Consider the following 144179-nt stretch of genomic DNA (forward strand, 5'->3'; position numbering starts at 1 on the left):
TCTTCACATACTTAAAGAAGTTTTTACTATCCTCCTTTATATTCTTGGCTAGCTTACCTTCGTACCTCATCTTTTCTCCCCATATTGCCTTTTCAGTTATCTTCTGATGCTCATTAAAAGAGTCCCAATCCTCTGGTCCTAGTCTATGAACCAGAACCAGGGGCCAGTTTAAGAATAAGGGGTAGGCCATTTAGAACGGAGATGAGGAAAAACTTTTTCAGTCAGAGAGTTGTAAATCTGTGGAATTCACTGTCTCAGAAGGCAGTGGAGGCCAAGTCTCTGAATGCATTCAAGAGAGAACTATAACAGGTATAACAGGTATAACAGAGCTTTATTTGTCGTTCGGTACCGAAGTACCGAACGAAACTACATAGCAGTCATAGAAAAAAAAAGAACACAAGACACATAACCCCAACACAAACGTCCATCACAGTGACTCCAAACACCCCCTCACTGTGATTGAGGCAACAAAACTTCCACTCTCTTCCCCACGCCCACGGACAGACAGCTCGTCCCCGACCGACCCGCACAGTCCCCGCACCGGGCGCTGAAACGTCCCGCGGCCGAACCGGGCGATGAAAGGCCCGCGACCAAGCCTTGCGCAGCTAAGTCCCGTGGTCGAGCCGCACCGGGCGATGTCAAGTCCGCAGTTGAGCCGCACCAGCGATGAAAAGCCCCGCAGCCGAGCTGCACCGGGCGATGTTAAGCCCCGCAGCCGAGCTGCACCGGGCACTGTTAAGCCCCGCAGCCGAGCTGCACCGGGCGATGTTAAGCCCCGCAGCCGAGCTGCACCGGGCACTGTTAAGTCCAGCGGCCAAGCCGCACCGGGATGTAAAGTCCAGCGGCCAAGCCGCACCGGGATGTAAAGTCCAGCGGCCAAGCCGCACCGGGATGTAAAGTCCAGCGGCCGAGCCGCAGCGGGTGATGTTAGGCCCCGCAGCCGAGAGGAAGAGAAAAGTCCCCCCCACACACCCACACCACCACCCCCTCCCACACATACACAACCAAAAAAAAATATATAAAACCATCCCAACACCGACACACAACAAAAAAAAGACGGACTGCTAGTCAGCCGCTGCCGTTAGATAGAGCTCTTAAGGATAGCGGAGTCAGGGGGTATGGGGAGAAGGCAGGAATGGGGTACTGATTGGGAATGATCACATTGAATGGTGGTGCTGGCTCAAAGGGCCGAATGGCCTACTCTTGCACCTATTGTCTATTGAAGTCCTGCTCTTCCTCTACATGTCTTCACAACACAAGATTGAATTCTATTTTCATTTTTTGCACAACCGACTGGACGTTCCATATCTGCCTGCACTCTAAAGCTTTCTTCCTCATTTCAAGCACATGGCTAATTTTTATATCATTAGTGCTAACTTTCCGAGGAGTCGGTGGATGTGCAGTGTACCACTGAGTTACTCCAGCTTTTTGTGATACCTTGGAGTGTATGTTCCATTCTTTGGGGAGAATGTAGAACTAGGCATTACTGTTTAAACGTCCTTCGATGCTGCACGGACTAACTAGCGGGAGTATTCACAGACATCTTTAGTCTCTCTCTACTACGTTCTGCGGTACCCACCTGCTTCAAGTAGATCACTGTCATTCCATTGCCAAACAAAAGCGATGTTGCCTGCCTTAACAACTACCATACGGTTGCCTTGACATCCACCCTCATGAAATGCCTCGAGAGGCTAGTTATGGAACGCATTAAATCCAGCCTACCAAGCAGACCCACTAGTTTGCCTACTGTTATAACAGGTCCACAGCTGATGCCATCTCCTGGTCCTACACCCATCCCTGGAACACTTAAATAAGAGATACACCTACATTAGACTTCTATTCAAAGACCATTGCTCTGCTTGTAATGCCATCATCCTATCCAAACTTGTGGAACTCAGTTGATCTCTATCTCTGCAACTGGATCCTCTACCTCCTGACCAACAGACCAGTGGGCATAGGGGCCTAATCATTCTCTACAATAATGTGTGACACTGGTGCTCCACAAGGAAGCTTTCTCAGTCCCCGTCTCTAATCCTTGTACACCCGTTACTGCGCAGCCAAGTACAAATCCAATTCAATCTACAAATTCATAATGACGCTACCATTGTGGGCCGGTTATTAACTAATGACGAGGCGGAATACAGGAAAGAGATTGAGAACCTTGTGACCTGATGTCAAGACAACAACCTTTCTCTCAATGTCAGCAAGACAAAGGAGATTGTGACCGACTTCAGGAAGCGGCTGGACACATATCTCAGTATGCAATGACGGCGCCAAAGTGGAGATGGTTGAAAGCTTTAAGTTCTTAGGAGTAAATCACATCAGCAACTTGTCCTGGACTCCCCTGATCAAAGCAATGGCCAAGAAAACCCACCTACGGCTCTACTTCCTTGGAAGGCTTAGGAAGTTCAGCATGTCATGCAAACCAACTACCCTTCCATTTACACTTCATGCTGCCTCAGCAATGCCACCAGCATAATCAAGGACAAATCTCACCCCGGTCACTCCCTCTTCTGCCCGCTCCCATCAGGCAAGAGGTACACATATGTGAAAACGCACACTTCCAGATTCAGGGACAGTTTCTTCCTAGCTGTTAACAGGCAACTGAATCATCCTAGCAACAACTGGAGAGCGGTCCTGAACTGCTATCTACCACACTGGAGACCCTTGGACCATCTTTAATCGGACTTTACCTTGCGCTAAACATTGACCCGTTATCATGTACTCTGTGGATGGCTTAATGGTAATCATGTTTTAGTCTTTCCACTGACTGGTTAGCATGACACAAAAGCTTTTCACTGTACCTCAGTACACATGGCCATAAACTAAATTAAACTAAAATGACTGTTCGTGTTATTCCTTCACTGCTTCCCCACAGTTTACTCTTCCATCCATGAAAATCAGATCAACTTAAATGCCCGGTTTATTTCTTACATGGATGAAGTCACAGAATTGGCAAAACCTCACAGTGCCTTTTTCCACCAAGCCTCCTCAATCTCCTGCATCAATGGCTGAGAGACTAGAATATTGTCAGATCATCACAAACTCACTATGCTCAGCATGAGTTTGGCCTTGAAATAAGCATGTTGGTTACTCACGTCTTTGCCAGCACCAAATACTGTCTGCATGCTCATATGTATTTTCTACAGCCTCCTTGGTGCTCTATGGAATGACTTAACGGCTATTAAGACCTTTTGCCGGGACGTGATCATGATGCACATATGCAATTCTCCCAGTGGTGAAAATTCTCCAGTTCGCAGCAAGTAGCATCCTCTCAAATAGCACACAACTTCACCCTAAATCTTTCAGATTTTTATATATTGGCTGACATTTACATATGCATGCATGCTTGTTGCTTCACAATTCTTTCGAGAGGCAGCTGCCTGTAATGTCAGCTCCATATTAGAAAAACTAATATAGATTGTGATGATTGTCTCATTGATGCATTTGACTGTTTGCTAGGAGCATCAAGTTATTGTTACCTGCCCAAATAGATCACACACCTCAGGAATTGGCTTAAAACGTCAACAAACCTAGAAAGTGTTGCATGCCTGCAATATCTATCAGGCTTAGCAGTTTCTGATTTTGGCTTCAGACCATTCAGGCAGTAGAATGAGCGATACTCTGCACTTGTGTTTTAGTTTGTTTAACTTCACTTTTTCCCCTCCCCACTTACCCACAAATCCCAAAACAACATCACATCAGGACTTTGGGGTTTTGGTCATGGTATAATTCTGGCTTTTCAGTTTCGCCTTCTCCGTAGACTAATCAATCATGTTATTCCTCAAAATATCTTCTCTCATTTTGCGTTAATTCCAAATAGCAGTGTTCTCCAGCAGTGTCCATCCCAATGGTATGTATGTTGAAACAGATTAAATATAGAGTATTCTTATCAAGCTCTCTCACCTGAAGCCATCTTTGTATTCAGACACTGAAAATATTTGGAGAAAAATATAACAATTTCTATTTTTATTCCTCCCTCTTTCCCAAGATGCAAGTGTTCATAGGTTAATTTGCCACTGTGAAGTGCTCTTGGTGTTGGAATGACAAGATCTAAGAGATGAAAGGGCTGAGGAAATATTGATAGGAATGTGGGGGGTCAATAAAATGTGACTGCCACAGGATGTGTAAAATGGGTGCTTTATAATTAGATTAGAGTAAGTGAGCCAGGTGTAATGTTTCCAGGTCCAAATCACTCAATTTCCAGCTTCTACAAGTTTGTTTGGTTTTCAATGACTGAACTTTCCCTTGACTCAAGTCTGGCACAGTATCTTCTGTCTTCAGAGCTCCATTAACATCTTATGGATCCAAGCAGATTTGAGCTGGACTTGATTTCTCCTGGGAGTAGGTGTGTCTACAATGGGCTACTCAGACTGCTTTAGTCTCTCCTGTTCAGTTCTCTTTTTCTTCTGGAGAGCTACTAGAATGTGCACCCACAAATGAATAATCAGCTGTTTCCTCTCATCAAGAACCAGGAGATATCGCCCTTCTGGTTTCCACATTCTGTGGGGAAAAAACCATCTACACGCACTACACGTATTGGATGCAGAAATGATTGGTTATAAGCAATGTTTGTGACCCCATCACGACTTTTAACTGTACAATCTTCAGTACTTTTATATTTCCAGATATAACATTCTCCAGGTCACTGATGAAAACCACATATTTCTTTCTTGAGCCTCACATTGCTGCAACATTTAATATTCTTAATTGTTAACTATGTTTGTGTTGTCATTTGTGAGCGGAGCACCAAGGCACATTCCTTGTATATGCAAACTTGGCCAATAAACTTATTCATTCATTCATTCATAACTAAATTAATACAAACATTAAAGGAGTACAGCTTCAAAACAACTGTTCCTAACTAATGTGTAGGAAGGAACTGCAGATGCTGGTTTACACCGAAGCTAGACACAAAATGCAGGAGCAACTCAGCAGGACAGGCAACATCTCTGCAGACAAAGAATGGATGATATTCCGGTCGAGTCCTTTCAGACTGAGTCAGGGGAGAGGGAGTCTAGAGATATGGAGGGGTAAGGTGCGAAAATGAAAGATCAAAGCAGATGCATGATAAGGAAATGTAGAATGGTTCATTGTTAGTTGAAGGGAAGGCGACAAGGAGACATACAAACAGTGAAATCAATCAGGACAGTGAAACTAGTCAGAGAACAAGGATGGGGGACTGACAGAGAGTGAGAGAGGGAAAGCAAAGGTTACATGAAATTAAAGAAATCAATATTCACCCCTAGGTTGTAAGCTGCCCAAGTGAAATATGAAGTGTTATTCCTCCAATTTTCGTTGGGCCTCACTCTGTGACATTGAATATTGTTCCTAACTAAGATGACTCACGGAGACAAAGGGAACTTAAGAGGTTGGAACCTGAAAAAAAGGGGTGCTGGTGAAACTCAGCTGGTCAGACATCTGTGGAGGGAATGGACGTGTGACGCTTCGGGTCGGTACCCTTTTTCAGACATTATACGTGACAGTGTTACGGCTGGGTGCTCGATGTGATCAGATTGGCGTCGAACATGCGAGCGTGAAGCCAAAAAACCATCGGCAGCAGGGCAAGGCCGAGGTTGGGAAGTTGTAATATGAACGAACACAATGCAAAGTGTTTTAAAGGTGTCAGTGGTAAACAGAAAGAGAAAAAAAAGTGGTTGGAAGGATAAAGTGCGAGTGAGTGCACGGATTTCAGATGTGCGTGTTTTCTCAGACATGCTGCCAGCGGCCCTCCAGATGTGGGGAGAGCGGCCGCCCAGCGGAACCTGAGACCACTGGCTAATGGGCCCGGGCTCAGTGAGGGGGGAAAGGCCAGGAAACCCTCGGCCACTCACCCGGCAACCGAAGGAAATCTGCCGCTCCCTAGGACCCATCGCGCCGACCCGGGCCCCGAGCCTTCGCGCCCGACATCTCGGGTACCTGACAGCTCGGCCCACTGCGCCTGCGCGACTGGCTAGACCGAGGACCACGCCTTGCAGCGCCTGCGCACTTGGAGACTGCTGGCAAAGCGCCGGCGCGCTGGGAGGTTGCTGGCGCTGGGAGATTGCTGGCACTGCGCCTGCGCACATGGAGACTGCTGCGGCACAGCGTCTGCGCATTTGGAGATTGTAGCCACTGGAAACTGCTGGCACTGCGCCGGCGCACTTGGAGACTGCTAGGGCAGTGCGTCTGCGCATTAACCATATAACCATATAACAACTATAGCACGGAAACATGCCCGTCCGGCCCTACCAGTCCACGCCGACCACTCTCCCTGACCTAGTCTCATCTACCTGCTCTCAGACCATAACCCTCCAATCCCCTCCCATCCATATACCTATCCAATTTACTCTTAAATAATAAAATCGAGCCTGCCTCCACCACTTCCACCGGAAGCCCATTCCATACAGCCACCACCCTCTGAGTAAAGAAGTTACCCCTCATGTTACCCCTAAACTTTTGTCCCTCAATTCTGAAGTTATGACCCTTGTTGGAATCTTACCCACTCTCAAGGGGAAAAGCCTACCCACGTCAACTCTGTCCGTCCCTCTTAAAATTTTAAAAACCTCTATCAAATCCCCCCTCAACCTTCTACGCTCCAAAGAATAAAGACCCAACCTGTTCAACCTCTCTCTGTAGCTTAAGTGCTGAAACCCAGGCAACATTCTAGTAAATCTCCTCTGTACTGTGAGATGGAAATGTGAGTGCTCACAATCACGATGCCAGAGACAAAGTCGTGGAAACAAGAAATTTATTCACGAGTCTGCAGAACCGGGTGCCTCTCCAAACCGAGACACACCGAGACAAAGACAGTGTCTTCTCTTTATACAGTACAACTTCGTTGAATCTCCCTCCCTTCTGCGGAATCCTCCTCCCCTTCGGGCTCCTTCCAATCAGAGCGCTGAGGTGCACAATCTTCTGTACCGCCCTCAGGTACCCCCCCAGATCATACATTGTATGTGCATGGCAATTGGCAGTTCCCCACTCAGGGGCGTATTTGCAATATTCATTTACCTCGTTGAGCAAGCGCAGTAGTTATCCACATGACTCTTAGTTACCTTCACAACCCATTTCAACCCATCCCTGCTGCTTTGACACTCTCCTAAATTTATGGCCCTTTGTCCAGTCTGCCTCTATCCCCGTACCGCACTCTCAGTGCTCCAACGAACTCGGTGGTAGTTCAATCATCCAGCCTGTCTCTGTCCCTGACGGTTTAATAGCCCTGTCCCCGGCATAGTGGTAGTTCAATCATCCAGCCTATCTCTACCCCTGACAGTTTAATAGCCCTGTCCTTGGTAGAGTGGTTGTTCCAGTATCCTGTTTCTGGTGGTTTAATCATCCTGTTTCTCACAATCCATCCTTTTTCTTTTGCTACGCATTCCCTGATTAAACCCCATTTTCAAACTCCTTTGTCTCCAACTGATGTAGCATTCTCCTAATTTCCTTACTCTGGGAATCCAAAACCTCCCCTGGCCGCATTATCATGATTTTCTGCACCTCCCCTGCATCTGACTTATGCTCCTAGTTATGAGCTCCCTAAAACAAGGTACACAACAGGGGATAAAGATCAGCCCAGCCAGTGCACATAAGATCACCTGTGCCACCGTTCTCCACCATGATCCTCCCAGGAGGGAATCCCACCATCCAATGCCTATAACTGAGTTCCACTTTTGTATCGGAACATGCGCCAATTTCCGTATTCCTTCGGATATGTCCATTACTGCCTGTCCGTTATTGTCAATATTCAGGCAACAATTAGAGAGGTTGAATTTCCCACATACCCCTCCTTCTTCGGCTAGGAGGTATTCCAGGGCTAATCGACTTTGGTATATTGCTGTTCTCATCTGCGTTTGCTGCTTTGCCAACATTTCTAGTGCGGCAGCCGTTCGATTAGTGATCACCTCTAATACAGCCTGTAAGCGTATTATCCGGTTTAGCATGTACACTGGGGTACGATATCCCCAGGAACCATCCTGAGCCCAGGTGGCTGGCCCATAATATGAAATGAGCAGTCCTTGACATCCAGCGTCTGAGCAATCCTGGTAGCCAGGTCCACAAAGAGATTCCCTCCCAATTCAGGAATTTCTATCTGCTCCTGTATCTCTTCGTATAAGGATACATGTACTTGAGGTCTCTTAGTTGGGGCCGGTGGGGCTGGTGGGACTGGTCGGGTTATCCCTTTTGCTCGTAGCCAGTTTATTAGGATTTCCTTTTCCTTGTTTAAATATTCCTCCAACAACTGGGACCCCGTCCCCATTGCCCAGCTTTCCATAAGCAAAGCCATCTCTCCCCTCTGGGGCAGGTGCTATACATCCTCATTCCTGTGTATTCCAAATTCTGCACTAAGTAGTATTCTACCCCCACCTCCTTACAGCTGGTTCTGGTCCTATGGGTATAACATGAGTCATGCGCATAAGAATGATAGGTAAAAGACCTTCTGGTTTGTCCGCCATACCTGATGGGGCGGTAACATTTATCACAGCTGTCCATGCATTTACTTACAGTGGCAACCATCATGAACACCAGTGCCACGCACTGCATTGTAATCTTCTAGTTCAATCGTTCTTTCTCAAAGATCAGAGTCAGTGGTTTCCTCCCTTGCCTTACTGTCCAGTCCTCCTCAGCCGGAGGTTCCACTGGTCCCTTTATTCGCGCTGCGTGTGTCCACCCTTTCTCTTTCGTCCGCACTGCCGTCTCCGTGGTCAACAATACCAAATACGGACCAGTCCAACGGGGTTGCAACTTTTCCTCCTTCCACGATTTCATAAGAACCCAGTCTCCCGCCTTCACAGAATGGATTGGAAAGTCGAGAGGGGGACTCTGTGCCAGCAGCCCCTTGGTTTTTAATTCTGTAATAGAACAAGGTACTGCTAGTAGATAGTTCCTTAAGAAAACATCACTACCCTCTAGGGTGGGTATTCCTTCTATCTTTCCCAAATAAGGTAACCCAAACAACATTTCGTAGGGGGATACTGCTATATCTTTTCGTGGGGCGGTTCGAATTCTAAGTGAGCCACCACCACTAGGAGGTATTTCCATTTCTGTATCCTGGGGAGTTCAGTAAAATCTACCTGTACTCTCTGGAATGGTCTGATGGTTAACTGTTGACCTCCTCCCGGTATTGCCCTCATCACTTTCTTATTTATCTTCTGACAGATTACACAGCTTGAGACTGCTTGTTTAGCCAGAGTATATATTCCCCTACAAGCATACGTACATAAGAGTATCACATAATGCCTGAGCCCCCCAGTGTGACTGGGAATGTAATCTTCCCAATAATTCTCTGATAACCTCCTTATTTAGCAGTTGCTTCCCATCCGGCGTCCACCACCGTCCATCTTTTGCCATTCTCGCTCCTAACTCATTCATCCTATCTATCTCGAATTCGGAAAACACGGGTATCTTCTCTATCCCCTCCCTGAGAGGTATCAAAGACATCATCTTCACTGTCCCCTGTAGAGCCGCCCGCTTTGCCATTTCGTCCGCGGCTCTGTTTCCCCGAGCCTCTAGAGAATTTCCCTTTTGATGTCCCGCCACATGTACTACTGCTATTTGCTCTGGCTTTGCTAATGATTCCAAGGTTTTTTAATCAACTGTTCATGTGCTAACTCCTTTCCTCTCGCTGTTATCATTCCCTTTTCCTTCCAAATCTTTTCAAAGGTATGCACCACCCCAAAGGCATATTTCGAATCAGTATATATGGTGCCTTCTTTGCTTTCAAGTAACTCCAATGCCCGCATCAGGGCATAGAGCTCACAGGACTGGGCTGACCAGCTCCCAGGTAATCGCCCAGCCTCTATATCACCTAATGTATTCCCGTCAATTATGGCGTATCCACTGTGTCTTTTCCCATCTATGCACCGAGATGACCCATCTATAAACCATCGACCTCCCTCAGCCAGAGGCTGTTCCTCCAGGTCTTCCCTACTCTTGGTCTCTAATTCTATTATTTCACTACAATCATGTTCTGGCTTCTCTGTTTTTTTTTCTTTTTCTTCGGGCGGGTATAAAAACTGAGATGGGTTTAAGTTTTCGTCCGTAATCAGGGTCAAATCATCCTTTTCCATTAGGATAGCTTCATATTTTAATATCCTTGAGTCTGTCAACCACCTCTGAGACTTCTGTGCCAATATTGTTCTCACCGTAACCCCCCCCGAAGGTCAATTTCCTGCTCTCCTCTACTAGGACCGCTATGGCTGCCACTGCCTGTATACAGACAGGCCATCCTCGTGACACTGGGTCCAATATTTTTGATAAAAATGCCACGGGCTGCCGATTCCCCCCCCCTCCTTTGAGTCAACACCCCGAAGGCTATCCCATTTTCCGCATTTACAAACAGATGTTGGGCAAGGCGTTTCTCAGCCCCTCTAGGTCTCGGGTCACCCAAGGAATATACTGGGTTTGTCCTGCCTTTTTCAAAAGTAATGGCATCATTCTCCCCTTCAGCTCCTGTCTCTCATTCACCATCTCTTGTTGTGGTTCTATCTGTATACTTTCCCACCTCATTCTTCTCTGGGCGTACCCCTGGCTTTCCTTTCTTTTTCTTTCCATATCTTTTTCCATCTCCCTTATCTCTATCTCTAAGCGCTTTATGGATGCCTCTATTTCCCTTCTACACTCCCTTGTTTTTTCCCCATCACTTTCTAATTCTGCTTCATTCTCACAGTTTTGCTCTCTCTCTGCTGCCTGCTGATTACTTGCCTGTGATTCTGCGTTGCTGTCTCCCTCATACTCCTCATTTGCTGCCTGACAGGTCCCATAAATCTTTCTGTCCCTGAGGTCCTGCAGCCTTTTTGCCTGCTTCCAGTTCCCGTGCTTCTTGCTTCATCCTTTCCTTTTCTCGCTGCCCCCTTCTCTGTCTATATTCCTTTATGTCTTGCCCATCGTTCCAAGTTGTGACTTCTCCCTCTATCTCCACTATTCCCCTTTACCAAAGGGCACTGCTTTGTTCTGTCCTGTCCGGAATAGGGAGGTGGATACCCAGGGTCCCTTAGGCTGGGGTACAGAGTTGATTTTTTTCTCCTGAAGCTCCTGACTTTCATGCTGTTTTTCAGGTATTTCACCCTTGTTTGGGGTGGTATTCTTTTCCTGCTATCCTTTTCTCAGCCTTTCTCCTTCTATTCTAAACAATTTAAATACGTCTAGTTCTTTTTCCTTTTTCGTTACTCGGGTTTCTGATTTATCCTTAGGCTTATAGTTCTGAATTAACACTCCCATTTCATCACACATATTTATATCAAAATATAAATATATCAAAATTTATATCGAAATTTATATCAAAATTTATATCATATTTATATCATTCCGTGGGTCATTTCGTAACCAATTTTTTCGTCCTTTTTTTCCATTTCTCAGAGTGTTTTAAAAAAAATATATATCCTCTTTGGATACGGGGAACTTCTTACTTAGTAGTTCAACTGCAGTTATTTTATTCATTGTATTCGTCTTATGTTAGTGCACTTGGTCAGTCAGTTTAAATCCAGTCCTTGTTCTCACTCCGTTCCGTCTCTATAGTCACTATGCTACCTATTACGCAATTTCTATCTTTTATAGTTCTACTATATTCCTTTAATATTTATTCCGAGGCATCGGCAAGCCTGTGATTCCTGCGATTCTTTCAAGATTTATCCTTCGCTTTCCCCCACTAACTAGGTGGCCCAGGTACTTCACCTCTTGTTCCACAAATTGGATTTTAGTAAACGTACCTGGGGAACCCAACAGCCTGCATAACAACTTTCCTCCAGATTAGGGGAAGCTTTTGAATTAACAAACACATTTAATGCCTGCCGTACCCAATCCTCATCGGAGCCCAGTCGTGGCCACCAGACTGAACTCCCTTTTATTGGTTCCTTTGGTCAATCAAAATAACAGAACTGAATCATTTTTGTCTTCTCCAATCCCTGGGTTTTCCCTGCCCCCAATTATTCTTAACACAAGAATTACCCATCCTCCCTGTCCGACTTTTTCGTGATGACAGAATTAGCATTCGCCCCAACGGACTATCAGGCGGAATGCGGGGGTTGGGCTTACCGCCCTTCCCCTCCCTTTCCCGATCGGAACTCCCCTCCCGATCTGTTATCCGTTCCCGATCGGAACTCACCTCCCGATCTGTTAACCTCCCGATCGGAACTCCCCTCCCGATCTGTTATCCTCCCGATCGGAACTTCCCTCCGATCTGTTATCCCTGTCCGAGTTTTCCCGTCCGACAGAACCCAATCGCCCGAGTAATACTTAATAGTCAATTTTCTTACCCGGGTCCTGCGCACAGAAATTGCTCGATTGATCCCGATCGGAATTTCCCTCCGATCTGTTATTCCGGATTCCCTCCTGTTTCCACGAGTCTCTTGTCCGGATATCACTCGCTCAAACCGCTGATGGCAAGCAAGGAGATCAGGGACTGCTGAAATCAGCAGGGTGCACCTTCCCTTCCTTTCGTGCCTCCGCCAAGCGGCCGAAGTGGCGATCCCGGACGAGCCCCCAAGCTTGTGAGATGTAAATGTGAATGCTCACAATCACGATGCCAGAGACAAAGTCGTGGAAACAAGAAATGTATTCACGAGTCTGCAGAACCGGGTGCCTCTCCAAACCGAGACACACCGAGACAAAGACAGTGTCTTCTCTTTATACAGTACAACTTCGTTGAATCTCCCTCCCTTCTGCTGAATCCTCCTCCCCTTCGGGCTCCTTCCAATCAGAGCGCTGAGGTGCACAATCTTCTGTACCGCCCCCAGGTACCCCCCCAGATCATACATTGTATGTGCATGGCAATTGGCAGTTCCCCACTCAGGGGCGTATTTGCAATATTCATTTACCTCGTTGAGCAAGCGCAGTAGTTATCCACATGACCCTTAGTTACCTTCACAACCCATTTCAACCCATCCCTGCTGCTTTGACACTCTCCTAAATTTATGGCCCTTTGTCCAGTCTGCCTCTATCCCCGTACCACACTCTCAGTGCTCCAACGAACTCGGTGGTAGTTCAATCATCCAGCCTGTCTCTGTCCCTGACGGTTTAATAGCCCTATCCCCGGCATAGTGGTAGTTCAATCATCCAGCCTATCTCTACCCCTGACAGTTTAATAGCCCTGTCCTTGGTAGAGTGGTTGTTCCAGTATCCTGTTTCTGGTGGTTTAATCATCCTGTTTCTCACAGTACCCTTTCCATTTTGTCGACATCCTTCCTATAATTTGGCGACCAGAACTGCACACCATACTCCAGATTCGGCCTCACCAATGCCCTGTACAATTTTAGCATTACATCCCAACTTCTATATTCGATGCTCTGATTTATAAAGGCAAGCATGCCAAACGCCTTCTTCACCACCCTATCCACATGAGATTCCACCTTCAGGGAACAATGCACAGTTATTCCCAGATCCCTCTGTTCCACTGCATTCCTCAATTCCCTACCATTTACCCTGTACGTCCTATTTTGATTTGTCCTACCAAAATGCAGCACCTCGCACTTATCAGCATTAAACTCCATCTGCCATCTTTCAGCCCACCCTTCCAAAAGGCCCAAGTCTCTCTGTAGACTTTGAAACTCTACTTCATTATTAACTACACCACCTATCTTAGTATCATCTGCATATTTACTAATCCAATTTGCCACACCATCATCCAGATCATTAATGTAAATGACAAACAACAGTGGACCCAACACAGATCCTTGGGGTACTCCACTAGACACTGACCTCCAACCTGACATACAGTTGTCAACCATTACCCTCTGGTATCTCCCATTCAGCCATTGTTGAATCCATCTTGCAACCTCACTATTAATACCCAACGATTTAACCTTCTTAATCAACCTTCCATGTGGAACCTTGTCAAATGCCTTACTGAAGTCCATATAGACAACACCCACAGCCTTGCCCTTATCAATTTCCCTGGTAACCTCTTCAAAAAATTCAAGAAGATTAGTCAAACATGACCTTCCAGACACAAATCCATGTTGACTGTTTCTAATCAGGCCTTGTTTATCCATATAATTATATATATTGTCCCTAAGTATCTTTTCCATTAATTTTCCCACCACAGACGTCAAACTAACTGGTCTATAATTGCTAGGTTTACTTTTAGAACCTTTTTTAAACAAAGGCACAACATGCGCAATGCGCCAATCTTCCGGCACCATCCCCGTTTCTAATGACGTTTGAAATATTTCCGTCATAGCCCCTGCTATTTCTGCACTAACTTCCCTCAATGTCCTAGGGAATATCCTATCAGGACCTGGAGACTTATCCACTTTTATATTTTTCAAAAGTGTCCGTACCTCTTCTTCTTTAATCCTCATAATTTCCATCACTACTCTACTTGTTTCGCTTACCTCACATAATTCAATATCCTTCTCCTCGGTGAATACCGAAGAAAAGAAATTGTTTAATATCTCCCCCATTTCTTCCGGCTCAGCACATAGCTGACCACTCTGACTCTCTAATGGACCAATTTTATCCCTCGCTATCCTTTTGCTATTGACATATCTGTAGAACCCCTTGGGGTTTACTTTTACATTACTTGCCAAAGCAACCTCATATCTTTTTTTCGCTTTTCTAATTTCCTTCTTAAGATTCTTTTTACATTCTTTATATTCCTCAAGAACCTCATTTACTCCCTGCCGCTTATATTTATTGTATATCTCCCTCTTTTTCCGAACCAAGTATCCAATTTCCCTGGAAAACCACGGCTCTTTCAAATTATTATTCTTTCCTTTCCACCGAACAGGGACATAAAGACTCTGTACTCTCAAAATTTCGCCTTTAAATATCCTCCATTTCTCTATTATATCCCTTTCATAAAACAAAATGTCCCATTTCAATCCTTTTAAATCCTTTCTCATCTCCTCAAAATTAGCCTTTCTCCAATCCAAAATCTCAACCCTTGGTCCAGATTTGATCTTCTCCATAATTATATTGAAACTAATGGCATTGTGATCACTAGACCCAAAGTGCTCCTCAACACATACCTCCGTCACCTGACCCGTCTCATTTCCCAACAGGAGGTCCAACACTGCCCCTTCTCTGGTAGGTACCTCTACGTATTGCTGCAAAAAACTATCCTGCACACATTTTACGAACTCCAAACCATCCAGCCCTTTAACAGAATGTGATTCCCAGTCTATGTACAGAAAATTGAAATCACCCACAATCACTACTCTGTGCTTACTACTAATATCTGCTATCTCCTTACATATTTGCTCTTCCAATTCTCGTTCCCTACTTGGCGGTCTATAATACACCCCTATAAGTGTTGCTAACCCTTTCTCATTTCTGAGTTCCACCCAAACAGCCTCCTTAATCGAGCCTTCTAGTCTGTCCTGCCAAAGCACTGCTGTGATATCCTCCCTGACAAGCAATGCAACACCCCCACTTCTTGCCCCTCCGATTCTATCACATCTGAAACAATGAAATCCTGGAATATTTAATTGCCAATCGCAACCCTCCTGCAACCATGTTTCACTGATCGCCACAACATCATACTTCCAGATATCAATCCAGGCTCTAAGCTCATCCACCTTTCTTACAATGCTCCTAGCATTAAAATATACACATTTAAGGGACCCATCATTTCTTATTCTCAGTTTATTTTTTTTCACTTCTTTCTCTCCTACATATTGGGTCTGAGTGTTTCCCTTTTCTGCCTCCTGCCTCACACACTGCCTATTAGCTATCTGTGTTTGAGTCCCTCCCCCCAACCTTACTAGTGCAAAGTGCATATTGGGTTTTTTTTTCTATATACTTCACTATATGTTTGTTTGTGATTTGCTTCTTTAAGAGGAAGGATGTAGATCAACCACATTTATCTCTGTCAAGATTGTTCCCGATGTTGGGGAAGTCCAGAACAATGGGTCACAGTTTAAGGATAAGGGGGAAGTCTTTTAGGACCGAGATGAGAACGTTTTTTGTCACACAGAGAGTGGTGAATCTGTGGAATTCTCTGCCACAGAAGGTAGTTGAGGCCAGTTCATTGGCTATATTTAAGAGGGAGTTAGATGTGGCCCTTGTGGCTAAAGGGATCAGGGGGTATGGAGAGAAGGCAGGTACAGGATACTGAGTTGGATGATTAGCCATAATCATATTGAATGGCGGTGCAGGCTCGAAGGGCCTACTCCTGCACCTATTTTCTATGGTTTCTATATTTCACCACATATCTTATGCATGATACACATTCCAACAGGTAGTCCAGTCATGGATTTGAATAGGACTTCAGCCACTGAGAACAGCCTGCTCGTCCCTTTAGTTTGGTAGTCTGTCCGTAAGCTGATACGAGGAGTGCAACATTATGTATTGTTCACTCTGCATGGGTTTCAATAAGCTGATACAAGGAGTGCAACAGATCGCCACATCATACTTCCAGATATCAATCCAGGCTCTAAGCTCATCCACCTTTCTTACAATGCTCCTAGCATTAAAATATACACATTTAAGGGACCCATCATTTCTTATTCTCAGTTTATTTCTTTTCACTTCTTTCTCTCCTACATATTGGGTCTGAGTGTTTCCCTTTTCTGCCTCCTGCCTCACACACTGCCTATTAGCTATCTGTGTTTGAGTCCCTCCCCCCAACCGTACTAGTTTAAAGTCTCCGCAATTACCTTAGCAAATCTCCCCGCCAGGATATTGGTTCCCCTCAGGTTCAGATGCAACCCGTCCTTTTTGTACAGGTCATACTTCCCCCAGAAGAGGTCCCAATGATCCAGAAACTTGAATCCCTGCTCCCTGCACCAGTCCATCAGCCACGTATTTATCCTCCACCTCACTCCATTCCTATTCTGACTATCGCGTGGCACAGGCCGTAAGCCTGAGATTATCGCTTTGGAAGTCCTTTTTTTTAACTCTCTTCCAAGCCCCCTAAATTCTCCTTTCAGGACCTCTTCCCTTGTCCTACCTATATTGCTGGTACCTATATGTACCACGACCTCTGGCTCCTCTCCCTCCCCTTTCAGGATATCCTGGACACGCTCAGACACATCCCGGACACCGGCACCAGGGAGGCAAACCACCATCCGGGTCTCCCGACTGCGTCCACAGAATCGTCTATCTGACGCCCTCACTATAGAGTCCCCTATCACTATCGCTCTCTTCTTCCTTTCCCTACCCTTCTGAGCAACAGGGCCGGACTCCGTGCCAGAGGCCCGGGCGCCGTCGCTGCCCCCTAAGCAGGAGTATTTATTGCCAAGGGGTACACCCACTGGGGTACTCACTAGTCCCTGCCTCTGCTCCTTGCCCCCCCTAACCGTGACCCACTTGTCTACTTCCCGTGGTCTTGGAGTGACCACCTCTCTATAACTCCTCTCTATAACCTCCTCACTCTCCCTGACCAGACTGAGGTCATCAATCTGCCGCTCCAGGTTCCTAATACGGTCCCTTAGGAGCCCCATCTGGAAGACTATCAGACTCCCAGATTCCCCACATCCGACACCCAGAACAATAAACTGCCCTGGCACTCATACTCCCCAAACAAAGCCCCGTGCTCGGTTTCTAAACCTACCGCCCGGCCGCTACTCCAACCGCTCCAACCGCCCACCCAAAAGAACTGAGTGATCTCCTGGGAGAGGCGAAAAACCGGATTAAAAACCCAGGCCAATTTGGGAAAAAAAATCTGGGAAATTCCTCTCCGACCCCAAGCTAGGCGATCGAAACTTGTCCGGGAGATCACACAGGTCTTACTCCTTACTAACTCCACACAATACTTCCCAAGCAACACAGCTTGGTGCTGCTGCTGCTACTGCTGCTGCTGCTGCTGCTGCTGCTGCTGATTACCACAAAGCATTTGGAGATTGTAGCCACTGGAAACTGCTGGCACTGCGCCGGTGCGCTTGGAGACTGCTGGCACTGCGCCGCCAGACATTGCGAGCACTGGAAACTTCTGGCGCCGCGGCTGCGCACTACGCGAAATCAAAGCGCGGTTGATGACACCGCTGGCTGCACCCGCGCGCCTATGGCGAACTCAGAGGCTTCTAGTAACTTCTCCCGAGGATGCCCGTAAAGTCAGGGAGAGAGAGAGAGCGTTGATTATGGCCTGAGGGAATAGGCCGCACATGGTGAAGGAAATCTGGTTGAAGGGGCTCGGTCTTCTCCCGCTCCAGCCCTGAGGCCGGTTGTGTTGGGGCACCGGACCTGCAACTGCGTCGTGTTCCCCCCTCCAGTGAGCGGCCAGGAGGTGCAAAGAAACAGCACAACGAGTAAATAATGATGACAATTGGGGCGGCATAGTGCCGCAGCGGTAGAGTTGCTGTTTTTGTAATCAATCCATTACAAAGTATTAGGTGAACCACAAAGCATTTATTGAAACCCATGCAGAGTGAACAATACATAATGTTGCACTCCTCGTATCAGCTTACGGACAGACTACCAAACTAAAGGGACGAGCAGGCTGTTCTCAGTGGCTGAAGTCCTATTCAAATCCATGACTGGACTACCTGTTGGAATGTGTATCATGCATAAGATATGTGGTGAAACATAGAAACCATAGAAAATAGGTGCAGGAGTAGGCCCTTCGAGCCTGCACCACCATTCAATATGATCATGGCTGATCATCCAACTCAGTATCCCGTACCTGCCTTCTCTCCATACCCCCTGATCCCTTTAGCCGCAAGGGCCACATCTAACTCCCTCTTAAATATAGCCAATGAACTGGCCTCAACTACCTTCTGTGGCAGAGAATTCCACAGATCCACCACTCTCTGTGTGACAAAAAACGTTCTCATCTCGGTCCTAAAAGACTTCCCCCTTATCCTTAAACTGTGACCCCCTGTTCTGGACTTCCGCAACATCGGGAACAATCTTGACAGAGATAAATGTGGTTGATCTACATCCTTCCTCTTAAAGAAGCAAATCACAAACAAACATATAGTGGAGTATATAGAAAAAAAAAACCAATATGAGGGGAGTGCACTTTGCTTACTGTACGCTGAGAGCAACAAGTGAGAACAGTTCACGGACAGTACAAACACGGTCCTTGCACTAGTCATTGTACTTTGCATTCGGTTTGCAGACGCGACCTGCGCGTGTACGGTACCAACCGTCACCTCCCTTCACCGAAGAGGGTGAGGATGGAGACTTCCGCAGCAGCCGTGGAGGCGAAGCAGCAGGCCAGGATGGAGATCTCTGCAGCAGCCGGGGAGGCGAAGCAGCAGGCGAGACATCTGGACCGGGGTCAGCAGGCAGGTGTGGGACCGAGAGGCTAGAACCGTTGGACTGTGGATGAGACACAGTGGTGTAGTCAGGATAGTGTCAAGGCGGCACTGGCTCACTGACCGGACGAAGGTGTTGCCAGGTACGTCTGTAGGTGCCATCATCACCACGGACCAGGTACGAGCACGTGGTAGGTCCTTGAATGATGCCCAGCCAGTCGTAGCCTTTTGGCGTTTGCAAGCGGACAACTTGTACCTTGGTCAGTAGTGAAAGCAGTGTGCTTGACTTGTCATAGTATTTTTTCTGAGTATCGCGGCGCTGTTGGAGTTTTGTCTGGACCACAGCAGGGACACGAATTTGTGGTTGTACCATCTCTTTGGCTACAGGTAGCATAGTGCGAGTCCGCCTGGACATAAGGTGCTGGGCAGGGGAATCCTGAATCGAATCACGAGAAATGGTTTGTAAATTAAGCAGGTCGAGATAGACATCGGAACCGGCCCGATGGGATTGTTCCATCACTTGCTTGGCCAAACCATTAGACTGCAGGTATTCTGGGCTGCCGGTGATGTGGCGAAAATCCCAGCGTTTATCGAAGTTTATGAAGTTCTGGCTGGTGAATTGGCTGCCATTGTTGGATGGACAGGAGCCCAGTGGACAGAAAAATGGCGTGCCAACTTTTTAACAACCATGGCTGAGGTGTGACTGTGGAGTAGGTCGATCTCGAACCATCCGGAGTACGAGTCAACTAGGACCAGGTACTGATTACCATGCCACTCGAAAATGTCAGTTGCAGCGCTAGACCATGGCAAGTCAGGTGTGGGGGTGCAAGAGAAGGGGCTGTTTGGGTTGATGACCCCCTGTGGATGGCATCAAAATACTTGCTTTGCAGAGATGCAGGAACCACTGCCTTGTGTCCTTTCACCACAATGCCATCCTGAAGTCCCAGTTCATCACGAACAGGGTAGAATGGGCGAATCGGGGGTGGTAGCCTGTATTGCTTGTCTAGCCATCCGAGTCGGATGATAGAGGAGAGTGACTGTAGAGTGTCATCTACAGCTGTTTGTGCTGCCAGATCGTCCAGACATGAGGATGGGTGATAGGAGGCCATCATAACAACAAAACCATCATCGTCCGACGGGTGTTTCTCGCAGGTGTTGTGCGGAGCCCATGACAGAGTGTCAGCTAGGTGCATATCCTTTCCGCATTTGTAAACCAGCCGCAAGGTTCGGTGCTGGGACCCCAGCTATTTACGATATCCATTAATGACAGATGAATGGATTAAAGTACCATTAGCAAATTTGCAGATGATACTAAGCTGGGGGGTAGTGTGAATTGTGAGGAAGATGCAATAAGGCTGCAGGGTGACTTGGACAGGTTGTGTGAGTGGTCGGATACATGGCAGATGCAGTTTAATGTAGATAAGTGTGAGGTTATTCACTTTGGAAGTAAGAATAGAAAGGCAGATTATTATCTGAATGGTGTCAAGTTAGGAAGAGGGGATGTTCAACAAGATCTGGGTGTCCTAGTGCATCAGTCACTGAAAGGAAGCATGCAAGTACAGCAGGCAGTGAAGAAAGCCAATGGAATGTTGGCCTTCATAACAAGAGGAGTTGAGTATAGGAGCAAAGAGGTCCTTCTACAGTTGTACCGGGCCCTGGTGAGACCACACCTGGAGTACTGTGTGCAGTTTTGGTCTCCAAATTTGAGGAAGGATATTCTTGCTATTGAGGGCGCGCAGTGTAGGTTCACTAGGTTAATTCCCGGAATGGCAGGACTGTCGTATGTTGAAAGGCTGGAGCAATTAGGCTTGTATACACTGGAATTTAGAAGGATGAGGGGGGATCTTATTGAAACATATAAGATAATTAGGGGATTGGACATATTAGAGGCAGGAAACATGTTCCCAATGTTGGGGGTGTCCAGAACAAGGGGCCACAGTTTAAGAATAAGGGGTAGGCCATTTAGAACGGAGATGAGGAAGAACTTTTTCAGTCAGAGAGTGGTGAAGGTGTGGAATTCTCTGCCTCAGAAGGCAGTGGAGGCCAGTTCGTTGGATGCTTTCAAGAGAGAGCTGGATAGAGCTCTTAAGAATAGCGGAGTGAGGGGGTATGGGGAGAAGGCAGGAACGGGGTACTGATTGTGAGTGATCAGCCATGATCGCATTGAATGGCGGTGCTGGCTCGAAGGGCTGAATGGCCTACTCCTGCACCTATTGTCTATTGTCTATTATGTCGCACTTTTGTAATGCCATCATACATACGCGCGTGTGTCGGTTTTTTCAGAATGCTGACCAGCGGCTGGTGGTCAGTTTCAACAGTGATAGGGTTCCCGAAAATGATGTCATTGAATTTCCTGCAGGCAAAGACCACAGATAGCAGTTCCTTTTCAATTTGGGCGCAGTGCTGTTCAGTATCAGTCATGGTGCGGGAGGCATGAGCAATGGGTCTGTGGCCTTTACCATCATTCTGGGGACAGGCTGCTCCCAGTCCGTATTGGGAGGCGTCGCAAGTTAAAGTGACAGGTAGCTTGACATCAAAGTAAGCGTGTGTTGGAGTGCAGGACATCTGTTGCGTGAGAGCATCAAACGCCCTCTGCTGGTGTTCGTGCCAGGACCAGGCTGTATCTTTGTGAGTCAGTTGCCTTAGCTGGGCTGAGAGTTCACTGAAGTTTGGGATTAACTTTCCCAAGTAGTTTACAATGCCAAGAAACCGTTGTAATGCTGTCACGTCCATGGGTACTGGCAGCTCGTTAATAGCAATGGTTTTCGAGAGTCTGGTTTGAGACCATCGCTAGTGAATACGTGACCTACATAGGTCACTTCGTTAACCCGAAACCTGCATTTTTGAGAGTTGAAATTGAGGTTGATTGCTCTGGCTTGGCCCGGAACCAGCTTTAAGTTTGCGTTGTGTTCTCGAAAGTTCTGTCTGGCCACTAGGATGTCATCTACAATGATGGCACATGGGTATTCGGCAAATAACTGCTCCATGGTGCTTTGGAACACTTCACTAGCCGAGCTTATTCCAAATGGCATGCATAAAAATCTCTAGCGTCCGAAAGGTGCGCCGAACGTGATCAACATGGAGGATGCATGATCTAGTGGAATCTGCCAGAATGAGTTCTTTGCATCTAGGACTGAGAATACCATAGCTTTTCCCAGGTGTGCCGCGACTTCTTTCACCGAGCGCATCGGTTGGTGTGGGCGTTTAATGGTAGTGTTTAAATCCTTGGGATTGAGGCAAATTCGTATTTCATCGGTGTTTTTTTTGGTTGCTGCTACCATAGTCGAGACCCAGGCAGATGGATCATTGACAGGGGCAATCACACCCAGAGTTTCCATCCTGGTAAGTTTGTTCTGAACACGGTCTTGCATGGCATGTGGGACCCGGAGAGGGGCGCGGACAACTGGCGTGTCCTCTGGGTCAGTTACAATGGTGTACTTGTGGGGGAGTTTGCCAAGTTTGTTATCAAAGAGGTCTTGGTACTGTGAGAGGAATTGTTGAGCGGGACCCTGGCTGGGGGTGAGCTGGTATACAGTTTGGCCGAAGGTGACCAAACCTAGGTCATGGTAGGCATCAATGACCAGCAGCGGGGCCACTTTCCCACAGACAATGAAATAGCCCAAGTTGTAAACACGTGAAGCCAGACGGTATTGCAGTTCCACTCTTCCGACCGGGTGGACCCCTCCTCCCCCAAATGGGAGTAGTTTAGCACTTGTTTTTCTAACAACCTCGGATTTTTGATCTCTGGAAATCCGATAAGCACAAAACATTACAGCGAGCCCCGGTGTCGATTTTTGCAATAATCTTGTTGATCTGTAGCGTTGTTATAGGGTCCTCGTGTTTGCATAACGGATCCGATAAGGAATATAAATTGAGACTGCCAGCCTGGTGCAGAAGCGATTCTGCTTCTGCAGGTGCAGGAATGTCCTCTAGGGCCTCACGGGAAAATGTGGGCTGATGGACGTGGAGAGATTGTTTTGTCTCGACTTTATTCCCCTGAGAGCGGCAGCAACGAATAAAGTGTTTTTTCTTTTACAATAGTGGCAGATTTTCCCGAAATCGGGGCCCATTTCACGGATCCCTGTTTGTGTGCCACCGCAATTGGTACAGTTATTGATGATTTTGGTGGTGCGGATATCTGTGAAACGCATTGATACTGTATGCGGAGTGGGGTCCGGGTCCTAGAGACTTGGTGTGGGTGTCGGTTAGCTTGGCAACCCGACAGGCACGCTCGGCTTTAAGTAGAGTGAGCTCCTCATCCCAGAGTAACTTACCTCTCACCTTATCATTCAGGATGCCGCACACGAGTCTGCCACGGATGAGGTCATCGCATAGATCACCGAATTGGCATCTGCAGCGATGTTCTTCAGGGAACTGATGTAGGATTTGACTGATTCGTCTTCCTTCTGGTTCCGTGAAAAGAATCTGTGGTGCTCCATGACCAAGTTGGTTCGCAAAGCTGTCGGAACTTTCTAAGGAGACACACTGGATCTCGGATAGATTCGGCAGGGGTCACAACATTACCCGCGCCATCCAGCTCAACTGGTGCATAGTGGAAATCCTGTGCCCGTAGTGTGGCTTCTGTGCCCGCCACATTGAAGGAGATGGAAGCTTGTACATCAGCGGGTGCATCATGGTAAGCCGCGTGGATGAACACTCCGTATTCTACTTCAAAGATACGCCAACGTTTAGCGAGGTCCTCATCAAACACTAATGGGTCAGGTTTACGAAAGGCACCAGCCATGGCAGGTAGTACAAAAAAACAAACTAAAATAAATGTAGGCAAATAGTGGTCCAAAACTTCTGACACCATGTTTTGTAACCAATCCATTACAAAGTATTAGATGAACCACAAACCCATGCATAATGTTGCACTCCTCGTATCAGCTTACAGACGGACTACCAAACTAAAGGGACGAGCAGGCTGTTATTAATGGCTGTAGTCCTATTCAAATCCTACTGGAGTACCTGGTGGAATGTGTATCGTGCTTAAGATGTGTGGTGGAGGTTATATTGACAGAGATAAATGTGGTTGATCTACAGTTGCTGCCTTGCGGTGCCAGAGACCCGGGGCTGGTCCTGACCACGGGTGTTGTCTGTACGGAGTTTATACGTTCTCCCTGTGACCTGCGTGGGTTTTCTCCGAGATCTTCATTTTCCTCGCACACTCCAAAGACAGGTTTGTAAGTTAATTGGCTTGGTATAAATGTAAAAATTGTTAGTGTGTAAATGTTTGGGGATCGGTGGTCCGAAGGGCCTGTTTAAGCGCTGAATCACTAAACTAAAATTGGATTTTGAGAAAAAAAACAGGCACTCAGCGGGTTGGGCAGTATCTTGAAGACTGAAGAAGAGTCCTGACCCAAAACATCGCCTGTCCATTTCCTCCAGGTTAGCCCACTGAGCTACTTCAGCATTTTGTACTTTGCACAGGGCAATAGAGCACTTAACCACTTAAGAGACAGCTAGTGTCCCGGGGAGCCTCGCGTGCGGCGGGAGTGGCCGCACGGGCCCAATCCGCCCGCCGAACAACCGCGCTGCTGACCGGAGCACAGTCGCCCCACAGGCCTTCCAGGGGACTGCGGTGAAACAGGGCACTGGATCGAAAGAGCAGTGGCGGGAACCTCTAGAGCGGGGGGCGGGGGGGGGGAGGGTGAAGGGGTAGACAATGGGGACCTGGTGTGAGGGAACCCCTGTGAGGGACAGCGGGAGAAAGAGGAGAGGGGGGGCCACTCTGGTGTAGAATCCTCTGCCCACAGGATAAGTCTGTGTTTGTTTGTTCATTTGTTCTGGTGAAGGCGCTGTGCACACGGCAACCAGCCAACAATCGCTTGTCTTTTACTTTTTGTTTTCACTTTTAATTTCAAGTTTTTGTGTAACCTTGTGTATTGTGACTGTCGGCAGAACAATTTCCCTCCAGGGATGAATAAACTTTTATCGTATTGTATGCTATCAAAGACACACACCACCATGGCCATGCTCTCATCTCACTACTACCAAGAACAGCCTCCCATTAACTAATCACATACCTACCACATCAATGATCTTCTATGGTCTTTGTTCAGTTTGCCCTATGGATTCCTGTTTACACTTGTGGTTTGATTACCTTTTATCACTGCTAATTTACTGTATTGTGTATTTATTACTTGTGCTGTTGCATTAATGTGCCTGCAGCAGAGCAAATAGGAATTAAATTGTTCAGTTGCTGAGGACCAGATCTTGGGCATTCATATCTGGCGACACAGATACATGCAAGAAATCCAGGTGCAATCTCGATAAGGCCATCAATAAAGTAATTTAAAACTTTTGTTCTAAATGGGAGGATGACGGATATTCGGCATCAATGGCAGGGTTTGCATGCCATCACTTCCTAAAAGGTGAGACCAAGTAGAGTTCAAGCGACAGTGGGGCATCATGCCAAGGCAAGCTCAATGCATTCTATGCATGATTTGATGGGGAGAACACTGGTGTACCTTGTTGGGCCTCGATAGCCCCTGGTAGTATTGTAATTCACTCAGGTCGTTTTCAGAAGATTCGACAGGAGGGCGAATGCTCAAAGTGTTTGCATGCGATGGTGCAGCTGGTGTTCTCCAAACCTGCAAGGACAAACAGGCTTGAGATTTTGCAGTCAAAATCAACCTCATTACCTGGGGTTCCCACCTGCTCTAAAATGGCATCAATAATACTGGTGCCCAAGAAGAGTAAGGTGACATGCCTCAGTAACTATCAAAGGGTCACAATAATGTTTATGGTGATGAAGCACTTTGAGAGGTTGGTTATGGTGAATATCAACTCCTACCTTAGCAAGATCCTGAACTCACTCAATTTGCCTGCTGCTACAATAGATCAATGGGGGATGCAATCTCACTAGCTCTCCATTCTGCACTGGATGACTTGGACAATAAAGACACAAACATCAGGCTTGGCATTTAACACCATCATCCCCTCGAACCCTATTACCAAGCACAGGGAACTGGGTCCCTGCACATGCCTTTGCAACTGGAACCTCAACTTCATGAACAGAATCCAACCGGTACAAATTGGCAAGACCATTTCTTCGATAACCATCAATACAGGGGCTGTGTGTTCAGTCCCCTGCACTACCTACTCACTCTATACCCATGACAGTGTAGCCGGACACAGCTCCAACTCCATCTTTAAATTTGATGGCAATATTGCGAATGGACGAATTATGGGTAATGAGAGAGTGTAGGAGGGAGATTGATCGTCTGATTGAATCTAGTCAAGTGTGTTTAATTGTCATATGTACTGAAACGGAACAATGAAGTTCTGAGCACAACAGGTTAGTAAACAGTACTCAATAGATAATGTAATAAAATGAGATAAAGGCTGTGTCTGTCATGTGGGTCTTTGATGATACTTGCTACCTTTTTGAAGCAGCACCTTCTATGGATCCCTTCAGTGGTTAAGGAGGTCAATATCCATGATGGACCCACTACTTTTTTGTTCTGGCAACATTCAATCAGACAATCAATCTCCTTCCCATACTCTGAATTATCATTACCCATAATTCATCAGACAACGGTGATGTCGGCTAATTTAAAGATGAAACCATGTCTGGCTTCATAGTCATTGGTACAGAGTGCCAGAACAATAACCTTGCTCTCAAAGTCAGTAAGACCCAGCAGTTGATTGTTGACTTTCAAGGAGGAAGGTCGATGATCCACAAACCTGTCTTGGTTTAGTTTAGAGATAAGAGTGTGGAAACAAGCCCTTTGGCCCACCATGTCCGTGCTATCTAACGATCACCCATACATGAATTCTATGTTATCCCACTTTTGCATCCTCCCACGCTAGAGGCAATTTACAGAAGCCGATTAACATACAAACTTGCACGTCTTTGGAATGTGCGACAAAACTGGAGCACCTGGAAAAACCCCACAGTCAGGGTGAAAGAACAATCTCCACTCAGACAGCACCCGAGGTCAGGATCAAACCAGGGTCTCTGGTGCTGCAAGGCAACAACTCTACCACTGTGCTACTGTGTCGCCCCGTCTTCATTGAAGGGGCGATGGTGGAAAGTCAACAACTTGCAAGTTCCTAGGCATTCCGAAGATATGTCCTGAACCCAACACATTGATGGAATCATAAAGAAAGCCCATCAATGCCTGTACTTCAGAATATTGAGGAGATTTGGTATGTTGATGAATACTCTTGAACGTTTACTGGTATATGGCAGTCAATAGTGCTTTGTTTGTCTTATATGGAACTGCACAGTGAAATTCATTTTTGCATATTTTTGCAGTCATTATTCAATGTTCGGTTTGGCCAGTCTGGCCATCTTTGCATCCCGGGGGCACCTCCTGCAGCCGACCTTCATAGTGCTGGAGGCATTACCCCAATTCATCCTCTTACTGGCTCATGCTTCTCACATCCGACATCTCAGCTCCCTGCCGGTTACACCGTCCGAAGACCCTTCTGGTGGGTTCCCGGTCTCACCGACCGACAAGCCTTAGGGTAGGTCCCGGTCCCGACGAGCCTTTGGGCGGGTTCTGGTCCTGCTGACAGATGAGCATGTTGACTGGAGAGAATATTGCCTGGTTGCATCACGTCTAGGAATGAAGGCACTTACAAAAAGTGGTGGACACTGCCTGGACCATCACGTATACCACTCATCCAGAGGTGACCCCATGATGCAAGAAACTGAACACCTGGCCCCTGCACCAGGTCCTCAGTTACACATTCATCTGGCTTGCCCTTCTAATTATGCCCTCCTGGCAAGTACTTCAGAGATTCCAACCCTTCAGATTCTGCTTTTTGACCTCTTCTATATTCACTTTTTCTATCTATGTCATGAGTGGCAATGTGTGCAATGATATTTGGTTGCTCACCCTTCCACTCATGAATATCCTGCAACTGCTCAGAGATATCCATGACCCAGTCACTCAGGACTGGCATTTTGTTTGCGGCCTGTTTCCCTAGCTACTTAGTCTTCTAATATTATTGTTCTGTTTGACTCCACCTTTCCCTGCTGAGCCTCAGAGCTATTCATGGTGCAACAAATCAGGTATCTGCCTTCTGGAAGATCACCAACAGGATCCAAAAAAGAGAATTCCACAGAAGAACCCAGGAATGTCTACCCCTTCTACCTTTCCAAAATTGGTGGATCAGGTGGATGTCCAGTATTCAATGAGTATTCCTTTTCCTTTGTTAATGGTCTCAACTGCAATATGCTGCATGATAATACACTAAAATTAACTATTCCACTTTGCTGGATTACTTAGCAAATGTTCCTTTTGCAAAAAATATTTGCGTGTTTATTTTTACAATTTGCTGGGAATTATAACAGATATAACTAGCATCAAGTTATTTCTGGAGGATACAAGGATAATTGGTGACAATCATGTTCAATTAAATATTTCCATTGCATCGATTCATTGACAATTAGATCACTGGAACTTCTCCCACCCAGTTTCAAATATTTGCACTCAAAATAAAATTAATCTTCACTAATAATGTTTTTTTCGAACAAAGGACACACCAGACAAGCCAAAGTAGTTTTGATCTTTGGTAGACACAAAATGCTGGAGTAACCAATTAACCTACATACCTGTACGTCTTTGGAGTGTGGGAGGAGACTGAAGATCTCGGAGAAAACCCACACAGGTCACGGGGAGAACGAACAAACTCCTTACAGACAGCACCCGTAGTCGGGACTGAACCTGGGCCTCTGGCACTGCATTCGCTGTAAGGCAGCAAATCTACTGATGTGGCACCATGCCACGCTGCTCTGGAGAGAAGGAATGGGTGTTGTTTCGGGTCGAGACCCTTCTTCAGACATTGATTTTTGACCAGGGAAATCCAGTTGCACATAGTAAAATCCCACACAGTTATGAATTAAGTAACTAAATTTGCATTTTTCATCCATTGCTTGAGGAATAAATCACAACCATAAAGCCCTCGGCCATAGAGCGATCTCAGCCAGAGAGCCTTTGAGGTTAACTTTAAAATACTTTGCAAACATTGGGACATAAGAACAGAACAACAGCCCCCTTGGCCCATCAAGTCCATATCAAATGTCAAGCACTGTCATGACAATTTACCTCGAACAGACGAGACATTATTTCATCATCTCATCTATATCTTATCGAGTCCACATCACAAGATTAGAAATTGTTCAGCCAAAGCTGAACACACTTCTCAGCATTTTGTGCTTCCTGGGCGTGGTGGTGGAAAGATTGGTGGAAACAGGGCCGTGAACGCTCTTTCCTTGGCCCCATCTCATCTATATGAGACCGTGAGAGTGCAGCATTCTTTCAATATTGCAAATCAAAGCTATGGCCAAAACACCCCTTTACTTTCTTCAAAGGCTTAGGAAGTTCAGCATGTCTCCAACACCTCTCACTAACTCCTACAGATGGGCCGTAGAAAGCATTTTATCGGGATGCGTCGCAGCCTGTTTGTGAACAGGTCCATCCAAGACCAATAAATTTCAGAGAGTTATGAACGTAGTCCAGACTACCATGCAAACCAACCACCATTCCATTGACTCCATCTACTCTTCAGGCTACCTCGGCAAGGTTGTTCGCACAATCAAGGACCAGTCTCACCCTGGTCACTAACTTCTCCCCTCTCCAATCAGACAAGAGGTACAGAAGTGTGAAAACACAGACTTCCAGATTCAGAGACAGTTCCTTACCAGCTGTTATCAGGTAACTAAACGGTCATCTCATCACCTCGAGTGCAGTCCTGACCTGCCGTCAACCTCACCAGAGACCTTTGAACTGTCTTTTATTGGACTTTATCTTGCACTAAATGTACCCTTTATCATTTATCTGTTGATGGTTTCATATATTCATGTACAATGAGATCTGGGTGTCCTAGTGCATCAGTCACTGAAAGGAAGCATGCAGGTGCAGCAGGCAGTGAAGAAAGCCAATGGAATGTTGGCCTTCATAACAAGAGGAGTTACAGACTTGGCAGCATATAGGTAGTACACACAGCGCCGGTTTGGCGCGCAAAGGTTTAAACAGCGCTGTTGGCTTAACGCATGGGAATTTAAACAAAGGGCTGCCGGCGGCAGCGCTATGGGTTCTGATATAGCACTACCAGCTGCAGTGTTATGGGGTTTAAACATAGTGCTGTGGCCACAGTGTATGGGTCACAGACTGTTTGAGAAAATTCTCGTATAACACCACTATAAATTTTCATTATGAGATTCAGCAAAAGTCAGGGCTAAATTAAAATCTCGGTTCCTAAAATCTTGTACTAAAATGGGAATTTACCATACTGAGTTCTCCTGAATCAGTGGAACTGGTATTATGTCTGGGGCCATTTATGAAATATTCATTACTTTCTTGAATTCTTCACTTCCCTGAATTTGGTTTTCCAAGTGTGAATCAATAAAGAAATGTAATTGGGTTCCTTTAGCCCATTGAATTAAGAACAAAATGGTTGGAATGTTAAGTCCTGACAGTTAACATAAGTCGGATATTAATACTCCAGCTGAATTGTTATACCATAAGGCACAATGAAACGTTCTCATTATCCACTTCCTCATTTATATTAACAGGAACTTACAGTTTGAAATGAAGAACTAAGTGCCAAGTTGCTCAACATATAAACAGAAGTGCAAATGGATCAAAATAATTCAGATTACTACCAACCACCGCTGCACCTTCAACAGGTGGATCACAGTCATTTAAGAAGGCAGCTCACCAGTTTAGGGTAGATAATAACTACTGGCTTTGCAATGACATCAACATAGTCTGGAATAATAAAATAAAATGCCACTCATTCACTCATAACACATTTTTATCACACTTTCCTCTATACACAAGGAATGGATTTATCACGAGAATTAAGGCAGCACTATGGGGTCACATTTTATTCATGCAAGATGCAACAAACAATGCTATTATGTAAATATATTGGATTGGACAGATTGAATCAATTTTGCATGTTTCTGTGTATTTTAATATAATTTGTTAACATCATCTCCTAAATCTTGGACAAAATGTTCACATTAGATAGTTTTTCCATTGTGCACAAATGAGATCAACAGCGGTGTAACATTTAAAATCATAAATTTGTTTTTATTTAATGCATTTGTGCATTTCATACTTTACTCACTTAAACATTGTATAAACGTTTGTTCTGAGATGTCATTGTTTTCCCTGTGTTTGGATACTGCCTAATTCTCCAATTCCCCCCCCCCCCTTTTTCTGTGTACCTGGACTTACACCTACTCCTCCCCACCCTTTCCACTTATATTCATTCCTCTAGCTTCACAATTCGCATCTCTTCAATTATTTTGTCTCACACCTGTCTTTACATCTCTAGCCTTTAACCAACTGTTCGCTTATAAAAACCCTGCTCATCTGTGTCGGCTTATTACTTGCTAGGTTTTTCCCAGCCTCTCCTCTCTTCCAGTTTTCTTCCCCTACTCCCTTACAATCAGTCTGAAGAAGGGTCCTGACCTGAACCATCACCTATCCATGCTCTCCTGAGATGTTGCCTGACCCGCTGAGCTACTCCAGCACTGTCTTTTTTTAATATTTGTATCTGTAACAAGCCTAATTTATACTACAAAAAAAGCGCCTGTATGTATAGCCTCATTTTGAGCATTATCACAATAATTCAACAATGGCTGGAGTGTGATACTGTTTGGAGGCAGGCCCTATGGCCCAACTGGTCCATGCTGACCAACCTACTTAATTTAGTTAGTCCCATTTCCTATTAAGTAACACATATTTCTTCAAACCTGTTCCATATAAACACACCATCTATGTGAAAATGTTACGCCTTAGGTCGCTTTCTCATCTTAAATCCACACTCTCTAGTTTTAAACTCTCCTACCCTGTGGAAAAGACTGTAGCTATTCACCTTATCTATGCCTCGTGATGTTATGTACCTCTGTCAGGTCACACCTCAGCCTCTTATATGCTAGGGATAAAAAATAACCCAGCCTATCTATTTTTTCTTGTCGCCTAAATCCTCCATATCTTTGCCCCTTGTGATGTTATGTACCTCTGCAATGTCACACCTCAGCCTCCCATATGTCAGAGAAAAAATGACCTAGCCTATCTATTTTCCTTGTTGCCCAAATCCTCCATATCCTGTACCATCCTTGCTGAGAAACATTTTGTTCATGCACAAAGCCATGCTGTCTATCCCTGATTAGTCCTTGCCTTTACATGAAGAACCTATCTCTCAAAATCCCCTCCACCAATTTACCCACTACTGCTGTAAGGTTGATCTGCAGTTCCAAGGCTTTACCTTGCATACTTTCTTGAACACTTTAGTTTAGTACAACATGGAAACAGGCCCTTCAGCCCGCAAGTCCACCCCGACCATGGATTAGCTATTCAAACTAGTTCTAGGTTTCCAATTTCTCATCCAATCCCTACACACTCGGGACACTTTATAATGGGCAATTAACCTAAAAACTCGCATATCTTTGCAACATGGGAGGAAACTGGAGCACCTGGAGGACACCCACGCGATCACAGGGGGAACATGTAAACTCCGCACAGACAGTACCCAAAGTCAGGATCGGACCCAAAATTCTGGCGCTGTGAGATAAGCTACAGCACCGCGCCGCCCTATTGAGGCACAACTTTAGCCATGCTTCCTTTAAAGTCAATCCTATCCTTCTGGCATAAATATTTAAGGGCTTCCATGCCTTGTCATAACAACCATATGCTCTTTTTTAACCAGTATGGACTTGCCATTCAGTATTGTTTACACTTATAAGGGCGGTGGGTGTATGGATCGAGTTGCCAGAGGAGGTAATTGAGGCAGGTACCATAACGACATTTAAAAGACATTTGTACAGGTACATGGATAAGAAAGATTTAGAAGGATATGGACGAAATGTGGGCAGGTGGGATTAGCAAAGATCTCGGTCAGCCTGGACACGTTGGGCCAAAAGGCTAGTTTCTGAGCTGTGTGACTATGATTATAATTACAAAGTTTGTCTTAGCTATATTCAATTTTTCATGGTTTCTCTTTCCAACTCATGGGCAGAAAGTTGAAGGCTTGATTTATTGTGAGCTTTTCAGATTCACTGTCAATGTCATCACATTGTCAACTGGATATCAAAATATTTTTGTCTGGTTTGTCATTTTCAGTAGTATTGATTTTTTTGCCAGCCTGGCTTTCTTACCATAGCCATTGCAGATTATGCAGATATGAAGACACAATAAACACAAAACAAGTTTATTCATTTACATTTTGTTGTAAACAAAAGAACAGGTAGTTTTATTAAACAACTTTAGATAAACATATACACTGTATTGTTCACATCAGTAATATATTTATTGCAGGCACACTTATGGGAAAAAGCTGGAATTTTTGAACAATTTTTTTTATCAGAAGGAGCAAAGAAATCTCTAACATTGATAAGAAATATTGCATTCACATGAACCATCGATCTAAAGTTTGATCCATCCTAATTTCCCACTTCAGATCCCTTGTTATTCTATAACATTTCTGCTGTAGCCAAGCCTTTCAATCCTTCTTATAAATTTGCCTTTTGACTCATTCTCCATTTTACAAATTTCGTAAGACATTGTAACATATTGAGTAACAGCTTCAAACAAAAAGAAAAAGCAACACCCCAAATTAGCCTGAAAAAAATCATATGGTTCTCATACTTTTTGGAGCGATACTATTTTAAAAGTCATAAAATTTAATTACTCCTCGTATTTAAGTTTTATGATTGTAAAAAAAAAGACATGGAAATTAGTTAATTATATTTAAACAGTGCAGATGTATGAACATCATTTTGGTTCAAGGAGTTGGCACTCTCACTGAATGTTGTTACCTATGTAATTCTACCATTTTCTCTGTGGAATTGCTACCTAAGGGGAATTGTAAATTCCAGAGGCTTTTCAGATAGAGTCAACACTGAGGTGTGAGGATGATTGATAATTCTTGGGCAGCTGTACTTTTTCCTCATCTTACCTTGGAAATAATATAATGTCACCTCACCCACGAGAACCATTTCTAAGATAGGCCAGGAGAGTAATCTACATACTGTATGATGTTGCATTATTTGCACTCGGGTATAACAAAACATATAGGGTGTCCCAAAATATACTTCTGACTTAACACTGACAAATTTGTTTTTGCGCTCATGTTAACTTATCAAATATTGCAATGTATTTATAATATCCAATGTATTTTGCACAAAGCAGTTGCTCTTTTTATATAGCATCTTCACATATTGCCAAAAAATGCTGAGGCAAGAAAAGACTCCTTTCAAATTATAACAACAGTGCAGGTTCCCATGAAAATTGCTACAGAGCAGTTCCAAACAGCTTAGAATTCCCCAAAATATACAATTCTGAAATCTTTCTGTCTATTCACAATGGATTATTCATGTGTTGTTTGTGCTATTTGTGCGTAGATAACTAAATTATCTTCATTTGAAGCAGCCTTATTCTGAAAGAAAAAAAAATTATGAAAGATTAATATTATGTAAGATAACTATATAAATCTCTAGCAGCTAGCAAAATTTAGCACATGAAATTTTACCAATAGGAATTAATGTACTTACACCTGAAGAGTTGCCACTGCACCGCATGTCATGTGTGGTCCCTGTGATAATTACAAACATCACAATTAAAGATAATATTGATGGCTAGAATTTAATAGATACAAATTGAAAATAAATATCCTTATTTTATTGCACGTGTTGTATACCGAAAATGGATCAACAAGATTTTGGATTGACTATGAACTAGTTGCCATCTCCGAGAGTCAGATCTAAACCAAGCATGGTGTTTACACAGTGAACCAAATAAATTGGACTCCTCCATGATTGATAGGAGCCCGTATTACTCCCCAATGATCTAGCCAGGAGCTCTTGAAGTGACAAATTTTCTGGTGAAGCTAAAGGTTGGTTAATCTTCTGGTCAATGAGAATGTCCCGGATGTTGATGATGGAGGACTTAGCAATAATAATGACATTGAATATACAGGGCAATCAATCAGATTTTCTTTGTTGGACAGCTAATGCCTGACATGTAATTGGCGCAAAGGTTACTTGTCACTTATCAGCCCATGACAGAATGCTGTCCAGATTTTGGTGTATGTACATATGGGATGATTCATTTGTGATGCAGTGTGAAAACAGACCCTTCAGCCCCCGAGACCACGCTGACCATCGATCACCCTCACACTACTTCTATGTAATTTACAGAAACCAATTAACTTACAAATATGCACGTCTTTCAAATGTGGGACGAAACCAGAGCACACAGAGTAAACCCATGCAGTCACAGCGTGAAAGTACAAACTGCACAGACAGCACCCGTAGTTAGGATCAAACCCCAGTCTCTGGCGCTGTAAGGCAGTAGCTCTAACACTACTCCTTTGTGCCACTCTTTAGATTTTAGTCACTCATGGAAATATAGTGGGCAAAAATAAATTCAACAAACAAAAATGTGATAATGTCCAGATAATCCGCTTTTCAGGTTAAAGTTTAAATATGTCAGCAGGGTAACAGGGTGACCAGCACGGTGGCACAGTAGTAGAGTTGCTACTTTACAGGGCCAGAGACATGGATTCGATCGTGACTACGGGTGCTTGCCTATACAGAGTTTGTAGGTTATCTCCTGTTTCCAAAGAGGTACAGGTTTGTAGGTTTATTCACAAAATGCTGGAGTAACTCAGCAGGTCAGGCAGCATCTCGGGAGAGAAGGAATGGGTGAAACGTCACCCATTCCTTCTCTCCCGAGATGCTGCCTGACCTGCTGAGTTACTCCAGCATTTTGTGAATAAATCGATTTGTACCAGCATCTGCAGTTATTTTCTTATACTACAGGTTTGTAGGTTAATAGGCTTAGTATAATTGTAAATTGTCCCTAGTGTTTATAGGATAGCGTTAATGTGCGGAGATTGCTGGTCGACACAGACTCAGTAGGCTGAAGGGCCTGTTTCCGTGCTGCATCACTAAACTAAAGTCCTCTACTCTAATGAACTATCATGGCAGTTTTACGATCACTTCAGTATGCAAATAGTGCCTTAACTTAATATTTTACCTGAAGACCAGCAGAAGCTTTGAGCAATGGTGTACCCATTATTATATTAGCACAAATTTCTATCTTTGAAAATCCTCAGCGAGACAAAGCAATGTCCTTCTAACTCAGAGAAGCATCTGCAACTGATTGAGTTTTAAGTTTCCGGATTGGGAAAATATCGAGGAGCTTTATTCCAGCCCCTAAGATGTTAAAAGACAATGAGTTTTCTTATCCAGTACTAACAATCTTCACTTTAGGAAAGATAAAAAATGAAAAGGAAAATTGAAAAATGTGGCCTTTTAGTACCTGATTCATTGTTCTCAAAGGAAATTGATTCATAATGAATATTTTCCTTATTGCCTGCAGAGATAAATAATGTAAAATTTACATCATGCATATAGGGGGCTTAAAAATGGAAGCATTGTAGTTAGATAACCAAACATGTAAGGACATTATTCCATTAATGGGACATTATTCCAGCACCAACATCCACCGCCTCGCTGACCCTCACCGCCTTCCCGGCCGTACCCTGGCCCGGTCCACCGAAACTACCACGGCTGTCAACTCACCACCTCCCTGGGGCCACTGTCGCCGAACTTCACTGTCTCCCTGGGGCCACCAATGTTGCTGCCGCCGAACCGTATCTCTACTCCAGCCCCCAGGGGCCTCCACCAGCGACTCCACTGACCTTCACCTCTCCACCGCCCACCAGCAGGCTGAAGCCGTCGTCTCACCAGAGTTCCAGGCTCAGCACCAGATCCATAGTCTCCACGATGCAGACTCCCACACCACGTGGTCTGACTCTGTTGGGTCCTACTGCTCCCTCCCTCCAACAGGGAACCTCAGTAGTGATGGGTCTTCCCCTTCCCACTCTAACCAGGTTACCCTGACCACACCCCACCCATTCAATAGTTCTCACGCCCCCTCCTCTCTGAACAACCACCATTCTCCCACCAGAACCCGCCTCGGGCTTTGTCCACTCCCTGGCCCTCCTCTGACCCTAACCCCACCCTTGTGTCTTCACCATCACCCCTGATCTCCCTCTTTCTGATAAGGAATGGTCTGTCCTCAACAGAGGCCTCACCTTCGTTCCCCTCGGCCCCACCTCAACGAGTTCCGTGTCCGCCATGATGTAGAGATTTTCTTCCGTCGCCTCCGCCTTTGTGCCTTTTTCTATGGGAAGGAGTCCTCACCACCCAGTGATGACCCCTTCTCCCGTCTCCACTGGCCCCCCTCCTCTTGAACTCCCCAGAATGGCCTTCTACCCTCTCTAGAACTCTTTATTTCTAACTGCCGGCGTGACATCGACTTTTCCACTCCCCTTACCTACTCTAACCTCACCCCCTCTGAATGAACAGCCCGCCACTCACTCTGCAGCAACTCTGACATTATAATCAAACCCGCCAACAAAGGGAGGTGCCGTGGTAGTTTGATGCGCTGTCCTCTACCAGGCTGAGGCCAGGCAACAACTCTCAGACACCTCCTTCTACTTATCCTTGGACCATGATCCCACAGACGAGCACCAAACCTTAATCTCACCACCATTTCTGATTTCAACACTTCTGGCTGTCTGCCTTCCACAGCCTCCAACCTTATTGTTTCCCAGCCATGCACAGCCTGGTTTTACCTTCTCCCCAAAATCCACAAACACAACTGCCCTGGCAGATCCATTGTTTCTGCCTGCTCCTGTCCCATGGAAAAGATTTCCACGTACCTTGACTCCATCCTATCCTCCCTGGTCCAATCTCTCCCGACCTATATCCAAGGTACCTCACATGCCCTTTGTCTCTTTAATGACTTCCGCTTTCCAAGCCCCCACTTCCTTATCTTTACTATGGATGTTCAGTCATTCTACACCTCCACTCCCCACCAGGAAAGCTTTAAAGTCATCCGTTTCTTCCTCGACTGCAGAATCATCCAATTTCCCTCTAGCAACACTACTCCGCGAAGTGGAGCTGGCCCACGCCCTCAACAACTTCTCCTTTGACTCCTCCCACTTTTTCCAAGCCCAAGGCGTAGCCGTGGGCACCACATGGGCCCCAGATATGCCTGTCTCTTTGTAGGGTACGTTGAACAATCCCTGTTCCAGGCGTACACAGGCCCTATCCCCAAACTTTATTTCCGTTACATTGATGACTGCATCAGTGCTACCTCCTCAACCATGCAGAACACATGGACTTCAACTTCACCACCAATTTTTAACCTGCACTCAAATTTACTTGGATCAGCACCGACACTTCCCTCCCCTTTTGTTGTAAATCTGTGGAATTCTCTGCCTCAGAAGGCAGTGGAGGCCAATTCTCTGAATGCATTCAAGAGAGAGCTAGATAGAGCTCTTAAGGATAGCGGAGTCAGGGGGTATGGGGAGAAGGCAGGAACGGGGTACTGATTGAGAATGATCAGCCATGATCACATTGAATGGTGGTGCTGGCTCAAAGGGCCGAATGGCCTACTCCTGCACCTATTGTCTATTGATCTCACAGTCTCCATCACAGGAAATTGACTAATGAGTGAAGTCTATTACAAACCCACTGACTCCCACAACTATCTTGACTATACTTCTTCCCACCCTGCTTCTGCCAAAGACTATATCCCCTACTCCCAATTTTTCCATCTGCGATGCGTCTGCGCCCAAGATGAGGTGTTCATACCAGGACATCCAAGATGTCCTCATTCCCATCATAGATGAGGCCCCCATTCGTGTCTCCTCGGTGCCCCGCAAGTCCGCCCTTGCTCCCCCTCCCCCTATTTGCAACAGACTCCCCCTATCCTGACCTTCCACCCCATCAGCCGTCGCATACAACACATAATCCTCTGAAATTTCCGCCAACTCCAACGGGATCCCACCACTATGCAGATTTTCCCATCTCCACACCTTTCCGCCTTCCGCTGAGACCGTTTCCTCCGCACTCCCTGATTAACTCATCCCTTCCCACCCAAATCACCCCCTCCCCAGGTACCTTCCCCTACAACTGCGGAAGATGCAACACCTGTCGCAATACCTCCTCCCTCGACTGTCCAGGGACCCTGACAGTCCTTTCAGGGTAGACAGAGGTTCACTTGCACCTCCGCCAACCTCACCTACTGTATCCATTGTTCAAGACGTGGACTCTTATACATCGGCGAGACCAAACGCAGACTGGGCGATTGTTTCGCGGAACACCTTCGCTCAGTCCACCTGAACCTACCTGATCTCCCGGGTTGCTGGACACTTCATTCTCCTTCCCATTCCTACACAGACTTTTCTGTCCTAGGTCTCGTCCACTATCAGAGTAAGGCTAAATGCAAATTGGCAAAACAGGCAAAACAGCATCTTATGTTTCGCTTGGGCAGCCTATGGTATGAATATTGGTTTCTCTCACTTCAAGTATCCCTGGCATTCCCTCACTCTCTATCCCTCCCTCACCCATGTCACACTAGCTTCTAATTTTCACCCTACAAACAGCCGACAATGGCCTGTTTCCTTTATCATCGTCCCTTTTTGCATATGTTTCATTCATTGTTCTTTATCTCTCTACATCACCATCTATATCTCTCGTTTCCTTTATCCCTAACTATTCTGTAGAAGGGTCTCGACCTGAAACGTCACCCATTCCTTCTCTCCAGAGATGCTGCCTTTCCTGCTGAGTTACTCCAGCTTTTTGTGTCTATCTTCGGTTTAAACCAGCATTCCTTCTTACACATTATTTAAAGGTCCAAGGGTAGAAATGAAATAACTTGTTCGTTTGTAGTGTTGTTAATAGTTTAGGAAATCCATTTTACATCCAATTCCCTGCTGGTTTTCAAACAATAGGATTAATCTGTACCAAAACAGGACACAACTGAAAGATGACATTTTTCTAAGTTCTGTTCTCCCAAAGATTTTTCAAACTAGAGAACACAATCAAGTCCTGAGTCTTGAACCCAGGTTTCTATTTTCAAAACGATTCTGTTACTTATCAAATTGGTTCTGCCTCATAATAGCAGAATGGACGCCTTGTTTCAAATTTATTTAAATAATATAAATGAATGCAAGTATTCATGCCATTGGGTTGTAGAACTCCCAGGTAGAATATGAGGTGCTGCTCCTCTTGTTTAAGTTTGGCTTTAGCCTGCCTGTGGAGGAGGCCGAGACCAGACAGGCCAATGTGGGAATGGGGAGAGGAATTAACCTGGAACTCCAGATGGCCATGGGGGACAGTGTGCAGATGCTTGGCAAAACAGTCACCTAGTCTGCGCTTGGTCTCAAAAGGAGAGCTCCTGATGCAATAGGCAAGGTTAGAGAAGGTGTATGTAAATCTCTGCCTCACCTAGAAGGGCTGTTTGGATCTCTGGATGGTGTTGAGGATGGAAATGTAAGGATAGGTATCACTCAGTTGCAGGGTAAGTGCCCGGGGAAGGGAAGGAATTGGTGATGTGTGAGATATTACCATTCGGTACGGAAAATATGGAATTGATTGAAAAATAAGAATCGTAACAGTAAAGGCATTGAATATATTGTTTAGCAAAACTGAATACTTTCCAAATGTTAGTTTGACCATATTCACTCATTGTTTTAGAAAAGGATATGGAGTAAATACGAACACGGGAATGATACCAAACCCAGGGGCTCATAGTTTCCAAGAAAGGATACAAAGATTGGAATATGAAAAGTGAACATTGAGTGGTAAGAGTGCAATAGAGATTTTTTTTTAAACGATGCATTGTTTTTTATCAAGTATAATAGAGATAGTGTTTGTACTTGTGGAAAAGAACAAAACTGGGGGCTTTCCATGTGGTTGTCCACCATTACAAAATCATACGTTACTAAAGATTCATCATTAACAAACCATTAGGGCTTCCAAGCTAAACTGTTTGAGAAACTTTAGCTCCATGATATCTGGAAGTGCCTTTGTTAACAACATGTTTACTGAGAGATGTAGAAAGTAATATTTCTCCTTACCTTCCTGCTTTGCCTTTCTATCGACAGACATATATTCAGCAGTATTACTGGTCTCAGGTACTGGTGCCTCATTTCCTGAAAAGGGGATTTTTTTTCAGATTAAAACTTGAAAGCTACTTCAGATATTTCAACAAAAAATGCTTAATTGTTACAGAGAGCTATGAGAATAATTGGGAACATGTGCTGAGTCCGTCAGAGAAAACAATCCTATCTAAAGCCAAGCTCATTGTGGACTGAATCTTAAGTTTCACTTGTGATGAGTAGTTGTGACATATGTTAGAGGCAATTAATATTAGGATGATTTTACAAGAAATATGTAGCTGCTCTAAGTAAAGTATTATCTACTCAGTATGGTGCTATTATTCTCATGTTTCATTCTGAAACACAGCATACCATCAGTGAGACACAAAGTGCTGGAGTAACTCAGCAAATCAGGCAGCATCTCTGGAGAATAAGAAAATAACTGCAGATGCTGGTACAAATCGATTTATTCACTAAATGCTGGAGTAACTCAGCAGGTCAGGCAGCATCTCGGGAGAGAAGGAATGGGTGACGTTTCGGGTCGAGACCCTTCTTCAGACTGATGTCGGGGGTGGGACAAAGGAAGGATATAGGTGGAGACAGGAAGATAGAGGGAGATCTGGGAAGGAGGAGGGGAAGGGAGGGACAGAGGAGCTATCTGAAGTTGGAGAAGTCAACGTTCATACCACCGGGCCGCAAACTGCCCAGGCGAAATATGAGGTGCTGCTCCTCCAATTTCCGGCGGGCCTCACTATGGCACTGGAGGAGGCCCATGACAGAGAGGTCAGACTGGGAATGGGAGGGGGAGTTGAAGTGCTGGGCCACCGGGAGATCAGTGGCGTTAATGCGGACCGAGCGCAGGTGTTCAGCGAAGCGATCGCCGAGCCTGCGCTTGGTTTCGCCGATATAGATGAGTTGACATCTAGAGCAGCAGATGCAATAGATGAGGTTGGAGGAGGTGCAGGTGAACCTCTGTCTCACCTGGAAAGAATGTTTGGGTCCTTTGATGGAGTTGAGGGGGGAGGTAAAGGGACAGGTGTTGCATCTCGTGCGGTTGCAAGGGAAAGTGCCCGGGGTTAGGGTGGTTTGGGTAGGAAGGGACGAGTGGACCAGGGAGTTGCGGAGGGAACGGTCTCTGCGGAATGCAGAGAGGGGAGGGGATGGGAAGATATGGCCAGTGGTGGGGTCCTGTTGTAGGTGACGGAAATGTTGGTGGATGATATGTTGGATCCGCTGGCTGGTGGGGTGGAAGGTGAGAACGAGGGGGATCCTGTCCTTGTTGCGAGTGGGGGGATGGGGAGCAAGAGCGGAGCTGCGGGATGTAGAAGAGACCCTAGTGAGAGCCTCATCTATAATGGAGGAGGGGAAGCCCCGTTTTCTGAAAAACGAGGACATCTCGGAAGCCCTAGTCTGAAACACCTCATCCCGGGCACAGATGCGGCGTAGACGGAGGAATTGGGAGTAGGGGATAGACTTTTTGCAGGGGACCGGGTGGGAAGAAGTGTAGTCCAGATAGCTGTGCGAGTCGGTGGGCTTGTAATAAATGTCCGTCACTAATTTTTCTCCTGTGATGGAGATGGTGAGGTCCAGAAACGGGAGGGAGATGTCAGAGATAGTCCAGGTATATTTAAGGGCAGGATGGAAATTGGAGGTGAAGTGTATAAAGTCAGTGAGTTCTGCATGGGTGCAAGAGGTAGCACCAATGCAGTCGTCGATGTAGCGGAGGTAGAGTTCTGGGATGGGGCCAGTGTACGTCTGGAACAGGGATTGTTCGACGTACCCGACAAAGAGGCAGGCGTAGCTAGGGCCCATGCGAGTGCCCATAGCTACGCCTCTGGTTTGGAGGAAGTGGGAGGAGTCAAAGGAGAAGTTGTTGAGGGTAAGAACCAGCTCTGCTAGGCGGAGGAGAGTGTTGGTCGATGGGGATTGGCTGGTTCTACGGTCGAGGAAGAAACGGAGGGCTTCGAGACCATCCTTGTGGGGGATGGAAGTGTAGAGTGACTGGACATCCATGGTGAAAATGAGGGAGTGGGGGCCTGGGAACCGGAAGTTATCCAGGAGATGGAGAGCGTGTGAGGTGTCTTGGACGTAGGTGGGGAGGGATTTGACCAGGGGGGATAGGATGGAGTCGAGGTAGGTAGAGATAAGTTCGGTGGGGCATGAGCAGGCAGAGACAATGGGTCTGCCGGGACAATTGTGTTTGTGGATTTTGGGTAGGAGGTAGAATCGGGCCGTGCGGGGCTGGGGAACTATGAGATTGGAGGCACTGAGGGGTAGTTCGCCGGAGTTGGTGAGGTCAGTGATGGTGCTGCTGATGAAGGTCTGGTGTTCATCGGTGGGGTCATGGTCCAGGGATAGGTAGGAAGAGGTGTCTGATAGTTGTCGTCTGGCCTCGGTGCGGTAGAGGTCAGCACGCCAGACTACCACAGCCCCTCCCTTGTCAGCGGGTTTAATTATTAAGTCCGGGTTGTTGCGGAGTGAGTTGAGGGCTGCACGTTCAGGAGGGGAGAGGTTAGAGTTAGTCAGGGGGGTGGAAAATTTGAGGCGGCCGATGTCACGCCGGCAGTTTGAAATAAAAAGTTCTAGTGGGGGTAGTAGGCCATACTGGGGGGTAAAAGTGGAGGGGGTCCGTTGGAGACGGGAGAAGGATCTCTGGAGAAGCATCTCTGGAGAACATGGATAGGTGACGTTTCAGGTCAGGACCCTTTTTTAGATAATCAGTGACATTTTACCTCAAGCAAGCTATTGATGCATGTCGTGGTTCCCCAATGTTCCCTAAGAAAAAGATTGGAATATGGCACTTGGACAATTATTGGAATCCACATCACATCAGTATGAACTCAATTTAAATTAGTATGAACTTAATTTAAAATGTTGCTGATCAATTCTGCTGCTCAGAATAAATTAGTCTCCATTGGTTTTATATGGTAACTAGAAGCAGTCTCATGAACAGAAGTCTTACTATGAGCTAATATTTAGGAACTTTGTGACATTGTTGAAGAACAGTCAAAAGAATAACGTAAAAATATTATGCAGTCCACTATGCCTTTGCCACTTGGTACTTTTATTCGACAGAGTGTTTTATGATTCATGTTTCCATGAACATAAGAAAAAAATGGAATTGTGGTACAGAAAAACTAGACAGAAGTGGGTCTGTGAAGGATTATAAAATGTACTCAAGTCCTGTGGGGTTTTGGGTGAAACAGAATAAGTGGCAACTTGTGTGATGAAGTTTAAAAACTCAAAATTGCAAAATGGCTGAAGAACTGCCTAAATCAATAGAACACGGCACTGGTAAAATCTCAGTTACATTTTAATTGTTTCCATGATACCTTGCATTTTCTGGATTTCCATAGCATTTGAATAAAGATGTAATGCTTTTTCTGTATTTTCCTCTGTTTGCTGAGGTTTCTGCCTTTGATTTCCCAAACCTGTTCATGTAGAGGACACCCATTAAAATGAATGAATTGATCCTGATGAATTTCTTGTATTCAACTAAACAAACTCTAAAATGGTCCGCTTCGATCTTACTTTGTCTGAAATGCATTGGAATAAAAGGTAATTAATATTTCCGATGAAACTTGACACAGATTTGAAGTCGTTTTGTTTTCAAACATTTTGAGGTCAGGCCCATTTCTTGATAATGTTCACATAATCTGGTTTGGTCCATTCATGTAGTACTAAAGAAGGTGCATTATTGTTTTAATAATCTCATATTCAAATGGTTGCCCATAATCACAACTCCCAAATTTAAGAATGGAAGAAACAGGAGCAAAGATAAGACTTTTGGCCACTTGAGCTTACTCTGCCATTCAGTTTCACCATGGCTGAACAATCTAGACTTCAACACCACTTACCCACTGTCTCTCCATACCCTTTGACTGGATTGTAGTTCAAATGAGTGTCTATCACCACCATGTATATATTAATTGATTTCACCATGTTGCTCTGGGGTAGATAATTACAAAACATCAAAGCCTTTTGAGAGAAGAAATGTAATCTCAATTTTGTCTTAAATGAAGAACTGTTTCTTCCTAAACAATCCTGCACCAAACCACTCTCCAGTTCTGGATACCTCACGAGGGGAAACAACCAACTTATCACATCTCCTCAGAATCAACCCCTTCATCATTGGAGTCAATCCTGAGAACCTCCTCTACATATCCTTCCATACATAATGAGACCTAAACTATAGCTAGTACTCTAAGTACGGTTTCACCAATGCACAGAACCTCCCTGCTTTTATTCTCCATGCTCATGCAATAAAAGTCCTTTTTTTGCAGCTTTCTAATTACCTAATTACCTGCTGTGTCAGAATGCCAACCCTTTATATTTCATGCTCAAGTAAACCGAGATCCCTTTGTATCACTTCATTTAAATAATAATTTGTTCTTTCTTTCTTCCTTCCCAAATGGATAATCTCCCAGTTTGCTAACATTATACTCTAGTAGTGAAATGGGTAAGATTTACTGCCCATCAACAGCATCAAATTACAAGCCAATTGACCATCTCATTTGTCTGAAGAAGGGTCTCGACTTGAAACATCACCCATTCCTCCTCTCTAGAGATGCTGCCTGTCCCGCTGAGTTACTCCAACATTTTGTGTCTACTGACCATCTCATTTACGGTTGTAACCTCACCAAATAGAAACTGATTGCTCTAGCTGTCTCCAGAAGAATTGTAGCTCCTATGTTCATCGCCTCATATTAATGTTCAACACTGACTCTTCGGAACAATGTGAAGGTATTTATTCACAAATTGCTGGAGTAACTCAGCAGGTCGGGCAGCATCTCAGGAGAGAAGGAATGGGTGACTTTTCGGGTCGAGACCCTTCTTCAGACTGATGTCAGGGGGGTGGGACAAAGAAAGGATATAGATGGAGACAGGAAGATAGAGGGAGAACTGGGAAGGGGGAAGGGAAGAGAGGGACAGAGGAACTAACTAAAGTTGGAGAAATCAATGTTCAAACCGCTGGGCTTCAAGCTGCCCAAGTGAAATATGAGGTGCTGTTCCTCCAATTTCCGGTGGGCCTCACTATGGCACTGGAGGAGGCCCATGACACAAAGGTCAGACTGGGAGTGGGAGGGGGAGTTGAAGTGCTCAGTTGAAACGTCACCCATTCCTTTTCTCCTGAGATGCTGCCTGACCTGCTGAGTTACTCCAGCATTTTGTGAATAAATACCTTAGATTCGTACCAGCAGTTATTTTCCTACACCTGAACAAATGTAACGAGCTTAGCATTGCAGAATGTCTGATTTTATAGCAACAATCAATAAGAGATTAAACTGCTCAGGCCAAACAGCTTTTCAGGGACTGAGGAAAATAAGTTCATAAGTTCTTAACTGATAGGAGCAGAATTAGGCCATTCGGCCCATCAAGTCTCCTCCGCCATTCAATCATGGCTGATCTATCTCTCTCTCTCGCTCTTAACCCTATTCCCGTGCCTTCTCCCCATAATCCTTGGCAACCGAATGCGCACTATTTTATCTGTTGAACATGCAATACAATAACAGATAATCACCAAATATATCTTCTTAAATTCTGTTGCTTTGAAAGGAACTTCAAAATGTTTATAATATCAAATTGTGCACTTAGAGCATGCAGCTGGGAATTTCACAAAAGAAATTCGTGTACAGCAAGAAGTAAATTTATTTTGTAAAATCCCCTCTATCAAGTTTGTTATGTTTAGCTTATAGTTTTGTCAACATTGTTTTCCGTCTATCTTCAGATGAACCACTAAACGAAGTATTTCTAAAAAAAGAAAGTGGCAGTCGGTGTTGCCTTCGGGTCGCGAGGGGGCCCCCTGGTGGGGGTCCCTCCATGCAGGGATTCTGCCCCTCTACGTCGGGGACCTGGGATATTGCACCGAAGAGTCCCCTGCAACCTGTTTCACACGAGGTTCACAGACTCACCAGACCCTGCCACTTTTGCGGGCTGGAAGAGTCTGTGCACTTTGTGAAAATGGAGTGTGTGAGGTTGCAGCCCCTGTTCCAATATCTAAAGGGACTGCTCCTTGCCTTCTGGCGTGCATTTCCCACCCACCATCCTCATCTATGGGCACCCTGTGCGTCAGGGAGAGGGTAGAGCCGAAGATGTCCTGGTTGGGTTCAGGGCCGTCTTAACGCATGGGCCTGATGGGCACTTGCCCGGGGCCCCAGGAGCATAGGGGCCCCATGCTGATCTGTGTATGTTATGTGACTTGCAATAAATAAATACTACTTTAAAAATGTAGGTTCAATCAGTGCTTTTTTCGCAACATTTTCGGTCCCTAACTGCTTCTCACAGCGATCTGTTTCGCAACAATTAGCTCCCTAAGTGCTTTGCTTTTCCATCCCCAAGTGCTTCTCACAGCGATCTGTAAGTGCTTTTCGCAACAATGTAGCACCCTAAGTCCATCGCTAAGTGCTTTCCGGTAAGTGCTTTTCGCCGGCACGACCAGGGGGGGCTGGTAGGGAAAGGGGGGTGGGGGAGAGTAACGGTAGGGGCCCTGGTACACTGCTTTGCCCGGGGGCCCATAATGCTGTAAAAACGGCCCTGGTTGGGTTGCTCCTGGGCCTGGCCAAGCTGGCCATCCGTGAGTCACGGCGCCAGGCGGAAGAGGGCTGTGCCTGAGCCAGCTGTCTGCCCCTTTTCCGGGGTTACGTCCGTGCCCGGGTGGTGTTAGAGAAGGACTACGCGCTGTCCATGGGCGCCCTGGGGGATTTCCAGAACTGCTGGGCACCGCGGCACGGGGTTGAATGCATCCTTGACAAGGAGTGTAAGATTGCTGTATAATAGGTTTATTGTTTGTCTTGTATTATGGTGGTGGGTTCTGTTTTGGTTTTATTGTATTGTATATATTATTTTAATATTTGAATAAATATTTTTGAATATTAAAAAAAAGGCTCGTTGGACCACAGGACCAGGAACCCGCCTGAAGGCTTGTTGGATCAGCGAGACTGGGAACCCACCCTAAGGCTTGTCGGTCAGCGGGACTGGGAACCCACCCTAAGTAAGGCTTGTTGGTCAGCGAGACTGGGAACCCACCTGAAGGCTTGTTGGTCAGCGAGACTGGGAACCCACCTGAAGGCTTGTCGGTCAGCGAGACTGGGAACCCACCCTAAGGCTTGTTGGTCAGCGAGACTGGGAACCCACCTGAAGGCTTGTTGGTCAGCGAGACTGGGAACCCACCTGAAGGCTTGTTGGTCAGCGAGACTGGGAACCCGCCCTAAGGCTTGTTGGTCAGCGAGACTGGGAACCCACACTAAGGCTTGTCGGTCAGCGAGACTGGGAACCCACACTAAGGCTTGTTGGTCAGTGAGACTGGGAACCCACCCTAAGGCTTGTCGGTCAGCGAGACTGGGAACCTGCCCGATGGCTCGTTGAACCATAGGATCGGAAGCCCGCCTGACGGCTCATGGTTGGCGGGACTGGGAACCCGCCCGAAGGTCATCGTTCAGCGGGACCGATACACCGCCTGCAGACTTGCCGGTTGGCGAGAATGGGAACCCATCTAAATAGTTGTTGGGGCCCACCAGAAAGCTTGTCGGTCCACAGCACCAGGAACCCGCCCGAAAGCTTGTCGGTTGGTGAGACCGGGAAGCTGCCCAATGGCTCGTCCATCGGTGGAACCCATGCAAAGGCTCATTGGGGCTCGCCAGAAGGCTAGTTGGACCACAGGACTGGGAACCGGCTTGAAGGCTCGTCGGTCGGTGGGACTTCGAACCCATCCGAAGGGCTGATGGAGCCCATCAGAAGGCTCGTCGGACCACAGCATTGGGAACCGGCTTGAAGGCTCGTCGGCCGATGCGACCAGAAACCCTGCCGAAGGCTTGTCAGTTAATGGGACCGATACACTCCAAACGTTCGTCGGCCGACAAGGCGAGGAAACCACCCGAAGGCCCTGCCCGATGGCTCGTCGGTCGGCGGGATCCGGGACCCTGCCTCATGGTTGGTCGGTCAGTGGGAATGGGAACCTGCTGGAAGGCTCGTCGGTCGGCAAGACCGAGAACCCACCTGAAGGATCATCGGTCGGCGGGACTGTCAACCCACCCAAAGGCTCTTTGGGCGACAGGACCAAGAACCCACCTGAAGGGTCGGCGGGACCGGGAACCTGCCCGAAGGCTGTGGGACTGAGAACCCACCCGAAGGCTCGTCGGTCGGCAGGACCGCGAACCTGCCCGAAGGCTTGTCGGTCAGACGCACCATTACCCCACCCAAAGTTACGTCGATCGACGAGACCAGGAACCCACCCAATGGGTCGTTGGTCGGCGGGACAGAGAACCCACCCAATGGCTCGCTGGGGCCTGCCAGAAGGCTCGTCGGACCACAGGACCTTGTACTCTCCCGAAGGCTCAGCGGTCCGCAGGACTGGGAACCCACCCAAACGTTCATTGTTTGCGCCCGAAGGCTCTTTGGTCGGTGGGACCGGGACGGGCCTGAAGGCTCGTTGGAGCACAAGACCGGGGACACATCCGATGGCTCATCGGTCGGCGGGATCAAGAACTCACTCGAAGGCTCATCGATCAGCGGGACCGGGAACGCGCCTGAAGGCACTTTTGGGCGGCGGAACCGGGGACCGACTCAAAGACTCATTGGTGCCCATCCAAAGACTCGTTGGTCAGTGGGACCGGGAACCCGCCCGAAGGCCTGTCAGTCGGTGGACCTGGAACACACCAGAAGGCTCACCGGTCGGTCTAAACAGGTGGGAGCTGGAGATGTCAGACGTGTGGAGGAAGGAGGGTAAACCAGGTAATGTCTCCAGTGCCTTCAAGGTAGGCTGGGCACATTCGGGGCACAAAGATGGCCAGGAGAGGAGAGGGACCTCGGTTTGCGGGATCTGCTCTAACATCGAGCACTTAGGTTGACCGGAGTTTGGACTTTGAATAATGCTGCCAAAAATGGTGGCTCCAGCATGTGTAATATATGCAAATAAAATTTCACTGTGCAGTTGCATTCTGCCAAATAAAGCACAAATGAATCACAAAACAAATAGACATAACATTAAGGTACAAATAAAGCACCATTGAATGTGAAGATAATGAAACTGACCTAAAACAAACTTATATTGTATAATTCTACCCTTAATATTCAAATATGTTCCCTGATTTAAGAAATAACGAGTAATTAACAAGCATACATTAAAACTTGGAACCTTTAAAATACCTATTCTGCCAATAACTTATTTTTTTAAATGATCTTTTTTTTCAAAGCATTTTATCTCTATAATGTCTTCCAGACCTTTGAGATCTCTGGAGTTATCTAATTGGATCATTGGGAAATTAACCTTCAACTTCTGAGATCTTTTTTTATGGAATTCTATTTCCAAGTCTCTCTGCCTTACTTCCTGTCCATGCTCTTAAATCTGAACATTTGAATAAGTTTTCGTAATTATCCAAATCGTCAAATCTTTCAAGAGAGATTAGAGTTAGATTTAGCTCTTAGGGCTAACGGAATCAAGGGATATGGGGAAAAAGCAGGAACGGGGGTACTGATTTTGGATGATCAGCCATGATCATATTGAATGACGTTGCTGGCTTGAAGGGCCGAATGGACTACTCCTGCACCTATTTTCTATGTTTCTATCTATTTTTGTCAAATTTAGTTTGATAACATTCTTGCAAGCACCCTTAGGAGATGCAATCACTTAAGATATGCCACATCAAACAATTCTCTGCAGAAGATATTTGACATAATAGAACATAAATGAGTGTAAGATATGGTTTCTTTTTGGAATCGTGCTTCATTAATATTTTTGGAATGCATCTTACCTTTATTCTTGCACTTTTTCAAACACAGCACTACTCCCAAGATAATGACGAGCAGAAGACCCAAACTTCCAATAATAATAATATAGGTGTAGTTATCTGATAGAAGAGTAAGCATAGATTTCATCTTTACATAGTTTGTAATTAATATATATTTTTTTAAGATCTGTCAATGACCAAATGGATAATGTTGCTGTGTCAGATTTGTATCCAACATTCAAGAAGACTGAGGTGTTGCAATTATCAATTCAGGTAGGGACACCGAAGCAAATCACACAGGGATTCCATTCCTCAAATCAATACGGTGATTCCATCTGGCAGATGGGTGCAGATGGATCATCTGCAAAAGAGTCTGATTCAGCTGTAAAACTTTCTGCTGTACAACAAGGAAATGTTGCTCATTGTTTGGCTTCAGGTGAAATAATCACTGTTTCACTGAGAACTTGTGAGAGTGAACTTGTGAACAGCGTGAGGCATCATCCCGAGAACAAATGTAGTGGAGAGAAAAACTATGAGAAAGGGATGGTCCTTCCAAGTGACCAGATGGGAAAAGATGTCTAGGTAGCTGTGGGAGTCAGTGGGTTGTTTGTCTCCTGAGATGGAGGTAGAGAGATCACGAAAGGGGAGAAAGGTACTGAAAATGGTCCAAGTGTATTTAAAGACAGGATGGAAGTTAGTGGGAAAGTTGAACAGATTTACAAATTGGTTGCAGGAAGCACCACCAATGCAGTTGTTGAAAGAGTGGTTCCTGTGTCTGGAACAAATAATGATGTTTTCCATTGTGGGAAAATCAAGAACTGGGAAGTATAATTGAAAAATAACGGGCACCTAGTTCAGGCTGACATAACATGAAATTATTTCAGAAAGTTGAAAGTTACTTACACAAAGCAGAATGATAGCAGGGCCTTTGCAATTTTTAAACCCGAGGTACATAGATTCTTAAAATTTAATAAGGTAAAAAGTTAACTTGGTTAGAGAGAAATGTGAAAATGAACCATGTCAAAAATTGTGGTTTTGCTGAGGGCAGAGATTACTCAATGTGTTGAGTGGCCAACTTCTGCACTGTATGTTTGTACTGTCTGTGTGCAAAAACCACTTCAATTTCTCGCCTCTAATCCTGCGACCAATCCATTTAAAAACTATGGCCCTCCCCATTTTAACGGAGGGTCATCGATGTGAAATGTTTCTTTCTGCACAAATGCTGTGTGACATATTTTTCTTTTAATTCAAGAGTTCTGAGCCTGAAGAGCGGAGAGTTGCACTTGCAATGTATGCAGCTGGAAACGTTATTTTCCTGAGATTCCTTCAGTGTCCTGCTGCTATTTTAAATTAATTCTAGATCAGAAAGTTAATGAGAATGGCTCCATTTAGCTGATGTATGCAAATGCTCAATTTGACTAAATGAGTCCACAAATAGCATGATAGTAATGTGCAAGGTTAGTTTGCATACAATACTGCAGGAAATACATACACAAAATTGAATTTCCAACTCGCAAAAATTATTTGGGTTGTGGAGCAAAAGGATTGCAGGCAAGCAATATCAGTAATTGGAATCTTTTAGTATAGTTTAGTTTACAGATACAGCATGGAAACAGGCCTTGCTAGTCTACACTGACCATTGATCACCCATTCACACTACTTCTATGTTATCCTACTTTCTCATCTACTCCCTACTGACATCAGGGGTCATTTTACAGAGGTCAGTTAACCTACAACCCTGGACGTCTTTGGGATGTGGGAGGAAACAGGAGCACCCAGAGGAATCCCATGTGGTCACAGGGAAAACATGCAAACACTACACAAACAGCCACCCAAGGTTAGAATCAAATCTAGGTCTTTCGCCCAGTACAACAGCAATTCTACCAGTTGTGCCACTTGCTCTTACTGATAAACTCTCACCACGAGAGGTCATGTGATTACCTAAATCCTCGTAATAACTCCATGGTAGTTAGGGGTCTGGGGTTAGTACAATGATATTTAATAAATCGCAGATGAATACCTGACTAACATATTTATAATCAATAGTATGTCATGTTTGCTCAGACTACACAGACTTTGAGTTAAGAAACGTTTCCAGGAAAGAAGATGCCAAAGGGAATGTGAAAATTATTAAGGCCAGTGGGTATAATAAAGTGGACGTAGGCATTTTTCCCATGATTATTAATCTGTGTAGCAATGCACATAGCTGATAAATTTGTAAGGTAGGCACAAAATGCTGGAGAAACTCAGCGGGTCAGACAGCATGTCGGGAGAGAAGGAATGGGTGACGTTTCGGGTCGAGACCCTTATTCAGACGGATGTCAGGGGAAGGGGCGGGACAAAGATTGGATGTAGTCGGAGACAGGAAGACTAGTGGGAGAACTGGGAAGGGGGAGGGGATAGAGAGGGGAAGCAGGGACAACCTGAAGTTAGAGAAGATTCCCATAGCTATCTTGACCACGCTTCTTCCCACCCTGTTTCCTGTAAAAACACTATCCTCTACTCCCAATTCCTCCATCTGTGCCCAGAATGAGGTGTTCCATACTGGGGCATCGGAGATGTCCTCATTCTTTAGGAAACGGGGTTTCCCCTCTGCCATTATAGATGAGGCTCTCACTAGGGTCTCCTCAATATCCTGCAGCTCCACTCTTGCTCCCCCTCACCCTAATTCGTAACAAGGATAGAATCCTCACCTTCCACCCCATCGGCCGTCACATACAACAAATTATCCTCCAACATTTTTGCCACCTCCAACGGGATCCCACTACTGGCCACATCGTCCCATCTCCTCCCCTTTCTACTTTCTGCAGAGACCATTCCCTCTGTAACTCCCTGGTCCACTCGTCCCTTCCCACCCAAACGACTCCCTCCCCAGGTACTTTCCCCTGTAACCACAGGAGATGCAACACCTGTCCCTTTACCTCCCCCCCCCCCGGACTCCATCCAACCTCATCTATTGTATCCGCTGTTCCAGATGCCAACTTCTCTTCATCGGCAAGACCAAGCGCAGACTCGGCGAACGTTTCTCTCAACACCTCAGCTCAGTCCATCTCAACTAACCTGATCTCTTGGTGGCTCAGCACTTCAACTCCCCCTCCCATTCCCAATCTAACCTTTCTGTCCTGTCCTGGGCCTCTTTTATTGTCAGAGTGAGACCCAGTGCAAATTGGAGGAACAGCACCTCATATTTCGCTTGGGCAGTTTACACCCCAGCGATATGAACATTGACTTCTCTAACTTCAGGTAGTCCCTGCTTCCCCTCTCTATCTCCTCCCCCTTCCCAATTCTCCAACTAGTCTTCCTGTCTCCGACTACATCCCATCTTTGTCCCGCCCCCTCCCCTGACATCAGACTGAAGAAGGGTCTCGACCTGAAATGTCACTCATTCCTTCTCTCCAGAGATGCTGCCTGACCCGCTGAGTTACTCCAGCATTTTGTGTCTACCTTCGATTTAAACCAGCATTTGCAGTTTTTTCCTATACATCACAAATTTGTAAATGCAGATAGTCAGCAGAGGTAGCAAGGAATAACAGCTGATGAAACAAATGGTATCTGAAGAGAGAGGTTAATATTCAGGAATTGACTGTTGAAATCAACTGAATGCCTTTTTATGAGACTCTGATTATGACCAAGGCATGTACTCCATGCTTCATTAGAGTGATGGAAGGAATGCAATGTCAGAAGTAACCAATCGTGTGCGTTCTTATTTTGGTAGGGTTAAGGAATAGCCCATATTCCACACAGCAGAAATGAGGCCATTCAGCCCCTGAGGTATATGCCAACTGTTATAGCAAATCCATCCACCCATTTGTTCCCCTGTAACTTATTCTACCTCGCATGCCCATTAATCATGTCATCAGTACTCCCAGCAGCCACGTACACCAATTGTAATTTACAGCAGACAATCATCTTAACAACCAGCTGAGCTTTGGGATGTCGGAAACATACGCTGACAAGGAGTCCTGTGATTTGGTCATGCACACAGACAAGGGGAGAACATTGAATTGATAGATCGATCTTGGTTTGCTGGTGCTCTGAGACATCTTCGCCACACGCAGCACATTTAAAACAAAACATGAAATTTAGTTTAAATTATATAGTTTCCACAATGGGTTTTGAACAAGTGAACATTGAACAAGGTTTCTCAATGTTGGTCGCAAATACTGCAAGAGTGCAGAGAAAATTTACAAGGGTATTGCCAGGACACAAGGGCCTGAGCTATTGGGAAAAGTTGGGCAGGCTAGGATTTTATTCCTTGGAGTGCAGGAAGCTGTGAGGTGTATTAAGTCATGAGGTGGAATAGATAGGGTGAATCCACAGAGGATTTTACTCAGGGTATGGAAATCAAGAATTAGGCCATAGGTGAGAGGGTTAATATTTAATAGGAACTTGACAGACAACTTTGGCACTCAAGTGTTGGGTGGATATATGGAACAAACTGCCATAGGATGTAGATGAGGCAGGTACAATAGCAGCATATCAAAGACACTTGGACAAGTACATGGATCGGAAAGGTTTGGAGGGACATGGGCCAAATGCAGGCAAATGGGACTAGCTTAGATGGGGTATCTGTCGGCATGGATGAATTGAACCAAAGGGCCTGTTCCATGGTGTAAGACTCTGGCTCAAATATGATTGACTACATTTGAATAAATACTGAAGCTATCATGCCTGCATCAACCCAGGCTCGATGGTAACTAAATTTCTGCCCTGTAGAGTCTACTAAACAGGATTGAAAGAGTCGCTGCTGGGGAAAAGGACAATGATTGTCAAATTGCCTTAACATGAACATAAATATAAAAAGAAAATATTTGCTTCACTTACGACTGAATTCCAGATTGTAAGGGATTAAAAGCTGGAGTCTTTCTTGTTGGAACAAACCACATCTCCAGTTCCCGCTGCCTCTCTCAGCTTTCTGAATAACCAGACTCAGTGATTTATCTTCTCCAATCAGTGTCTTTTCTTCAACAGTTTTGCCATCTCCATTCATCCAAACCAGTCTCAATCGTTCATTGACGTAGGACACAGAGCAGGTCAGGGTAACATCGCCTCCCTCAGTCACTGCATCAGATGGCTCGGCTGTCACTGGGAACAAGAAAAACATTTAGATTTTAAATATTTTATAATTAATAACACAAGCAGTGGTTTACCCAATAGCAAAATGCTGCTGGTGTTGGAAATCTGGTGTTACAAAACATTCTGTCTCCTACCTTTAACTGTGATTAGTGTCAAAGTTACAAAAACACTTGTTTCCAGTGTGCAGGTGTAAACTCCTGCATCCTCGAACACCACAGGGGAAATCCTCATCGTCAAATTCTTGCCATTAAATTCTGTCACTGAGGGCTCCAGTCGATTCGCAATGCGACTCCTGGTGATAGTGACGGACTGAAACTTTACTGCCATTGCTATTTCTTCGGTAGAATGTGGATGAAGATATGATCTCCAAGACCAGGCAGCAATGTTGTAATCTGTTACAATACTGTAACAAAGGAGGTGGAGTTCGCTGCCATCTGTGCTTGCGCGATAAAGTGTATAACTTTCTTTATATAAAGCTGCATCAAGAGATAGAGAAGAAGTCGTTAACATTTTCACAGTTATTATTCAGGGGAAGAGCAGGGCATGAGTACCTGTTGTTGCTGATTGGATTTCTTGTGCCTCAACTCTCATCAGTCCAATCTGCAGCAACTGGAATCACTTCAATCAGCCGCAGGACTTGGTGATAAGGGTCACTGAGAGGAGGGGAGGGATCGTTCAGTGCTGATGTGTGCACTGGGACCCACAGTGTCAGTGTGAGCAGGAAGTGTTGGTGACATGCTAACCCCTCTGTGCAACACTTTGACATGAGTAACACTTTAACATCCACCGGAGGAGATGAAAGATTATAGTAAAGAATCGTGTATATTCAGTTTCAATTTCCTGTTAAAAGTCAATGCACCATTACATTTGAATGAACTGACAGAATGGTCTAATTATTACCAGGATGGGAGGAGGGTTTTAGTTGTAGAGAGAGACAGGATAAGCTGAGCCTGTTGTCCCTGGAGTAGGAAGTTGAGGGGTGTCCTCACAGAGGTACCGTCAAGTCCAGTTTATTGTCATAAACATTAGTATGGAGAGAGACAGTTATAATGTCACTTTCTTGAGGCAGCCTTCCATGAAGATGCTTTCGATGGTGGAGAGGGCTGTCCCTGGATGGATTGCGCTGTCATGAGGGGCATACATAAGGTGAATAGCCACATTATTTTTCCCAAGATAGCAGTCAAAACCTAGATGGCTTAAGCTGCGAGGGGAAAGCATTAAAAGGGATCTGAACGACAGAAAATGATGGGTAGATGGAACGAGGTCTTGTTTCTTCTGTTCTGCCTCTTTTCTCTGTTTCTGTACCTCAATCTCATGCCTATCTTCCATGATGGCAGCCTGTTCTTCGCGTACGGCCAGGTCTGCCTTAGCCTTCATACAAGCAGAGTGCGTCCAAGATGTACGGGATGAAGAACGCGATTTGACGATCAATTTAGAGTATGAGACATTTGAAGCACAGTCAACAGGTCCATTTTCACCTGCTTCCATGTTCTCTTTCGTCATTTCTATTAACTTGCTAGCTTGTTTATATCTTGAGTTTTTCTGGTTTTCTTCTTCAATCTCACGCTGGGTTTTCAGGGAGGCAACCCACTCCAAGATGTAAGAGAATTTTGAAGTTTCACTTATTGAAGAAAAATCATTTTCCCTTTGGGAATCTATTCTGATAGTGCCACCTGCTGGCCAAACATCAGCCAAGTATACTTGTACGTCAATATCCCTTTAAGATGTATTGACGCAAACTCATATCTTTGGAATTCAAAACAAAGCTGATAACTAGCCACGTCGAAGGCCACTTCTTTGTTCTCATATTTTTCAGTCGTAGTTTTCTTTTACAACTTCTGAAAAACAGCTTTCCAATAAAGCTTACAGCAATAACAGCTTTTGAAGTTTAAAGTCTCCATAGTGATTTTAACGCTGATAATGACCCCGTAGCTGTTTCACATTTAAAGCTTTTGCAATAAAACAGTCCTTATTACTGTCTTTGCAGTCGTTACACAAGCTCCAACCCACTCCTAGAGCCAGTTCCTTTTTAAATGACTCTTTAGAGACGGATTACTTTCAGTCACCGAGAATAGCTTGTTCTATTTGTTGCTCGAGAAACTTTGGCAATAAATCCCTTCAGGTCAGTTAAGCTCTCACACTTCGTCTCTTGTGAAGGCAAGTTCTGACTGAACATTCCTGAAGAGTAAATTCCAGCTGAATTGCTCCAGCTTAGATGGATTTTTATGATATTACTCGTCTTTCTTATCAAGCTCCAAAGCTACCGTTGATGTAGGATAGTTGGAACGATATTTTCTTGATGCAAACAATCAACCACAGAGATCTCCACGATGTTTCTTTTGAAGTTAGTCATTTATTTGAAGTTGCAATATAACATATTGGCATATCTCTTGTCATCAACGTTATTGATTGGTTTGGTAAAAATCTAACATTTGTATAAGTCACTGTATCCAACGTGACTTATACAAACTGCAAAACCTTATCTCCAGCAGATATTTCTTGCTGATCTTCTATCAGCTGGTTCTTTTAGGCGATTTTATCGGCAGCTTTTTCTGGCTGATCTTCTATCAGCCACTTCTTCGCGTGAACTGAAGAAATACATCAGAGCTGGAAGCTCTCTGGCTCCGCCCAGCCCATACGTAAGCATAGTTTTAACGTCAGTGTCCAAAATAGTACAAAATAACATAATATACTAAAATAACTAATAAAACCCAAAATGGCTTCTACACAGTTAAATTAGTACTTTGGTTCTGTCTTCACTAAGGAAGTCACAAACATTCTCCCAGAAATACTGGGGGACCGAGGATCTAGTGGGAGGGAGGAACTGAAGAGAATCCAAATTAGTTCTGAAATGGTGTTAGGTAAACTGTTGGGACTGAAGGCAGATAAATCCCCAGGACCTGATGGGGATGGCCATCCCAGAGTACTCAAGGAAATGGCCCTAGAAATCGTGGATGTATTGGTGATCATTTTCTAATCTTCTCTCGACTCTGGATCAGGTCCTGTGGACTGGAGGATAGCAATTGTAACTCCACTTTTTAAGAATGAAAGGAAATAGAAAATGTAGAATTGCAGACAGTTAGCCTTACTTCAGTAGTGGGGAAGATGCTTGTATCAATTATTAAAGTTATAGCTGCGCCTTTGGAAAGCAGTGACAGGATCGATCAAAGTTAGCATGGATTTATGACGGGAAAATCATGCTTGACTAATCTTGAATTTTTTGAGGATGTAACAAGTAGAATGGAGAAGGGAGAGCCCGTGGATCTGGTGTATCTGGACTTTCAAAAAGCCTTTGACAAGGTCCCACACAATCGATTAGTGTGCAAAATTAGAGCACATGGTATTGGGGGTAGAGTATTGACACGGATAGAGAACTGGTTGGCAGACAGGAAGCAAAGAGTGTGAATTAACGGGTCCTATTCAGAATGGCAGGCAATGACCAGTGGCGTGCGCAAAGCTCCATGCTGGGACCCCAGTTATATACTATTATCTATTAACGATTTAGATGAGGGAATTAATGTAACATCTCCAAGTTTGCGGATGACACAAAGCTGAGTGGCAGTGTGAGCTGCGAGGAGGATGATATGAGGCTGCAGGGTGACTTTGATAGGTTGGGTGAGTTGCAGTATGGGAGTTGGAGTAAAATGTTGAAAAATGTTCAGTTATCCACTTTGATGGCAAGGACAGGAAGGCAGATTATTATCTGAATGGTGTCTGATTAGGAAAAGGGGAGCTGCATCGAGACCCAGCCATGCTTGTACATCAGTCACTGAAAGTAAGCTTGCAGATGCAGCAGGCAGTGAAGAAGGCTAATGGCATGTTGGCCTTCATTGCAAGAGGATTTATGTTTTGGAACAAGGAGGTCCTACTGCAGTTGCATTGGGCCCTGGTGAGATCGAACCTGGAGCATTGTGTGCAATTTTGGTCTCCTAATTTGAGGAATGTAAGATTTGAGAAGTTTTCCCTCATTCTGAAAGCAACACAAAACCAAAGAGCTGCAGTTTGGACATTTTAAACGGGAGACTGGGGCTGATAGCGGAGAAAGGCTGCGGTCGGTTTTTTCCAAGGGACCAGCCACAAAAGCAAAAACCTTACAGCCCAGTCTCTAGGTTTCTGCAAATCCACGGCCAGAACAATGGATGGGTATTGGCCATGCAGAAGCTTGCGAAACCAGGTCGAAGTCCAGACACTGGGGCACTGACATCAGCATACTCACAATGCCCCAAGCCGACCTACACAGTTAATCTCGTTAAGGGGGCACAATAGCCAATAGAAAACTACCTGGTAGGTGATGGGAAACCAGTTAAACCCATCACCTTGCAACGAAATACCAATTAACACCGTCTGGCCATCCCCGGTACCCCCGGACATAAGCGCAGATCAGAGAGAAAACTCATACATATCTTTTTAAACAAAGAGATTCCAAGATCTGGCGGGAGATAGGACGGGTCAGAATAGTATAACTGGCCATGACTTTTGGGTTTTAAACTCAAGAAGAAATACTGGAAGAAGAAGCTAAAGCTAGAAGAAAACCTGCAAGGAACGCAAGCAGGCAAGAAAACGAATGCAGGAGGAAGAAAAGTCAGGCAAGAAGAACGGATGCAAGAGAGAGGAACCGGCACGCAACTCGAGGAGAAATACTGCAAAACGAACAGCCAGTAACCCCAGTAATAGCCCCATGGTGAGCATGCACCCAGATCTTGCATATCCTGGACATAGTTTAGTGTAGAGGGGAGGGTGGTTTGAATAAACGTTGGGTGTGTAAAGAAATATGTGTTGGTCAATTTTGCGATGTGTCGTACGTTCCCCATCTTACAGTCGTGTATATGTCTTGTAGAACTGTGTGTGTTTTATGATTCATAGTTATAAGTATTCGTGTGATTCGGTATGTGTTTTATAAACATGTATTATAGAACTGTATAAGTATTCATGGACAATAGTCCCAAGCGCTAAATAAAAGCCTTTTTCATTTAAACCCTGGATTTCAAATCTGGTCTGGTTGAATTTTTCTGCACTACAAACGCTCCTGCATCTAAGTCCAGTGTCTAGAACCGTAGGGGAACCAGTGTGCGCGGCCTGGTCAAGGGATCAGAGCAAGGCACGGGGACCTTAGGTCGGGCGAAAGCTCGGCGCAGAAACCCCTTACAGGAAGGACATTATTGCTATTGAGGGAGTACAGCATAGGTTCACCAGGTTAATTCCCGGGATGGCGGGACTAACATATGATGAAAGAATTAGACCGCGGGCCTCACATTGAGAATGTGTTTAGATTTGAACTTTCGTGACCCATCTCTGGTATCTACTTTGAGAAGGGATTCATAACTCGTAAGTGCAAAGAGTTGCACACTAATTAATTAAGCTAATTTGAAAAAGTCACAGCAATTCAGCCGCGGAATCCATCGACCCAGGCTCCAGCCACGGGCTCCATCGACCCAGGCTCCAGCCACGGGCTCCATCAACCCAGGCTCCGTCAGCCGCGGGCTCCATCGACTCAGGCTCCAGCCGCGGGCTCCATCGACCCAGGCTCCAGCCACGGGCTCCGTCGGCCCAGGCTCCAGCCACGGGCTCTGTCGACTCAGGCTCCAGCCGCGGGCTCCATCGACCCAGGCTCCATCGACCCAGGCTCCATCAGCTGCGGGCTCTGTCGATCCGTGAGATCCCGCTCTGGCTTGCTCCGGTCCCGGCTACTCCGCGGCTTACCGGGAGCTGAGAGAGAGAATTCTGAACACGCATGACCAAAATATTTTAAACATCGTTTTAATTCCAGATAGACAGCTGTTTCTAATTGTTTACTGTGTCGAGGAAACTAAACCTTGCCAGGTTAGTTGGTCAGGCACATCACAAAGCAGACATTTCTTCACCCAAGCAGATTTCTATCTCATCATAGATTCTCGATCAGTGAATATATTCAAGTACAAGATATGATTAATAGCACCTAGGGTTTAAGAACTGAAAGAGGTTTCAAATACAGCATGAGGCACGGTACTAGTGAATGGCAGAGCAGACTGAGAGAATAATATAGACACCAGCTTAATTGTGACAGTATCTGATGTTTACACTCCAAAAGTTATCTCGAAAGGAAACTTAAATTAGAAACGTGAACACTATAAGAAATCATTACACCAACATATAACTCTTAAGGATGTATGCAGTGGCTCTTAAAATAAGTTTGTTGATATCATTTCTCCGCGGCTTTCCGGGAGCTCAGAGAGAGAATTCTGAACATGCACTGCAGGATTTTGCCAGGAATTACTCCAGGACTTTGACCTATCAACAGTGAAGGAACAGCGACACGTGGGCTCCCTGCCTAGCCAGCCTGAAACAAAGCTCGTGATTGGTCAATTGGCGTCCAACTCAATGACAAATGTGCTTTGATTGGACAATTACTACTTGGAAAATTGGCATAATTTTGGAGGTTTTTTACACATTTAAAAAATATGTGCAGGTTTTGTTCTTGATGAGTTTCAGATATAATTTCTATGATATTTTTACACAATATGTTATAAATACAGGTATATATGGGATGTGGGTCACGACATGAAATGAAAAGGCACCTCGGCCCATGGTCTTATTCAATGGAATTTAGAAGGATGAGAGGGGATCTTATAGAAACTGTGATATCATGAGAGGTAGTCATAGAGGGAGATACATTTCCTCCCGGTGGATGCAACAAGGACTACAAACCATCATGGCTGCCAGCAAAAGACTACAAAACCCATAGTCAGCAGGGCTGCCTGCCCTGCTGACACTGATTGCTGCTGACACTGATTGCTGCTGACACTGATTGCTGCTGATTGCTGCTGACACTGATTGCTGCCCAGCTGTACCAGATGAGCTGATTGCCTCTGTGAGAGAGCTAAAAGGGAAGGGAAGCAGTATATTTAAAGAGAGAGACAACGACTGGAGCAGAGAGGGAGAGAAGCGGTGTTTGAGTTCTATTTTGTAAGAAGGCAGCAAGCTACAGTTTTGATTTCATTACCTGTTTTTGGTAAAGACTAAATATATGGAATTTAAGTTTGAAAACAAGAACGTTTCTGTCTTCATTTCCGGCACCCACACCTCCCAACCTTCAAGAGAAAAGATCCTGACCTCTCAAGACATCACAATGGTGGTGAATGCCAGATAAGGAGGGGTGGGTGAGTACGAATGTCCATCAGTGATTTGACTATCCGCTTGGCACAATTGAGAACCAGTGAGAATAACATGGAGGAAATGTTGAAGATGCTGGCTCGGAGTAACCAGCTCCAAATAGAGACGAGCGGGCTCTTTTGGAGGAACAAAGAAAAGCCAATATGTTGAAAGAAGAGGAATTCAGGTTACAGAGGATCCAGTCATCAACCACCAACCCGAGGGTCCTGCCAGTGATTTTATTCATAAAATGGGACCCACCGATGATCCAGAGGCCGATCTCCATGCATTCGAGACTACTGCAACCAGAGAAAAGTGGCCTAAAGACCAGTGGGTTGGTATCCTAGCCCCGTTCCTAGCCGGGGAATCACAGAAAGCTTTTCAAGACTTGGACAGTACAATAGCGAATAACTATGACATCTTGAAGCAGGAAATATTGAGCAGAATAGGACTTACAAAGTTTGGAATGGCTCAGCGTTTCCATAATTGGGGTTTTAGGAATGACCAACCCCCCCAGACTCAGATGCATGAACCTATTCGTATTACAAAGAAGTGGCTTGATCCTGATAAACTCTGCAGTAGCCATTGTGGAAGCCATTGTTGTGGATCGATATTTACATGCTCTACCCTATGAGGCAAAAAGGGTTATCGGCCACAGTGCAGCTAGTGCCTTAATGGATGCAGTTGAACGGTTTCAGGCTACTAATGAAATGCTCCGCATGGGGGAAAAAGAGCAACCTATCGGTCAAGGACGTCAAGCAAATCCTCAGCCACCGCCCCAAAAACCCATACAGGGCAACCCAACCAGACAGGTTAATGTACAGGGATTATATCAGGCTGAACAAAGGAGAAAAATCCTGGACAGGGACACCAGAAGATGCTACAGATGTGGGGAAATGGGTCATATTTCATGGCAATGTAACAAAGTGGATGAATTGATGCCCACTGCAGACTCCTCTGGCAGCCAACCCACAAACCTTTATGCTGCCTTGATGGAGGGTGCTGAACACCCAGCTTTTATGTGCCCTGTGAAGCTAAATAACCAAGATGTGGAAGCTTTGCTGGACTCAGGGAGTAATTTCACACTAGTTCACAAATCTTTAATAGATGAAACAGACTTGCTGCAGGAAAAGACCCGACCCGTCTCCTGCGTCCATGGTGATACTCGTGAGTATCCTACTAGTAGTTTGAAGCTAGTCACAACCCAAGGCATGTGTGAAGTCATCGCAGGGGTTTTGGATGCCCTGCCAGTCCCACTCTTAATAGGACGAGACTGCCCCCTGTTCCACAGACTGGAGGGAAATACAAGAGAGACGATCTAGGGAGACATCACTGCCCAGAGGTAAGAACAAGCATAAGAGAAGCAGTCCTCAGAATAGGTCCAGTGCTAGTTTAACGCCTACTTCTCCTCCAGTAAATGCTCTCCTGGGCGCGGTAGCATCATCCAGTGATATGGGGCCGGCTTCTGAAGGGGAGGGGCCACAAGGAAACAATTGGCCATCATCAAGTAAGGATTCCAACCGGGTAGCAGACAGACCACCCCCGCTTTCAGGCCAGTATGGTACTGCTCAGTTCAAAGATCCTACATTGATAAATGCTTTAAAAAATGTTAGAGTACTAGAGGGTGTGGACCAGGGGCCGGGAAGTGGTTTAACTTACCCTCATTTTGCTATAAAGAATGGGCTTCTGTACCAGATGAAAAAAGGGCAAGATGAGGTAACAGAGCAGTTGTTAGTGCCAAAAGCTTTTTGTCTCAGTGTTACAACTGGCCCATACACACTTGCTCGGGGCACATCTAGGAGTGGAAAAAACAAAAGACAGAATTCTGCAGAGGTTCTTTTGGCCAGGCATCCACAAAGAAGTTGAAAATTATAGCCGTAGTTGTCCAGAATGCCAGCTCACTGCCCCCCGGCCCTCATTTAGGAATCCCCTTATCCCACTACCAATCATTGAAGTCCCCTTTGAAAGGATTGGGTTAGATATTGTGGGCCCCCTACCCAAAAGTGCTCGGGGGCATCAGTATATTCTGGTCCTGGTAGACTATGCTACCCGTTATCCCGAGGCTGTACCCCTCAGAAAGGCTACAGCCCAGCATATCTCAAAGGAACTGTTCCTCCTGTGCAGTAGAGTAGGGATTCCAAAAGAAATATTAACAGACCAGGGGACCCCTTTCATGTCTCGTGTCACCAAGGGCCTGTGCTCCCTCCTAAGGATCAAGCACCTCAGAACATCAGTATACCACCCTCAAACTGACGGTCTGGTAGAGAGGTTCAACAAGACCCTTAAAGCCATACTAAGGAAGTCAATTGAAAGAGATGGGCGCAACTGGGACCAGCTCCTTCCGTACCTGATGTTTGCAGTTAGGGAGGTGCCCCAAGCTTCTACAGGCTTCTCACCCTTTGAGCTTCTATACTGTCACAAACCCAGGGGGCTTCTTGACCTAACTAAAGAAGCATGGGAGAAACAGCCTTGTCCTCACCGCACTGTTATTTGAGCATGTGGAGGCCATGAAAGACAGGGTGGCTACTACCTATCCTATTGTCAGAGAACATATGGAAAAAGCTCAAAGGGAACATCAAGCATCCTACAACCGCCCTGCACAGCCCCGAGAGTTCCAGCCAGGCGACCGGGTTCTGGTTCTGGTGCCCACTGTTGAGTGTAAATTTTTAGCAACTTGGCAGGGGCCATACGAAATCATCGAAAAGGTGGGAGAGGTAAACTACAAGGTAAAGCAACTGAGAAGGAGAAAACCAGAACAGACTTACCACGTGAACCTGTTGAAAAAATGGCACCCGGCAGAGGTTCTATTAAGTTGTTTACCCTCAAAAGAGTCAGGAGCACCACCAAGAGATGACATAAAGGTGGGCCCAGAGCTGTCACCCCAGCAACGTCAAGAGTGCATGGAGCTGGTTGACCGTAACCAAGATGTATTCTCGGCCAAGCCAGGCACTACGCATCTCGCGGTACATGAAATTCGCACTAAGCCTGGAAAGGTAGTCCATCAGCGGCCCTATAGAGTTCCAGAAGCCCATAAGGAAACAATTAGAGAGGAAGTTAAAAAGATGCTTGAACTAGGAGTTATTGAAGAATCCCATAGTGCCTGGGAAAGCCCAATTGTACTGGTCCCCAAACCTGATACGTCGACTCGATTCTGCAATGACTTTAGAAAACTAAATGAAGTGTCCGAGTTCGACGCTTACCCCATGCCCCTGGTAGATTAACTAATAGACCGTCTGGGAATGGCTCGCTTCATCACAACCCTTGATCTCACAAAGGGGTACTGGCAAGTTCCGCTTTCCCGAGAATCCCGAGAGAAAACAGCCTTTGCAACAAGTGAAGGGCTTTTCCAGTACACCAAGTTACCATTTGGTCTACACGGAGCGCCTGCCACCTTCCAGCGGCTGATGGACCAGGTCCTGCGGCCCCACAAAGAATATGCTGCAGCCTATTTAGATGACATAGTGATACATAGCACAGATTGGGAAAGTCATTTGCCCCGAGTACAGAAGGTACTGGATGCTCTTCGTGTAGCAGGTCTCACAGCCAATCCCCGCAAGTACAGGCTAGCCTATAGTGAAACAGAGTACCTTGGTTACACAATAGGGCGTGGCCTTGTTAAACCTCAAGATGCTAAACTAAGGGCCATCCAAGATTGGCCACGACCTGTATCAGAGACAAGTAAAATCCTTTATAGGCCTTGCAAACTACTATAGACGCTTTGTTCCCAACTTCTCTGATCTAATTGCCCCCCTAACAGATCTGACAACTAAAAGACAGTCCCGAATGGTGAAATGGTCACAGGAAGCACAGGAGGCTTTCACCAGCCTGAAGAAGGCCTTGTGTTCCCACCCAGTTCTGACCGTCCCAGACTTCAACAAGGAGTTTGTTGTGCAGGTAGATGCCTCAGAGGTGGGTCTTGGGGCGGTACTCTCTGAAGTACAGAAGGGTGAGGAGCACCCAATCCTCTACAGTAGCAGAAAGCTTTTGGCCCATGAGAAAAGATACTCTACACCGGAGAAAGAATGTCTGACAATTAAGTGGGCCCTTGAAACCCTTCGCTATTACCTTATTGGGTGCAAATTCACTCTACTCACAGACCATGCTCCTTTGCAGTGGATGTCAAGAAATAGGGTAACGAACAGTCGAGTAACAAGATGGTTTCTCAGCCTCCAGGCTTTTAACTTCTCGGTTGTCCACAGGGCAGGTCGGAAACATGGGAATGCAGATGCCCTTTCCCGAAGAAACGTCCTGTGGGCCTCCTTCCCCAGTCCGGAGGCCTCAAGTCAGGGGAGGGGGAAATGTGATATCATGAGAGGTAGAAATGTGATATCATGAAAGGGAGAGAAGCAGTGTTTGAGTTCTATTTTGTAAGAAGGCAGCAAGCTACAGTTTTGATTTCATTACCTGTTTTTGGTAAAGACTAAATATATGGAATTTAAGTTTGAAAACAAGAACGTTTCTGTCTTCATTTCTGGCACCCACACCTCCCAACCTTCAAGAGAAAAGCTCCCGACCTCTCAAGCCATCACAAAACATATAACATTCTTAAGGGATTGGACAGGCTAGATGCAGGAAAAATGTTCCCTATGTTGGGGGAGTCCAGAAGCTGTGGTCACAGTTTAAGAATAAGAGATAGGCCATTTAGGACTGAGATGAGGAAAAATCTTTTCACCCAGAGAGTTGTGAATCTGGAATTCTCTGCCTCAGAAGGCAGTGGAGACCATTTCACTGGATGTTTTCAAGAGAGGGTTAGAATTAGCTCTAAGGGCTGAAGGAATCAAGGGATATGGGGAAAAATCAGGAACGGGGTTCTGATTTTAAATGATCATATTGAATGGCGCTGCAGGTTCGAAGGGCCTGCTCCGGCATCAATTTTCCTATGTTTCTGTGAAACGGTTCTTGAATCTTGTGGTAATGGTTCTCAGGCTCCTGTACCTGCTTCCTAATCATAGCAGCGAGATGAGAGCATGGCCAGCGTGGTATGAGGCTTTGCCGATATTAGCTGCCTTTTTGAGGCAGCACTTTCTGTGGATTCCTTTGGTGGTGGGGAGATCAATATATGTGACGGACAAGGCAACAATCACCTCTTTCTGCTGAATTTTCAAACCAGACAGCCAGTCAATATCCACTGCACTACATACTTCTAGAAGTTGGATAGAGTATCTGGTGATAACGCCAAACTTTTGAGGAAGTTTAGGCATTGGTGAGCATTTTTGTGAGTGTATCAATGTGGTGGGCCCAGGACAGATAAGAAATGTGCACGACCAGGATCTTGAAGAGGCCGACTCTCTCCATGAAGAGCCATTGAAAATAGGTGTATGGTCCTTTGGCTTTTCTTTCCTGTAGGAGCTTTGATTAGGTGTGACCTGCAGATATCCAACCAGGGATGCACAGGATTAATGCATCGATCATGTGTGTTAATGGCAATTCACTGACAACTCTAAAGATATAGATAACATTAGATTCACTTTCAAAGAGGCAGGTGAAAGACATTGAAATTTCAAAGAAGGAGTTTAGAATCACACCAAAGCTGAAATAATGTTATTCCATGGAATCTAGCACCTGACTTATCCATTGGGTGCACATGGGACCCACAGACAGTGAATCTTGACCCAGAGGAAGGTGAGTTTTGTATTTGGACTAAGTGCATTTTTTAAATGTGAATGGGCATGATTAATATATTTTATTCAAACATTTTTTTGTTTATCATGTTAGTTAATTGTGAATAAGCGGCAACCTTAATATCTATGGTAAGATAACAACACTTACATTTGTCTACAGAAAATTGTGCTTTCCTTTTGCGAACAACCTTTGCATTTTTCTGCACTTCACACTCATACATCTCCGCATCCTCCACTGTAACATGTCGAACTATCAGATAGACCGTGTTATTCAGGCGGATCTGCTCAGTGTTGCTCCTGTTCTGCTGGGATGAGTCCATTGATCTCCAGTGAAGACTGACTGTATCTGAGAGTCTGGAGATGGTGCAGCTGAGTGTGACGTCACTGCCCACCACAGGCTGCTGTGGACTTGCCTCAACTGTGAAAAAGAATGAGACAGAGTGAGGAGTGGCTTGTACAGTACAATGATTGAGTTTAATCTGACCTAAAGGTGTGCCCAATAGCAGCACTTGTATTTGTAGAGTCAGTCCAGATATAGTTGGATCTTAGACATAAAATAACACAGAGAGCACATTGACTCACAATCTAGCTACACCAAATTCAGTGATGCAGATCTGAACTTATGATAGGATGTCACAGTTCAGATCAGAGATCCACGGTTTGTTCACCATTTGACATTGCCAACAATAGGGTGGCTGAGTGATGCCATTGGTAGCATGGTTGGCTCACAGCGCCAGTCACCTGGGTTCCATTTTAACCTCCAGTGCTTTGTGGAATCTTTGCACTATCTCCCTGAGGGCACGAGGGTTTCCTCAAAGTCTCCTATTTTATATCCCAAAAACTTGGTGGTTCGTAGATTAGTTGGCCACTGTACATTTTCCCTGCCGTGCTGGTGAGCAAATAAGTTTGAGCGAGTTGTGGAGAATAAAAATGAATTAGTATTGTGAAATTAGTAAAATCAGTGTTGGATTATCATAAATGGATGATTTATGTTTATATTGGACATGAGGGAATGCACCAATGCAAGTCTTGTGTTCAATGGCCAACTAACTACAGCAAGACCATTAAACATATTCATTGATACAAAACCAACACTGAAAGGTGCACTTTGGAGTAAAATCAAGAGGGGGGAAAAGAGGCATGAAATAGATCTGATGTGTGGTGCCACTGGAGATGAACTATAATATTAACAAATATTTCTCATGAGTTTACACTATGGAGATGCTCATAGAAGGTAAAGAAATGAGGAAAATGAGTTGTGATCTTGGACTATAAATGAATTACCTGAGAGGATGTATTTGTAGTGTTAAAGCACATTAATGTGGAAAAATCCCCATCACATGATTAAGTGCAATCTCAGACATTATGGAACTCTAGGGAAGAAATTGCAGATCATTGCAGAGATATTTGCATCACCTTTAGCCACAAGTGAAGTTCCCAAACACGAGAGTGAGGGTGACTGGAGTAATGTTGTGCTGTTATGTAAGAGGGACTTCAAGGACAAGACAGGGACCTGGATCTTGACATCAGTAGTGGGTAAATTACTGAAGGGGATTCTGAGGGACAGGATCTAATCGCATTTGGATGGACAGACTGATTAGAGATAGTCAACATGGCTTTGTTTGTGGGAAATCATGTCTCAAAAATCTGAGAGTTCTTTGAAATGGTAACAAAGTGGAGTGATGAAGCAGGGAAGTGGAAGTCGACGAGGTGGACTTTTGCAAGGCCTTTGACATGTCACACATGGTCGGCCAGCATGGAAGGTTAGATCACATGGGATTCAGGAAGTGCTAGCTAAATCAATACTGTGACAGAGGCCCTTCCCTCTGCTGAGAGGGAGCGACGGAGCGAGAGGGAGAGGGAGAGAGAGAGAGAGAGAGAGAGAGAGAGAGAGAGAGAGAGAGAGTGCTTGCTTGGGCAAGCCTGACATGCCATTGCCTCTTCCCGCCCACAGAAAATGTGGGACTATGCCCACAAACAGAGACAAAGGATAATCCAGAGACTGGCAGTATTGCCTCATCAAGTCCCAAAGCTGAGCTGCCAGGATAAGCCTGAGACCGTCAGTGCCTTCTCTCAAGGCAAGGGTGAATTATGGGGAGAAGCCTGAGATCACTACGCCTCTTCCTTCAAATCCGGGACTGTGCTTAGGGTTAAGTCTGAGCTTGCCAGTTCCAACGCACATGTGTGTTGACAGTGAGGGACAGTGCCCCAATGTGGTCCTGGACTTCTTGTGAATAAAAATATCACATGAGTTCACCCTACTGCAGATATCAGTGTGGTCACTGCCAGCCTCGCATTATCGGCAATGCCACCACACATAGTTGGTTTGATATAGGGAACATAGGGTGATGGTGTAAGGTCACTTTTCAGACTGGAGACCAGCGCCGAGTGGTGTGCCTCAGGGATTAGTGCTGGGCTCAAAGTTTGTAATTTATTTAAATAATTTGCATGAAAATGTATAAGGCATGGTCAGTAATTTTACAAATGGCATTAACACAAGAGTTATAGACAGTGAAGAACGTTGTCAAAAATTTCAATGGGATTTTCATCGGCTCAGGAATAGCAAATAGCATTTAATTCATTCAAGTGAAAGGAGACGGGATGTTATTTTGCATTGTACAAGGTGTTGGAGTATTGTGTAAAGTTTTGGTTCTCTGTTACAGGAAATATGTCATTAAGTTGGAATGAATGCAAAAAAGAATCATGAGAATATTGCGAGGATTGCAGGTTATGGGTTACAGCGAGAAATTGGGCAGGTTATGATTTTATTCCTTGGAGGGCACAGGATTAGATGCTGCAGCCCCAATGTCTGTGTAGCACATTAAACTAATCTTGGACCAAAGATGCTCTCTATGTCAATACTGCCATTAACTGTATACTTTCCCCTTGCATTTAACCTCCCAAAGTGCAATACCTTACACATGTACAGATTAAACTCCATTTGCCATTTCTATGCCCCTCTGTGACTGACCTCCAACTGCTGCATCATTCGCCAGACTTCTTCACTGTCTGCTACTCCAATTTCTGTAACCCCAAATTTTCCCATCAATAAACCCATTTACATTTTCATCTAGGTCAATTATATATCACAAACAACATAAGTTACAATATTTTTCCTTGCGGAACACCATTGGTCAAAGACTTAGACCCAACATGACATCTCTTCACCACTACCCTCTGTCTTCATGGGGTGCTAGTTCTGAATTGAAGCTACTAAGTCACCATTGATCTCAGATATCTTAACCTTCTGGATCAGACTACCATGAAGGACGTTGTCATTTCCCTAATGTCGACAACATCCTTCCAATTATCTACAGCAATCCCCAACAATCTTAATCAAATTAGTAAAACATGACCTGCCCCATTGGGACCATCAGCATGGTTCCGTAAATTGTACATTCCCTTCCAGATACAAGTACGTCTTATCTCTAAGAATCCCATCTTACACCTTCCCTACCACTGATGTGAAGCTCACTTTTGTTAATGTATGTATAAAATGCTTTCAAATTCTCTTTACTACAACTTGCCAATGACATTTCATGCCCCCTCCTAACTCCGTGCTTCATTCTTTACTGTTTTCCTCCACCTTACTGGACCGTGCTGGTATTGAACTCTGACCAACTGGTCTTTAAATGACTCCCCAATGTCGGATGTGGACATCCAATAACAGCTGCTCCAAATTTACACTTCCTCGCTATGCTGAATATGATGCCCCACCTCAATTCAGTACTTTACCCCAAGGTCCATCCTCGTTGGATCAATTAACGTTTCTATGCTCGGCATTGAATTGGTCATGGGGAACTCTTTTTCAATACTCACTTTTAATACCAAATATTTCGTACTGTTTCAGGATTTTATAACTCGGCAATGTTTGTGCCAAGGTGAAGGATCCTGAAAACTTAAATGTGGGATTGCTTATCCTCAGATGTACAGTATCATGATCACAATTCATGTCATGGAACAAGTCAGAGTGTCTGAAGTTAGGGTTCAAATGTTGAGTCCACTGGCCGTAATTATCTCGCCGTAAATCTATCAGCCGTTGCAATCTTTGCCCGGAATGTGATGTCCAGCTCCAGGTAACGGGGCCATTACCAGGATTGATTGGTCCAGGGAACAGAATGGTAACTCTTGTATTGAAAATATAAAAGTCATTGGAGTTATCTGTTTAAAAAGAGGAACAGTGGAAGTATTTTAATATCATCATGTCTAATTCCATATCAGTAATTATTAATCTTGGTATTCCATAGATGCAATATTATTATTTTTATCAAGTGATCATCGTGCCTCATTGCCATGCTATTACTCAACCAAATGAACAACTCCATTGCACATTTGGCGCAGTTAACAATATATACATCGCTGATGATACGTTGAATTTACTGTAATTAGGGGTCACAAGGGAATGTGTAGTGGACAGGAGGGTGAGAGAGAAACTCAATAGATATGGAGGGGTCAGTCTGCATTTGTTTCCCATTTGATGGGGGTTTCTAAAGCTGATAGTGAGCATCACTTGTTTAGTGTTCTCCCACAAGTGGCAGCAACGTCTCCATCTTTATCTTAAAGAGGCCCATGAGAGTTCCTCCCAACCTTCCTTTTACTAAAGTAGAGTTTGAAACGTTGTTGATCTTTTTCAAACTCTTTTGACTGAAGTGTAAATACCTTTGGTCATAATATAACTTTGCAAAAATCCCAAATTTTACAGACACTAATATTTTTCTTACTTTTCAAATTCTATCCAAGATTCAGCCTTTTAAAAGTTGAATAGTAAACTTTATTGAAATCAGTGCTATCACAAGTTTGTAAAAGAAATGGAAACCAATGGGAATTTTGGATGACTTGGTATGGTGCAGCATTGTAGTTTGAAGCTGAAAGCAAATGCACACAGATTTTAAGGAGCAGGGATGTGGAAATAAGGTTTCAAGGTCAGTTTATTGTAAAAATTACCATGCAGCCATACTAAAAAAAAGCAACAAGACACACAGCTTCATAAAAATTAACATAAACATCCACCACAGCGGATTCCCCACAATCCTCTCTGTGATGGAAGACAATTAAATTTAATCTTATTCCTCTTTATTCTCTCGCGGTCGGGGCAGTCGAACCATTTGCAGTTGGGGTGATCAAAGCTGCCGCGTAGGGGCTGTCGAAGCTTCCACATAGGGGCGATGGAATATCTGCGTCGGGGCGATCGAAGCACCCGCGTCAGGGCGGTCGTAGCTCCTGTGGCTTGGAGCACCCGAAGTCAGTGTCTGACCAGAGACCATGTGCTCCACGATGGTAAGTTCGCAGGCTCCTGCGGTGGAGCTCCCGATCCCCCATCCCCCACATAACAAGCTAAAGAACACTAAAACTCACATTTAACACACACAAACAAACAACAAAGGAAGGAATGGAAGACAGACTGAAGGCAAGGCAGCCATTGCTGGAGCCACCCAGTGGAAGCAGGAATAAAGGCCTTTTCTGCCTTTTGTATGACTTATTGAATCATACATTGTGCAATGGTAAGGACCAGAGATGGGAGTAAGCCATTCGGCCCTTCATACCTGGTCTACCACTCAATAAGATCCTGGCTGATTTTTTATGTCAGCAATACTTCCCTGCAAACACCTAAATTCCATATTTTATTTAATATCCCTGCCCTGACAATGCTGGAGCGTATACAGTATTTATTTCTGTCGAAATAAAGAATTTATTTTCTAATCTTAATCTTGAATGACCTGCAATAGGACAGCCCAGACAAGGAAATATCATCCACGTATCTAGCCTCTCAAACCATGTTAAAACTTCAAATATTTCACAGGGATCATCTTATTATATGGCTTAACCTCTAAACAATTCAGGCTAAGTCTACTTACCTTGTTTTTGAACAATATCCATGATATGCCAGCACCGAACATCTTCAACATACACTGTATATTTTCCCCAAGACCACGTGCTGTAACTTTTTTGGTTAACTTCTTGTGCGGTACCTTATCCGAGGAACTTCTAAAAATCCTAATACACCATATCCTAGAGCTCTGTGACCTAATTTGCTTTGTACAAATTCAGAAAAAGTCGAAACAAATTGATAGTGATTGGTGAACCAATGCACTTACTCTGGGTGGAAACAGATTGAAGTAAGGCAACCAAGACTCCGAACACCAGACCAAGAGGCATTTTGCTGTGGACTATTCATAGCCTCATTTCACAGATTCCTTCTCTTTCCCTGTAATAGTGAAACAAATAGCTTAACATGACATACAAAAACTATCAAGGACGCATTCTCAGCCCCATACTAAAATCCCTCTGCACTCACGCCTGCATAGCCAAATTCTGGTTTAACTCCACTTACAAGATCTCGGAGTAAACCCACGCAGGTCACGGGGAGAACGTACAAACTCCTTACAGTGCAGCACCCGTAGTCAGGATCGAACCTGAGTCTCCGGCGCTGCATTCGCTGTAAAGCAGCAACTCTACCGCTGCGCTACCGTGCCGCCCAAGGAGTGGACTGTAAGGAGTTTGTACGTTTGTACGTTTGTACATTTGTACGTTCTCCCCGTGACCTGCGTGGGTTTTCTCCGAGATCTTCGGTTTCCTCCCACACTCCAAAGACGTACAGGTATGTAGGTTAATTGGCTGGGTAAATGTAAAAATTGTCCCTAGTGGGTGTAGGATAGTGTTAATGTACGGGGATCACTGGGCGGCACGGACTTGGAGGGCCGAAAAGGCCTGTTTCCGGCTGTAGATATATGATGATGATATGATGATCTACCTGGTAACAATAGTTCAGTGGAATGAATATTAATAGATCCCACCGTCGTTTTGCAAAGAATAAACTTGACAAGAAGATGTACTGAAGCATTGACATGAAAACCAGAGCCAGTGGGCCAGGTGAGAGCAGGACACGCTGGGAGTGAGGCCTCATACTTCTCTGGTCCTCCACTATACAACTCACAGCTGCCCTTCTAAGAAGTAGATGTTGCTCATCTCAGACTGTGATGCCGAGATAACTCTGTGATTCCAGAAAATGCCACTGGATTGTGAAATACGCTTTGCACAATTGCAACTGCCATTCCCGAGGCTTATGCCTGTCACTTCGCAATAAATTCATTGAACCACAGTCTGCCAGGAAGTAAACACTCAGACAAGGGAATATGTGAGTTATGATATATTTTGTTTTACTTCCGAGGAAATGTGAGGTTCTTATGTGGCACTAACAAAACGGGCAGCTTAATCATATATCCAGAATTAATTGTCTCAATTGAACAGATACTGATTGATGCTCTCAAATGTTCATATTTTCACCACATCTTCACGGTGGCTACACTATTCGACCCATCATTGTCTTGTTGTGGTAGCATTGCCATCAGGCTTCTAAAGGTGCATCTCGGGATCTAGCATCCACAACTGACATTGAAGATATAAGGGAATAGATGAATTGGGAGAATATTATTTCCACCCTTCATGTTTAGTTGGACATTGGTTATTCTTCACGTATCATGTCAGACTTGAATGTAAAAGCCATTATTTAACAACACTGGTGCAAACTTTAAGCACGATCTGCAGTTGTTCAATTCACTCCTGGGCATCTTGAGATGGTCAAAGTACACCAACCTTATCGGCAATCTATAAAGTGCACAATATCAGTTGTGCCTTATTGAAAGACTTTTACCAGCTGATTTGTATTCAGTTAATGAATAGGTAAGAGTCAAGTCAAGAGTGTTTAATTGTCCGAATGTACTGAAATGGACCAATGAAATTCTTACTTGCAGCTCCATAACAGGTCTATAAACATAGAGCTCAATAGATAACATAATAAAAAACAAAAAAGTTCAATAGACAATAGGTGCAGGAATAGGCCATTCAGCCCTTCGAGCCAGCACCGCCATTCAATGTGATCATGGCAGATCATTCTCAATCAGTACCCCGTTCCTGCCTTTTCCCCATACCCCCTGACTCCGCTATCCTTAAGAGCTCTATCCAGCTCTCTCTTGAATGCATTCAGAGAATTGGCCTCCACTGCCTTCTGAGGCAGAGAATTCCACAGATTCACAACTCCCTGACTGAAAAAGTTTTTCCTCATCTCTGTTCTAAATGGCCTACCCCTTATTCTTAAACTTTGGCCCCTGGTTCTGGACTCCCCCAACATTGGGAACATGTTTCCTGCCTCTAACGTGTCCAACCCCTTAATAATCTTATACGTTTCGATAAGATCCCCTCTCATCCTTCTAAATTCCAGTGTATACAAGCCTAGTCTCTCCAGTCTTTCAACATATGACAGTCCCGCCATTCCGGGAATTAACCTAGTAAACCTACGCTGCACGCCCTCAATAGCAGGAATATCCTTCCTCAAATTTGGAGACCAAAACTGCACACAGTACTCCATGTGCGGTCTCACTAGGGCCCTGTACAACTGCAGAAGGACCTCTTTGCTCCTATACTCAACACCTCTTGTTATGAAGGCCAACATTCCATTGGCTTTCTTCACGGCCTGCTGTACCTGCATGCTTCCTTTCAGTGACTGATGCACTAGGACACCCAGATCACGTTGTACGTCCCCTTTTCCCAACTTGACACCATTCAGATAATAATCTGCCTTCCTATTCTTACCACCAAAGTGGATAACCTCACACTTATCCACATTAAACTGCATCTGCCAAGCATCCGCCCACTCACACAACCTGTCCAAGTCACCCTGCAACCTCAAGGCATCTTCCTCACAGTTCACACTGCCACCCAGCTTTGTATCATCTGCAAATTTGCTAATGGTACTTTTAATCCCTTCATCCAAGTCATTGATGTATATTGTAAATAGCTGCGGTCACAACACCGAGCCTTGCGGTACCCCACTAGTCACTGCCTGCCATTCTGAAAGGGACCCATTTATCCTCACTCTTTGCTTTCTGTCTGTCAACCAATTTTCTATCCATGTCAGTACCCTACCTCCAATACCATGTGCTCTAATTTTGCCCACCAATCTCCTAAGTGGGACCTTGTCGAAGGCTTTCTGAAAGTCGAGGTACACCACATCCACCGGCTCTCCCCAATCAATTTTCCTAGTTACATCCTCAAAAAATTCCAGTAGATTAGTCAAGCACGATTTCCCCTTCGTAAATCCATGCTGACTCGGAACGATCCTGTTACTGCTATCCAAATGCTCCGCAATTTCGTCTTTTATAATTGACTCCAGCATCTTCCCCACCACTGATGTCAGACTAACTGGTCTATAATTTCCCGTTTTCTCTCTCCCTCCTTTCTTGAAAAGTGGGATAACATTAGCTACCCTCCGATCCACAGGAACTGACCCGGAATCTATAGAACATTGGAAAATAATCACTAATGCGTCCACAATTTCTAGAGCCACCTCCTTAAGCACCCTGGGATGCAGACCATCATGCCCTGGGGATTTATCAGCCTTGAGTCCCATCAGTCTACCCAAAATTTTTCCTGCCTAATGTGGATTTCCTCCAGTTCCTCTGTCACCCTAGGATCTCTGGCCACTAGAACATCTGGGAGATTGTTTGTATCCTCCTTAGTGAAAACAGATCCAAAGTACCGGTTCAACTCGTCTGCCATTTCCTTGTTCCCCATAATAAATTCCCCTGCTTCGGTCTTCAAGGGACCCACATTTGCCTTGACTATTTTTTCCTCTTCACATACCTAAAAAGCTTTTAGTATCCTCCTTTATATTATTGGCTAGTTTACCCTCATACCTCATCTTTTCTCCCCGTATTGCCTTTTTAGTTATCTTCTGTTGCTCTTTAAAAGAGTCCCAATCCTCTGGCTTCCCACTCTTCTTTGCTATGTTATACTTCTTCCCTTTTATTTTTATGCTGTCCTTGACTTCCCTTGTCAGCCACGGGTGCCTCTTACTCCCCTTAGAATCTTTCCTCCTCTTTGGGATAAATTGATCCTGCAACTTCTGCATTATTCCCAGGAATACCTGCCATTGCTGTTCCACAGTCTTCCCTGCTAGGGCCTCCTTCCAGTCAATTTTGGCCAACTCCTGCCTCATGCCTCTGTAATCCCCTTTGCTATACTGTTATACTGACACCTCCGATTTTTCCTTCTCCCTCTCAATTTCTAGAGTAAAACTTATCATATTGTGGTCACTGCCTCCTAATGGCTCATTTACCTCGAGTCGCCTTATCAGGTCAGGTTCATTACATAACACTAAATCCATAATTGCCTTCTCCCTGGTAGGCTGCAGTACAAGCTGTTCTAAGAATCCATCTCGGAGGCACTCCACAAACTCTCTTTCCTGGGTCCATTACCAACCTGATTTTCCCAGTCTACCTGCATGTTGAAATCTCCCATGACCAACGTAGCATTACATTTGTGACATGCCAATTTTGGCTCCTGATTCAACTTGCACCCTATGTCGAGGCTACTGTTTGGGGGCCTGTAGATGACTCCCATTAAGGTCTTTTTACCCTTACAATTCCTCATCTCTATCCATACTGATTCTACATCTCCTGATTCTATGTCACTCCTTGCAAGGGAGTGAATATCATTCCTTACCAACAGAGCTACCCCGCCCCCTTTCCCCACCTGCCTGTTTTTTCTGTACGTTGTGTACCCCTGAATATTCAGCTCCCAGCCCTGGTCTTCTTGTAGCCATGTCTCACTGATTCCCACAATATCATACTTGCCAATGTCTAACTGAGCCTCAAGCTCATCCACTTTATTTTTTATACTTCGCGCATTTAAATACAACACTTTAACTTCGGTATTTACCTCCCCTCTCACACCGGTCACAATTGGTCCTGACCTTACTCTCATATCCCTTCTAGAACTTCCCTTCCCATTCATTCGAGAGTCCTTTACAGTTTCTCCTGTATTCGCTTCCCCTTTAACTCCATCTTCATATTCCCAATTTGTCAAGCCTTCCCCCCCACTACTTAGTTTAAAGCCACCCTTGTAGTGCTAGCAAAACTGCCTGCCAGAATGTTGGTCCCCCTGCTGTTAAGGTGTAACCCGTCCCTTTTGTACAGGTCACCCCTACCCCAGAAGAGATCCCAGTGGTCCAGAAATCTAAATCCCTGCTCCCTGCACCAGCCCCTCAGCCATACATTCATATCCCCGATCTCTCTGTTCCTGCCCTCACCAATACGAGGTACAGGCAGCAGTCCAGCGATAACCACCCTCGACGTCCTACCTCAAACAATAATAAAACAATATTAATGCAAAACAAAAGTCCAAAGTCCCCAGTGCAAGCCAGACAGTACATAGTTCAAGTTTAGTTGGTGTTTGTTGTTCAGTAGCCTAATTGATGGTTGTTGGGTAGAAGCTGTTCCTGAACCTTCCTGATCACAGTTTTCAGACTCCTAAACCATCTTACCAATGGCAGGAGTGAAGTTAGAGCATGGCCAGGAAGGTGTGGGTCCGTGATAATACTGGCTACCTGGTTGAGGTGGTGCTTCCAAGAAGTCCCTTCTTTGGGGAGGTCAGTACCCACGATGAACTGAGCAGTGTCTCCCACTTGTTGTAATCTTCTTTGATCCTGGAAATTCAAATTGGTGAACCAGGCCATGATGAAACTATTCAATTTGCTCTCTACCACACACCTGTAGAGGTTCAAGAGCTTGTTGTTTGACATACCAAATCCCCTTAATCTTCAAAGGAAGTAGAGGCATTGATAGGCTTTTTAAAAAATCGTTGCATCAATGTTCTGGACCCAGGACAAATCTTCAGAGATATTCATGCCAAGGAACTTGAAATTGTTGACCCTCTCCTCCACCGACCCATCGATGAAGGTAAGTTTATGATTCTTGGCCGACCTATTCCAAAACCAACAATCAGCTCCTTAGTCTTACTGACATTGAGAGCAAAGTTGTTGGACCGGCAACATTCAATTATACAATTGATCTTCCTCCTATACATTGACTTCATTATCCATAATTTGTCCGATAATGGTGGAATTGTCAGCAAATCTAAAGATGCAGTTGGAATTGTGTCCTGCTACAAAGTGATCCTTGGCCTTTGTCCAACTATCTGTCTTTCACATAACCGCCTCACTTGTGTTCACCTGTGACTGGCCGTGCTCTGTCCTAGCCCTTCTCTATCCAAGAATGCTGCCTGACCTGCTGAGTTTCTCCAGCATTTTGTGTCTATCTCCAAGTTGTCTGCTCATGTCGTATCTAATTTGGAGAATATCTTTCTCCCTGAATCATGGGTTCTCCTCCACCATAGTTGATAGAGCCTTTAACCATTTCTCATCTATTTTTTGAACTTTTGCTCTCATCCCTCTTCTGAATGAGTTCTGATAGTCTTCACATTCTATTCCAATAGCTTCCACATTCATCCTATGTAATGTCTGCCTCTTTCACCAAGATTCCACCAGCAGACACATCTTCCCCTCAGCTTTCAACATTCTGAAGGGGCTGCTCTCTGGAGACTGCCTCTCTGCCCTCACCATATCATGGCACATTCCCATGCGACAGCAGGACATCCAACATTCGTCCTGTTTTTTCTTCTTTTCACTTCACATATGAACCAATTCAAAGTACAATTTATCTGCACATTTAACAATCTAATGCTCTGCATTGGATCATTGTAGTCTTATATACAATGGAGCAAGCAACTGCATGTTTGGTGTCTGCTTTGGGACAAACTTGAGTTTTCTGTGGCCTGCCACTTTTATTCATCATTCTAGTTCCCCCTCTGAACTCTCTCTCTTTATCATATGTTACTGTTGTAATGAGACCCAATATAAATTTGGGGAAGAACACATCATCTTCTACACATTACAGCCTTTGGGACCCAATGTCAAAAGTAACAGTCTGAGGTAATGTGCTTTCACTGCTTTCAGCAGATCTGACATTTCTTCTGTCAAGAGTCAAGAGAATCAAGAGTGTTTTCTTGTCACATTTGCCAAAACAGAACATTGAAATTCTTACTTGCAGAAGCATAAAGGATTTGTAAACACAGTACTCAATAGATAATATAATAAACAAACATTAAATAAAAGTTCTATAAACAAAATGTAGATCATCCATCTGTAACATTTGCTTATTTTTTCCCCAAATGACTTGTGTTAAATCAATGCCAGCTAGAAAAATGTAGCGCACATATAACTTAAAATTAGTAAATCATGAAGAAATTTTAAAAGATACCAATGACTGAACTAAACATTTATCCTGTATCTAATTTTTCAAAGGAGACTGGTTTACTTCGTCAGGAATCTGCTATCTAACATTTTACATTCTCACTCTTTATTTGTTTTCCCGTGCAATGATTTAGTTAAATTGGAACTCAATCAAGTCATTGATCCAATTCAGCAGCAGGAATGTGAAGACCACGAATCTTTGAATATTACTAGAGCATTATTTGGTAATTAGAAAGACGTAATGGGATCCAAAGTTAAGATGTTACTATTAATCAGGCCAGAGTCAAATCACAGATGGCAGCCATGAAATTGAGCAAAACACTCTTTCCGAAGGTTTATGGGGAAAGGAGATAAAACAACATAAAGCAAAACCTGAAAATGTTGGTAATATTCTGCCGGTCAGACGAGAGAAAGAGTTAATATTTAAGGGCAGAACCACTTCGACACACCCGTCTACATTTCTCTTTTCACAGATAGTTTCCGTGCTGTAATTGTTATATGGTTATATAGACTAGTCTCCATAGTTTCCGTGCTGTAATTGTTATATGGTTATATAGACTAGGTCAGAGAAAGTGGTCGGCGTGGACTGGTAGGGCCGAACGGGCCTGTTTCCGTGCTGTAATTGTTATATGGTTATATGGTTATTAGATGCTGCCTGACCTGGTGAGTGTCTGCATCATTTTCTATTCTTTGTATTCCCAGCATTTACAATATTTTGTTTCTCTGACCACGGGATAATTTTGATTAGTTTGGAATGTGTCATATTCAACAGAAGAAGTGGTTTAAAGAATAACATTTGAAAAGATACAAGATACTTGAACATTATATTCAGATTGAGATTTCACTTGTGGGTGGTAAATCCATTATCTGAATTGTGACTGCAGTGAGGTTGCCTACCTGGAAGAGACTGGTGAAGAGGCGCAGAGACTGAGCAGTAAAACTCCAAGCACGGCGACACACAATAAACACAGGTCCCCAGTCTCACTCTGCACGATGAGTGATCTTATTTCTTGTGAAACAGATGGGCACATGGGCTTCCTCTTCCTTTCCAGCTCAGAAAGCGGATATCCTTGGTGTGGAACACAATTGAGCTGAGATGGAAAAGCTTATCAGAACTTATTGGTCTGAAACCTTGTTAAATTAAATGCTGTTTGCAGATCGTAAAGCAGGTGGTAAATCAGATAAAATGTTTCATCATGAAATGCTTTATAGAAGTTGGAATGTCATGTTGCAGTTGTACAAAAACATAACTCTTGAAATACAGTGTTTAGTTTTGGTTACCCTGCTATTCAGAAGATATCAATAAGCTGGAAAGAATGTGCAAAATATCTACAAGGATGTTGCTAAGGCACGTGGGACTGAGGGAGAGGAAGAGGTTGTGCAAGTTGGAACTTTATTCCATGGAACATAGGAGACAGAGGGATGATTTTATTAAAGTGTATAAAATCATGAAAAGCATCGATAGGGTGGATACACATAGCATTTTCCCATCATTGGGAATCAACAACCAAAGGGCATTTAAGATGAGAGGAGATAAATTTAACAGGAACCTTGGTGGCAGTATTGTCACACTGAGAGTAGACTGTTGTACACTAGATAGACTGTTGTAATTTTTATTTACAATTATAAACTGCAATTACAACATACCAGATAATTTTCAGAAAAACAACATCTGTGAAAATAAGGAAGGATTCATGTGATCTGAGTCAACTTGCACTGTGGATGCTAATTATAATGTGTAAGGATGGAAATATTTTCACCAGAGAAGACTAAAGAAAACATGGATGATCCAAGTCTTTAGATGTTTGAGAATGATGGATAAGTTGGATAGAGTGGGAGGTTGTGGTAAGAAGAATTATGAATGGAAAACTACATGAGCTGGGTAAAGGTATCAAAGCTGAATAAGAAGAAATTTCACTTTGTTGCAGATTGCATGATGTGTGGAGAAAAATTTGAACAAAACAGATTTCAGAAAATATTCATTTTTGTTCAAAACACAAAGTGCTGGAGGAACTGAGCAGGTCTGGCAACCTCTACGGAGGGAATGCATGATCAGTTGGTATTGGTAATTTGCTGCTGCTGTTTGAATTAGACTCTGTTGCCTGTTTCTGCAGCCTGCCCAAAGACCATTGATAGCAGAATGGGATTGTTTGCATCTCAAAGTCATCCAAGATAAGAATGAAGGCATAGCAGGGGCTATTAAACTCCATTCAGGGAAATTGGAATTGTCTAGTAATGTAATCACAATTAAAATAATTGCTCCTAACTCTGTAAACAATGGCAGGGAAATTCAGTCACATTCAGGTTCAAGGTATTAATTGAGCTCACATTTCGTTTTTTTTCCTCTGGCAGACAGTCCATTGCATTGCCCGCCTTTTGAAAAAGTCCAAAGAAACCCGCTGCAGTGTTTTTATTCTCTTAGTTAGGACTTCCAACTGTCCCCGAACCTAATCCTCTAAGTCCTGAAATCTCCACTCAAAGCATTTTTTTGCCTTTCTACATTCCTGTGAATTTAAGAATAGAGGACATCATCACTCACTGTAATTTAACTGTGATCTCAGTAATATCCTGACATATGTGCTCTGTATCCTTCTTATTAAAGTAGATCCTTTCTGGGCACCTTGCTCAAAAGTGCTCAAACTCTTACCATCGTGCTGCAATTGTCGTGGTTACCGGTGTTCATTTCCTGGTATGCTTTCCTCAGCCTTTCTCCTTCTATTCTAAACAATTTAAGCACGCCTAGTTCTTTTTCCTTTTTCGTTACTCGGGTTTCTGATTTATCCTTAGGCTTATAGTTCTTAATTAACACTTCCATTTCATCACACATATTTATATCAAAATTTATATCATATTTATATCATTCCATGGGCCATTTCGTAACCAATTTTTTCGTCCTTTTTTCCCATTTTTCAGAATGTTTTCTAATATCTTCTTTGGATATGGGGAATTTCTTACTTAGTATTTCAACTGCAGTTATTTTATTCATTGTACTTGTCTTATTTTAGTGCACTTGGTCAGTCAGTTTAAATGCAGTCCTTGTTCTCACTCTGTTCCGTCTCTATAGTCACTAGACTACCTATTACGCTATTTCTATTTTCTACAGTTCTACTATATTCCTTTAATATTTTGCAATTTTTATTTTTTATGTTATCCAATTATTCCAATTTTTTGATCCTGCCCGTACAGACCCCTAGTCGATCAGAGTAATCCCCGGTTAACTAGAGCAGTACCCACAGGACTTTTTATCCTGCCCGTCCAGATCCCTAGCTAACCAGAGTGATCCCCAGTTAACTAGAGCGGTATCCACAGGACGCCTCGTCTATTCAGTCCCCTATCCTCTTAGGGCGGTATCCACAAGGTCTTCTGATCCTGCCCGTACAGACCCCTAGCTAACCAGAGTGATCCCTAGTTAACTAGGGCGGTATCCACAGAACCTCTTATCCTGCCCGTACAGACCCCTAGCTAACCAGAGTAATCCCCAGTTAACTAGAGCGGTATCCACAGGACGTTTTATCCTGTCCGTCCAGACCCCTAGCTAACCAGAGTAATCCCCAGTTAACTAGAGCGGTATCCACAGGACGCCTAGTCTATTCAGTCCCCTATCCTCTTAGGGCGGTATCCACGAGATCTTAGTGACGTCACAATCTCTTACTCAACTAAATCTACTTTCTTAACTTATCTATTTTCTACTTACCCCACTGCGCAGCCTTCTTGAGCAATTCTCCGGGTCTCTTTTTAGAATAGTTTAGACAGATTCTTTGGATCGGAGAGGCCCTTGGACCGCCTGGGCGCTCCTGTGCCACCAGTGGTCCCCCGTTTTCAACAGGCTATTAGTCCAAATAAAGCGGAAAACCGCCTACCTTTTTTGCGGGTGGCCACCCTTTACCTGTTGAACCGGGGAGCCCCTGACGGGCTTGGAAGCGCCTTTAGCTTGTCGTCCATTATCGAACGGGCCTCTTTCCGATCCTGCCGACTACGCCAATTTTGTCGTGGTTACCGGTGTTCAAAATGAAGCAGATGACACGGAGAATTCTTCAAGAAGTTAAAAGCCTTTATTTGCAAACAACGGCTGGAACAATCAGGATGTCAACCATCTGACTGCCCCCTTAGTACATCGGGCAGCCTATTTTTATAGGATTCTTTCAGCCTTATCTTCTTTTCCTTATCTCGCCCTCATACTCCTCTTTACAGTTATTCATCTCTTTGCAGTCACCCTGTTTACCCTGCCACCATTAAACCCCACTCATTGATGAATGTCTGTATTTCTTCACATGTTGCCTTCCACTCTGCCACCATTAAACTTTCAAGTAATCACCCCACTCATTGATGGATGTCTGTATTTCTTCACATGTCACCTTTCACCCTTGTCTTCTATCCTGGTTCATCCATCAATGTTTCTCCTCCTCCTGAGCAGCAGTTACAGACACGTGTCAAGGGTAAGGAATGTCTAGAGCGCCTTAATTAGTTACAGAGAGGCGCCTAATGCCTAAGTAGTTACAAACCTTAAACAACGATGTTTAATGTATAAAATAATATCGTATTATCTCCCATACAATCAGTGCACATGCAAACTGTGTGACCTCTTTTATACCATGTGCATTGCTCTAAATTCTGTCATCAAAGTTGTATAACTGCATGAAATAAAATTCAAAGCGTGAGCTTTCAATGTAATTAGATATTTATGTTTTATTTTAATATATTAATGCAAAAACAAGAGACGCTGCTTGTAGAATCAAAATCTACACAATACTGAGTTTATTTTATTTTTTAGTTTTGTTTATTATTGTCACATGCATCAAGGTACAGTGAAAAGCTTTAGTTTGCGTGATATGCAGTAGAAGAAAAGACTATACTTGAGTACAATTAAGCTATCTATAATGCACAGTTAAAGGATAAAGTGCAAGATAAAGTCCAATAATGTCCGAGTAAAGATAATTCAAAGCCCTTCAAGGAGGGAAATGGGAGGTCAGGGCCGCACTCTAGCTGGTCAGAGGACTGTTCAGTTGCCTGATGACGGCTGGGAAGAAAATGGCCCTGAATCTGGGCATTTTCAAACTTGTGTAACTCTTTCTTGATGATCATATTATTCACTCTGAACCCATTGCATGTTCATTTCTGGTTGCGTGAGAGATGGAGGGATTGCTGTCAGGTGTATAAGTACTTGCCATCTAATACTTTAATGGATGTTCGATGGTCAGCATGGACATGAGCATGGTGGGCCAAAGGCCCTGTTTCTCTTTTGTCAAAGGGCCTGTTCCTACTTTGTTTGGGCCGATGACTCCAATTCCGTAAATCGGCCTAAATGTATCTTCTTGTGGTCAAACTTGTCAAAGCTCACAAGCATTACAACTCCATGTTCCTTGACTGCTTCATTACATAGTATATAATAGCCAATACTATTTCATTTAAAGGATTGGTCACTCTACAGCAAAGATTTTGGTGAGGGGGAGGGGAGGGGAGAAGGGAGGGGGGGAGGGAGGAGTGGGGAGTAGTGGGAGAGGGGAGGGGGGAGTGGGGGGGAGAGGGGAGGGGGGAGGAGAGGGTGCTGCACCAATGCAGGAGAGATTTGTGCCCAACGGGTCCACTTGGGCTAGTAACTGATAAAATTACTGACAAAATGTTGCTAATGTTGAGAATGTGGTATTCCAAAACTCCTTTCTATTGTGAGTTGTTTTGTTGTTAATCTTCAAGCTGTTTTACACTCTGATGTCAACAATTTCCAGAGTGTATCACAGAGAGAGCTTCTCTGAGGTTCCCTATCACTCTGTGGGTGACTGAAGAATGGTCCTGACCCAAAACATCGCCCATTCACATATTCCAGAGATGCAGCCTGACCAGCTGAGTTACTCAAGCACTTTGTGTCCTATGTAAGATTCTAGCATCTGAGTTCCTAGATCAACCCTTGAAAGATCCCCATGGTCATTGGGCCCAGTTTTATTCCTTCACATTTGAGCAGCTCAGCTTTATTCAGTGCTTCTGCAAAGAGAGGCCAGCTGAGATCATTCGCAAGAGATATACAATCTCAAATCTACACCCCGACATGTCAGGCACCACATTGAGCTGGATCGTTGAGTTGTCATCGGTCCCCATATGTTATAAAACTGTGAATTAGTGTGACGTCTCACCAAACAAAGATTGGCCATCAGAAAATCCAGAATTCAGCCCAATGTTTGCACAATCTTCAACACATTGCAATTTCATACAGTCACCTCAAAAAACAAGCCTTGGGAAGTAAAACTGCCAATACTGATATGACTTTTTTGGAAATATTAACTTTGTTAAATAAAGATTGCCACATAAAATTAATTCAAAGCAAAATCAGAAGTCAATTTCTAAACTCTCCAAGTTGGATACATCTATTTTCTAGAACCTGCAGATCTCCGTGGGAGAGGTGTGATGGGTGAAATGGTCTCCCCTTGGTTGCATTGTACATTCTTCAATCTCAGAGCACTATCAGAAGATCACGCTTGCGATGTGTCCACTCCCTGTGTATCATCTGCCGCATTTCCTGCCACTTGATCTGAATTTCTTCTGCACTGCAACAAACAAGCAACAAATCATGAAATATGCTTTCAATGATAATCCATCAGTTGTAGTGAGTCCAAAACGAGCGTTATTGTTCAAAGGTCTTTATTCGTAGGTAACCGTAACAAACTGCAACTGCTTGCTTTGGACACACACTACTTAACTAGCCAATACAATCTAATCTCATCTCTCCAGCTGGTCGCCAGACACAACTATACCTCGCGCTCCCGCATCTCGTGACTCGTTAGCCCAACCGAGGGTTCGAGACCCCCCCGCTAATCCGTATGTCCCTACATGACCCCCCCCCCAGAACCCTCGAAACCGTACCTCATGCGTGCCCGGACCTCCCTCCCGGAACGCGTACGGAGGGGGGAAACCGATACCGCCAATGTGAAGGGAGGCGGGGAGGCCGCCGCCGCTGGAGGCGATGGAGGGGCCCCGGAAGTGGAGGGCGTAGGCAACGGAGAGCGCTTGATCGGGAACGGAGGCCCGGGCCCAACCATAGGCGGCGGGGGGCTGAGGGGCTGAGGGGTGGCAAACAAGGCGCCGCTGGCGGCACCTGGCGATTACCCACCGGTAAGGTAAAAGTGACAGCCCCTCTCTTCAGTACCTGAAATGGGCCCTGATAAACCGGCTGAAGAGGGGGGGCGGTGGGAATCTTTCCGCAGGAACACGAAATCACAGTCCCGCAAGTCCGACGGGACGTGGACCGCCGTGCTTCCGTGCCAGGAGGTCGGGACTGGAGCCAGAGAACCTACCCGTGCCCGGAGGGAACCCAACACCGACGTAACGGGTGGTGGCAAAGCGGGGGCGGAAGGGAGGATGTCACCTGGTACCCGCAGGGGCGAACCGTAGACGAGCTCGGCCGAGGATGTGCCTAGCTCTGCCTTTGGGGCCGCACGAATGCCGAGGAGCACCCAAGGCAGCTGGTCAGCCCAATCGTGGCCGGTCAGTCGGGCACAGAGGGACGCCTTAAGTTGCCGATGGAAGCGCTCAACCATCCCGTTGGATTGGGGATGATAGGCGGTGGTCTGCTGTAAGCGAGACCCATACAACTGTGCCAGCGCGGCCCAGAGGGAGGAGGTGAACTGGGCTCCCCGATCTGTGGTGATGATAGCCGGTACGCCGAAACGGGCCACCCAATGCAACGCCAGGGCCCGTGCACAGGAGGCCGCCGAGGTGTCCAACAATAGGAGCGCCTCCGGCCAACGTATAAACCGATCAACCACCGTCAGCAGATGAGTATAACCCCTGGAATAAGGCAATGGACCCACCAAATCCACGTGGATGTGGAAAAAACGGACTGTGGGAACCTCGAAACTCTGGTATGGGGGCTGGACATGGCGATGAACTTTGGAGGTTTGGCACGGAATACAGGCCCGTGCCCAGGCCACCACCTGCTTCCGCAGGCCGTGCCAGACAAACCGGGCGGCCACCATGGCCGAAGTCGCCCTGATGGACGGATGTGCCAGGCCGTGAATGGCCTCAAAAACCTTACGCCGCAGGGCGGCTGGCACCACCGGGCGAGGGCGTGAAAGGGAAACGTCACACCACAACTTGGTACCTGTGGGGCCATACGCCACCTGCTCCAAACGCAGTCCCGATACTGTGGAGGCGTACACCTCGGCCGTTTTTTCCAGGCGCTGAGCCTCCGCTAGCTCCTGGAAATCCACCTGTCCGCCTACCACGGCAACGGAGGGAATGGCCGGCCGGGACAGGGCATCAGCAACAGTATTAAGCCTACCCGCAATATGACGGACATCGACAAAAGCCGCCTCTGCAGATGCGGACCATACCAACTCTGCGGGGTTACCCGCGAGGCATAAAAAAAGGGGGCGCATGACCCGAGCTGCTGCAGGCACGTACCGGTGATAAAAGTTCACCATGCCTACGAATTCCTGCAATCCCTTGATGGTAGTAGGACGTGGAAAAGAGCGGACCGCCTCCACCTTAGCTGGCAAAGGGGTGGCTCCGGCCGATGTAACCCGGTGACCCAAAAAATCTACCACCGACAGGCCGAATTGGCATTTGTCCGGGTGCAGAATCAGGCCGTGGTCCTGCAGCCTCTGGAATATAGTGCGGAGGTGGACTAAGTGCTCCTGGACTGAACGACTGGCAATCAAAATGTCATCGAGATAAATAAACACGAACGGCAAACCTCGACCCACACGGTCCATGAGACGCTGAAATGCCTGAGCTGCGTTTTTAAGGCCGAAAGGCATGCGCAACTACTCAAACAATCCGAACGGAGTAATGGTAGCCGTCTTTGGGATGTCCGGCGGGTGGACCGGGATCTGATGATACCCCCACACCAGATCGATCTTCGAAAAAATTGTAGCCCCCTCCAGGCTAGCTGAGAAGTCCTGTATGTGCGGAATCGGGTAGCGGTCCGGCCGTGTTGCCGCGTTAAGTCGTCGGAAATCCCCACATGGTCTCCACCCCCCAGATGCTTTGGAAACCATGTGCAAGGGTGAGGCCCACGGACTACTTGAAGGCCGCACAATTCCCAACCTCTCCAAGCTCAAGAACTCCTCTCGAGCCATGGCCAGCTTTTCGGGTGGGAGGCGCCGTGCCCGGGCAAAAACCGGCGGCCCCTCAGTCGGAATGAAATGCACCACCCCATGCTTCTCGGAAGGTGCATCGAACCGCTGAACGAGGAGCTGCGGGAACTCCGCTAGGACTGCATCGAACTGACCGGGGGCCGTGATGGCCTGGATCACTGAACTGGGTGGGGCGGTGCTTGGAGGGGCCGCAGGCCCCGTACTTCGGGGCCGTACATCGGCCGAGGGCTGCAGGGCGCTACCGCGGACGTCTACGACCAACGAAAACGCCCATAGGAAGTCTGCACCCAAAATGGCCTGGCCCACATCCGCCACGATGAAATTCCAACGGTAGGTCCTAGACCCAAAGGACAGGGACGTAGTCCTCTTACCGTAAGTGCGGATGGCGCTACCGTTTACTGCAATAAGGGGCGGCCCCTTCCCCCCCGCTTGAACTTCACAGCCGTAGGGGGGCACAATACTCACCACCGCTCCCGTATCCACTAGAAACACGATCCCGGTCTCTTGGTCCGTCACGTAGAGGCGGCAATTACGGCCAATTGAAACTGCCTCTGCGTTCGATCGGCCCGGGCATTTCCCGGAAACTTACACGGGGCTCTGCAACTTCGGGCGTCACTGCCCCACCGCCGATGGAAGAAACACCAGCCGCTTTTATTCTGCCGTGCTGGTTGTGCCCGCGACCAATAAACATGTTCTGCAGCCCCCTTTTGCCTGGCAGACTGTGAAATAGCGGCGGAGTCGTCGCTATCCCGGCCGCTCCCCCGACTGCCGCTGGGCCTCGAGACACGATTGACCGAGTCGTCCCGGGTGTGCCGCTCCCTGACGAGCACGTCGGCTTTCTCGGCGAACGTTTCCGGGTCGTCAAACGAGACGTCGGCCAACACCAGCCTGACGTCCTGGGGTAGCTTCTCTCGAAATGCCGCCTCGAACATCATGCACGGCTGATGGTCGCCCACCAAGGTCAGCATTTCCGTCATCAACTCGGACGGCAGCCGCTGCCCCAGCGCTGGTAGATGGAGCAGCCTCAGAGCCCGCTGGTTCTGGCTCCAGCCGAATTTCTTCAGTAGGAGCCTCTTGAGCCCCACGTACTGCTCCGTTTGGGGTGGACTGGTCAGATATTGACTGACCCTCGCCGCCACCTCCGCCTGCAGACAGCTCACGAGGTGGTGGAACTTCTCCAGTTCGCTATCCACCTTTTTAATATGGAACTGCGACTCCGCCTGTACGAACCACAGGTGCGGCTGATGGGCCCAGAACGGCGGTAGGTGCACCTAGCCCGCGCTCGCTCCCACTTGCGACATTCTGCGTGTTCTTCACATTCGGGTCACCAATGTAGTGAGTCCAAAACGAGCGTTATTGTTCAAAGGTCTTTATTCGTAGGTAACCGTAACAAACTGCAACTGCTTACTTTGGACACGCACTACTTAACTAGCCAATACAATCTAATCTCATCTCTCCAGCTGGTTGCCAGACACAACTATACCTCGCGCTCCCGCATCTCGTGACTCGTTAGCCCAACCGAGGTTTCGAGACCCCCCCGCTAATCCGTATGTCCCTACACAGTATTAAAAATTGGATTGGAAATAATGGAGAACAACATGTCAAAGAGTAGAGTAATTTTACAGAATACAATCCACACATCTCAGGCTCAATGTTAAAGAGATAAGGTTGCGAGTGATAGGCTGAAACTATTAGGAGGAACATACATTTATAAAATCATGAACCAGTTTGGGAAAGAAAATACTTTGTAAAACTTATTTTCCAACAGACGTTAATCCTTGGACTGATGATTCTGCCTCTGTTGGGTCAATCATCTCCCACTATGGCAATTTGTTCTGCCTCTTTTGCTGCATTCCTATGCTAAGGTGGAAAGACTGCTTTATTCACTTACTGATACAATATACATTAATATTTGCACTAATTTTATCTGCACATTTTATCACATGGCTGTGCTTATAGGTTAAAGGATTTCACTCAATTTAGGAGAATGTATCAGAATGCCTCACTGATGCATCATCCAGTTGATGAATACATCAGTGATATGTCTAATATTTAACAGAAAACGTAACATAGAATTATCCACATCTAATGGCTTGGAGTATACTGACAGCAGTGAGCCCACCTTTTACCAATGCTCATAAAAGGTCCCCTCCTTATTGTTGTACTTCGTGGTCCGGTACCTGTTGTACCTTTAGTGACTCTGGACGGACCACAAGTACACGTGTATAAAAGGTTACAATGCTGGAGCTCAACTCCAGGCTGTTTATTCCGTGGTCATCTGGATCCAGAGTGACCGCCTAATCACCCCAATCACTTATATACACAGGCATACAAAGTAGTCCTTGGATACACAAAGTAGTCCCAGCAATATCACAACATCCCCCTTGTCTTATATATTACAACATCCCCCTTGTCTTATATAAAATTGTTTTCTTTACCATTCGAGGGCTAAAATATATTTAACAAACAAAACCAAAACACCATTGCTTTTTGCAAACAAAACCAATAACACAACTAAACACAATTGCTTTTCTCCGCCATCATGGTGGTCAATCCTCTGCGGAATTTCACTCATCGCCGGGTGGTCACTCATCTCCGGGTGGTCACTCACTCCGGGTGGTCACTCACTCAGTGTGGTCACTCCACAGATATATACATTTATACAAAAGCATCAAATATAATTCATTAAGCTTTCATTACACAGATCACTACACAGGTCATTAAACACAAAATATTCATTTTGTTCCATATCTTCCCCTCAAGAAGACGTGCAGTGTAGATCAAACGTAGTGTAGGCTCTAGATGCTCCACCACCATGATTTGCCTGCCACTGCTGGGCTCCCACTGCTGGGTTGGCACTGCTGGGCTTCCACTGCTGGGTTTCCACTGCTGGGCTCCCACTGCTGGGTTGGCACTGCTGGGCTCTCACTGCTGGGTTGGCACTGCTGGGCTCCCACTGCTGGGTTGGCACTGCTGGGCTCTCACTGCTGGGCTGGCACTGCTGGGCTCCCACTGCTGGGTTGGCACTGCTGGGCTGCCACTGCTGGGCTCTCACTGCTGGGCTCGCACTGCTGGGCTCCCACTGCTGGGTTGGCACTGCTGGGCTGGCACTGCTGGGCTCCCACTGCTGGGTTGGCACTGCTGGGCTGGCACTGCTGGGCTCTCACTGCTGGGCTCCCACTGCTGGGTTGGCACTGCTGGGCTCCCACTGCTGGGCTGCCACTGCTGGGCTGGCACTGCTGGGTTGGCACTGCTGGGTTGGCACTGCTGGGCTGGCACTGCTGGGCTGGCACTGCTGGGCTCCCACTGCTGGGTTGGCACTGCTGTAATCGCGGTGCGCTGGCCCCGCCCACAAGTGCTCCCCGGCAGCTGCCGTTCAACTTTTCGAACGCGCTGCCGCTGGCCCCGCCCACAGGCGCTCCCGGCAGCTGCCGCTCAAATTCGAACGCGCTGCCGCTGCCTCGGGCCCAGGGCCGTCCCGACTCTACGGTCGACGCGCCTGGGTAAGTACGCAGTGCCTCGGCCTTACCGGCCGCCGCACCTACGCGGGTGGTCGGTCCCTCCGGTCGCCGACCCCCTCCGGTCACCGCACACCTCCGTGGGTGTCGGTCTCCTCCAGGGCTCTCCCGGTCGCCGCACACCTCCGTGGGTGTCGGTCTTACCGGTCGCCGCACACCTCCGTGGGTGTCGGTCTTCCCCGGTCACCGCACACCTCCATGGGTGTCGGGTCTCCCGGTCGCCGCACACCTCCGTGGGTGTCAGCCTCCCCCGGTCGCCGCACACCTCCATGGGTGTCGGTCTTCCCCGGTCACCGCACATCTCCGTGTGTGTCGGCTCTCCCGGTCTCCTATAGTTGCCGCACACCTCCATGGGTGTCGGTCTTCCCCGGTCACCGCACATCTCCGTGTGTGTCGGCTCTCCCGGTCTCTCCCCCGCGAAGCAGTCGCAGGCTTCTAATCTCGGGCCTACACAGGTGCTGGGGCGCGACGTGGGCCTACACGCACCGCTCTCAGCAACTTGCAGCGTCACGTCCGCAACTCGGCGCCGACTACTGAGCAGGTAAGTATACCAACTCACACTGGCTCTGTCGGGATGCACTCCAAACGTCCCGTACCGAGCTGGAAACTTTTGTTTTGTTTTGTTTCCCTTCAGGGCTTTTTTGTTCTTCTTTTTTTTCTTCTTTTTAACCTTTTCTGCTCGGGCATGCTTCATTCTCCCCCTAGGCGAAACACCAAACCGCTGCCACCATGTTGTACTTCGTGGTCCGGTACTTGTTGTACCTTTGTTGTGACTCTGGAAGGACCACAAGTACACGTGTATAAAAGGTTACATTGCTGGAGCTTAACTCCAGGCTGTTTATTCCAAGGCCGCCTGGATCCAGAGTGACTGCCTAATCACCCCAATCACTTATATACACAGGCATACAAAGTAGTCCTTGGATACACAAAGTAGTCCCAGCAATATCACAACACTTATAAGTCAACTCTTGGCGGAGTTGATCATCTTGGATTATCTTAATGAACAAATGTTAAAATATGTTTACCAAGGCCTTGCGTAGCACAGGAACTTCCAGTCGTAAAAAGCAACCAGTGATGGGTCTGAACAAGATCCACCCCATAAATGACTTATCCACCCCAACTCTCACAAAACATTCAGTATCTCCAGACGAACAATTTAATCAACATCCACAAAATTTCAAAAGCACTATCACAAGATTAACGTACACAATTCTCACAAAACATTTTTTCAAAATTTAAAATAATAACAATAAAAACCTTAATACACTTTTAAAAACATTTGAACACATATGTAAAATGAAAAAAGGAAAATAAAAATATTTGCAACTTAACACTACCACTTTACACGTAGAACTGCAGGTACCTGCAAAAACCCGCTGTTCCCAAAAAATCCATGTGACTATTCAATGTTGTTAATTAGTGATTTACTGGAAAACTGAAAGAGCTCACTTTGTTCATCCTCATCAAATTGCAAAGAAGCCCAAAGGCAACAGCTAGTTTCACCAACAAGTATCCCAAAACTGTGATGATCCATATTTCCGAAGGTTTAATCACTGTAAAGGAAAATGTTGATATTTTCAACTTCATTCTTCATCACACTTAATCCGTTTTTTTATTTCAGTCATACAGTAAACCTTATTGTGACAGTGAAAACGTTCACTGACATGGAGCCCTGTGATTTTGTCCTGCACACAGACAGGGGGAGAACATTGGATTGATAGATCGATCTTGGTTTGCTGGTACTCTGAGACATCTTCGTCACACGCAGCACATTTAAAACAAAACATGAATTGAGTTTAAATTACCTAGCTTCCACAATGGCTTTTGGACAAGTGACTTTAGACCATTGAACAAGGTTTCTTGATCACAATGTTGTCAGCAAATACTGCAAGAGTGCAGAGAAAATTTACAAGGATATTGCCAGGACACAAGGGCCTGAGCTATAGGGAAAAGTTGGACAGGCTAGGATTTTATTCCTTGGAGTGCAGGAAGCTGAGGGATGAAATTGCAGTGGTGTATTAAGTTATGAGGGGAATAGATAGGGTGAATGCACAGAGGATTTTACCTAGGGTATGGAAATCAAGAATTAGGCCATAGGTGAGATGGTTAATATTTAATAGGAACATGAGGGGCAACTTTGGCACTCAAGTGTTTGGTGGATATATGGAACAAACTGCCCTAGGATGTAGATGAGGCAGGTACAATAGCAGCATATCAAAGACACTTGGACAGATACATGGATCGGAAAGGTTTGGAGGGACATGGGCCAAATGCAGGCAAATGGGACTAGCTTAGATGGGGTATCTGTTGGCATGGATGAATTGAAACAAATGGCCTGCGTTCCATGGTGTACGACTCCGACTACATTTGAATAAATACTGAAGCTATCATGCCCACATGAACACAGGCTCGATGGTAACTAGATAGAGCTCTTAAGGATAGCGGAGTCAGGGGGTATGGGGAGAAGGCAGGAACGGGGTACTGATTGAGAATGATCAGCAATGATCACATTGAATGGCGGTGTTGGCTCGAAGGGCCGAATGGCCTTCTCCTGCACCTATTGTCTATTGTCTATTGTCTATTGTCCATCCAACCTCATCTATTGTATCCGCTGTTCCAGATGCCAAATGCAGGCAAATGCAGGCAAATGGGACTAGCTTAGATGGGGTATCTGTCGGCAGGGATGAATTGAACCAAAGGGCCTGTTCCATGGTGTACGACTCTGGCTCAAATATGATTGACTACATTTGAATAAATACTGAAGCTATCATGCCCACATCAACCCAGGCTCGATGGTAACTAAATTTCTGCCCTGTAGAGTCTACTAAACAGGATTGAAAGAGTCACTGCTGGGAAAAAGGCCAATGATTGCCAAATTGCCTTAACATGAACATAAATATAAAAAGAAAATATTTGCTTCACTTACGACTGAATTCCAGATTGTAAGGGATTAAAAGCTGGAGTCTTTCTTGTTGGAACAAACCACATCTCCAGTTTCCACTGCCTCTCTCAGCTTTCTGAATAACCAGACTCAGTGATTTATCTTCTCCAATCAGTGTCTTTTCTTCAACAGTTTTGCCATCTCCATTCATCCAAACCAGTCTCACTTGATCAATGACGTAGGACACAGAGCAGGTCAGGGTAACATCGCCTCCCTCAGTCACTGCATCAGATGGCTCGGCTGTGACTGGGAACAAGAAAAACATTTAGATTTTAAATATTTTATAATTAATAACCCAAGCAGTGGTTTATCCAATAGCAAAATGCTGCTGGTGTTGGAAATCTGGTGTTACAAAACATTCTGTCTCCTACCTTTAACTGTGATTAGTGTAATAGTTACAAAAGCACGTGTGTCCAGAGTGCAGGTGTAATCTCCTGCATCCTCGAACACCACAGGGGAAATCCTCATCGTCAAATTCTGGCCGTTAAATTCTGTCACGGAGGGCTCGAGTCGATTCGCAATGCGTCTCCTGGTGATAGTGACGGACTGAAACTTTACTGCCATTGCTATTTCTTCGGTGGAATGTGGATGAAGATGTGATCTCCAAGACCAGGCAGCAATGGTGTGATTTGTTGTAATACTGTAACAAAGGAGGTGGAGTTCGCTGCCATCTGTGCTTGCGCGATAAAGTGTATAACGTTCTTGATATAAAGCTGCATAAAGAGATAGAGAAGAAGACATGTTAACATTTTCACAGTTATTATTCAGGGGAAGAGCAGGGCATGAGCACCTGTTGTTGCTGATTGGATTTCTTGTGCCTCAACTCTCATCAGTCCAATCTGCAGCAACTGGAATCACTTCAAACAGCCACAGAACTTGGTGATAAGGGTCACTGAGAGGAGGGGAGGGATCGTTCAGTGCTGATGTGTGCACCGGGACCCACAGTGTCAGTTTGAGCAGGAAGTGTTGGTGACATGCTGACCCCTCTGTGCAACACTTTGACATGAGTAACACTTTAACATCCACCGGAGGAGATGAAAGCTTAGAGTAAGGAATCGTGTATATTCAGGTTCAATTTCCTGTTATGTCAATGCACCATTGCATTTGAATGAACTGACAGAATGGTCTAATTATTACCAGGATGGGAGGAGGGTTTTAGTTGTAGAGAGAGACAGGATAAGCTGAGCCTGTTGTCCCTGGAGGAGGAAGTTGAGGGGTGTCCTCACAGAGGTACTGTCAAGTCCAGTTTATTGTCATAAACACTAGTATGGAGAGAGACAGTTATAATGTCACTTTCTTGAGGCAGCCTTCCATGAAGATGCTTTCGATGGTGGAGAGGGCTGTCCCTGGATGGATTGCGCTGTCATGAGGGGCATACATAAGGTGAATAGCCACATTATTTTTCCCAAGATAGCAGAGTCAAAACCTAGATGGCTTAAGCTGCGAGGGGAAAGCATTAAAAGGGATTTGAATGACAGAAAATGATGGGTAAGTGGAACGAGGTCTTATTTCTTCTGTTATTCCTCCTTTCTCTGTTTCTGTACCTCAATCTCATGCCTATCTTCCATGATGGCAGCCTGTTCTTCGCGAACGGCCAGGTCTGCCTTAGCCTTCATACAAGCAGAGTGCGTCCAAGATGTACGGGATGAAGAACGCGATTTGACGATCAATTTAGAGTTTGAGTCATTTGAAGCACTGTCATCAGGTCCATTTTCACCTGCTTCCATGTTCTCTTTCATCATTTCTATTAACTTGGTAGCTTGTTTATATCTTGAGTTTTTCTGGTTTTCTTCTTCAATCTCATGCTCGGTTTTATGGGAGGAAACTCACGCCAAGATGTAAGTAAACTTTGAAGTTGCACTTATTGAGGAAAAATCATTTTCCCTTTGGGAATCTATTCTGATGGTGCCACCTGCTGGCCAAACATCAGATTTACATACAATTATACTTGTACGTCAATATCCCTTTAAGACGTATTGACGCAAACTCATATCTTTGGAATTCAAAACAAAGTTGATAACTAGCTACGTTGCAGGCCACTTCTTTGTTCTCATATTTTTAGTCGTAGTTTTCTTTTACAACTTCTGAAAAACAGCTTTCCAATAAAGCTTACGGCAACAACAGCTTTCGAAGTTTAAAGTCTCCGTAGTGATTTTAACGCTGATAATGACCCCATAGCTGTTTCACGTTTAAAGCTTTTGCAATAAAACAGTCCTTATTACTGTCTTTGCAGTCACTACACAAGCTCCAACCCACTCCTAGAGCCAGTTCCTTTTAAAATTACTCTTTAGAGACGGATTACTTTCAGTCACCGAGAATAGTTTGTTCTATTTGTTGTTCGAGACATTTTGGCAATAAATCCCTTCAGGTCAGTTAAGCTCTCACACTTCGTCTCTTGCGAAGGCAAGTTTCTTATCAAGCTCCAAAGCTACCGTTGATGTAGGATAGTTGGAACGATATTTTCTTGACGCAAACAATCAACCACAGAGATCTCCACGATGTTTCTTTTGAAGTTAGTCATTTATTTGAAGTTGCAATATACCATATTGGCATATCTCTTGTCATCAACTTGTTGTTGATTGGTTTGGTAAAAATCTAATATTTGTATAATTCACTGTATCCAACGTGACTTATACAAACTGCCAGACCTTATCTCCAGCAGATATTTCTTGCTGATCTTCTATCAGCTGGTTCTTTTAGGCGATTTTATCGGCAGCTTCTTCTGGCTGGTCTTCTATCAGCCACTTCTTCGCCTGAACTGAAGAAATACATCAGAGCTGGAAGCTCTCTGGCTCCGCCCAGCCCATATGTAAGCATAGTTTTAATGTCTTAGTGTCCAAAATAGTACAAAATAATATAATATCGTAAAATGGCTTCTACACAGTTAAATTAGTACTTTGGTTCTGTCTTCACTAAGGAAGTCACAAACATTCTCCCAGAAATACTGGGGGACCGAGGATCTAGTGGGAGGGAGGAACTGAAGAGAATCCAAATTAGTTCTGAAATGGTGTTAGGTAAACTGTTGGACTGAAGTCAGATAAATCCCCAGGACCTGATGATCTGCATCCCAGAGTACTCAAGGAAATGGCCCTAGAAATCGTGGATGTATTGGTGATCATTTTCTAATGTTCTCTCGACTCTGGATCAGGTCCTGTGGACTGGAGGATAACCAATGTAACTCCACTTTTTAAGAAAGGAAGGAAATAAAAAATGTAGAATTGCAGACAGTTAGCCTTACTTCAGTAGTGGGGAAGATGCTTGAGTCAATTATTAAGGTTATAGCTGCGCCTTTGGAAAGCAGTGACAGGATCGGTCAAAGTCAGCATGGATTTATGACGGGGAAATCATGCTTGACTAATCTTCTGCAATTTTTTGAGGATGTAACAAGTAGAATGGATAAGGGAGAGCCAGTGGATGTGGCGTATATCTGGACTTTCAAAAAGCCTTTGACAAGGTCCCACACAATAGATTAGTGTGCAAAATTAGAGCACATGGTATTGGGGGTAGAGTATTGACACGGATAGAGAACTGGTTGGCAGACAGGAAGCAAAGAGTGTGAATTAACGGGTCCTATTCAGAATGGCAGGCAGTGACCAGTGGGGTGCGCAAGGCTCCATGCTGGGACCCCAGTTATTTACTATTATCTATTAACGATTTAGACGAGGGAATTAATGTAACATCTCCAAGTTTGCGGATGACGCAAAGCTGGGTGGCAGTGTGAGCTGCGAGGAGGATGATATGAGGCTGCAGGGTGACTTTGATAGGTTGGGTGAGTTGCAGTATGGGAGTTGCAGTATAATGTTGAAAAATGTTCAGATATCCACTTTGATGGCAAGGACAGGAAGGCAGATTATTATCTGAATGGTGCCTGATTAGGAAAAGGGGAGCTGCATCGAGACCCAGCCATGCTTGTATATCAGTCATTGAAAGTAAGCTTGCAGGTGCAGCAGGCAGTGAAAAAGGCTAATGGCATGTTGGCCTTCATTGCGAGAGGATTTAAGTTTAGGAACAAGGAGGTCCCACTTCAGTTGCATTGGGCCCTGGTGAGACCGAACCTGGAGCATTGTGTGCAATTGTGGTCTCCTAATTTGAGGAAGGACATTGTTGCTATTGAGGGAGTGCATCGTAGGTTCACCAGGTTAATTCCCAGGATGGCGGGACTGACATATGATGAAAGAATTAGACCGCGGGCCTCACATCGAAAATGTGTCTAGATTTGAACTTTTGTGACCTATCTCTGGTATCTACTTTGAGAAGGGATTCATAACTCGTCAGTGCAAAAAGTTGCACACTAATTAATTAAGCTAATTTGAAAAAGTCACGGCAATTCAGCCGCGGAATTCATTGACACAGGCTCCAGCCGCGGAGTCCGTCGACCCAGGCTCCAGCCACGGGCTCCATCGACCCAGGCTCCAGCCACGGGTTCCATCGACCCAGGCTCCAGCCACGGGCTCCATCGACCCAGGCTCCAGCCACGGGTTCCATCGACCCAGGCTCCAGCCACGGGCTCCATCGACCCAGGCTCCAGCCACGGGCTCCATCGACCCAGGCTCCAGCCACGGGCTACATCGACCCAGGCTCCATCAGCCGCGGGCTCTGTCGTTCCGTGAAAACCCGCTCTGGCCTGCTCCGGTCTTGGCTACTCTGCGGCTTACCGGGAGCTCAGAGAGAGAATTCTGAACACGCATGACCAAAATATTTTAAACATTGTTTTAATTCCAGATAGACAGCTGTTTCTAATTGTTTACTGTGTCGAGGAAACTAAACCTTGCCAGGTTAGTTGGTCAGGCACATCACAAAGCAGACATTTCTTCACCCAAGCAGATTTCTATCTCATCATAGATTCTCGATCAGTGAATATATTCAAGTACAAGATATGATTAATAGCACCTAGGGTTTAAGAACTGAAAGAGATTTCAAATACAGCATGAGGCGCGGTACTAGTGAATGGCAGAGCAGACTGAGAGAATAATATAGACACCAGCTTAATTGTGACAGTATCTGATGTTTACACTCCAAAAGTTATCTCGAAAGGAAACTTAAATTAGAAACGTGAACACTATAAGAAATCATTACACCAGCATATAACACTTAAGGATGTATGCAGTGGCTCTTAAAAGAAGTTTGTTGATATCATTTCTCCACGGCTTTCCGGGAGCTCAGAGAGAGAATTCTGAACATGCACTGCAGGATTTTATCATATCAGAATTTTGCCAGGAATTACTCCAGGACTTTGACCTATCAACAGTGAAGGAACAGCGACACGTGGGCTCCCTGCCTAGCCAGCCTGAAACAAAGCTCGTGATAGTTCAATTGGCGTCCAACTCAATGCCAAATGTGCTTTGATTGGACAATTACTACTTGGAAAATTGGCATAATTTTGGAGGTTTTTTACATATTTAAAAAATATGTGCAGGTTTTGTTCTTGACGAGTTTCAGATATAATTTCTATGATATTTTTACACAATATGTTATAAATACAGGTATATATGGGATGTGGGTCACGACATGAAATGAAAAGGCACCTCGGCCCATGGTCTAAATGGGTCAACTGGGCTCTTATTCATTGGAATTTAGAAGGATGAGAGGGGATCTTATAGAAACTGTGATATCATGAGAGGTAGAGTCATAGAGGGGAGATACATTTCCTCCCGGTGGATGCAACAAGGACTACAAACCATCATGGCTGCCAGCAAAAGACTACAAAACCCATAGTCAGCAGGGCTGCCTGCCCTGCTGACACTAATTGCTGCTGACACTGATTGCTGCTAACACTGATTGCTGCTGACACTGATTGCTGCTGACACTGATTGCTGCTGACACTGTTTGCTGCTGACACTGATTGCTGCTGACACTGATTGCTGCTGACACTGATTGCTGCCCAGCTGTACCAGATGAGCTGATTGCCTCAGTGAGAGAGCTAAAAGGGAAGGGAAGCAGTATATTTAAAGAGAGAGACAACGACTGGAGCAGAGAGGGAGAGAAGCGGTGTTTGAGTTCTATTTTGTAAGAAGGCAGCAAGCTACAGTTTTGATTTAATTACCTGTTTTTGGTAAAGACTAAATATATGGAATTTAAGTTTGAAAACAAGACGTTTCTGTCTTCATTTCCGGCACCCACACCTCCCAACCTTCAAGAGAAAAGCTCCCGACCTCTCAAGACATCACAATGGTGGAGAATGCCAGATAAGGAGGGGTGGGGGAAAAAGAGCAACCTATCGTTCAAGGACGTCAAGCAAATCCTCAGCCACAGCCCCAAAAACCCATACAGGGCAACCCAACCAGACAGGTTAATGTACAGGGATTATATCAGGCTGAACAAAGGAGAAAAATCCTGGACAGGGACACCAGAAGATGCTACAGATGTGGGGAAATGGGTCATATTTCATGGCAATGTGACAAAGTGGATGAATTGATGCCCACTGCAGACTCCTCTGGCAGCCAACCCACAAACCTTTATGCTGCCTTGATGGAGGGTGCTGAACACCCAGCTTTTATGTGCCCTGTGAAGCTAAATAACCAAGATGTGGAAGCTTTGCTGGACTCAGGGAGTAATTTCACACTAGTTCACAAATCTTTAATAGATGAAACAGACTTGCTGCAGGAAAAGACCCGACCCGTCTCCTGCGTCCATGGTGACACTCGTGAGTATCCTACTAGTAGTTTGAAGCTAGTCACAACCCAAGGCATGTATGAAGTCATCGCAGGGCTTTTGGATGCCCTGCCAGTCCCACTCTTAATAGGACGAGACTGCCCCCTGTTCCACAGACTGTAGGGAAATACAAGAGAGACGATCTAGGGAGACATCACTGCCCAGAGGTAAGAACAAGCATAAGAGAAGCAGTCCTAAGAATAGGTCCAGTGCTAGTTTAACGCTTACTTCTCCTCCAGTAAATGCTCTCCTGGGCGCGGTAGCATCATCCAGTGATATGGGGCCGGCTTCTGAAGGGGAGGGGCCACAAGGAAACAATTGGCCATCATCAAGTAAGGATTCCAACCGGGTAGCAGACAGACCACCCTCGCTTTCAGGCCAGTACTGCTCAGCTCAAAGATCCTACATTGATAAATGCTTCTAAAAATGTTAGAGTACTAGAGGGTGTGGACCAGGGGCCGGGAAGTGGTTTAACTTACCCTCATTTTGCTATAAAGAATGGGCTGTACCAGATGAAAAAAGGGCAAGATGAGGTAACAGAGCAGTTGTTAGTGCCAAAAGCTTTTCTTCTCACAGTGTTACAACTGGCCCATACACACTTGCTCGGGGCACATCTAAGAGTGGAAAAAACAAAAGTCAGAATTCTGCAGAGGTTCTTTTGGCCAGGCATCCACAAAGAAGTTGAAAATTATTGCCGTAGTTGTCCAGAATGCCAGCTCACTGCCCCCCGGCCCTCATTTAGGAATCCCCTTATCCCACTACCAATCATTGAAGTCCCCTTTGAAAGGATTGGGTTAGATATTGTGGGCCCCCTACCCAAAAGTGCTCGGGGGCATCAGTATATTCTGGTCCTGGTAGACTATGCTACCCGTTATCCTGAGGCTGTACCCCTCAGAAAGGCTACAGCCCAGCATATCTCAAAGGAACTGTTGCTCCTGTGCAGTAGAGTAGGGATTCCAAAAGAAATATTAACAGACCAGGGGACCCCTTTCATGTCTCGTGTCACCAAGGGCCTGTGCTCCCTCCTAAGGATCAAGCACCTCCGAACATCAGTATACCACCCTCAAACTGATGGTCTGGTAGAGAGGTTCAACAAGACCCTTAAAGCCATGCTAAGGAAGTCAATTGAAAGAGATGGGTGTAACTGGGACCAGCTCCTTCTGTACCTGATGTTTGCAGTTAGGGAGGTGCCCCAAGCTTCTACAGGCTTCTCATCCTTTGAGCTTCAATACTGTCACAAACCCAGGGGGCTTCTTGACCTAGCTAAAGAAGCATGGGAGAAACAGCCTTGTCCTCACCGCACTGTTATTGAGCATGTGGAGGCCATGAAAGACAGGGTGGCTACTATCTATCCTATTGTCAGAGAACATATGGAAAAAGCTCAAAGGTAACAGCAAGCATCCTACAACCGCCCTGCACATCCCCGAGAGTTCCAGCCAGGTGAACGGGTTCTGGTTCTGGTGCCCATTGTTGAGTGTAAATTTTTAGCCACTTGGCGGGGGCCATACGAAATCATCAAAAAGGTGGGAGAGGTAAACTACAAGGTAAAGCAACCGGGAAGGAGAAAACCAGAACAGACTTACCACGTGAACCTGTTGAAAAAATGGCACCTGGCAGAGGTTCTATTAAGTTGTTTACCCCCAAAAGAGTCAGGAGCACCACCAAGAGATGACATAAAGGTGGGCCCAGAGCTGTCACCCCAGCAACGTCAAGAGTGCATGGAGCTGGATGACCGTAACCAAGATGTATTCTCGGCCAAGCCAGGCACTACGCATCTCGCAGTACATGAAATTCGCACTAAGCCTGGAAAGGTAGTCCATCAGCGGCCCTATAGAGTTCCAGAAGCCCATAAGGAAACAATTAGAGAGGAAGTTAAAAAGATGCTTGAACTAGGAGTTATTGAAGAATCCCATAGTGCCTGGGCAAACCCAATTGTACTGGTCCCCAAACCTGATACGTCGACTCGATTCTGCAATGACTTTAGAAAACTAAATGAAGTGTCCGAGTTCGACGCTTACCCCATGCCCCTGGTAGATGAACTAATAGACCGTCTGGGAATGGCTCGCTTCATCACAACCCTTGACCTCACAAAGGGGTACTGGCAAGTTCCGCTTTCCCTAGAATCCCGAGAGAAAACAGCCTTTGCAACAAGTGAAGGGCTTTTCCAGTGCACCAAGTTACCATTTGGTCTACACGGAGCGCCTGCCACCTTCCAGCGGCTGATGGACCGGGTCCTGCGGCCCCACAAAGAATATGCTGCAGCCTATTTAGATGACATAGTGATACATAGCACAGATTGGGAAAGTCATTTGCCCCGAGTACAGAAGGTACTGGATGCTCTTCGTGTAGCAGGTCTCACAGCCAATCCCCGCAAGTGCCGGCTAGCCTATAGTGAAACAGAGTGCCTTGGTTACACAATAGGGCGTGGTCTTGTTAAACCTCAAGATGCTAAACTAAGGGCCATCCAAGATTGGACACGACCTGTATCAGAGACAAGTAAAATCCTTTATAGGCCTTGCAAACTACTATAGACACTTTGTTCCCAACTTCTCTGATCTAATTGCCCCCCTAACAGATCTGACAACTAAAAGACAGTCCCGAATGGTGAAATGGTCACAGGAAGCACAGGAGGCTTTCACCAGCCTGAAGAAGGCCTTGTGTTCCCACCCAGTTCTGGCCGTCCCAGACTTCAACAAGGAGTTTGTTGTGCAGGTAGATGCCTCGGAGGTGGGTCTTGGGGCGGTACTCTCTCAGATACAGAAGGGTGAGGAGCACCCAATCCTCTACAGTAGCAGAAAGCTTTTGGCCCATGAGAAAAGATACTCTACACCGGAGAAAGAATGTCTGGCAATTAAGTGGGCCCTTGAAACCCTTCGCTATTACCTTATTGGGCGCAAATTCACTCTACTCACAGACCATGCTCCTTTGCAGTGGATGTCAAGAAATAGGGAAACGAACAGTCGAGTAACAAGATGGTTTATCAGCCTCCAGGCTTTTAATTTCTCGGTTGTCCACAGAGCAGGTCGGAAACATGGGAATGCAGATGCCCTTTCCTGAAGAAACGTCCTGTGGGCCTCCTTCCCCAGTCCAGAGGCCTCAAGTCAGGGGAGGGTGAAATGTAATATCATGAGAGGTAGAGTCATAGAGGGGAGATATATTTCCTCCTGGTGGATGCAACAAGGACTACAAACCATCATGGCTGCCAGCAAAAGACTACAAAACCCATAGTCAGCAGGGCTGCCTGCCCTGCTGACACTGATTGCTGCTGACACTGATTGCTGCTGACACTGATTGCTGCTGACACTGATTGCTGCTGACACTGATTGCTGCTGACACTGATTGCTGCTGACAAGGATTGCTGCTGACACGGATTGCTGCTGACACGGATTGCTGCTGACACTGATTGCTGCTGACACTGATTGCTGCTGACACTGATTGCTGCTGGCACTGATTGCTGCTGACACTGATTGCTGCTGACACTGATTGCTGCTGATTGCTGCTGATTGCTGCTGACACTGATTGCTGCCCAGCTGAACCAGATGAGCTGATTACCTGTGAGAGAGCTAAAAGGGAAGGGAAGCAGTATATTTAAAGAGAGAGACAACGACTGGTGCAGAGAGGGAGAGAAGCAGTGTTTGAGTTCTATTTTGTAAGAAGGCAGCAAGCTACAGTTTTGATTTCATTACCTGTTTTTGGTAAAGACTAAATATATGGAATTTAAGTTTGAAAACAAGAACGTTTCTGTCTTTATTTCCGGCACCCACACCTCCCAACCTTCAAGAGAAAAGCTCCCGACCTTTCAAGACATCACAAAACATATAACATTCTTAAGGGATTGGACAGCTAGATGCAGGAAAAATGTTCCCTATGTTGGGGGAGTCCAGAAGCTGTGGTCACAGTTTAAGAATAAGGGATCGGCCATTTAGGACTGAGATGTGGAAAAATCTTTTCACCCAGAGAGTTGTGAATCTGGAATTCTCTGCCTCAGAAGGCAGTGGAGACCATTTCACTGGATGTTTTCAAGAGAGGGTTAGAATTAGCTCTAAGGGCTGAAGGAATCAAGGGATATGAGGAAGAACTTTTTCAGTCAGAGAGTGGTGAAGGTGTGGAATTCTCTGCCTCAGATGGCAGTGGAGGCCAGTTCGTTGGATGCTTTCAAGAGAGAGCTGGATAGAGCTCTTAAGGATAGCAGAGTGAGGGGGTATGGGGAGAAGGCAGGAACGGGGTACTGATTGAGAGTGATCAGCCATGATCGCATTGATTGGCGGTGCTGGCTCGAAGGGCTGAATGGCCTACTCCTGCACCTATTGTCTATTGATATGGGGAAAAATCAGGAACGGGGTTCTGATTTTAAATGATCATATTGAATGGCGCTGCAGGTTTGAAGGGCCTGCTCCGGCATCAATTTTCCTATGTTTCTGTGAAACGGTTCTTGAATCTTGTGGTAATGGTTCTCAGGCTCCTGTACCTGCTTCCTAATCATAGCAGCGAGATGAGAGCATGGCCAGCGTGGTATGGGGCTTTGCCGATATTAGCTGCCTTTTTGAGGCAGCACTTTCTGTGGATTCCTTTGGTGGTGGGGAGATCAATATATGTGACGGACAAGGCAACAATCACCTCTTTCTGCTGAATTTTCAAACCAGACAGCCAGTCAATATCCACTGCACTACATACTTGTCGAAGTTGGATAGAGTATCTGGTGATAACGCCAAACTTTTGAGGAAGTTTAGGCATTGGTGAGCATTTTTGTGAGTGTATCAATGTGGTGGGCCCAGGACAGATAAGAAATGTGCACGACCAGGATCTTGAAGAGGCCGACTCTCTCCATGAAGAGCCATTGAAAATAGGTGTATGGTCCTTTGGCTTTTCTTTCCTGTATGAGCTTTGATTAGGTGTGACCTGCAGATATCCAACCAGGGATGCACAGGATTAATGCATTGATCATGTGTGTTGATGGCAATTCACTGACAACTCTAAAGATATAGATAACATTAGATTCACTTTCAAAGAGGCAGGTGAAAGACATTGAAATTCCAAAGAAGGAGTTTAGAATCACACCAAAGCTGAAATAATGTTATTCCATGGAATCTAGCACCTGACTGATCCATTGGGTGCACATGGGACTCACAGACAGTGAATCATGACCCAGAGGAAGGTGAGTTTTGTATTTGGATTAAGTCCATTTTTTAAATGTGAATGGGCATGATTAATATATTTTATTCAAACATTTTTTTGTTTATCATGTTAGTTAATTGTGAATAAGCGGCAACCTTAATATCTATGGTAAGATAACAACACTTACATTTGATTACAGAAAATTGTGCTTTCCCTTTGCCGACAACCTTTGCATTTTTCTGCACTTCACACTCATACATCTCGGCATCCTCCACTGTAACATGTCGGATTATCAGATAGATCGTGTTATTCAGGCGGATCTGATCAGTGTTCCTCCTGTTCTGCTGGGATGAGTCCATTGATCTCCAGTGAAGACTGACTGTATCTGAGAGTCTGGAGATGGTGCAGCTGAGTGTGACATCACTGCCCATCACAGGCCAACGTGGACTTGCCTCAACTGTGAAAAACAATGAGACAGAGTGAGGAGTGGCTTGTACAGTACAATGATTGAGTTTAATCTGACCTAAAGGTGTGCCCAATAGCATCAATTGTATTTGTAGTCAGTCCAGATATAGTTGGATCTTAGACATAAAATAACACAGAGAGCACATTGAGTCACAATCTAGCTACACCAAATTCTGTGATGCAGATCTGAACTTATGATAGGATGTCACAGTTCAGATCAAAGATCGAGGGTTTGTTCACCATTTGCCGTTGCCAACAATGGGGTGGCTGAGTGATGCCATTGGTAGCATGGTTGCCTCACAGCGCCAGTCACCTGGGTTCCATTTTAACCTCCAGTGCTTTGTGGAATCTTTGCACTATCTCCCTGTGGGCACGAGGGTTTCCTCAAAGTCCTCCTATTTTATATCCTAAAAACTTGGTGGTTCATAGATTAGTTGGCCACTGTAAATTTTCCCTGCCGTGCTGGTGAGCAAATAAGTTTGAGCGAGTTGTGGAGAATAAAAAGGAATTAGTATTGTGAAATTAGTAAAATCAGTGTTGGATTATCATAAATGGATGATTTATGTTTATATTGGACATGAGGGAATGCACCAATGCAACTCTTGTGTTCAATGGCCAGCTAACTACAGCAAGACCATTGAACATATTCATTGATACAAAACCAACACTGAAAGGGTGCACTTTGGAGTAAAATCAAGAGGGAGGAAAAAGAGGCATGAAATAGATCTGATATATGGTGCCACTGGAGATGAACTATAATATTAACAAATATTTCTCATGAGTTTATACTATGGAGATGCTCATAGAAGGTAAAGAAATGAGGAAAATTAGTTGTGATCTTGGACTATAAATGAATTACCTGAAAGGATGTATTTATAGTCTTAAAGCACATTAATGTGGGAAAAATCCCCATCACGTGATTAAGTGCAATCTCAGACATTATGGAACTCTAGGGAAGAAATTGCAGATCATTGCAGAGATATTTACATCACCTTTAGCCACAAGTGAAGTTCCCAAACATGAGAGTGAGGGTAACTGGAGTTATGTTGTGCTGTTATATAAGATGGACAGCAAGGAGAAGACAGGGACCTAGAGCTTGACATCAGTAGTGGGTAAATTACTGAAGGGGATTCTGAGGGACAGGATCTAATCGCATTTGGATGGACAGACTGATTAGGGATAGTCAACATGTCTTTGTTTGTGGGAAATCATGTCTCAACAATCTGAGAGTTTTTTGTAATGGTAACAAAGTGGAGTGATGAAGCAGGGACGTGGAAGTAGACGAGGTGGACTTTTGCAAGGTTAGCATGGAAGGTTAGATCACATGGGATTCAGGAAGTGCTAGCTAAATCAATACTGTGACAGAGGCCCTTCCCTCTGCTGAGAGGGAGCGATGGAGAGGGAGAGGGGGAGAGAGAGAGAGAGCTTGCTGGGGCAAGCCTATCATGCCATTGCCTCTTCCCGCCCACAGAAAATGTGGGACTATGCCCACAAACAGAGACAAAGGATAATCCAGAGACAGGCAGTATTGCCTCATCAAGTCCTAAAGCTGAGCTGCCAGGATAAGCCTGAGACCGCCACAAGGCAAGGGTGAATTATGGGGAGAAGCCTGAGATCACTATGCCTCTTCCTTCAAATCCGGGACTGTGCTTAGGGATAAGTCTGAGCTTGCATCATTCGCCAGACTTCTTCACTGTCTGCTACTCCAATTTTTGTAACCTCAAATTTTCTCATCAATAAACCCATTTACATTTTCATCTAGGTCAATTATATATCAAAACAACATAAGTTACAATATTTTTCCTTGCGGAACACCATTGGTCATAGACCTAGACCCAGCATTACACCTTTCCACCACTACCCTCTGTCTTCATGGGGTGCTAGCTATGAATCAAAGCTACTAAGTCACCATTGATCTCAGATATCTTAACCTTCTGGATCAGACTACCATGAAGGACCTTGTCATTTCCCTAATGTCGACAACATCCCTCCAATTATCTACAGCAATCCCCAAAAATCTTAATCAAATTTGTAAAACATGACCTGCCCCATTGGGACCCTCAGCATGGTTCCGTAAATTGTACATTCCCTTCCAAATACAAGTAAGTCTTATCTCTAAGAAACCCATCTTATACCTTCCCTACCACTGATGTGAAGCTCACTTTTGTTAATGTATATATAAAATGCTTTTGGATTCTCTTTACTACAACTTGCCAATGACATTTCATGCCCCCTCCTAACTCCGTGCTTCATTCTTTACTGTTTTCCCCCACCTTACTGGACCGTGTTGGTATTGAACTCTGATCAACTGGTCTTTAAATGACTCCCCAATGTCAGATGTGGACATCCAATAACAGCTGCTCCAAATTTACACTTCCTCGCTATGCTGAATATGATGCCCCACCTCAATTCAGTACTTTGCCCCAAGGTCCATCCTCATTGGATCAATTAACGTTTATATGCTCGGTATTGAATTGGTCATGGGGAACTCTTTTTCAATACTCACTTTTAATACCAAATATTTCGTACTGTTTCAGGATTTTATAACTCGGCAATGTTTGTGCCAAGGTGAGGGATCCTGAAAACTTAAATGTTGGATTGCTTATGCTCAGATGTACAGTGTCAAGGTCACAATTCATGTTATGGAACAAGTCAGAGTGTCTGAAGTTAGGGTTCAAATGTTGAGTCCACTGGCTGTAATTATCTCTCTGTAAATCTATCATCCGTTGCAATCCTTGCCCAGAATGTGATGTCCAGCTCCAGGCAACAGGGCCATTTCCAGGATTGATTGGTCCATGGAACACAATGGTAACTTTTGTATTGAAAATATAAAAGTCATTGGAGTTATCTGTTTAAAAAGAGGAACAGTGGAAGTATTTTAATATCATCATGTCTGTTTAATTCAATATCAGTAATTATTAATCATGGTATTCCATAGATGCAATATTATTATTTTTATCAAGTGATCATCGTGCCTCATTGCCACACTATTACTCAAGCAAATGAACAACTCCATTGCACATTTGGTGCAGTTAACAATATATACATCGCTGATGATACGTTGAATTTACTGTAATTAGGGGTCACAAGGGAATGTGTAGTGGACAGGAGGGAGAGAAACTCAATAGATATGGAGGAGTCAGTCTGCATTTGTCTCCCATTTGATGGGGGTTTCTAAAGCTGATAGTGAGCATCACTTGTTTAGTGTTCTCCCACAAGTGGCAGCAACGTCTCCATCTTTATCTTAAAAAGGCCCATGAGAGTTCCTCACAACCTTCCTTTTACTAAAGTAGAGTTTGCAAAATTTGTTGATCTTTTTCAAACTCTTTTGACTGAAGTGTAAATTCCTTTGGTCATAATATAACTTTGCAAAAATTCCAAATTTTACAGACACTAATATTTTTCTTACTTTTCAAATTCTATCCAAGATTCAGCCTTTTAAAAGTTGAATAGTAAACTTTATTGAAATCAGTGCTATCACAAGTTTGTAAAAGAAATGGAAACCAATGGGAATTTTGGATGACTTGGTATGGTGCAGCATTGTAGTTTGAAGCTGAAAGCAAATGTACACAAATTTTAAGGAGCAGGGATGTGGAAATAAGGTTTCAAGGTCAGTTTATTGTCACGTACCAATTAAGGTACAGTGAAATTCAAATTACCAGACAGCCATACTAAAAAAAGCAACAAGACACACAACTTCATAAAAATTAACATAAACATCCACCACAGTGGATTCCCCACGTTACTCTCTGTGATGGAAGACAATGAAATCTAATCTTACTCGTCTTTATTTTCTCGCGGTCGGGTCAGTCGAACCATCTGAAGTTGGGGTGACCAAAGCTGCCGCGTAGGGGCTGTCGAAGCTCCCACATAGGGGCGATGGAAGATCTGCGTCGGGGCGATCGAAGCACCCGCGTCAGGGCAGTTGAAGCTCCTGTGGCTTGGAGCACCCGAAGTCAGTGTCTGACCAGAGACCATGTGCTCCACGATGTTATAGTTCACAGGCTCTCACGATGCAGCTCGAGGTCGATCCCTGGCAAAGGGATCGTGGGCTCCACGATGGCAAGTTCGCAGGCTCCTGCGGTGGAGCTCCCGATCCCCCACATAACAAGCTAAAGAACACTAAAACTCACATTTAACACATACAAACAAACAACAAAGGAAGGAAGGGACAGACAGACTGTTGGCAATGCAGCCATTGCTGGAACCACCCAGTGGAAGCAGAAATAAAGGCCTTTTCTGCCTTTTGTATGACTTAATGAATCATACATTGTGCAATGGTAAGGACCAGAGATGGGAGTAAGCCATTCGGCCCTTCATACCTGGTCTACTACTCAATAAGATCCTGGCTGATTTTTTATGTCAGCAATACTTTCCTGCAAACACCTAAATTCCATATTTTATTTAATATCCCTGCACTGACAATGCTGGAGCATTTATTTCTGTCGAAACAAAGAATTTATTTTTCTAATCTTAGTCTTGAATGACCTGCAATAGGACAGCCCAGACAAGGAAATATCATCCACGTAGCTAGCCTCTCAAACCATGTTAAAACTTCAAATATTTCACTGGGATCATCTTATTATATTGCTTAACCTCTAAACAATTCAGGTCAAGTCTACTTACCTTGTTTTTGAACAATATCCATGGTATGCCAGCACCGAACATCTTCAACATACACTTTGTATTTTCCCCAAGACCACGTGCTGTAACTTTTTTGGTTAACTTCTTCTGTGGTACCTTATCTGAGGAACTTCTAAAAATCCTAATACACCATATCCTAGAGCTCTGTGACCTAATTTGCTTTATACAAATTCAGAAAAAGTCGAAACAAATTGATAGTGATTGGTGAACCAATGCACTTACTCTGGGTGGAAACAGACTGAAGTAAAGCAACCAGGACTCCGAACACCAGACCAAGAGGCATTTTGCTGTGGACCATTCATAGCCTGATTTCACAGATTCCTTCTCTTTCCCTGTAATAGCGAAATAAATAGCTTAACATGACATACAAAAACTATCAAGGACACATTCTCAGCCCCTTACTAAAATCCCTCTGCACTCACGCTTGCATAGCCAAATTCTGGTTTAACTCCACTTACAAGATTTCCAATGATGTCAGCATAGTGTGCAGAACCTTGAAAAACTATGAGACAGAGTGCAGAAAGGAAATAGAGAGCTCAGTAGCATGGTGTCAAAATAACAACTCTATCTCAATGTCAGCAAGATGAAGGAGCAGGTTATCAATTTCAGAATGCAAGGTAGAGTACACACACCAGTCTACATCATTGGTGCTAAAGTGGACACAACGTGCTGGAGTAACTCATCTCTGGAAGACATGGATAGATGGCTATTTGGGTCAGCGTCTGAAGAAAAGTCTTGACCTGAAACATCATCTATCCATGTCTACTAGAGATGCTGCCTGAACAGCTGAGTTACTCCAGCACTGTATGTCCTTTTTTGTAAACAAGCATCTGCAATTCCTTGTGCCTATATAGTGCTGATGTGGAGATGGCCATTGTACTTGGGTCAGTTTGATCGTATTCATGTATGGCATGATTTGCCCGGAGCGCAACATTTTTAAATGTACCTCGGTTCATGTGGCAATATCAGTGTAAATCCAGTTTTGAGAAACTACCTGAGGTAAATCAAAGTTCCCTTCTCTCAAACTGTGAAGGTAAACTAATGAGATGAAACTGTTTTGCAAATTATTTCTTCATTCCACTTTGTGAACTAAATGTCAGTGAAATGAATTCATGACGTGAATAAACATTATACAACCTCATTTCCTAGAAAAATAGCTGAAATAGGAACCAAAAAGGAACCGTTATTTAAGAAATAGACAAAATACAGTTGAAAAATATTTTTCAACATGTATTTTTTATTTTACACTAATCAGAAACACATCTACTTATGTAACCAGGGATATAAAATCACAGTGATGGGCATATTCCTATTGTTGCCCTATGCATTGATCACATCTACCTGGTAACAATAGTTCAGTGGAATGAATATTAATAGATCCCGCTGTCGTTTTGCAAAGAATAAACTTGACAAGAAGATGTACTGAAGCATTGACATGAAAACCAGAGCCAGTGGGCCAGGTGAGAGCAGGACACGCTGGGAGTGAGGCCTCATACTTCTCTGGTCCTCTACTATGCAACTCACAGTTGCCCTTCTAAGAAGTAGATGTTGCTCATCTCAGACTGTGATGCCGAGATAACTCTGTGATTCCAGAAAATGCCGCTGGATTGTGAAATACGCTTTGCACAATTGCAACTGCCATTCCCAAGGCTTCTGCCTGTCACTTCACAATAAATTCATTGAACCACAGTCGGCCAGGAAGTAAACACTCAGACATGGGAATATGTGAGTTATGATAGATTTTGTTTTACTTCCGAGGAAATGTGAGGTTCTTATGTGGCACTAACAAAACACGCAGCTTAATCATATATCCAGAATTAATTGGCTCAATTGAACAGATACTGATTGATGCTCTTAAATGTTCATATTTTCACCACATCTTCACGGTGGCTACACTATTCGACCCATCATTGACTTGTTGTGGTAGCATTGCCATCAGGCTTCTCCAGGTGCATCTCGGAATCTAGCATCCACAACTGACATTGAAGATATAAGGGAACAGATGAATTGGGAGAATATTATTTCCACCCTTCATGTTTAGTTGGACATTGGTTATTCTTCACGTATCATGTCAGACTTGAATGTTAAAGCCATTGTTTAACAACACTGGTGCAAAATTTAAGCACGATCTGCAGTTGTTCAAATCAATCCTGGGCATCTTGAGATGGTCAAAGTACACCAACCTTATCGGCAATCTATAAAGTGCACAATATCAGTTGTGCCTTATTGAAAGACTTTTACCAGCTGATTTGTATTCAGTTAATGAATAGGTAAGAGTCAAGTCAAGAGTGTTTAATTGTCCGAAAGCACTGAAATGGACCAATGAAATTCTTACTTGCAGCTCCATAACAGGTCTATAAACATAGAGCTCAATAGATAACATAATAAAAAACAAAAAAGTTCAAACAATAATAAAACAATATTAATGCAAAACAAAAATCCAAAGTCCCCAGTGCAAGCCAGACAGTACATAGTCCAAGTTTAGTAGGTGTTTGTTGTGTTCAGTGGCCTAATTGATGGTTGTCGGGTAGAAGCTGTTCCTGAACCTGGAGATCACAGTTTTCAGACTCCTAAACCATCTTACCAGTGGCAGGAGTGAAGTTAGAGCATGGCCAGGAAGGTGTGGGTCCGTGATGATACTGGCTACCTGGTTGAGGTGGTGCTTCCAAGAACTCCCTTCTTTGGGGAGGTCAGTATCCACGATGAACTGAGCAGTGTCTCCCACTTGTTGTAATCTTCTTTTTTCGTGGAAATTCAAATTGGTGAACCAGGCCATGATGAAACTATTCAATTTTCTCTCTACCACACACCTGTAGAGGTTCAAGAGTGTGTTGGTCGACATACCAAATCCCCTTAATGTTCAAAGGAAGTAGAGGCATTGATGGGCTCTTTTTTATCGTTGGATCAATGTTCTGGATGCAGGGTTGGTCTTCAGAGATATACATGCCCAGGAACTTGAAATTGTTGACCCTGTCCTCCACCGACCCATCGATGAAGGTAAGTTTATGATTCTTGGCCGACCTATTCCAAAGCCAACAATCAGCTCCTTAGTCTTACTGACATTGAGAGCAAAGTTGTTGGACTGGCAACATTCAATTATACAATTGATCTCCCTCCTATACTTTGACTCTTCATTATCCATAATTCATCCAATAATGGTGGAATTGTCAGCAAATCTAAAGATGCAGTTGGAATTGTGTCCTACTACAAAGTCATCCTTGGCCTTTGTCCAACTAGCTGTCTTTCACATAACCGCCTCACTTGTGTTCACCTGTGACTGGCCGTGCTCTGTCCTAGCCCTTCTCTATCCAGGAATGCTGTCTGACCTGCTGAGTTTCTCCAGCATTTTGTGTCTATCTCCAAGTTGTCTGCTCATGTCATAACTGATGTGGAGAACATCTTTCTCCCTGAATCATGGGTTCTCCTCCACCATAGTTGATAGAGCCTTTAACCATTTCTCATCTATTTTTTGAACTTTTGCTCTCATCCCTCTCCTGGATGAGTTCTGATATTCTTCACATTCTATTCCAATGGCCTCCACATTTATCCTATGTAATGTCTGCCTCTTTCACCAAGATTCCACCAGCAGACACATCTTCCCCTCAGCTTTCAACATTCTGAAGGGGCTGCTCTCTGGAGACTGCCTCTCTGCCCTCACCATATCATGGCACATTCCCATGCCACAGCAGGACATCCAACATTCGTCCTGTTATTTCTTCATTTCACTTCACATATGAACCAATTCAAAGTACAATTCATCTGCACTTTTAACAATCTAGTGCACTGCATTGGATCATTGTAGTCTTATATACAATGGAGCAAACAACTGCATGTTTGGTGTCTGCTTTGGGACAAACTTGAATTTTCTGTGGCCTGACAATTTTATTCACCATTCTAGTTCCCCCTCTGAACTCTCTCTCTTTATCATATGTTACTGTTGTAATGAGACCCAATATAAATTTGGGGAAGAACACATCATCTTCTACACATTGCAGCCTTTGGGACCCAATGTCAAAAGTAACAGTCTGAGGTAATGTGCTTTCACTGCTTTCAGCAGATCTGACATTTCTTCTGTCAAGAGTCAAGAGAATCAAGAGTGTTTTCTTGTCACATTTGCCAAAACAGAACATTGAAATTCTTACTTGCAGAAGCATAAAGGATTTGTAAACACAGTACTCAATAGATAATATAATAAACAAACATTAAATAAAAGTTCTATAAACAAAATGTAGATCATCCATCTGTATGATTTGCTTATTTTCCCCCCAAATGACTTGTGTTAAATCAATGCCAGCTAGAAAAATGTAGCGCACATATAACTTAAAATTAGTAAATCATGAAGAAATTTTAAAAGATACCAATGACTGAACTAAACATTTATCCTGTATCTAATTTTTCAAAGGAGACTGGTTTACTTCATCAGGAATCTGCCATCTAACATTTTACATTCACACTCTTTATTTGTTTTTCCATGCAATGATTTGGTTAAATTAGAACTCAATCAAGTAATTGATTCAAATCAGAAGCAGGAATGTGAAGACCACGAATCTTTGAATATTACTAGAGCATTATTTGGTAATCAGAAAGACGTAACGGGATCCAAAGTTAAAATGTTACTATTAATCAGGCCAGAGTCAAATCACAGATGGCAGTCATGAAATTGAGCAAAACACTCTTTCCGAAGGTTTATGGGGAAAGGAGATAAAACAACATAAAGCAAAACCTGAAAATGTTGGTAATATTCTGCCGGTGACATGAGAGAAAGAGTTAATATTTAAGGGCAGAACCACTTCGACACACCCGTCTACATTTCTCTTTCCACGGATGCTGCCTGACCTGGTGAGTGTTTGCATCATTTTCTATTCTTTGTATTCCCAGCATTTACAATATTTTGTTTATCTGACCACGGAATAATGTTGATTAGTTTGAAATGTGTCATATTCAACAGAAGATGTGGTTGAAAGATTAACAGATGAAAAGATACAAGATACTTGAACATTATACTCAGATTGAGATTTCACTTGTGGGTGGTAAATCCATTATCTGAATTGTGACTGCAGTGAGGTTGCCTACCTTGTGGGAAGAGACTGGTGAAGAGGCGCAGAGGCTGAGCAGTAAATCTCTAAGCACGGCGACACACAATAAACTGAGGTCCCCAGTCTCACTCTGCACGATGAGTGATCCTATTTCTTGTGAAACAGATGGGCACATGGGCTTCCTCTTCCTTTCCAGCTCAGAAAGCGGATATCCTTGGTGTTGAACACAATTGAACTGAGATGGAAAAGGAGAACAGAGCAAAGCTCAAAATGGGAACTGAATAAGCTTATTGATCAGAACTTATCAAGCTTATCAGAACTTATTGGTCTGAAACCTTGTTAAATTAAATGCTGTTTGCAGATCGTAAAGCAGGTGGTAAATCAGATAAAATGTTTCATCATGAAATGCTTTATAGAAGTTGGAATATGTTGCAGTTGTACAAAAACAGAACTCTTGAAATACAGTGTTTAGTTTTGGTCACCCTGCTATTCAGAAGATATCAATAAGCTGGAAAGAATGCACAAAATATTTACAAGGATGTTGCTAAGGCACGTGGGACTGAGGGAGAGGAAGAGGTTGTGCAAGTTGGAACTTTATTCCATGGAACATAGGAGACAGAGGGATGATTTTATTAAAGTGTATAAAAGCATGAAAAGCATTGATAGGGTGGATACACCTAGCATTTTCCCATCATTGGGAATCACAACCAAAGGGCATTTAAGATGAGAGGAGATATATTTAACAGGAACCTTGGTGGCAGTATTGTCACACTGAGAGTAGACTGTTGTACACTAGATAGACTGTTGTAATTTTTATTTACAATTATAAACTGCAATTACAACATACCAGATAATTTTCAGAAAAACAACATCTGTGAAAATAAGGAAGGATTCATGTGATCTGAGTCAACTTGCACTGTGGATGCTAATTATAATGTGTAAGGATGGAAATATTTTCACCAGAGAAGACTAAAGAAAACATGGATGATCCAAGTCTTTAGATGTTTGAGAATGATGGATAAGTTGGATAGAGTGGGAGGTTGTGGTAAGAAGAATTATGAATGGAAAACTACATGAGCTGGGTAAAGGTATCAAAGCTGAATAAGAAGAAAATCGCAACGTGCTGAGGTGGTAAATAAGATAAAATGTTTAATCATGAAATGGTTAAGAGAATTGGGATGTTACGTTGCATTTGTACAAGAACATTGATGGGTCCGCACGTGGAATACAGTGTTTAGTTTTGGTCACCCTGCTATTCAGAAGATATCAATAAGCTGGAAAGAACGTACAAAATATTTTCAAGGATGTTGCTAAGGCACGTGGGACTGAGGTATATGAATAGTTTGTGAAAGTTGGAACTTTATTCCATGGAACATAGGAGACAGAGGGATGATTTTATTAAAGTGTATAAAATCATGAAAAGCATCGATAGGGTGGATACACGTAGCATTTTTCCCATCATTGGGAATCAACAACCAAAGGCCATTTAAGATGAGAGGAGATAAATTTAACAGGAACCTGGGCGGCAGTATTATCACACTGAGAGTAGACTAGTGTACACCAGATAGACTGTTGTAATTTTTATTTACAATTATTAACTGCAAGTACAACACACCAGATAATTTTCAGAAAAACAACATCTGTGAAAATGAGGAAGGATTCATGTCATCTGAGTCAACTTTCACTGTGGATGCTACTTATAATGTGTAAGGATGGAAATATTTTCACCATTGAAGAAAACAGGGATGATCCAAGTCTTTAGATGTATGAGAATGATGGATAACATAGATAGAGTGGGAGGTTGTGGTAAGAAGAATTATGAATGGAAAACTACATGAGCTGGGTAAAGGTATCAAAGCTGAATAAGAAGAAATTTCACTTTGTTGCAGATTGCATGATGTGTGGAGAAACATTTGGACAACACAGATTTCGGAAAATATACATTTTTGTTCAAAACACAAAGTGCTGGAGGAACTGAGCAGGTCTGGCAGCATCTTCGGAGAAAATGGATAGGCAACGTTTTGGGTTGGAACATTTCTTCATATTCAATTGATCTCAACCCTAATCGTCTGCTCTCCATTCCTTCCACAGATGCTACCTGAACTGCTGAGTTACTCCAGCACTTTGTCTTTTACTGAAGTTTCCAGCATCTGTAGATACGTATGTCTCCCTCTTTAATTCTGTTCTCTGGATGAGGTCAACACTGCTACCTGTGGTGGTGATGGACTATTCGCTTCACACACAGTGTGAGACTGAATCACTTTTCTCCCCGAGAGTCTTCTCTGTTTGGAACAGACAATGGATGAGAAGTGCTCCAGGATCACAGGAGGGTAACTTGACAAGACGATCACTGAAGAGCGGGACAGAGGAACTATCTAAAGTTAGAGAAGTCAATGTTCATACTGCTGGGCTATAAGCTGCTCTGTCCCTCTCTTCCCCTCCCCCTTCCCAGTTCTCCCACTGTCTTCCTGTCTCTACCTATATCCTTTCTTTGCCACGCCCCCCTGACATCAGTCTGAAGAAGGATCTCGACCTGAAACATCACCCATTCCTTCTCTCCTGAGATGCTGCCTGAACTTCTGAGTTACTCCAGTATTTTGTGATACCTTCGATTTGTATCAGCATCTGCAGTAATTTTCCTACACAATTAAACTCACACCTAGTTTTTTTTCTCTGGCAGACAGTCCATTGCATTGCCTGCCCTTTGAAAAAGTATGAAGAAACCTGCTGCAGTGTTTTTATTCTCTTAGCCAGGACTTCCAACTGTCCCCGAACCTAATCCTCTAATTCCTGAAATTTCCACCCAAAGCATTTTTATTCCTTCCTACATTCCTGTGAATTTAAGAATAATGGACATCATCTCTCACTGTAATTTAACTGTGGTCTCAGTAATATTCTGACATATGTGCTCTGTATCCTTATTAACAAAGATCCTTTCCGGGCACCTTGCTCAGAACTGCAGAAACTCTACCATTGTGCTGTAATCAGTGCTCATGCAAACTGTGTGACCTCTTTTATACCATGTGCATTGCTCTAAATTCTGTCATCAAAGTTATTTTGTATAACTGCATGAAATAAAATTCAAAGCATGAACTTTCAGTGTAATTAGATATTTATGTTTTATTTTAATATAACATATAACAACTACAGCATGGAAACAGGCCTGTCCGGCCCTACCAGTCCACGCCGACCATTCTCCCTGACCTAGTCTCATCTACCTGCACTCAGACCATAACCCTCCAATCCCCTCCTATCCATATACCTATCCAATTTACTCTTAAATAATAAGGCAGACAGTCCATTGCATTGCCTGCCCTTTGAAAAAGTATGAAGAATATATTATATGCAAAAACAACAGAAGCTGCTTGTAGAATCAAAATCTATACAATACTGAGTTTATTTTATTTTTTAGTTTAGTTTATTATTGTCACATGCATCAAGGTACAGTGAAAAGCTTTAGTTTGCATGATATGCAGTAGAAGAAAAGACTATACTTGATTACAATTAAGGCACAGTTAAAGGATAAAGTGCATGATAAAGTCCAATAATGTCCAAGTAAAGATAATTCAAAGCTCTTCAAAGAGGTAAATGGGAGGTCAGGACCGCACTCTAGCTGGTCGGAGGGCTGTTCAGTTGCCTGATAACGGCTGGGAAGAAAATGCCCCTGAATCTGGACATATGCATTTCCAAATGTTAATTTTGATCATCACAGTGAGAACATTTTTTTATAGACGTTTGGATCATCACAGTTTTGGGATACTTGTTGATTAAATTGGCTGTTGTTCTTGGACTAATTTGTACTTTGATAAGGATGAAAAGGTAAGAATTTTTTTATGCTTTCCAGCAAATCACAAATTAACGATGGGCTATTAGACTGAGAACTCGGTATTCATTGAATCAAAGTATCCTGGATTTTGTTGAGCAAAGCTGCAGTTCGATGTGCAGAGAGGGAGGGTTATGTTGCAGATAATATTTTAGTTTTAACTATTTGATTTTACATGAATGTTAACATTTTCTGAAGTGTTCAGAAATGTTTTAATTACTTTTATTTTCAACTTCTGAAAAAAAAATTAAGTAATTGTGTGCGTTAATTTTGTCTTAGGGTTTGAAGATGTGTGAATGTTGATTAAACTGAATCATCTGCAGACATTGAGCTACTGGCTAAGCCATTTCTGAGGTGGACCTTGTTCAGGCCCACCACAGAGTGTTTTTTATGACTGGAGGTTTTGTGTAATGCAGGGTCTTATCAAACACCTTGGATCCTTAATTCACTAGGACAACCCAAGGCATTCCAATGCAGCTGAATGTGGACCGATCAGGATGCGGACCTTCAAGGAGATAATTTGCTGCTGGCAGGAAATTCTAGGCCATTATGTGGAGACAACGTTGTCTTTTTAAGATTAAACATGCTGCTAAATGTAAACAAATTATCTACTGATATATTTTCCTAAATTGGGTGAAATCCATTTATCCTGAATATTTTTCATATTTCAAATGGCAAGAATTTTCCTGCTCCCATCTTCCCAGCATGAGGAATGAATCTGGAATATGCAGAGGGTGGAAGCTCAATGAATGGCCAGTGCTCAAACTAATATAGCAAATATCCCTTTTGAGAAACAGCAAAGTGAACATAGTCAGAATCTATAACAGGGCATGTGGCTGAAACATGCAGGAAAATTACAGAAGGTAGTAGCGTACATTATATCAAAAAAGCCAATTTTGCAGATTACAGCTCAGAGATGCAGAATGGCCTCAGAAGCAGAGTTATCAGTTACTGGAAAAAGATCTGATCACATTTGTCTCTTCAGAAGTACAGTTGGTTTACAGTTTTAAACATCTGAATACTTGCTTTTACTGACAGGTGTGCAAGAACACTCATGTCAAGTTGAACCTTCCCTTTTCCAGGCCCATTATCAATAACATAATATTTCTTTCCGCTAGTAGAATTTAAATGAATAATGACACGTTTACCCACATTTAACTAAATCTACAATGGTTTTTCCAATTCATGCTACTTGTCTAAATCGCATTGCTACTAAGCCTGTTGAAACCGTACCTGGAATACCATGTACATGTTTGGTCACTCTAAGTAATAATCCTCCTGCTTGGACACCATATAACAAAGATTGATTCTCAGGATCAAGGATTGTTCTATGAGATTAAGCAGACTGGATTCATACTCTCTCGAGTTTAAAAAAATAAAGTACTATCTCATTGAGTGAGGAATGAATTTTCAGCTGACTAAGGTGTCTATATGTTTCAAGCTTCAGAAACAAGGCATGACCATTTATGACCAAGCTTGGTAGAAATTTCTTCACCCAGAGGGCAGTGAATCTTTGCAATTTTCTACCCAGGAGGATTGTGGAGGTTGATTTGCTGAGTATATTCAAGACAGAGACTGAGAGAATATTAGACACCAATGGAAACAGGAGATATGAGGCTTGTGCACAAAAAGGGCGTTGAGGTAAAACTCAGTCATGTTCTTATTGAATGGTGGATGATGCACAGGTAGCTAAATGGCTGTCTCTTCTTTATATTTCTTATGTTTTATATGTTCTATTCCTGGTTGGTTATAAAGATGACCTTGAGTCAAGGTGTTGCATGTACAAGTGAAAGTTCCAAATTGAAAAATTACTCAACAGTCAAAGCAAGAATCAGTCAGGGTGACCATATCTGGGACTTCAGAGTATTTCCATATCAAGCTGGTCATCAGAAGTATTGTCTGATGCTTTGGTATACACAGGCCATTGGAGGAGAATGTGGAAGATGGACTAAAAGAAAAGGACAAGAGGAGAAATTGAGAGAAAAAATTGGATGCTTCTTATTTCATGACTGGAATGCACCTCAGGCCATCATGGGACAGAATGGGTAACTCAAAATAAAGTGTCGTCAAAACTAACTAACACACCATACTTTGGAGTCATTAGGTCAATTAGATGAGGACATTCTACAATCGGATGCTTCATCACTTACTGCATTCTCCACTCAGAGTGTAAGGCGATGAAAAGATACCATCTACTGGTGAGGTTCCAGCACAACATGAGCTATACTGTTTTCAACAAGAGAAAATTGCCAGACAGGTTAGGTTAGGTAGGGAACAGCTCTTTATAAGGGCGAGAAAAATCCTTGATGAGTGAAGATTGCCCAGACCTACAAATGTTGGTTTTACAGTTTTGACTACATGTGCTTTGATCTATATGTTGACTATTTTTGGTGCAACTTGCCCTCTGTTTGGCTTCTTTAGACTGGGGAGAGGCATACAGTCGGAGGGAGGGAGGGAGGGAGGGAGGGAGGAGACAGCAGTATCCATCACATGCAATGGGAGATGATGCGAGGCAATGGAAGATCCAGGCAGATAGTCATTGAGCGGATGCTGCCAGTCCTCAGCAGTGGTCTATCCTCAGTGCTCAGGGTACATCCTAGACCCCCCCACATCTCAGTGAGGGGTGGCTGCATCATTTGCCCCAGCCTGACCCAACGCCAGCTTCCACACCGTCTCTTCACACTGAACCATGAGGTGATTCATAGCCATCTAGCAAGGGGTACAGAAACCTGAAGTTCTACACCACTAGGTACAGGAACAGTTATTTCCTACAATGTGGACACCCAGAACTGCAGGTGCTGGTTTACAATTTTAAAAATGCTGATATCTCCCTTTCTCATAAGGTGCACGGTTCTTCCATTCCAGAGATTTCTCTGCTATCGGAAGGGCAAGGATATGCACCAAAACTCAGCAGGTCAGGCATCATTTCTGTAGACAGGGACAGATGAAGTTTCAGAACGGGACCCTTCTTCTTAACACCTCCGCTCAGTCCGTCTTAACCTACCTGATCTCCCGGTGGCTCAGCACTTCAACTCCCCCTCCCATTCCCAATCTGACCTTTTTGTCCTGGGCCTCCTCCTTTGTCAGAGTGAAGCCCAGCGCAAATTGGAGGAACAGCACCTCATATTTTGCTTGGGTAGTTTACACCACAGTCAATGAACATTGACTTCTCTATAACTTCAGACAGTCCCTGCTTTCCTTCTCTATTCCCTCCCCCTTCCCAGTTCTCCCACTAGTCTTACTGTCTCCGACTGCATTCTATTTGTGTCCCACCCCCTCCCCTGACATCAGTCTGAGGGAAGGATCTCGACCCGAAACGTCAGGCATTCCTTCTCTCCTGAGATGCTGCCTGACCCGCTGAGTTACTCCAGCATTTTGTGTCTACCTTCGATTTAAACCAGCATCTGCAGTTTTTCTCCCACACCTAATCCTATCTCAACACCTTTTGGGACCACCTAGGTTTGGACTACAGCTCGATATTTTGGACCACCTCTTGCACCACCATGGACTTGTTTTTTAATAGTGTTTTGCACTAATGTGTTGTTTTTGCATAGTTCTCCCTGTCACTTTCCCAAGCTAGAAATTAAGTATGTATAATTCATGTATAATTTATGTTTTTGAGTGTTTGCCTGAGTCTCTGTGCCTGTGAAGCTGCTGCAAGCAAGATTTTTATTGTCGCAGGACCCCACTGCATACCTATGTGCACATCGCAATCGATGAATTGGCTTGACTCGTTGGGGCCCAGGGGATTGTCAGCAGAAAGCAGTGGTCTGTGCCAAGTTCCAGGGCCCCATGCACAGCACTACACAGCCTGACCAAAGGCCTTTATAAAGTAAAACATCTATGAACGTTTGGACTGAAATTCTCTGAGTGTTGCAACGGATCAACACTTGAGAAATGTATCAGATCTGATGTTATTGTGGGCTGATATCTAGTGCTAGCTGTGGGAGAGAGATCCATGTTTCCACCATGCTTAGTACAAAGAAATGCTTTCTGACATCTCCTGTAGTCTCTCACTCAGAATTTTGTATCCCCCTCTGCCTTAAACTCCATGACTGGGAGACAGGTGGACAAAGTCTAGATATGAAAAGGAAACAAAAGGATGTCTGATAAGGAGAGAAAAGAAGCAAAATGTTAATCCAGAGGGAGGGATGTAGGTGTAAAGGACGGGGGTTGGGGGTGGTCGCGAGGAGGGGGGAAGGGGAAGGGGGAGGGGAGGTGGGAGCAAGGTATCCTTTCTTCTCCTAACAATTCAGTACATTTTGATCCGTGGGGGTTTTTGGTCCTGAAATTCAGGAAATGTCGTGACATCAATAATAGGGAGTTGAATGACAACCCTCACATGATCTCTGCTTGCATTTGTTCAGCTAATGCAGAGAAGGTGGCAGAATGCTCAGAAATGATTTGAATAATTCATCACAAGAATGCAAAAGAATACGAATAACTGCTTATTCTGAGATGTAATAGGTTAAAAAAATATGAGTGGTACAGAGTCCAGGTCATATCACAGATTGTAACAACCCGCCATTTATTGTGGGAGAGACTTCATTTCTCCACCCATCATAACAGAAGGCCATTGAACGGACCGTTAAGCTAGACGTCTCTCATGGGAAAGCGGCAGGAGTGTGAAACAGGGTTACAGCTCAGAGAGCTGAAAGCTACAGTAAGAACTAACTTTTGCGGAGGGTCATTGCTCTGGAGTCATGCTGGATTTCTCACGCACTTTGATCCATTGTCTTATTAGACTTCCCCAGAAAAGTATTGAGCAGCACAGCACAGGAACAGACCTTTTGGATCACAACGTCTATGCCGAACATGATGCTTTGATAAACTAATTTCCTCTGCCTGCACATGATCCACATCCCAACATTCTCTGGATATCCATGTGCCTTTCTAAAACTCTCTTAAGTGCCACTCTTGTATTTGTCTCCACTAACACCTTTGGGAATGTGTTTCGTAGACCACCATTCTCTGTGAAATGTTTTGCCCTGCACATCTCTTTTAGTTTGGTTTGGAGATACAGCATGGAAATAGGCCTTTGTCCCCCTGACCATTGATCACCTGTTCACACTAGTTCGATGTTAAACAACTTTTTCATCCACTCTCATCCACATCCTACACACTAGGGGCAAATTACAGAGACCAATCAACCTATAAAACCTGAACGTCTTTGGGATGTGGAAGGAAACCGGAGCACCCAGAAAAACTCCCGTGGTCACAGTGAGAACGTGCAAACTACATACAGACAGCACCTGAGGTCAGGATCGAATCACAGTCTCTGGCACTGTGAGACAACAGCTCTTCCAGTGCACCACCGTGCCATCCTTTAAAATGTTCCCCTCCCTAGTCTTTGACATTTCTACCCTGGGAATAAATTCTGAGTGTTTACCGTGTCTATGCCTCTCATAATTTCATATAGTCTATTCAAAATTCATCAATTGGAAAGAATAAAAACAATATCCACATCATTACAAGATGCCAAATAGGAATAAAAGATACACCGCTGGGAAGTTCTCAGAGGATTACTCTGCATCTATGGAATACAGATCATTTATATTATCAAAGATTTTACCCCTGAAGAGCAAATCAATGATTTGCGTCAATAGACAATAGACAATAGGTGCAGGAGGAGGCTATTCGGCCCTTCGAGCCAGCACCGCCATTCAATGTGATCATGGCTGATCATTCTCAATCAGTACCCCGTTCCTGCCTTCTCCCCATACCCCCTGACTCCGCTATCCTTAAGAGCTCTATCCAGCTCTCTCTTGAATGCATTCAGAGAATTGGCCTCCACTGCCTTCTGAGGCAGAGAATTCCACAGATTCACAACTCTCTGACTGAAAAAGTTTTTCCTTATCTCAGTTCTAAATGGCTTACCCCTTATTCTTAAACTGTGGCCCCTTGTTCTGGACTCCCCCAACATTGGGAACATGTTTCCTGCCTCTAACATGTCCAACCCCTTAATAATCTTATACGTTTCGATAAGATCTCCTCTCATCCTTCTAAATTCCAGTGTATACAAGCCTAGTCGCTCCAGTCTTTCAACATCCACCCCGATATTTCTGCAATTTTAGTTTAAGTTTGCATAATTATAGAAGCAGGAGTTCTCAACTTTGAGGTATTGGTGTAGATATTATTAGGAAACATATTATTGTCGCACAACAGGGAAAAAATGCTCAACCGGTGTCTGCAAAGGCATCTGTACACAAAGTGCATGGAAGAGCACACATCCTCCTGTGCCAGAAAGTGAGTTGTTGCAGTCTTCTTGTTTTCCCTCATAACAAGTTTTTATATCAGACTTTAAGAGCTGTTTCATGCAGAACAATTCTTCCATGTTAAAGCAACTAAACCTGATTGTTTCATTCCATTCCTGTGTTGTGTTGTGTAGACAGACCGTGACCTATTAGAAAGCACAGTAATATTTCCAGTAATTTTAATGATCATACTTTCACAAACAAACAAAGATTGAATTCTGACGAAGCTGAAGTTACGAATCTCCAAAAGGAATATTTGTGACGGTCAGTCAAAAATGTTGCAACATTGGGCTCATCTTGAGCATTGTTTAGTCGTTAGCCATGGTCCTACAAGAACTCCATAATTCCTTCAGTGGGAAGTGGGAGCAGAGAAATTACAGCTGTTTGAATGTTGAACAATATGTCACATCATTTTAGAACAATTGTATCCTTGTGCCATGCAGTAATGATCCCTTTAAATTCGGAATTTTATACAAAATGGGAACAAAATGATCTAATTAATGAACATCCACTTTGCCAAAGTCCGTGGCACCTTGGCATTCCGGAAAACCTCAAGAATGATTTCTTCTTTTTATCCCCTTCAAGCAGCAAATTAATCCAAAAACAACGATCAGTTTAACAAACAAGTAGCTTGAAAATATGATGATCCAAATGTTCGCAAGTAGTCTCACTGTGAAGGACAAAGTTGACATTTACAGTTTCACTCCCAATATTGTTTAACAATGAAATATTTCTATCGTTCATTCTGGGCAGAGGAGATTTACCATAACGATGTCTGGATTAGGGGATATTAGTTACAGGGTGAGGTTGGACAGACCAGATTGCTTTCTCTGGAACACTGGAGGTTGTGGAGAGACCTGACCAAAATATATAAAATTATGAGTGGCATTATTTGGGTAGACAGTCAAAACTTTTTTCCCAGGATGGAAAAATCAACTGCTAGAGGGCACAGCTTTGAGATGAGTGGGACAAAATTTAATGGAGATGTGCAGGTCAAGTTTTTTTACACAAAGGGTGGTGAGTGCCTGGAACACACTGGTGGGGGGCTGTGGTTGAGGCAGATATAATATTGGCCACTTTTGGAAAGGCATATGGATATGCGGGGAATGGATATGCAGAGAATGGAGGGATATGGATTATGTGCAGATAGATAAGACTTGGTCTTGACATCATGTTTGGCACAGCCTTTGTACGCTGAAGAGCCTGTTCCTTTGCAATATTCTTTGTTCTATAAATGATACAACAATGAAAACATTCTGCATTAAATTCTGGGAGCCAGAGCGATGTTATTTAGTGTCAAACCAAGTCAAGAGTGTTTTTATTTTATGAGCTAGGGCTTTCGTCTGTGTCTTTTTGCTTCAGTAGTTTCAAATTAACATGAACATTATCAGGTGAATGAAGGAGAAAATAAGCACAATATTGGAACACCAGTTGCCTGATCTGAAATAAAATATAGATTGTCTCAACTAAAGGTATATAATTGTGAATTTGGACCCGGCTGCTTAGGTCTCATTAATGGGTCCTGTATTGGTATTGTTTGGGTCGATATTGATCGTCAAAGTCAGAGACACGTTGAGATCACTGTTTGGCATTTATTTTATAAAATAAATCACTATATTTTATGCAGCTATTTAAATGTAATTATTGGCATCTTATTGCAATAATGTGTAAATTCTGTGTGTTCCTATAATAATGTATGTTATAAATGAAATTATTCCAGTTACGTCATTCATGTAATGTAACATTAATCCCTATTTTACCTCATTCCCCCTCTCCCTTAGAGTGTATCTGAGTGAAGAGTGCATTGCATTTAATGCAGTGTTTTGACCTGTGAAGATGAATTATGATTTAAACTCTTTATATGTGAACACCTGTAACAGAACACTGAATAATATAGATTGTAATAGTGGGTACAATAATTAAAAAAGCAGGAGCTTATCTTACTGAAAGAGAAGCCAATCTTTCTGCAGAGGTCACAGAGAATAAAAGCACTTACTTTTCTCCTTCTGATAAGAAATTAAAATCTTGGGCTTATTTTGATGAAACAAACCACACATCCAATTCCTTCTGTCTGCATCTGCCTTTGGAACGGTCCGCTGTAAAGATTTTCTATCCTGTCTGTGGTCATTAAAATTTTCCTCTCGAATGGTTTTTCTATCAATATTGATCCAAACTAGTCTCATTGCCTCAGTGGCATGAGACACAGAGCAGGTCAGGGTAACAGTGTCTCCCTCAGTCACTGCATCAGACGGTTCAGCTGTGACTGTGGAAACAAGAACACCACTGGGATTACAAACAGCACCCCTAAGTTTCTATTTGACTTTTCGATGTAATTCACCTGAATTAATGTAGCCAACACAAATGGTCACCAGAATTTAAGCACTCTTTGCATTCAATGGACCCAGGTTTCTACAATTTTTCTGCTGCCTTTGTAAATAAATTAGTAGAGACAAAATCTACCAAGCCCCAAAACATAGGTGCCAAACTTTAAAACCACTCATACACCCACAGCCCACAGTGTATTAATCATGTGCAAGGATTGCATTAGATATGGGGACTTTGAGGATGATTCAGAATATAAAATTAAACTTTGGAGGCAAGGACAATCTTCAGTACATATCACAGGTTTTGAGTGAAACTTTGTTTACATTTAATAAGCAATTAACCTACCATTAGTGTTTAATTGGAATATTTAAAATTATATTTAGTGATTTTAAAATGGTGGATTTAAATACTGGAGTAACTCAGCGGGACTGGCAGCATCTCTGGATAAAAGGAATAGGTGACATTTTGGGCCTTGACCCAAAACATCACCCATTCCTTTCTTCCAGAGTTGCTGCCAGTCCTGCTGAGTTACTGCAGCATTTAGTGCCTCTCTTCGGTGTAAACATAGAAACATAGAAACATAGAAAATAGGTGCAGGAGTAAGCCATTCAATATGATCATTGCTGATCATCCAACTCAGTATCCCGTACCTGCCTTCTCTCCATACCCCCTGATCCCTTTAGCCACAAGGGCCACATCTAACTCCCTCTTAAATATAGCCAATGAACTGGCCTCAACTACCTTCTGTGGCAGAGAATTCCACAGATTCACCACTCTGTGTGAAAAAAAACATTCTCATCTCGGTCCTAAAAGACTTCCCCCTTATCCTTAAACTGTGACCCCTTGTTCTGGACTTCCCCAACATCGGGAACAATCTTCCTGCTTCTAGCCTGTCCAACCCCTTAAGAATTTTGTAAGTTTCTATAAGATCCCCCCTCAATCTTCTAAATTCCAGCGAGTACAAGCCGAGTCTATCCAGTCTTCAGTTCCTTCCTACAGATTTTTTAACGGTTTTGGATTATCACTGGGGTTTTTTTTGATACAGCATGGAAATAGGTATTTCGGCCGACCGAGTCCATGCCGACCAATGATCACGCTAGTTCTATGTTATCCCACTTTTGCAGCTACTTCCAACACAATAGAGGCAATTTTGCAGAGGCCAATTAACTTACAAACCCACACGTCCTTGGGACGTGGGGGAATCCGGAGCACCCAAAGGAAATCCATATGGTCACAGTGAGAGTGTGCAAACTCCACACAGACTGCACCCGAATTACGAGCGAACCCGAATCTCTGGTGCTGTGAGGCAGCAGGTCTATCAGCTACACCACTGTGCTGCTTATTTTGATACATTTATTTTCATCTGCTTATATCAAAATGCAAATGCTTTAAAGGATATATATGAAGTATCACACCAAAAAGTGATTTTAAAATGCTCCCAGTTTCTGGCAATTCAGAGGAAAATTTTGAACACGGCAACATATGTAAACCTTTAAGGTAAAACTTTGGTGTGGTGATGGAGAGAACGAAACTTTTGTAATAATGTGTTTGTTTATTCCTAAAGTGTTGAACTTTCCCCAATGACTTTGATTTGTTTCTCCAAACCAAACTAAAAGACTTTACAACAGGAAACTGAAGGAACATTCTTTTCTTACCTGTAACTGTGATTAGTTCAATGGTCACAAATTTATTTGATTCCATGGAGCATGTGTAAACTCCAGCATCTGCAAACTGCACGGGGAAAATCCTCACATGGAAATTCTTGACATTCATATTTCCCTCTGTGGTTTCCAGTCGATTCCCAAAGTAGCTCCTGTTGACATGGATCGACTCAGACCTGTTTGTAGAAGCTATTTCCTTCTCTTGATTCTGGAAATGTTGTGATCTCCAAGTCCATTTGGTTTCACTGAGCTCAGGAGAAGCTTCACAAATCAGGTCGAGTTCACTGCGATCTGTGACTGAACGATAAACTGTGTACGTCTTACTGTGTAAATCTGCAAGAGAGGGTCGGGGAACAAAGAATTAGATTTCCACAGATGCTGAGATACAGATGTTTTGAGTTTCCACAGGGACAACCCCCAAGCTCTGGGATGTCAGCTGGGAGGGCCGCACTGGGACAGGGAAGTCGGCTGGGAGCTGGAATACGCTGGCTGCTGCTCCAAGTGCCCATTGTTCAAGCGCCGGGCTGTGCAATAAAGTCCATCTTCCCCAGACACAGCAAAGTGATGCTGGTGGACTGGAGATAATAAGCAATCTGTTACATAGTGTTAGGATTCAGATTGTATTTGACACCTTTGATTTGTTTGGGTTTCTCATTTGAATTAAAATAGTTAACAATTCATTGTTAATTTTGCTTTAACAAGAGATGTTTGATCAAATTTCTCAAGAAAACCAGTATGTTCAAACATTAATATGCAGCTCATCAGATAATGGACAGGATGAAATCACCCCTCATATATGGACACTCTGCTCACTTTGGTGAGTAACTGGCAGCAGGCGAGAGTCTTAGTAAACACCTTAACCTTGCAATGCCTCTATTGAGATACTTAAGTTCTTTGTATTTCTCTGATTTGAAACTCAAACTGAATTTTTTTTTTTTTTTAATTATTCCTTTTAATTCATAGCTGTGAATTGAAATATTGTAAATCATGTTGGAAGGAATATCAGATGCTGGTTTACACTGAAGATGGACACAAAATGATGGAGTAACTCAACGGGTCAGCCAGCATCTCTAGAGAAAAGGAATAGGTGATGTTTTCGGTCAAGACCCTTCTTTAGACTGATTGCGGGGGGGATCCTGTCTCACACCTCTGTCTTATCTCTGGTCTTATCTTCCAACCATCTGCTTATCAACCCCAACCTCAAATGCAAGGCAGCTTTGGACTCACCCTGATCCACTTCAACATTGGTGGCTCCAGTGAGAACAATGGAGACATTTTCCTGCACTTCCCATGTGTACAGATTGGGATTTCCTGCTCCAATGTGTTGGACCATCAGATAAACGGTGTTATTCAGACGGATCTGATCAGTGTTGTTTCTCCTGTTCTGCTGCGATGAGCCTCTTGGTTTCCAATGAAGACTGACCGTATCTGGGAGTCTGGAGATGGTACAGCTGAGGGTGATGTCACTTCCCATTACTGGCCTCGGTGAGTCTGTTTCAACTGTGGAAACAAACACATGACGTGTGGTTCAGTTCACCACCAGCTTTCTGAACTGCTGCGGGCAGAATGTTGAATGTTGGACAAAACCTCTAGCTTTGTTTAGTTGGAGATATAGCATGGCAACAGATCCTTCAGTTCATCAAGTCTATACCAACCATGGATCACCCATTCACTCTGGTTCTATGTTATCCCACTTTCTCGTCCACTCCCTGCATGCCAGGGCAATATTACAGAGACCAATTAACCTTCAAACCTGCACATCTTTAGGATGTCGGAGGAAACTGATGCATGGAGAACGTGCAAATTTCATACAGACAGCACCTCAGGTCAGGATCGAACTAGTGTCTATCCTGCACTGTGAGTCAGCTGCTCTATCAGCTGAACCACTGTACCGCCTTCTGTGCCATTCTAAACAATGAAAATGTTAATCGTCAAAATTTAAACTCCTCAGGGCTTCCACAGACCTCAGGCTCGATGCAAGATTATCTATCTGACTGTGTGTAATATTTTAAATAAGATTTATTCTGAACTGTATCTCTAATTGGAATCCAAATGTGTGCTGAGGGAACTTGTGGTATTACTCACAAAATGTTGCATTGTTGAACCTTTTATGTTTCCTGTCCAACTTACCTTTGATCCCAAATAGTTCCCACTGTCTTAGGATTTTCCCACCGGGCTGTGTCCAGGTGAATAGTCCCGCAAGTTCAAAGGTGGGCATCCTGATCCTCAGATTAAGGGTACCCCAGTCCACACGCATCCTCTGGGAAATGCCTGGTATTTGATTGTACTCATCACTCCACCTTACGGCCCACTGCTGATCTTCTCTGTGAAAAGTGGCCAATCGCTTTGTGGTTTGTTGCCCTGAGTGTGGCCTCCATTCCCAGTCAATGGGGCCATTTCCAGGACTGTCTGGTCCTTTCAACACAAAGTTGCCTCCCTGATGGTAAAAGTAAATCGAATTTCCGATTCCTGCAAGGAAAAGAATCAGAAGCTTTTAACGTAAGCAATTTCTCAATCTAATTCAAGTAATGATTAATGCTGTGGAGAGATTGTTCTCAGTACAGTTTTATTAATAATTCAGATTGCAGGTTTCAGAGCACATCCATATCAGGCTAATGACCTGTCTAGATAATCAGTAATTTCCTGATTATAATAGAACTTGGAAAAGTACAGCTTCCTTCAATCTGCAATGTCTGTACCAAACATCTGACTGATCATGACCAATATCCCTCCATTCCTCGTGTATTCATGTGCCTATCCAAAGTCCTCCTAAATGCCATTATCGTGTCTGCTTCCATCATCATCTGGCAGTGTGTTTCAGACATCGTCTGTGTAAAATACATCCCTTTTAAACCTTGCCTCTCTTCCAATAAAGCTTTGACAAAACCACCCTGGACAAAAAGTTCTGACTGAACTATGCCTAATTTTATATACTTGTATCAGGTCCCTCAACCTCTGATGTTCTAGATAAAACAACCAAGTTTGTCCAACCTCTCCTTGTAGCTAATAACCCCTAATCAAGGCAGCGTCCTGTTAAACGTCTGCAACATCTCCAAAGCCTCCACATCCTTCTAGCAATGGGGCAACCAGAACTGCATGTAATGCCCCAAATGTGACGTGACCGAAGATTACAGAGTTGCATCTGTTGGAGGGAACTGCCAATGCCAGTTTAAACTGATGATAGACACAAAAAGCTCCAGTAACTCAGCAGGTCAGACAGCATCTATGGAGGAAAGGAATAGGTGATGTTTCAGGTCAAGACCCTTCTTCAGAGCCTTCTTCAGAGTTGCATTATGACTTCCTGATTCGAGTACTCAATTAATGAAAATGAGTAAGAGAAAAAGATATATGCAGAAGCAATCTGCTATGTTTTAACCTTTATCTGATTAAAGAAAGCTGCACAAAGGAACTGATTTATTTTAAAAGGGAAATTGCAGTCACAAAACTCAATGAGAGCCATTAATCAGTGAAATGTAAAATAAATAGTTTCCTTTGACTTTTTTTCCTACCGAAAAATAAATCACTCGATATGCTTGATTATGTAACCTCCCTTTGATCTGCCTGTGACCTTCCCGAATGCCATCTCCATATATTTCAGAGATGCTGAACGACCCCATGGTCCCCACACACTGCACCAACTCTCAGTGAAAAGGGAAGGGATGAAACTCCAATCTCACTAGGGTCAGTGAGATTGGCGGTGAAGAAAGAAAATATACAATTAATGGCAGCAACTTAACACCTCTGATGTGCAGATGAATCTTGGTGGCCAAGTGCATAGCTCCGTGAAAGTGGCAACACAAATAGAATGGTAAAGCCGGCATATGGTATACTTGCCTTCATTGGTCGGGGAATTGAGTAAAAGGATCATGAAGTTATGTTGCAACTTCAGAGGGTTTTGAGTTAGGCAGTATTGTATGCAGTTCTGGTCGTTCCATTACAGTGAGGATGTGGAGGCTTTGGAAATGGTTTAGAGGAAGTTTCCCAGAAAGATGCCTGGATTAGAGGGTGTTAGCTACAGGGAAGGTTTGGACAGACTTGGGTTGTTTTCTCAGGAGGCTGAGGGTGGACCTGATAGAAATATATAGAATTATGAGATACATTGATAGAGTAGACAGTCAAAACCTTTTTCGCAGGATGGAAACATCAAATTTTAGAAGGCATAGCTTTAAGGTGAGAAGAACAAAGTTTAAAGGTGTGTGGTGCAATTCTTTTTACACAGAGGATGATGAGTGCCTAGAATGCACTGCCTGGGTTGGCGGTGGAGGCAGATACTATAGTGGCATTTAAGAGGCTATTGCATAGGCATGTGGATATGCAGGGAACGGATAGATATGGATTATGTGCAGGGAGATAAGAATTGGTCTTGACATCATGTTTGGCATGACATTGTGGGCTGAATGGCCTGATCCTGTCTATGTTCCATAACTGCAGTGGTAAGAGTTTCACTTGCACTGCTTTTAACCAAGAAGCACTTTTTGTTAGCTAGATCCTTAGAGCCAGGATACAACCACAAATGTGACCATATTACTGACATGTACAAATGCTTGATATCATAACATGGGTGATACACAGAGACCTGGAACATCCAAGCTTCACCTCATTGTGCATTGTATTATCCCAGGGTCAGTTCTCTGAGGCTCTGAGGAGCCTCCCACAGATGATATAAAAATAACATGCATGTATTGTCACTTGTCAGAGTGAATAATTTTGTTTAGTTCGGTTCAATTTAGTTTAGTTCAGATACCACGCGGGAACCGGCCCTTTGACCCATTGAGTCCATGCCGACCAGCGATCCCCATACACCAGCGCTATCCTACACACAAGGGACAATTTACAAACTACCAAAGCTAATTAACCTAGCTAACCTCTATCTAACCGGAAATGACTGCTGGGGTCCCTGGATGGAGTCATGGAAGGAGGTATGAGGACAGTTTAGTTTAGTTTACTTTAGAGATACAGCGCAGAAACAGGCCCATCGGCTCACCGGGTGTGCACTGATCAGCGATGCCTATACACAAGCACTATCTTACACACTAGGGACAATTTACAATCTTTACAGAAGCCAATTAACCTACAAACCCATACGTCTTTGGAGTGTGGAGGAAACCGGAGTACCGGGGGAAAACCCACGTGGTCATAGGGAGAATGTACAAATCCCGTACAGGCAGCACACAAGGTCAGGATTGAACCCGGGTCTCTGGCGCTGTAAGGCAGCAACTCTACCGCTGTGCCACCATGCCACCCTTAGTAAGTGATAAGACTATTTGAATGACATTCTGAGTATATTAAGAGTGGCACAGTGGGTAGTGTTGCACGTTCTTCCAGTGACTGCATGGGTTTCCTCCAGATGCTCTGGTTTCCTCCCACATCCAAAAGCTAGTTTAAACCAAAGAGAGACAAAAAATGCTGGAGTAGCTCAGCGAGACAGACAGAGGTGCCGCCTGTCCCGCTGGGTTACTCCAACATTGTGTGCCTATCTTGGGTTTGTGGATTTGCCTCTATAAACAATTGCTCCATTGTTGGGATAACTAATAACTTGCGTGAACAGGTGATCTATGGTCAATGTTGCCTCACTGGGCCGAAGGGGCCTGTTTCCATGCTGTATCTCGAAATTAAACCAAACTAAATTATAAAGAGCAAACTCTGGGCCACTTACCACTCTGTTCCACATAGTATGCGATGAAAATCTGGGGCAGGTTTCCAATAAACAAACCACATCTCCAGTTCCCTCTGCCTCTCTCAGCTTTCTGAATAACCAGTCTCAGTGATTTATCTTCCCCAGTCAGTGTCTTTTCTCCAACAGTTTTGCCGTCGCCATTGATCCAAACAAGTCTCATTGACTCAGTGATGTGAGACACAGAGCAGGTCATGGTAACAGTGTCTCCCTCAGTCACTGCATCAGACGGTTCAGCTGTGACCGTGGAAAGGAGAAAATTATTTAGATTTCAATCAATGGAATTTTCTTCTGAAAACTGTAATAACATTCCTGTGTCCTACCTTTAACTGTGATCAGTTTAATGGTCGCAAATCTATTTAACTCCAGAAAACATGTGTAAAGCCCTGCATCTTCAAACAGTACAGGGACAATCCTCAAGTTGAACTTAACGCCATTAAAATTTGTCACTTTCGAGACCAGTCGATTCCCAAAATAGGTCCTGTCCAAATTAATCTGTTGGTATTTCAATGCTGATGCTATTTCTTTCCCCACGTTTTGAAAAGGAGTCTTTCGGGTCCATGCAGCATGATTGTAATAGGTAACAGACTGGCAAACCATGTGCAACTCACTGTGATCGGAGCCTGAGCGGTAAAGTGTGTAACTCTTTTTATATAAACCTGCAGAAAGGACAGGAAGAGCAATGTTAGTAGTGCTGAGGTACAGATAAAAACCGAGGAATACTTATTGGCGACTATTTTATAAAAGTACTTCTTGTCCTGTTCACCGACTTTCACTTGATCGATTTTTGTCAAAGTTTTGAGTTTGAAAATTATATAAATTAGTGATATGAAGGAAAAAAACTGCAGATGCTGGTTTGAATCGAAGGTAGACCCAAACAAATGCTGGAGTAACTCAGCGGGTCAGGCAACATCTCAGGAGAGAAGGAATGGGTGATGTTTTGGGTCGAGACCATTCTTCAGACTGAACCTTCCTCTGACACAAGAACCAAATGTTGGGCTCTATGGAGCTCTACAGGAGGATCAACACTACAGCAGGCTCCTGCTGAATTGAGGATTGACTGTTCAGTGGTTGGGCATGTTGTTTAGCCTAGTTTGCGTATTTTCTGATATAAGTTGCAGGAGAAGCTATACATGGATCATCACAAGGTATCCCCATTGCTTAGAACCAGAGGCAGCTTGGTTTCTCTGGCCAGGGGATAACTTAAACAGGCCACATCCTTGCTCTTACCAACCAACCCCAACTGTAACGGCATCATGAGTAAAATACACAAAGTGCTGGAGTAACTCAGCGGGTCAGGCAACATCTGTGGAGAACATTGATAGATGATGTTTCAGGTCTAGAAGTCTGACCTGAAACGTCACTTATCCACCTTCTCCACAGATGCTGTCTGACCTACTTAGTTATTCCAGTGGATGTGGAGAGCATGTTTCCACTAGTGGGAGAATCTGGGGTCGGAGGGCATAGGCTCAGATAAAAGGACGTACATTTAGAAAGGAGATGAGGAGGGATTTCCTTAGCTAGAAGGTGGAAAATCTGTGGAATTCATTGCCATGGTCGGCTGCGGATGCAGAGCATTTGGTATTTTTAAAGCAGAGATTGACAGGTTCTTCATTAATAAGAGTGTCAAAGGTTATGGGGAGAAGGTAGTGGAATGGGGTTGAGAGGGAAAGATAGATCAGCCATGATTGAATGGCGGCGTAGACTCAATGGGCCGAATTGCCTAATTCTGCTCCTATGAACTTTCTGTTTTTTGCTCAAGATTTCAGCATCTGTAGTTCTTTGTGTCTCATCTAACAGCGTTGTTCCAGTTTCCCAAACACTATGTTTTGCATCTCACCACAAGGCAACCACTGCATCCCAAACACCAATCACCATGTCTCTCTCATTCCCGCAACGCTCCTACCTGATGTTCAGGCTTTCTATCTGTGATGCAGACTCCTGCTTATTGGCCATTCAGTCTGTCAACTAGGTTGCCCAGAGCTACAAATTCAACTCAGGACAATGTGAACCCCTTTGTTATTGGTGCTCCCAACTTTAAATTGCTCCTCCTCCACTCTGGAGCCAATCTTCAGGTAAATTTTATATTATTTCTATCAATCTCCGGATGGAACATTACACCAGCCTTTGATTGGTCTATTTATTCCACTTTTGTTTTTCCTCCTAAAGGTACTTGAATCTTTTAACAAAATTGTTCCAGAGTTTTAAATTCTACTTAATAAAATGTTGCAGATGAAAACATTTGGAAGGTTGAAAACTTTTTCGATATTCTCCTCATCACCTTGTAAAAGATGGTGAACACTACCCAGTCCATCATGGGTACTGACCTCCCCGACAAGTACAAGACTTGCTCTACAAGATTTGCTGCCTTAAAAAATCATCAGAAACCCACACTACCCTGAGCACACTTTAATTTCACTCCTGCCATCGGGAAGAAGGTACAGGAGCCTGAAAACTGTAATGTTCAGGTTCAGGAGCAACTTCTTCCCTACAACCATCAGGCTATTAAATCCTACAATCTCCAAATAGACTCCAAACTACTTAGAGTTTGAGACATTATTTTTTAATTTTCACTATTATTGTTGTTTATTTGTTTTTTTAATATATGTGCTGAACTTTTTTTGTTGGTTATTATGGTTTTTACTGTGTATTATGTTTACATATGTATCTATTGGGCTGCCGCAAGTAAGAATTTCATTGTATTGTTTCAGGGCCAAAAACAATAAAACACTCTATAAAACACTAGACCCTTGACTCTTGCTCCCAGCTGATTGCTCATCTAAAGTGCAAGGATACAGTCGCAGGTACAATTACTCCAAACTGCAGCAGTGAGAAGGGTCACTGAGGAGAGAGAGTTGGCAGTTTTTGCTCAGTGGTGACATGTGCATCTGACTCTCCTGGATCCCCACTATGTTAATTGTAAACAGGAGGTTGTAGTAGTCCATAACCTACTCTTGAGTATGATCAAGAAATCACATTGTGATGTGTAAGGATATGGCTCATTCGACCAACCTAGGCTCATTACACAGAAATTACATCCTTGTGATTTCATTTTAAATGCCACGCCTTGATATCAGAATTTTTACCTTGAGTTAACAGCACTTACCCTGAATGAGTGAAAAATGTGCTTGTCCTGTGTGAATAATGGTTCCATTTTCCTGCACCTCACACACAAACTGCTTCTCGTCCTCAACAGTAACGTGTTTAATAATCAGATAGACCGTGTTATTCAGGCGGATCTGCTCAGTGTTCCTCCTGTTCTGCTGGGATGAGTCCATTTGTTTCCAGTGAAGACTGATTGTATCTGAGGGTCTGGAGATGGTGCAGCTGAGTGTGATGTCACTGCCCAGCAGAGGGTGCTGTGGACTTGCTTCAACTGTGAACAACAGATCAATGAGATTCAGAGTGGTGTCGAGAGAGATGAGCCAAAGGCGGGCAGGTAGGACTAGTGTAGATGGAGCATCTTGGTCGACATGAGCAAGTTGTGCCAAAGAGCCCGTTTCCATGCTGTTTGACTCTATGACTCTATAGTGAGTAGTGCAATGGCTGTTTCAAAGCAACCTTGGGATGTTCCTGTTATCAGATTATACTTCCCTAACTCAGTGAGTGAAGACAGACACTGGTGGATCTCAGACATAGAATAACACAGTGATTCCACAACAGAACCACTGACACCCCCCCCCCCCCCCCGAACCTGTTGAGGTGTCAGGGTTCAGCTCAGGGCCACACAGTTTGGTCTGTGTTTTGTGTCCATCGACACCACAGAGGGTAGGTAAAGGAATTAAAAAATGGAAATGTGCTGGAAATGTAGTGGCCGTGTTATTGGACAAGGATAAGGCACCTGTCCACCTCTGTCCTCAATGTGTCAGCACTCTTCAGTCAGACCACCCGACACATGGGAGCCTGTCCACAAAATTAATTTTAAACATTATTATAATACCTTTCAAGTCTTGGGTAATTTTGAAATTAAAAGGAACTTTGGTACACAAATCTAGGAAAGTCAAAATGCAGGTGCAGCAAGCAAGGGTTAGAATACAGGAATAGAGATGTCTAGTTTAGTTTAGAAATACAGCATGGAAACAGGCCCTTCAGCCCATTGAGTCCACACCAAACATCGATCACCCATTCACACTAGTTCTATGTTATCTTATATTACTCGGGGCAATTCTGTATCTTTTACAGAGTCCAATTAACCTACAAACCCACACATCAATGGGATGTGAGAGGAAACCGGAGCACCTGGAGGAACCCCACGCAGTCATAGGGAGAATGTGCAAACTCCACGCAGACAGCAACTAAAATCACGATCGTACCCAAGTCTCTAGGTTTGACAGGTATTGGAGAATTGTGTACAGTTTTGCTCTTCTTAATTTTAAAAAACTGACATGCTTGCTGTAAAAGTAGTGCAGCAAGGAGTCACTGGACTAGTTCCAGAGCTGAGAAGAGATTGAGTATGTTAGGCGTGCATTTACTATCATTTAAAGAATAAAAGGGGATCTCTGAAATTTAAATGTTTTTTCAAGACAACAATTTGGATGCATGAAGGCTGTTTCCCCTGTAAGAATGCTCAATTCAGGAATCAGAGAGGTGAGCTCTTCAGGACTAAGACGAGGAGAAATTTCTGCAGTGCAGAGAGACATAAGTCTTTGCAATTCTCTATCCAAAGAGGCATTGATTATCAAGTTCATTAAAACCAGAGATAAATAGATTTCTGCGAATGAGGGATAGTTCAGATGGATAGTTCAGTGGATAGATCAATGGATAGTTCAGAAAAATGGTGTAGAGGTAGTAGATCAAGCAAGATCACAATGAATGGTGGTGCAGGCGCAAAGGGCCAAATAGTCTACTCTTGCTCATATGATGCTTTGAGATACAAATTATTTAAATTAGCGATACAGAACTTTGAGTCCAAAGCCTTTCCTCTGATAACACTGATAAACAATCTACTCTATAATAGGCAATATAAGAGTCATAAAGCAAATATCAAAGTGCTATAGGAACTCAATGGGTCAGGGATAACCTGTGGAAGGAAATGGACTGACAACGTTTCAGATAGGGAATCTTCTTGATCCCTCCTTTAAAAATTAAATTATTTAATGAGATCCATATGATACCGGACAATTTTCCCACTCACCTTTGATCCCAAATATTTCATACTGCTTTAGAATTTTCTTGCTCGGCTGTGTTTGAATCAAGGTAAATAACCCTGCAACTTGAAATGCAGGGTTTCTAATTCTCAGGTCGATGGTACCAGGATCCCGTTCAATCTTTTGGTACAGGTTGCTGTCATCCTTCCACTGTGCGTTCCAC

At 44.3% G+C, this 144179-nt stretch overlaps 3 protein-coding genes across 9 annotated transcripts in view; all 3 read right to left on the reverse strand.

Annotated features, from left to right (window-relative positions):
• The window catches only part of LOC144600214 (uncharacterized), a 38829-nt gene extending 32863 nt beyond the window's left edge, over positions 1-5966 (reverse strand). For all 4 annotated transcript variants that reach the window (XR_013548101.1, XR_013548100.1, XM_078411739.1 and 1 more), the window contains exon 1: positions 5835-5966. Coding sequence is in view for 2 of the 4 variants with exons in the window: in XM_078411739.1 (XP_078267865.1) it covers positions 5835-5873 (39 nt within the window). In the remaining 2 variants the exon portion in view is untranslated. The remainder of the gene's footprint in view (positions 1-5834) is intronic.
• Positions 5967-33369: 27403 nt separating this feature from the next.
• Positions 33370-82660, reverse strand: LOC144599921 (uncharacterized). 3 transcript variants are annotated; one of them, XM_078411184.1, is made up of 12 exons: positions 82574-82660; positions 74685-74794; positions 72409-72750; positions 68738-69007; positions 55975-56316; positions 55589-55849; positions 50789-50884; positions 44372-44470; positions 41019-41093; positions 36404-36457; positions 34633-34673; positions 33370-34517 (listed from the first exon to the last, which is right to left on the reverse strand). In XM_078411184.1, the coding sequence occupies exons 2-12, from the start codon at positions 74743-74745 to the stop codon at positions 34449-34451; spliced, it is 1710 nt and encodes a 569-aa protein (XP_078267310.1). In that variant the 5' UTR covers positions 74746-74794; positions 82574-82660; the 3' UTR covers positions 33370-34448. The 3 variants fall into 3 exon arrangements, with proteins under 3 accessions (XP_078267310.1, XP_078267311.1, XP_078267312.1); XM_078411185.1 differs by lacking the exon at positions 72409-72750; XM_078411186.1 differs by lacking the exon at positions 55975-56316.
• A 3070-nt stretch (positions 82661-85730) lies between these two features.
• LOC144599922 (uncharacterized) lies at positions 85731-119274 on the reverse strand. 2 transcript variants are annotated; one of them, XM_078411188.1, is made up of 8 exons: positions 119170-119274; positions 114319-114428; positions 111959-112300; positions 109175-109444; positions 97593-97934; positions 97207-97467; positions 95730-95833; positions 85732-88212 (listed from the first exon to the last, which is right to left on the reverse strand). In XM_078411188.1, the coding sequence occupies exons 2-8, from the start codon at positions 114392-114394 to the stop codon at positions 88138-88140; spliced, it is 1470 nt and encodes a 489-aa protein (XP_078267314.1). In that variant the 5' UTR covers positions 114395-114428; positions 119170-119274; the 3' UTR covers positions 85732-88137. The 2 variants fall into 2 exon arrangements, with proteins under 2 accessions (XP_078267315.1, XP_078267314.1); XM_078411189.1 differs by lacking the exon at positions 95730-95833 and having other exon boundaries at positions 85731-88212.
• Between the last annotated feature and the right edge of the window lie 24905 nt (positions 119275-144179).

This window comes from Rhinoraja longicauda, chromosome 14 (genome assembly GCF_053455715.1).
Source record: "Rhinoraja longicauda isolate Sanriku21f chromosome 14, sRhiLon1.1, whole genome shotgun sequence".
Lineage (NCBI taxonomy): Eukaryota > Metazoa > Chordata > Chondrichthyes > Rajiformes > Arhynchobatidae > Rhinoraja > Rhinoraja longicauda.

What these genes read in the sequence shown, in the direction of transcription:
- LOC144599922 (XM_078411188.1), bottom strand. Translation starts at nt 114,394, where the DNA reads ATGGTCCACAGCAAAATGCCTCTTGGTCTGGTGTTCGGAGTCCTGGTT. An exon ending in CGAAATATTTGGTATTAAAA is followed by an intron (nt 109,445 to 111,958) that starts GTGAGTATTGAA and finishes TGTTTTTCACAG; the next exon opens with TTGAGGCAAGTCCACGTTGG. An exon ending in TTACAATCTGGAATTCAGTC is followed by an intron (nt 95,834 to 97,206) that starts GTAAGTGAAGCA and finishes TTTCCTTTACAG; the next exon opens with TGATTAAACCTTCGGAAATA.
- LOC144599921 (XM_078411184.1), bottom strand. Translation starts at nt 74,745, where the DNA reads ATGCCTCTTGGTCTGGTGTTCGGAGTCTTGGTTGCCTTACTTCAATCT. An exon ending in ACAATTTTCTGTAGACAAAT is followed by an intron (nt 56,317 to 68,737) that starts GTAAGTGTTGTT and finishes CTCTTGATGCAG; the next exon opens with CTTTATATAAAGAAAGTTAT. An exon ending in TTACAATCTGGAATTCAGTC is followed by an intron (nt 50,885 to 55,588) that starts GTAAGTGAAGCA and finishes CTCTTCTATCAG; the next exon opens with ATAACTACACCTATATTATT.